General features: G+C 29.4%; 11 protein-coding genes, 1 long non-coding RNA gene and 1 pseudogene across 14 annotated transcripts; 7 read left to right on the plus strand and 6 right to left on the minus strand.

Moving 5' to 3' along the window:
• The first annotated feature begins 5,239 nt into the window (after positions 1–5,239).
• LOC108469040 (auxin-responsive protein SAUR71-like) lies at positions 5,240–6,142 on the plus strand. Its single transcript, XM_017769927.2, has one exon. The coding sequence runs from the start codon at positions 5,429–5,431 to the stop codon at positions 5,855–5,857; it is 429 nt and encodes a 142-aa protein (XP_017625416.1). The 5' UTR covers positions 5,240–5,428; the 3' UTR covers positions 5,858–6,142.
• A 35,771-nt stretch (positions 6,143–41,913) lies between these two features.
• LOC108468936 (transcription factor MYB58-like) lies at positions 41,914–45,062 on the plus strand. Its single transcript, XM_017769805.2, has 3 exons — positions 41,914–42,366; positions 43,888–44,017; positions 44,209–45,062. Exons 1-3 carry the CDS (start codon positions 42,228–42,230, stop codon positions 44,891–44,893), a joined length of 954 nt encoding a protein of 317 aa, XP_017625294.1. The 5' UTR covers positions 41,914–42,227; the 3' UTR covers positions 44,894–45,062.
• A 3,281-nt stretch (positions 45,063–48,343) lies between these two features.
• On the plus strand, positions 48,344–58,738 carry LOC108469819 (uncharacterized). Its single transcript, XM_053031864.1, is given in 17 exon segments — positions 48,344–48,752; positions 48,901–49,072; positions 50,050–50,355; positions 50,471–50,560; positions 51,297–51,773; positions 51,919–52,026; positions 53,141–53,271; positions 53,365–53,494; positions 53,740–54,100; positions 54,191–54,741; positions 54,809–54,988; positions 55,078–55,236; positions 55,896–55,970; positions 56,611–56,794; positions 57,171–57,322; positions 57,605–57,820; positions 57,904–58,738. Coding segments are annotated over 17 exon segments (4,182 nt in total). The 5' UTR covers positions 48,344–48,516; the 3' UTR covers positions 58,558–58,738.
• Positions 58,739–58,931: 193 nt separating this feature from the next.
• On the minus strand, positions 58,932–60,758 carry LOC108469820 (uncharacterized). The gene is made up of 3 exons (XM_017770876.2): positions 60,553–60,758; positions 59,230–59,504; positions 58,932–59,124 (listed from the first exon to the last, which is right to left on the minus strand). Exons 1-3 carry the CDS (start codon positions 60,634–60,636, stop codon positions 59,079–59,081), a joined length of 405 nt encoding a protein of 134 aa, XP_017626365.1. The 5' UTR covers positions 60,637–60,758; the 3' UTR covers positions 58,932–59,078.
• An 8,763-nt stretch (positions 60,759–69,521) lies between these two features.
• LOC108468479 (peroxisomal 2,4-dienoyl-CoA reductase [(3E)-enoyl-CoA-producing]-like) lies at positions 69,522–70,762 on the minus strand (annotated as a pseudogene).
• A 785-nt stretch (positions 70,763–71,547) lies between these two features.
• On the minus strand, positions 71,548–73,080 carry LOC108469501 (uncharacterized). Its single transcript, XM_017770380.2, has 3 exons — positions 72,820–73,080; positions 71,842–72,125; positions 71,548–71,741 (listed from the first exon to the last, which is right to left on the minus strand). Exons 1-3 carry the CDS (start codon positions 72,862–72,864, stop codon positions 71,720–71,722), a joined length of 351 nt encoding a protein of 116 aa, XP_017625869.1. The 5' UTR covers positions 72,865–73,080; the 3' UTR covers positions 71,548–71,719.
• Positions 73,081–78,153: 5,073 nt separating this feature from the next.
• Positions 78,154–83,870, minus strand: LOC128279485 (uncharacterized). Its single transcript, XM_053018436.1, has 3 exons — positions 83,715–83,870; positions 78,503–78,786; positions 78,154–78,405 (listed from the first exon to the last, which is right to left on the minus strand). The coding sequence occupies exons 1-3, from the start codon at positions 83,757–83,759 to the stop codon at positions 78,384–78,386; spliced, it is 351 nt and encodes a 116-aa protein (XP_052874396.1). The 5' UTR covers positions 83,760–83,870; the 3' UTR covers positions 78,154–78,383.
• A 2,765-nt stretch (positions 83,871–86,635) lies between these two features.
• Positions 86,636–89,318, minus strand: LOC108467898 (peroxisomal 2,4-dienoyl-CoA reductase [(3E)-enoyl-CoA-producing]-like). Its single transcript, XM_017768713.2, has 5 exons — positions 88,955–89,318; positions 87,774–87,933; positions 87,447–87,616; positions 87,135–87,357; positions 86,636–87,023 (listed from the first exon to the last, which is right to left on the minus strand). Exons 1-5 carry the CDS (start codon positions 89,138–89,140, stop codon positions 86,869–86,871), a joined length of 894 nt encoding a protein of 297 aa, XP_017624202.1. The 5' UTR covers positions 89,141–89,318; the 3' UTR covers positions 86,636–86,868.
• Positions 89,319–91,743: 2,425 nt separating this feature from the next.
• Positions 91,744–92,567, plus strand: LOC108468845 (SKP1-like protein 14). Its single transcript, XM_017769706.2, has one exon. It carries the CDS (start codon positions 91,886–91,888, stop codon positions 92,393–92,395), a length of 510 nt encoding a protein of 169 aa, XP_017625195.1. The 5' UTR covers positions 91,744–91,885; the 3' UTR covers positions 92,396–92,567.
• A 1,224-nt stretch (positions 92,568–93,791) lies between these two features.
• Positions 93,792–95,523, minus strand: LOC108467954 (40S ribosomal protein S19-3). The gene is made up of 4 exons (XM_017768784.2): positions 95,339–95,523; positions 95,145–95,235; positions 94,887–95,070; positions 93,792–94,030 (listed from the first exon to the last, which is right to left on the minus strand). Exons 1-4 carry the CDS (start codon positions 95,420–95,422, stop codon positions 93,958–93,960), a joined length of 432 nt encoding a protein of 143 aa, XP_017624273.1. The 5' UTR covers positions 95,423–95,523; the 3' UTR covers positions 93,792–93,957.
• A 1,556-nt stretch (positions 95,524–97,079) lies between these two features.
• LOC108470150 (uncharacterized) lies at positions 97,080–102,920 on the plus strand. Of its 3 annotated transcripts, XM_053018113.1 has the most exons (12): positions 97,098–97,337; positions 98,297–98,358; positions 98,701–98,840; positions 99,085–99,143; positions 99,281–99,304; positions 99,918–100,000; positions 100,115–100,179; positions 100,406–100,455; positions 101,148–101,249; positions 101,473–101,510; positions 102,080–102,139; positions 102,519–102,920. In XM_053018113.1, the coding sequence occupies exons 1-12, from the start codon at positions 97,335–97,337 to the stop codon at positions 102,523–102,525; spliced, it is 693 nt and encodes a 230-aa protein (XP_052874073.1). In that variant the 5' UTR covers positions 97,098–97,334; the 3' UTR covers positions 102,526–102,920. The 3 variants fall into 3 exon arrangements, with proteins under 3 accessions (XP_017626883.1, XP_052874073.1, XP_017626884.1); XM_017771394.2 differs by lacking the exon at positions 101,473–101,510 and having other exon boundaries at positions 97,080–97,337; XM_017771395.2 differs by lacking the exons at positions 99,281–99,304; positions 101,473–101,510 and having other exon boundaries at positions 97,099–97,337.
• A 2,904-nt stretch (positions 102,921–105,824) lies between these two features.
• On the plus strand, positions 105,825–107,182 carry LOC128279488 (uncharacterized). The gene is made up of 2 exons (XR_008269680.1): positions 105,825–105,947; positions 106,900–107,182. It is a non-coding gene; the product is annotated as an uncharacterized LOC128279488 (long non-coding RNA).
• Positions 107,183–121,199: 14,017 nt separating this feature from the next.
• LOC108469111 (myb family transcription factor IPN2-like) lies at positions 121,200–123,404 on the plus strand. The gene is made up of 6 exons (XM_017769997.2): positions 121,200–121,554; positions 121,657–121,733; positions 121,825–121,882; positions 122,015–122,069; positions 122,280–122,322; positions 122,516–123,404. The coding sequence occupies exons 1-6, from the start codon at positions 121,380–121,382 to the stop codon at positions 123,152–123,154; spliced, it is 1,047 nt and encodes a 348-aa protein (XP_017625486.1). The 5' UTR covers positions 121,200–121,379; the 3' UTR covers positions 123,155–123,404.
• Positions 123,405–127,285: the final 3,881 nt, after the last annotated feature.

Here is a 127,285-nt window from a genome sequence, read left to right on the forward strand (position 1 = left end):
CTTTATTTCTAAACAAAATTCTTATTTCGAGATGACAAAATATCATACCCGTAAGTTAGGGCACAACACTTCACATCTTGAGAATAAGCATTTTTCAAAACTCGTATAATGATTTAAAAGAGTATTAGTTATTTAAGTTAAATGGGAAAAGTCGAAACCCAGTAAGTTAGGACACGATTATTTGGACTACCTAATAACGGATTTTGCTCTTATGAAAGAATTGTTTTAATACATTGAACAAAAAGCAACGCGATTTATAATAAAATGTAAAAGCAAAATATAGCATTGATGTGTATAAGAATATAATAATGGTGCGACGATTGTCAAAACAATAACATGATCAACTGTAAAAGATGAAGTAAGATCAAGGCTAATAATATGCAATTATAAACAAATGATAAACATGGCAAGAATAAAAATAACAATGACAACGAAAGCGATAACGATAATAATAATAATGTAAATAACAATAGTACGAAACGATAATAACGCATGGTATTTAAATATGATAGTAATAATGTGAATATGAAGTAGTAGGGAGCACATGTATGTAAAACATATAATACCAGATTACAAATATGTATGCAATATTTATTAAAAATAGTAACAATAACAAAGACTAATAATGACGATATATAATTAAACACATAAATGTATATATTAAAATAATAATATGTGTACGTAGTATTAAAATACATAAAATGCGATATTAATGAGACATGTATGCACACAAAAATATATGTAATATATTAAAAGATTGGACAGAGTATATGTAAAATATATACATATATAAAAATGTATGTAATGTAAGATATGTGCTTAATAGGAATATAATATATATATTTAATGAAAGCATATGTGACACACAAATACCTAAAAACAATAGTATTAAGCTATTAATAATGCTATATAACATATATGTATATATACATGAAAATATATGCTACTATATGATAATAATGAAAATATAGAAATACAAAAAGGGCCAATTATAATAAAATATTAAATTAAAGTAATAGTATATGTACAAGAAACTATATATATAAATGTGTATATATACACATATAAAATGTACACTAATATATAATGATAATAGTGATAATGATATGCTAATAAATAGATATGGTATAATAATGAAAATATAAATATAAGATAATATGAGAAATAAAAATATAGAAGTGACGTAGTATTAAGGTATATACATAAAATACAATATTAAGTGATAAATACACGTAATAAGAAATGCATCCGTATTTAAGATATATACATAATAAAAATGCGATATTTGAAATACTTTTATAGTATATATACATGCTAATAATAATAATAATAATGTTTAAAATAAATATTAACAATATTATGCAGTATATACATATATATTGAAATGAATGCAATGATAGTATTAGAAGTATGTACACAATATATATGATATATTTAAGGAATATATATATAGATATATGATATTTATATATGGTATAATGTTAATATGTATACGTATATAAAAATATAATATAATATTAACATACATATGTGTTAATAAGAATAATAATATTGAAATTATTAATAATACTTTATAACATATATATATATATATATATAAGTATTAAATAAAATGATAATAATGAACTATTAATAAAAATACAACAATAATAAAATATGATATTATAAATAATATTAAAATAAAATTAGAATAATGAGAAAAAAAAAGGATGAAATTTGAATTAAAAATGGAACTTTGAGGCGAGTTTAAAATAAACAAAGGGAAAGGGGATTAACTTGAACACGCGAAATAAATGGAGGGCTGATCATGAAATTATTCCAAGTCCTCGAGCGTATCGTTTCGATGCGGACCAAAGTGAATCAAAAGCGAATTAATGGGCTAAAATAAAAACAAAAGCAGAAAAGGGATCCAATTGAAGGAGATGGAAAAGGCAGAGGATTAGGGGCATAAATACCCCAAAAGCACGAAAACACGCGGATCCCTTGTTAGCGGGTGGTCCGATTCGGGTTGCGCCTAAGCAGGCGTCGTTTTGGGTGCAGGCACAGGCACCAAAGCAGTCTTGTTTGGAAGGCTATAAAGCCTAAAATCCTTCAAAATTTCATTTTTCTTTGGTGTTTTAAAAAAAAAAAAGAGCTCTCCTCTCTGCTGGTGGCCGTGTCTTGATGAGGGCTTGACCGTGACTGACCGTCGCTTGTCAGTAGTGCCGCCTTGCCACGACCGCCGTGGCCGGCCACCGCGTCTTGATGGTGGAGTTCAAAAGGGTATATTTTTACCTCCTTTTTTATATTTTTATATGTTTATAATATATGTGTATTTTGAGTAAAATAGGTTAAAAGAAAGAAAATAACGATGATAACTAAATGAAATCACCTTGGGCTATTAGATGTTGATTCTCTGTTTGGACTATTTTTGCTCTTGATATTCTTGTGGTCTTCTGCTCTTGCTAGTGTTTAAAATCAAAATTGCTTTTATTTTTCACCCCAAAAAATCCCCGTACATCGTTTTTGATTCGGCCTTAAATAGCCATTACAAATCTTTTTTTTATATTACATTGTCTCTCTCCTATTGTTGTCGCAGGCAAATGGTAGTGGAGCAGAGGCGGTGGTGGAGGTGCCACTAGCACTGAGGCAGTGGTGGGGGTCAGAAAGTATGGCTGAAAGTTAAGTATAGAGGCGGTGGCTAGGGTTTTTTAGGTTTCTTTTTTGTTTTGTGTTTGGGTCATGTTATTGGGTTAGGGGTTTGGGCTTGAAATTTGGGTTTTGGGGTTAAGAAGTAGGGGTCCCAAAATTGGGCTTGTACAATATCAATATTACATAACATTATTTATTACTTATAAACAGTAAAACTATTTGTATTGGTTAGACACGACATTGAAAAATATAAACCTAAGCTTGGTTCAAAGCAAGACAAGCTGAGAAGGCTAAACGAGCTGCACGACCTATGAACACTTCTAAAACCCATACATAATGAGACTTTTTCGTATACAATATTAAGGATAAGGAATGTGGATAACACAATTCGAATCCAAACCAAACGAATGTCCGACAAAAATTTTAATCATCACTCAATTTAAGTCAATGTAGAAAAATAGTGACACCTAAATTAAAATAAATTTGGATTGAAATAATATGCAATGAATGAAGCTTGAGTGATGGTGTGGAGATTGAAATTTGATTCTCAATCAAATACTTCAATTGAAGTGAATTTCCTCTTCCAAGTTGTATAGTTGTTGCTATGTCTCTAGCATCTTAGTGTTTAATAGTTGGAACATTCCCACAAGCAAAGACCAAAGTTTCATGGCTAGTCATCATATGTATACAAGACTATATAAGGAACTTTCTTAGTCACATTAAGAAGTAGGGCCAATTAATATAGGAAACTTTGAGCTAAGGTTTGATTTAACAATCAATCTTCCTTGCTAGGTGAAAACTCTTCCCATTTGCAAGTTTCCTAGTTACCATCATATACATAAGGGTGATGTATGGCTGGCTAATTGAAGTGAACTTATCCGGCTCGAATTAGAAAAAGATATAATGATAAATTTAATTTTTAATATATTTTTTAAATTTGATCTTTATTTTTTTTCTTGAATTAATTTTGACTCTCAATCTTTAAAAAATATTCAAATTTGACCGCTAATCTTTTAAAAAGAATTACATTAATGTTTTTTTTAATGAGAATACTGATTAAATATTAAATTTTTAAACATGACGACTTGCATGCCAATTCATGTGCACTTCATACATTTTTTGAAATTTTTTTGTTAACTTTAAATTATTTGTTAATGTAGCATATAAGACAAGTATGTGTACACTGGCATGCAGATTATCACACCAATATTGTTAAAAAAATTAATGTTTTAGTTAATATTTTCATTTAAAAAAAAGGCGATTTAATTCTTTTTGAAAGGTTAATGGTCAAATTTAACTTAAAAAATATAAGTTAAATTAACAAAAGGTGTAGCGATGAAAGCTAAATTTATTATTATGCTTTTTTATTAACAAAATGTGTGAATGGAGAGAGCTAAATTTATTATTATACATTAAAAGATTACTCAAAATTGAATAACTTGAATGATTAATTGAAATGACACAAATTTTAAATCAAGTATAATTAAATTAATTAAAGTCGTACTTATAACATGAATTATAGCTTGAACTTGAAATGATTTAAATTTGATAAATTAAGCATTATTCTCAAACAACGTAACTCAAATCTAAAACAATCAAAATCAGAATGATTCAAACTTAAAATTACTTTAAAATTAAATCACCCAAAAATACTAAAGTTAAGAATCCAATTTCTAATACAAAATATTTTATAAAATAGGTTTATATTAGATGCATGGTAAGTTTCAAATTTTAAAAATAATACAATAATCGTAGTATTTTTTATATAAATAATTATAAAAATCAATGAACTTTCAATAAATTATTGCATACAAAATATTATTTCTTTTTTTTTTTGTGGGAGAAAACATTTGAATATGGTATTTTCAATAAAAGATGTATGAAATTGATATTTAAGATTTATTTAAAGCCTTATTTGGTTAAATCATCCTTTCTTCACCTTTCCACGAGGATTTTTCTTTTTTGAAAATTCATATTTAATTAAAAATGTATATTGTTATTTTATTTAAGTATGAATTATTATTTTATATAGAGAAAAAATTTCAAAAGCGAGCCTGAATTGATACTATTTGTTTTAGGATATAATAAAATAATTAAAATAATATTTTACATCATCTTAAACTTATTTATGAAATTCTTTTAATTATCGATTAAACCATCTAGACAAAAGAATTACGACTCTAAGCAAAATTAAAATGATTTTATATATTTTTATACGATTAAAATTTAACAATTTAACTGTTAAATTTATTAATATAATTATACTTGTCAAGCATATAAAATTTTAAATCAATCCATCAAAATAAATAATTTAACTGAGGAGCTTAGGCGTAAATAAATGTGTGGATGTAAATAAATATACAAGAAGAGCTTAGGCTGAAATCAATTCCGTACTCGTATTTCAACTAATTCTTTAAACTAATGGAGTCGAACATGTTCACCCACCATCACCATTAAAATTAGGACAAGAAACCAACAATTTTTCTTACATTAAAATAAACCCTACAAACAACAGTTGGATTTATGGTCAGTGATGTTCTGTAAGAAAAATGCTTAAAAAAATAATATGAGTAAATAGTACCTGCCAAGTACGTCCTACCTGTACCCCCCCACTCTCTCATCATCGCCTTTCTATGTGTACCCTTTTCTTCCTTTCTTTATTCCCATTTCCCCCCCTCTCTTTATATATTTCCCCTTCTCCCTCTCCTTTTCCTCTCATTAATCTCTTTTTACACTCTGGGTTCTCTTTTCTTTTTCTATTTTGATTTTGATTTTGATTTTGCATTACTATCACCAAATGAAGCAGCTCATCCGCCGTCTTTCCCGCGTCGCCGACGTTTCCGCTCAGTACAACCTCCTCCGCTCCGACTCTTCCTCCTCTTCTTCCGGTAGCCGTCATCGTTCTTCGGCCGCATCCGCCGCTAGGGCTGAATCTTTCCGTGTGGCGGTTAAAAAGACGGTGCCTCAAGGTTACGTTCCGGTTTACGTAGGGGAAGAGATGGAGCGGTTCGTTGTGAGTGCGGAGTTGCTGAATCACCCGGTTTTCGTCGGTTTGCTTAATAAATCGGCTCAGGAATACGGGTATGAACAAAAAGGGGTACTTCATATTCCGTGTCACGTGCTGGTTTTTGAAAGGGTTATGGAAGCGTTAAGACTAGGGGTTGAGTCACGTGACTTACAGGATCTACTCCGGTCATCCTCCGATGACTGTTTAAATGATTTTTAGACCGGTGAAACGACAAAAAACGATGTCGTTTTTTTTTCATGTAAATATATTATATAAGGGAAAAAAAGGGAAGAAATGTAGGGTTTTTTTTTATTTTAATTTTTAGTTCTTCAATGTAAGGAGGACTGAAACAAAAATGGGGGAAATGTCCGTTTTTTTTTTTTGCCCAATATATATTTTCTTTTTGTCATGATTAGTTTTCTGTCTGGCAGTTAAGAAAATGCTGCATTTTCTTTGTTTTCTTCTTTTTTTTCCAATGAAAGCTGAAAGTGGAAATTGGATGAATTTTTTTTTAGATTTGAATTTCTGATTCTTTATTTTTTCTCGTATTTTCTCGGCGTCCAAACAAAGGATGGAATTGCAGTCTTAGTGGAAAAGTGAGTGAGTGTCGGGGGGGCAGATCTACAATTTGGTGGAACATTAGGTGGCTGTTTTCTACTTCCGATGTTACAGGTGGCGGTGGGAAGGGTATTTTGGGAAGGTTCGAAAATTCGTATACAAACGCCATTAATAAAGATTTATTAATGTTTGAGGATTGAATTGGGGCACGGACAACTTAATTCGGAGTTGATCGGATCTCTAAATGAAAATTGTAGAGGGCATTTAAACTACAAGAGAAGAAATTTACGAAGTGTTGTTCATTGAAGCTTAATAGGTCCTCTGAACAGGTCTCGAGGTCCTCTGAACAGGTCTTGAATTGGGCTCGGGGGTTTATGTTTGATTTATCTCTGTGTTTTTTTTCCGACTCTGTCAAGAGCTCGAAAAGATGGTATATTCACAGAGCGGGGACGCTAGCACATATCAATGAAATCTCAACATTTACTCTTGGTGTGATTTGAATCGATGTTTTTACATGGTATTGGTGGGTAATTATCACTTTACGAACCATTCGAACTTTCAGTAGAGTCGAAGGACACTTAAGGAATAAAACCAATAGAGACTCTTTATATCCAATAAAATTATCAACAAACAATTTCATAAAAGAAATTTAAATTATTAAAATTTCTTGGAAGAAAAATTAAATTATTGAATAATTGCATCCCTTGGGAATTATTGAAGAGCATTCATTCATGATTTATGTTTAGGAAATGAAATTTTTTACTTTTGTTTGTATTCAAATTTTGGTGTACATAATTGCATTCTCTATGGAATTATAGATAGACTAATTACTACTTATAAATATCATTATTTAATAAATTTAAAATTAAATGTTAATAAAAATTAAGGCTGAATTTAATAAAAATTAAGGCTGAATTTAAATTATATAATTTACTTTAAATTAAATAATATTGAGTATAGTTAAATGAAAATTTTTAATCATGAAAGTTTTATTTTACATTTTATCATTTTTTAAAAATTAATGTTATTTTAAACCACATTAGTTTTTAAATGACTTTGAATATACATACAAAATATTTGGAATAAATTATATTGTTAAATATTATAACTCTAAGAAATAAAATTAAAGTTTTGTTTGATAAAATTAATATTTATTTATTAAATTTAATCATTTAACATAATCATTTTGAATAATAATTAAATGTCTTTAAAAAAATTATTTAAAATATTATATTTTAATAAAATAAAATAAATATTTTAATTTTGAATGATAAGTAACTACTTACCTACTTATCTTATTCAATGTTTTTTGTTCATCCTTTTATTAAGTAAAAGAATCAAAATATTATCAAACACATCTAAAATATTAAAATTGATATACTTTTAACTCCATAAGAGTTATAAATTTGTCACGTATTCCATTTCTTTTATAGGTTAATATTTAGTTTATTGGCACTGTAGTTTTTAATTTCACAAATAGACTTAAAAATTGCTATATATATATATATATATATATAATATTTTACTATACCTATAGCATATTTGTTATCACTCTAACCCTGTTTGTAGAGTCTAAAAACTTTACTAGCGATATATCAAATATATTCTCTTTATATATATAGGTTTGTATTTGATAAAGTGATAATGTACTTTTTTTATTATAAAGTAGTTTTAAAAATTGACATGTGTCCTTTTTTTAATATTTTACTATACCTTTATAGGACATTAATCCATCCTCTAACCGTATTTGTGGGGTCTAAAACCCCACTAATAGTGTATTTCAGTATAATTAATAATTAATAATTATTTATATATGTATTATATGACAGTGTAATTTGTGATTATACTTATAACACTACTTTTAACTAGAGTTGTATATAGGTTAGGTGGTTTAGGTTCAGTTTAAATAAAGATTTTTATCTTTATTGTTTTGACTCTAATTTAAATTAAATAATTATTTTATAATATATTCTAATTTTATTATAAAATATATAAATATTAATATAAAATAATATTTTAATTAATTTATTATTTTTAAATAGTAATATAAGTTTTTTATTAATTTTAAAATCGAGTGTCATTCTGATAAGATATAACCCATAATCAAGCCTATAAGTAACGTCTTGAGTTAATAAGTAACGTCTAAAATTGTGGAAACCAAGAAGAATAAAAGAGGAGTTAGTCAGCGCAAAAATGATTAAAAGAAGAATTTGGTTATTGCTTATCAACACTAATAAATATTAATTTAAATATTATTTTCAAAAAATTATAAAAGATAATATATTAATTTTAATATATAATCTTGAATTTTTTTTATAATTAAATATATATATTGTTATACTATACATCGATAATGACTGTAAGAATGATTGCAAAGCAATAAGAAAGAAAAATAAAAACACGTAAATTTTATGTGAAAAATATTTTTCGGGAAAAACTACAGGCAGAGGAGGAGAAATTCACTAATGTTGAAGAACAACAATACAAGAGGTTTTCGACTACACACATTTTAAGGGTTAAACAACCCTCTTATAATCAATGTTTAATAGAAGAAGTATAGTCATATACGGATTTAACTTTTGCGGCATAGTTTGACCCTCACTTCTTCACCCCCACAGATTTCCTGTTTTGTCTCTGTATTTTATTTATTTAACAAGTAAGTTGTACCTCAAACTTTTCATACCAGATCAAACGAGATTCGGATCACACAACTCTAATATATATAAAACGGTTTTACATTCAAACTTGCACTCTATAATCATGGTACGATGTTGTTGAAGTTGAACACATTAGATTAAGTGGTTGATTCTTAATTAATTCCTTGAATAATTGTTCATACTCCAACTAATTAATTAATGCAGTCAACAATTTTGTAATTTTTAATGATAAATCTTAAATTATATTTAAACTTTGCTCTCATTTTTACAGTATAATTAGAGATTCAATATTCACACATACGATAATAACATGTTCACACCAGTCGTGCACACATCACATCAAATAATGAGCTGTCCTTAAATTGGACATTCTAAATACTCTCTGGAGACTTAAACCCTGATGGATTCTAACAATGAACATCCCTGGCCACCTAGCTAACAGTGAGAATTCACCTGGCTAATAAAAGTTTTTAGAGGCCGAATTTGAATTGATGTCATTTAAAGATTTAACCACAATTTTTTTACTGTTCTACCTGTGGTTTAATCCACTATTAATGCTAAGCTTTGAATGATACAAGGAGAGTTAATGTTATGGTATTAGATGTGTACTTGTACTTCTTTTTTGTCTTAGATTAATACAATAAACAAGTTGATTTTCATATAAGTTATTTCTTTTTCTAAAAAGAATGAGGAAAATAGATCAACCCAATTAGGTAAATATTTTGATTTTTTTGTCCAACATCTTTTATATGCCAAGGAATATACTATTTGTGTTTCAAAAATTTGTAACTAACATGTGTTGTGTCATTATTGATTTGACTATAATATCTAATGACTTAATTTAGTTATATCCATAAATTATTATATCTCACATTTAAATTTTCGGAGAAAGTTTATAAAATTACTTTCTTTAATTTACGTTGATATTGGAAGGTGATGTAGAAAAAAGTGTGAAAGAGTTTGAGTTCAATTTACTTTGTTCGGGCGAAGAGTTGTATTGTTTGAATGGTGGAAGAAGGTTGAAAGGGAGGAGGAGCTTAGGGAAGATGGTGTTGATAGAGTCCGGAGTGAGGAGTTCACAAACATGTTCGATCCTTAGGGCTGAAGAGGTATTTATATGGGTTTTACCTCTTTTGCCACGTGTTATCTCTGGATAGGCTTGTTGGCCCATTCTATGGTTCCTTATGTGACATCGCATAGGTTGCAAAGTATGTGAATGATAAGTGATGGTTGTCTTATTAGAGTGACATGGTTGTCAAGAGTGGCTAATTTGCGCATTTTCTAGGTCTTGGCAAAAAGGGCATGAATGGCAAAACCAAATGGGCAAAGTTAGGTGGTCATAATACTCTAACAAGGATTGATCACATATATGTAATGATATATACATAATTAATTTGATGCACTTTCAATGAAAATTTTAAACTCATATTAAAAGTAATACATACCCCTTTGAAGGTCTATTGACAAAATCCCTTATATATAGTGATAATAACCAAAACTACACAGGCAATGCTATATATAAACTTCAAATTTATGCAATTTTATACACTAAATGTTAATTTGATTCAATTTTCACAAATCACTAATAAAATTATTGATATAACATCTTTTACGTTAACATATTGCATACACAAATAATTTAGTTTATTCAATATAAAAATATATTGATGCATTTATTTCTTTAGATATATACAGTTGAATGAAAATCAAAATTTCGTTTACATATTTGAATTTTAATTAAAGTTTTATTGATATAATTACATGAAATCAAAATTTATCGTCAAATTACACATTAAATCAAAGTTTATATATAATATTAATATTTATCCCTTTTGATTGGTGAGACAATAATCATCTCAGACTAACTCCTTTTCCTCAATTTTTGCAGAAAAACAAGTAATCATCTTAGGAAAACGTAAAGAGAATATCCTCTAATTGTCTTATGCCAACAAGTATACAATATCCTAAACATGTTCGTAATGATGTAATGAAGTTTTCGTGTTCATATTGCTAAAAGAAACAAAGAAAAAAAAATCTTAATTTTGTAATATACAGGTGACGTGGTATTATAGATAAGTATATATAGGTGTATGTATATTTTTGTGTTGTATTTATGTATTTTTATTTCATCATTAACGTCGAAGAATTTTTCTATTCTTTTGAGAAAAATTATTAAAGTGTTATTTATATAATCATTAGTTAAAGTTTTGTCTCTTAACTCTAGCGGAAATTTTTGAAATTGCTTGAAGAGATAATGAGTTCAACAAAGTGGGAGAGCTTCATCGCATGGTCATATCTCAAGTAGTAGTGTAGTTGCAAATAAGTGCCTTATATGTTGTCGAAACAAATAGCCTGACAAGATACTCTCACTTTGTTGAACCCATTGTCTCTTCAAGTAACCTCAAAGACTGTTGTCAAAGTCGAGAGACAAAACTCTTAACTAAATACAACATCGACCCGTTTATAAATTTTAAGCAAACAACTTATTAAAAAAAAGTCAACCTCCACTTAAAAAACATGTTATATATAAAAAATTAATACACATTAAATAAAATTTTAACATGTTGATGTACACGTGTCGTTTTCGTATTATTTTTTTAAATAATAGATGTAGACCCATAAGATTATGACTAGGGAGTAGGTTTAAGAGAGGTCACAACTCACAAGCAAGAGAGACGTTGGACAAGTTGCGGGGGGATCGTCTTTTTCTTCTGTTTTGCACATTGGATATATATCAAGGACCCACAATGCAATTAGGTTAAGATTATAGATCAAATTTTATAAAACAATTTAAAAATTAGCAAATATACCAATCACTTTGAGATTTTGGCTTAATAGTAAAGTTAAGATTTTTTCCAAATTTATTCTATTTTAATTAGTATATATTTTACTTAATGCATTGTACTAATTAATTATAGTTTTAGTTATTTGAATTGTAATAATTTGTAATTATAATTATGATTAAAAGAGAAAAAAGAGTCATTATCACCAACAAATTATTGATTGAGGGTTTAGTCAAGCAAAATTCCCCCACCCATTTGTTCCCTGGCAAAATAAATTCGACCGTCCTTTTTGTAGATCATATAGATAATTCAGCCACCAAAAACAATATGTTAAATAAATGTGTTCACGAGTTTGATTTCGTTGGAAACTGAGATTAATGTGTGAATTTTTCTTGTAAATTTGATTTATTTTGGTCTAATTTTTAATTTAAATGTAATTATAATAATTAATTCTATTCGAGCTTTTAAATTATCATCTTGATTTAAATTTAGAAGTGTTTAATTAAAATTTAGAATAAATTTTAAAACTACACGTGAATTTTGGTTTAAAATTAAATCAAATTTTATATATAATACTATATATTGAACTAAATATATGCATAATTTTAAGATTTATCCTTTATAATTTCAAGTATTATTGTTAGATCAATTAGATTGGGCAACTTAATTGTTAGGTTTAAACTTAAATGACAGTTTAAATTTGTAAAATTCCCATCAAGTTATTTAATTTTTTGAAATTGAATTAAACCCTTTAAAATTTTCAAAATTTTCATTAATTTTCTCAAAAATTTTAATTAAACTTCTCATTTAAAAAATTTTAATTAGGCTCACCTGAAATTCAATATGCCATGTTTTGCCACTGTATATTGTATTCATTGCGAGCCCTTTCACATCCCTGAGCCCTTGCAAGTCAACGACTTGTCTAATAGTCACCTTGCAAGCTGAAGACATTTGCGGGTCTAAGACATTGCGCCTCCATCCTATTAAGCTCATTCACTTGACATGGATAGAGTTTTCGACATTCACATGTCATATATAATTGTTCTCTTGACATGTCAACTCACACCTACCGACGATAATGTACTAGTAGGCCAGGTAAATCCTGAAGAGTTTGAAACCTTAGGCGACATGCGGCAACTTGTAAAGGATCAAGGACAATCCCTTAAAGGTCCACGGGCATCAAGATAGAAGGCCAAAATACATTCTCTTTTCTAATACTTACATTCTAATCATCTTAATCTCTTTATAATTTTCTGCCATTTTAAGTGAACCGTCTCGTATCATTATAATTTTCTTATTGTATCACTAATATTATATTTTCAAAATACATCATATATAAATAAATTATATATATATATGAACAATAAAGTAAAGATTTCGAGTTACACAATTAAATTTTTTTATTTGACCATGATTTGATATAATTCAACTCAGAATATACTTTTTATGTCATACTGATATATATATATATATATATATTGCGAGTGATTTGAATCATGCTGAGATCAATTACGTAGTGAATTAATTAAATAATAATAGAACATTGATCAAACATGTGACCAACCTAACCTCACTAGAAGGCTCCAATTTTCATTTTGATTTAAAAATAGAAAATGTTAATTGTGTTTTATCAAATAGATGATTGAGACAATTTTGTCTATTTCTAGTTTTAAGTCCTTCTGTTTTATTAAAATTAGGAGTTTAATCCTTCTATTGACACAATTTGATTCCTTTAATTTCATAATGTTATTAATATTTTCCAATTTAATAACACTGTTCATTATTATTGTTAAAGTAATGGTGTAAATTTGTACTGTAAGAAAATTATTAACAAAAAACCATGTCATCATTTTAACGATAGAATTATTATTAGTTTGATACCAAATTACGCTAAATAAAAGTAGAAAATGACAATTTTAAATATCAGCATAATTGAGGGACTAAAACTGCAATTAGACCTTTATTTTGAACAAGACAAAAGATTTTGCATAATGAGAAAATTGGGGAAAAGAGCAAGAACAAGTCTTGATACAATGAATGACAGAGTGTTTACATAAAATATTCCTTAAAATATTTACAATGTTCAATCTACTCCAACAAATCACTTTGGATTTATTTATTTATTTTCGTAATTTTATATTATTACTTTTATAAATATAAACAAAGAAAAGAGAATTTTACCACGTATAGTATAAATATCATTTATGATGTTTTCTTGTCAATGAAAGTTAATTCTTTCAGATTCGTGACTGTTCATTACAATCACAGACAAGTGAAAGGGATAGGCGACCCTCTCAAAATGGATAAATATTATTTGTAATTTGTATGTTGTAATTCTATCATTAATGATAAGGTAAACTATACAAATAGTCATTTTTGTTTACTTTAGATTACGTTTTAGTCACTTATGTTTGAAATGTTACGTTTTAATCACTTACGCTATCGTTTTGTTACGATGTGGTCACTCTACCATTAAATTCCGTTACCTCCCTAATGACAATCCTACGTGGCAGTCCAAATGGATTTTAAATACCAACTTGGATATCCAGTTATTAGGTTGAAAATAGGTTTTTAATTAAATAAATTTAATTTGGACCGCCATGTAGGACATCTAAGTTGGCATTTAAAACCCATTTGGACTACCATGTAGGACCACCGTTAGAGAAGTAATAGAGCTTAATGATAGAGTGACCACTTCATAATAAAATGATAACGTAAGTAACCAAAACAGAACATTTCAAACATAAGTGACTAAAATGTAATTTGAGGTAAATAAAAGTGACTATTTTTATAGTTTACCCTTAATTATATATTTTAATATCTTTAAAAAAATGAAAAAGGTGGAAGATTCCAATATTTTGTGATTTGGAAGACTTTGGAGTGTGGTGTTGGAATTAAAAGTAGCAGAAAAAAATTTTAATTTATAAATATTTAATTTTGAGGATTGAAGAATATAAATAAGCTGGTTACAGCTTTAACACCTGTCATAATTTTTATTTTTATTTGTAAAAAGGTACAAACTCCGATATGAACAACTGCTCAATATGTGTATTTTTATTAGTATCAGTAATTCTAAGGATATGTATATATAATAATCTATCCAACATGATTGACTCTTTATTTTATAAACACAGGTCTTGGTTTTCATGATTGGCTCTTTATTTATTATTAATAATAAATATTTTTGTGCTATTTTTGGTTTAATTGTGCTCCCACCTCTTGTACTTTGTACAAAGTTGAAATTTAAATCTTTTGATTGAAGTCCAATTGATAATGTTGTTAATAGACTTTCACAAAAATGAAATATGTGGCATTTTAATTTTTTTTTTTAAAACTGTCTATGTGTGGTCAATGTTACACTCGTGGAAGATCAAATAAGTAAATAAAAATATTAAATTTAGGGTTATAATTTTTTTATTTTGAATTTGAGATTGTAAAATATTTTAGCATTGTTTCATAAATCATAAAAACAACGCGAAAGTAGGTGGGGTTTTTTCCTTTAATTAGTCACCCGAAAGAAGTCATACAATCTAATTTAACAAAAGTCTTTTGACAGTATTAGTGATTAGACTTTAATTTTAATATATATATATATATATATATATATATATAAAGATTAATTTTTGGAATTAAAAAATTCAAATGTACAAAGAATAATACATATAAATAGCATAATGAGACAGGTTTCCTTTGGGGTTAAAATATGCTCAAACTTATTTTATTCTTTGTACATTTGAAATTTAGTCCTTACTTTTATTTGAGGAATGTTATCTCATTACTTTTTAGTTTTTAATTCCTACTTTTAAAATTTAACATTCTTAAAATATATTTGTGTTACATTTTGAATTAAAAAAATTATTTAGTAGTCATATAACTAAAAAAAAATAGTGTTATAATGGACAAGAATTTAACAAAAGAATCATGACGGTGTTAACAAGTGAATTTGTATTTTTAGATCCGGAAAATATAAAGGTTAAATTTCTTTAAAGAAAGAAGTAAAGGACTAAATTTTAAATATATAAAAGTATAGGGAGTGGGAGCATGTTTTTAAACCTTAATACTAATTCCCAGAATAAATGTTGAACCAACTATTTGACGCGTTCGTGCTAGCACAGTAGCAGCAGGCACATGCATTGCATGCCACCTTTCACAAATCTTTCAACAATATTATTAATTTGTATTTCTCTTCTTTAACAGCTAGACACTTGTGGGTGGCAAAAGAAAAACAAATTTATTCTTATTTTTTAAGGAAATAATGATTGAAGATCCGAAAATAAGACTATGACTGGAAAATTAATGAAAAGAAACCGTGTGAATGCAAGAAATTGGCCATTTGAATTTAGTTAAAAACTTATATATTGCATGTTACAATCTCTGTCTTGAAGTTTAATATATATATTTATATAACAAACATAATTCAAGATGATTGAATCCGTCATATCAGATAATAAACTTGTCATGTTAAAGTTGGCAACGAAAATTATTGGGATATGATATTGTTGATATTTTGCATTTGTGCAAGCACATCTATGATATCCAAATATATAAACATATCTTCAAATTGGTTTTGATTGAATTAAGGAAATTGACTTCCTTATTTTGAAGAGATTGGATTAAATCGAGTAACTTGACAACATATCTTAAAGATTTGAAAAGTTATCCTTGTCATATTCAAGATAATATCCTTGCTTATTATCTTGCTCTTTTATGTGCCTTTTTAACTCTTATATATTGGAAGGCTTGTGTAGATAAAATGTGTGGAAAATTTTAGCACTTATTTAATCAAGTGAGTCATTTGATTTTTATAGAGTGATTTAGATCTTAGGTGCAAATTTGAGGTTACTAATCTCGTGAGTGTTAGTGCTTGTAATAACTTACTGTGTGAGGTGTTAAATAATGAATTATCTCTCTGAATAAGACCCCACAAACAAAAGAAAACTGAACTTCGTAAATATATCGAACATTTATTGTTTTTCAACTTTATTCTTCACTAATACCTAAAGCAGTTGGCACTGCTCGTGACACTACTCAATTTCTGTTTATAATTACTGATTTTGGAACGAACAATATACTATTAATATGTGAACTACTTAATATTAGATGAGAAAATTAGTTTACAAAAATAATTCAAAATTTCAATACTTTTTAATGGATCATTTGGACCATCATTCTCTTTCTTTTCACTATATTTTTTTTGGGTGGACAACGTATTTGTTACTAATAATATAACAATAGTTATAATATCATCCACCACATTTATGACTATGATCACGACTTAAAATTTCTTTCACTTTTTAAATTACTATGCATTATTGTATTCACTTCTGAGAATGAAATAAAACTAGTGGGATGACGACTTTCATGATTTTTCATTGACATATTTTTATTTTGTTCAACAACCAAAACACATGAAATTAATTTAGAATATTTTTGAAAATATTATTGTTATATGAACATATTGGATGCATGAAAGGTTGATAAAGTTTTTTATAACAAGTCCTCAAATTTTACTATAGAACTTGTCTTGAAAATTCTAAAGTTATACTCACTCACATAATCAAAACGAGCTTTAGATAGAACTATCGTTTTATGATGGTTATATCTTTTTTTAGACTATAGCAAAATTCAAGTTGATCTTTTGTAGTCAAATGTTCTATTTTCAATCTTTCATAGATATGATGAAGGTGAAATATCAGAGTTTGACGTTATCTTGATTAGAAGTCTTGCACAATGGTATTATCAAAACCTTACACTATAACGAATAGTTCTTGTTTGATATATCAACCGAAAATTCGTGTTTGACAAAATTTAATATAGTACTAACTAAACAAAACAAAAAGATCAAAAGAATCTTTATATGGAATCATATTCATATTTATATACTAACGATTTTAGTAATGAAACTGACTTTTATATTTAATCATTTGAAATATATAAAAAATTTAGACAAAAACAACTTTCATATTTGTCACTTAAAAGAGTTGTTAAACATAAGTAGAATTGAACAAGTCTTCCATTACAAAAAAAAAAAAAAAACATAGTGATATGACATCAATTTGTAAACTACAATCATACAAAAGGATGGTCATAGCCAAATCTAACAATTATAGCTATATATATAACATTGTGATGATATGTAAGTTTAGTATAACCTCAAATTAAAAGAGAAATAAGAGAGAGAGAAAGAGAAAATAAGAGACAAATAGAGAAGATAATACTTCTTTTCTTGGATTTCATAAATGAGTTTCTACTTTAAATTTTTTACAAATATTAAATATTTTATAAATTCAATGAAGATTCTGAGAGGATTCCTATTTTTCTGAATAAAACATTATAGTTAGACACAAGGTGTTTTTGGATTTTCTATTTAAGTACTCACATGAAGCAATAATTAATATAAATAAAAGAAATGGATACATAGAAATTAGAGTAAAAAGCAAATAATGATAATGAAGGCCCATATGAGTTGGAAAGAATGAAAGTGGCGAAAGAAGATTATGATATCTCAACTATCATATTAGAGGCTGAAAGTTAGGGAAAAGAAAAGAAATGAAAAGGACTGACATTTGCCCACTCCATTAGGACAAACATATTTGAAATTTAAAATATATAGAAAAAATCGATTAAATCTTAGTTCGATTGATATTAATATTAAAGAATTGATATGGGTGTCGTTGTTAATATAGGAGGACGTGGGTTCAAGTATGTTAAAATACATTATTATCTTATTTATGTGTTGGAGAGGGTCTATGGGTAATTTTAGACATTGTGTCAAAATGAACACAAATATGATCAGAACTTATAATGATGAAATTATTCAAATATATATATATATATATATGAAAAACATCAAATTACTATATATAAAAAATTTTATTTTTTATATTTTATTTTCGGGGGACTTGGGCTTGAGTATGGTGCCCGAAATTTTTTTAAAATTTTCAGAATAATTATAAAATTATTATTTATAATATTTTATCTTGGTCATTTTAACTTGAGTATGGTGGTGCAAAAATATTTTTTTACTTTTTCGGGATAATTATGAAAATTATTATTTACTATATATCATTTTCAAAGCACTTGGACTTGAGTATGATGCTATGAACATATATTTTAAATTTTAGAGATAATTGTAAAATTATTATTTATTATATTTCATTTTCGGGATTATTGGGTTTGAGTATAGTAGTATAAAATATATTCTTAATTTTTCGGAATAATTATAAAAAATTATTTATTATATTCATTTTCAAGGTCCTTGAGTATGGTGGTGTAAAAATTTTTTTTAAGATAATTGTAAAATTATTATTTGTTATGTCACATTTTCGGGACACTTGGACTTTGAGTATGGTGCCTAAGAATATTTTAATTTTTTGGAATAGTTGTAAAAATTATTGTTTATAATATTTTATCTTTGGAACACTTTAGCTTGAGTATGGTAGTGCAAAAATATTTTTTTAAAATTTTCAAGATAATTATGAAAATTATTATATTTAAAAAATATTATAATGAGCAAGCCTAATCTGATTTAGGTTAAAGAGGGTGGATCAAAATTTAAAATTTTATTTTCGATCAAACTAAATATCGTTAACTATGTATGGTATTGATATTTTGCTAGACTTAATTTAAAACTTGGTTTAATAGGAAAAGAAAATGAATTAAAGATTCAATTAGTATAGTTTTTAATTGTGGAAGAATTTGTATGAATCGTCACACTCCAAGGTATAATACCCACAATATTATTACATGTCTAATTATAATTATGTGGGTATTTAGCCCATTGATTATAGATTTATTTAGGCCCAATAAGAGTTATCATTGATGCTTCTTTAAAAAATTTTAATAAAAATAAAGTGGGTCAATAATTTTTAGGGGTGATATTAGTGTGGTTGGATTAGATTTTTTAGATTTTTTAAATCGTTCATTATAATTCGGTTCGATTCTCGATTTTTATATTCATTTTTTTATTTTTAGACTTAATTTTATAAAAGTAGCTTTGTTTTATGTTTTTGAATATTATTTGACGAAATTTCAAGGCATTTTTCATAAATATTCTTAAAAACAATAAACTTTCTAGAGCATTACATTTATTTTCACTATTTTAAATATAAAATATTTATTTTTATATCATAAAAATTAAAATTAAATAAAAAAACTAAATTTGATTTCTTTTCGGGTAACTAAAGTTTTTGAACTTACATTCTATAAACCATCAAAATACCTCAGTTTAGGTCAATTTTCAATTTGGTCAATTTTTTTTGCACAAAATAACCCTAGTAATTTGACACAAAATTTTTAAAGATATGAAGGAGGCTAAAAATTTTGGCATGTAAAATAGTTATAGCTAATTGCACTAAGCATCCTCAAATTATGACCCTATTTTAAATTGGTTCCTAAACTACATCCTTAAATTATCAATGTTATATTAATTAGGTCATTGTGTTACTAAAATTGTTAATTTAACTATTAAATGACATGTCAAATCTTATATGACATAATTTAAAATGAATTTTTTTTAAAAATTGAATATTGTAAAAATAGATGTTTTAGAAACCTCGGTTTTGAGGTTTTCGAAACTTTTACAAAAACTTTATCGTTCACATTTTTTTAATTTTACAATATTTTTAGTTTTTACTTTTAAAAATTATGCGAAAACATTCTATTGATTTAAAAATTTTAATTTTAAAGTTAGCTATATAAGGTTTGATGTGTTCATTAGGTTTTAATAACGAAAGAACCTAGTTGATGTAGCATCGATAGTTTAAGAAAGTAATTAGAATGTTTTGAAGTTTAGGGCCAATTTAGAATAAAAATCATAATTTGAGAAGGTGATATTTTGCTTAAAGAATCTTAAATCTTTTATGTATTGAATTATTCCACACAAAACTTTAACATTTATTAGATTATGGTACATCCATAATGTGAGTGGAAAATTAAAATAAATATATTTATCGAAGTTTATATAAAATTTAAATGGGTCTTTGGTTGAATGGTTAAGTCACACACACATATATTTTATTGTGTTACAAGTTCAAATTTTATTATGATTAGATTTTATCGATTTTTATAATAAAAAAGTAAAAGATATTAAAAAAATAAGCTTATAATAATATACTTTGCATATTAAAGGAAATTTTAATATATTTCTAATTGAATTGGTTGAGTACTTTAAAATTCCAACGACTTTATGTTTTATTTGGTTGAGTATTTTAGGAAAAACAAGGTTAAATTTTTTAATTTATATTAATGAGAATTAAAAGGTATAATTTAATAATAATAAAAGTTCAATTATATACTTTAGTAAAATTTAATAAAATTAATGTTAAATTAAAGGGATTAATTTTAAATATATATATGAACTTTTGTTCGATGTATAAATTGATATATAAACTTTAATTTAGTTTAATTGTGAATATGAAACTTTGAATCTTGTCCAACTATATATATGAAACTTTGTTTTTTTCAATTATATACATTTGAAAAAAATCTGCTTATAACTATAATTATTTGTGTATATAACAACAAAACATAAAATGAAATTAGTAATTTATGAAAACTGAATCAAAATCGAAATTTCATATATATAATTATTCAAACAAAATTCTGAAAAATATTGGGGAAAATTAGAAAAATATTTTAAAAAATTATAAACACATTTAAATAACAATAATAGTTTTATTCATTTTTTTGGATTTGGGTTGAGTCGGGTTAGTTGTCCGGTGGAGTTAAAGGTAGGCTTTAATCTATTTAGTTTTTTTATTTTTTTAATTTAAGTTGGGCTTGGCTCGATTAGTTAATGAGTTTAGGGTTTAATTTTTTCTCAATAAATCGTTATCATTTCAATCAATTACCAATTTATCATTCAACCATAGTTTAAAACAGTTTACAAATTAATTAATCTAATCTCTTCCTTTAAATCAATACCTCAATTAATTTTCAATTCAACCGAATCTATCCAATCTAAACATTGTCCTCACCTACAATAAATATATAAATTACTACTCAATTATTACATTTGGTATAAAATTGATTGTTCATTTGACTCCCCATATGCATGCCGTCATTGCTACGTAGTGATTCATGGAATCTTTACTTTAAGGACATGAATGGGGACCATAATTTTCTTTCTTTGCTCATGTCGGTTACATGCACCAAAATTACAAAATTTGGAACATTATTCAAAACTACTTGGACATGTCACCAATGTCAATTGGTTAAAATTATTCCCTGTTTACAATCGAATTTTAAGTTAAATCATAGAATAAAAACAAAGTTAAAACAAGGAAAAGACGTGTCATAAGAATTATTTAAGTCGTTTCATATGAAAATAAGACTCTTGGGGGCATGGATTAGTCTACATTTTGAACTCTAGTGACCAAATACGAAAGCAATGAATTACAGCCATGTTTTTGGATTTTTTTAAAATATATATAATCACATATGTAAAAAGAATTGGATGAGATTGAATTATGACTCAATTTTAAAATATTTATATTTAAGTTTGATTTGAGTTTGACTTAATTTTAATTTATTTGGTTTACGTAACATTAAATGATGATAATGGCAGTAAAATGTTCGCAAAGTAATAAGAGAAGAAAAAAACACACGAATTTTATGTAGAAACTCTTTTAGGAAAAAAAACCCATAGGCAGTTGAGAAGAAATTCACTGATATTGAAAAACGAATGATATAAGAGAAGTTCCAACTACATCTACTTAAGGGTTGAAAAATCCTATTCTAATCAAAGTTAAATAAAAAAACAACAGTTCTATACGGATTCAACTTGTGCTATATGGTCCTATGGCCCTCGGCCTTTTGCCCCCACAAATTTTCTTTTCTTGTCATGTATTTATTTCTTCAACAAATAACAAAATTTAGGTCAAATAATCTTTAACAGTAACCTAACTTGTCATAATCTTTTTGAATAATGCAACTTATGAAAATTTTTATCAACCACTAATATACTGGATAACTTAAAAATATTATTTAAAACTTATATTTTTTTAAACAAGAAAAATAAAAGAAAAATACAGTAAAAAATCTTACACTGATTTTCAGAACCCAAATCATTGTCAACCTTAAACTCAACTCCCACCATAAAAAAACTCTTTAACAATTCGTGTACTTAAGCCACTCTTGTTCACAATTGCAGCATGAGCCAACATCTTCAAAGTAAAAGACTTTAATTAGAAAAACAATAAAATAAAAATAGAAAAAACTTTGGGGTCTTCCAAGTGTCGCGTTCTAAATTCACCGCGTAAGCAAATCGTCAAGCTTATGTTATCAATGCTCTAAAGGGTCTTCCTAACCCCTATTTATTAATATCCCCCCAATATATATTTGTTTTTATTCGAAAATACAAAAAAAAAAAAAAAAAAGAAGACTAGTTTTAGTTTGGTAGTCATAAAAAAGTCTTCCATTGTTAGTGACAGTCTACTAACCCTAAAGAAAAGAGATGTCAATATGATTAGGTATAGCGAATGGCAGTATGAGTTTTTATTTATGATGTTTGCTTCCCTAACAAAAAGACTTTTAAGCTTTAAATTCACTAATTTATTTTGATTAATGAGGGTTTGGTCTTTTTCAACATGTTACGGTAGAAGATATTGCATGGCTTAATAATTGTCTACCATTGACAGGAAAATTTAGTTTATCAATCCGATCATTTCAATTAAAAAAAATTAATATTAAAAAAAATCTTTTTACTGGGCAATTAATATAATTTTTGTTTTGAAATGATATCCTGATTGATTTTCGATACTATTACTTGGTCCAGTTCGATTTTAAAAACCGTGATATTATCCTATTTATTTTTAGGTTTTATTATGCTCTTGATCTTTGTATTCTTTGAACATTTCTTTAGTACGATTCAAAAATTTAAGTCCTATTAATAACATTGTTGATTGATTTTTTGTTAAATTTAAATGCATGCACTATAACAAAATAGTCTTAAGACGACACTTTTGTGGCGACACTTTCCTAAGTGTTGGGATAGACTGGCCAATATACTCTTTAGCCAACTATTTGTATAAAGGTTGGGATATGCATGACTAAGGCAACGCTTAAATAAGAGTTGGCTTTGTCTAGTCCTAAGGCGACACTTTTGGGGTGACACTTTCGTAAGTGTTGGGATAGACTTGCCAACATACGCTTTCGCCAACTCTTTAAATAAGGGTTGGGATATGTATGTCTAAGGCAACGCTTGAATAAGAGTTGGCTTTTGTGTAGTCCTAAGACGACACTTTTGGGGCGACACTTTCCTAAGTGTTGGGATAGACTTGGCAACATATGCTTTGGCCAACTCTTTGCATAAGGGTTGCGATATGTATGCCTAAGACAACGCTTAAATAAGAGTTGGCTTTTGTCTAGTCCTAAGACGACATTTTTGGGGCGACACTTTCCTAAGTGTTGGGATAGACTTGCCAACATATGCTTTGGCCAACTCTTTGCATAAGGGTTGCGATATGTATGCTTAAGACAACGCTTAAATAAGAGTTGGCTTTGTCTAGTCCTAAGACGACATTTTCCTAAGTGTTGGGATAGACTTGTCGACATACTTTTTGGTCAACTTTTTGTATAAGGGTTGGGATATGCATGCTTAAGGCAACGCTTAAATAAGAGTCGACTTTGTCGAACACTATGCCTATACATTTGGGTCAACACTTTCCTAAGTGTTGGGATAGACTTGCCAACATACACTTTGGCCAACTCTTTGTATAAGGGTTGGGATATGCATGCCTAAGGCAACGTTTAAATAAGAGTCGGTTTTGTCCAAAGACTATGCCAACACTTTCCTAAGTGTTGGGATAGACTTGTCATATGCTTTGGCCAACTCTTTGTATAAGAGATGGTATATGCATGCCTAAGGCAACACTTAAATAAGAGTTAGCTTTGTCCAATAGTATGTCTAAGGCAACATTTAAATTGGCAAATTAATTTATGTAACAAATATATTCATAAATGATTGACACTAAAAAATGTTTTGTTTGAAATATTTAAATTAAAATATTAAAGATTATAGATATTAAGTTCGGGAATCTTATTATAATTTGTTTCTAATATTTGGAATTTAAAGTAGATAAATTAAATTTGAAGAATTCAAACATGATGAGGATTGGGGCATAATTAAACATTTCTTATGAAGGATTATTTCTAAAATAATACCAATATAACATGAATTTATTTTATTTTATTTTATGAATTTTGATATACTATTAGGTTTATCATTGTTGAATTTATTTTTGGTTGCTGTGCATGGCTGCTATGTTTTCTTGATATTTACTTCGGTGGTTGAGTTATGATTTGGGTATTTTAATAAAATAAGAAATATTATTATATTTGGTAGATTCAATGTCTAATGGATTATAAGTTTATCAACGTAATATTTTAGAAATAATATACAATAAATCTAAATATTATTAAATTTTCGAAATTTAAAAATAATTAAATTAAAATAAATGATTACGTCTCGAATTTACGTGTAATATATAGAGAGGAGAGTGATAATGAAAATTGACATTTTGTTTAATTGAAGCCTTAATGTATCATTAATAAAAGGAAAAATATTTAGAAAAAGTCCTGAGTGTCCGGGAAATAATCATTTTAAAAAATGTCAACTTATTTTCTTATTATATTCAAAGGCACTAAAATTTGGACTGATCATTGGAATTGATATGTACATCCAACATGTATATGCTACCATGAATTTCACGATATAAATATTGCTATATCTCAAGTTAAAAAAAAAAAAAAAAGCTTTTAGAGTTGGTAGGTGGTATTTGGTAGTGACAACTGTAGACTGTTATTGAGGAAGTTAAAAAGTTATCATATTTAGTTTGATAATTTAATGAAGAAAATCTTTAAAATTGTTTATGTGATATTTTATTAAAGATATTTTTGATACATCTATAGAAACCAATCATTGACATTTGAAGAATGGATTGGATTCGAGTGAAAAGTTCTTAGAATGTGCATATATGATCGAGTGATTTTTATTTTGATTATTATTGATGTGATAGCAATTTTCAATAAGTTACATTGTATTCACTTAAATTCTATATTAGCAAGCCGAATTTGAATATATGCTTCGAGGCTTGTATAGGTTTTGTATGAAAGATTATTGAGTGCATTCTAATTTGTTCATTAAGGAACTGTTTTGTGAGAGAGTGCTGTGAAAAAATAAAATAAAAAATAAAAATCTTAAGTATCTTAAAATCCACTAAATTGCTTTCCAGAGTTCTTTACCGGGATTCTCTATGTATCTGCTAACTGCACTGACTGCATATGGTAAATCTGGACGTGAACAAACCATAGCATACATGAGAGATCCCACTGCACTAGATTATGGAACATGTGACATGTACTCAATCTCATCATCTGATTGTGGAGACAAAACCGATGAAAGTCTAAAATGGGCTGCTAAAGGAGTACTAACAAGCTTAGCACTCTGCATATTGAACCTGCAAAGAATTTTCTCAATGTACCCCTTCTAACTTAGGTACAATTTACTTGCTTTTCTATCTCTGAGAATCTCCATACCAAGTATCTTCTTTGTTGGTCCTAAATCTTTCATCTCAAATTCTTCACTTAGTTGGGCTTTGACCTTTCTTATCTCTCCTTTATCTTTTATTGCTATCAACATGTCATCAACATAAAGAAGTAGATACACAAAAGAACCATCACTGTTTTTCTTAAAGTAAATACAACTGTCAAAACTACTTCTTTTGAAATCATGAGAAGTCATAAAGGAATCAAACCTCTTATACCACTGTCTTGGTGACTGTTTCAAACCGTAAAGTGACTTTTTCAGTAAGTAAACATAGTCCTCTTTTTTTGAGACTATAAAACCCTCTGGTTGTTGCATGTAATTATCCTCCTCAAGTTCTCCATGCAAAAATGCAGTTTTTACATCTAACTGCTCAAGCTCCAAATCATGCATGGCCACAATACCAAGCGAAGCTCGAATCGAACTATGCTTAACAACTGGGGAGAACACATCTGTGAAGTCCACTCTTGGAATTTGACTGTAACCCTTTGCAGCAAGCTTTGTTTTATATCTGGGTTCTTCAACTCTTGGAGTCCTTTCTTTCTTTTTAAACACCCATTTACAACAAACAGCCTTTTTACCTTTAGGAAGTTTCACAAGATCCCATGTTCTGTTTTTGTGGAGTGATTTCATCTCCTATTGCATAGTAAACATCCACTTTTCTGAGTCTTTAGAGCTAACCGCCTCAGAATAATTAGATGGCTCTTGATTCGCATCTATATCTTCAGCCACATTTAAAGCATAAGCAACAAGATCAGCCTCAGCATACTTCTTTAGAGGTTTAATTTATCTTCTAGTTCTGTTTTTTATGATAGAGTATTACGGTGAAGAAGCAACTCTATTCCCAATTTTTGTACTGGCTTGAAGAGTCGACTCTGTATTAATCTGATGCTTCACCTGCTTTTTATTTTTTTTATTGGAAGAGTCTTTAAGAGATAAGTTAGGCAGCATAGCAGTTTCATCAAAAACAACATCTCTACTAATCACAACTTTTCTATTTTCAGGACACCATAACTTATACCCTTTTACACCAGCTTTATAACCAAGAAAAACACATTTAATGGATCTCGGTTCCAATTTTCCATTATCAACATGAGCATACACAGGACACCCAAAAATCTTTACATCAGAATAATTTGCAAGATTACCAGACCATACCTCTTGCGGAGTCTTTTTCTCAATGGCAACGGATGGGGATCGATTGATCAAAAAACATGCAGTAATACTGCTTCGGCCCAAAACAACTTTGGTAAGTTGGCATTTGACAACATACATCAAACCTTCTCTGTAGCGACGTAAAAATTTTACTCTCGGTTGGTCGCTAATTGTGGCGATTTATTAAACATTTGAAAACCAACTTTCGATTTTATTAACAAAGGGAGCCGCTACCGATCATTTTTATAGGTGTGATCGGACACCTAATAAATTTATTTTTAAAACAAAAAGAAGGCCAAGTTTAGGTCACGTGTGATCGAGAAAAATTAGGGTTCGAGTCGATTACGCAGCGAGGAAGGCATTAGCACCCTCGCGACGCCCAAAATTGGTATCTTATAAACAAGTGTTGTCTTAATTTTCGAAATTGCAAGTCCAAAGTAACATTGAATCGTGATCCGATCAAAACACGAGAAATTTCAAGTTTCATTTTCTTTTGAGAAGGATATACCGTTTTAACACGAGTCGATTGATATTCACCCAACATAGCGATGAAATCGATGACATAGTGTTTAAATCGCACGTTGCCTTGCTTATTGAAATAAATAAAACATGAATAAATATTTTAAAATAATGAACAACGGGTAATATATAAAATGTAGGGAAGCGAAAGATAATAGTTGGAAATACATCAAGGCACATAATACATACAACAATAATATTAAAAACAATGACAATGCATGCGATATTAAATGTAACAATAGTATGAAATACGAGAACACAATGAGAACACGATGAATATACATATAAAGATAATTAAGAGTATATATGTAAAATATATATATATATATCTATATATAAATAGTAATAGTGTTAGAAATATACTATATATAGTGTTTGAAGTATATACATAAGATAGTAAAAAGGTTTATGTAACTTGTATTATTAAAATATGTACATAGGGTAATATATACAAAAATTTAACTAATAATATTGAAAATACATGTTCATTATATATATAAAACATATATATAATATAATATTAAAACATTTTACATAATATATACACATATAATTACAATGTTAAAAACATATTAATATTAATAATAATACTAATATTACATAAAAATATATTTATATATATATATATATTAAAGATATGTGCATATATGATATAATACATGAATAATACGATATTTAATATATACGTAATATGTATAATAAAAATAATAATATACATAATATATAAAATATATACGTATATAACAAAACATATACTACGGTTAATGATTATAATAGTAATGGTATTAAAATACAAAAAGAACAATGTAACATAATAAAAATACTATATATATAAATCTATGTACTTAAATAGAAATATACACTATTATAATAATAATAATAAAAATAAATATAATAACAATATTGAAACACAAAACAAATATAATAAAGATATTGAAGTAAAGTAATAAAAATAAGCCTATAAGTAAATATATATATACATATATACATAAAACATATATAAACATTGGTAATAATGATAATAATAATAATGTTGAAATATAAAGGCAAGTATAACATTAAAATATTAAAATAGAATAAATAAAAACCTAATACAAACACATATATATATACGCATATAACAAAAGTACATAATAATAATAATAATAATAATAATAATAATAATAATAATAATAATAATAATAATAATAATAATAATAATAATAATAATAATAATAATATGAAAATAACAAGGATATTTAAATAAAAAAAATGAAAATAAACGAAAACGGGACTAAAATTAAACTAAAAACAAAGTTGTGGGACAGATTTGAAAAGAAAATAAGGAGGAGAGGACCAGATTGCAATATGCGCGCAACATGGGAGGACCGAAAACAGAAATATCCCCAATCATTAAAACGCAGCACTTGGTACGGGGCTAAATTGAAAACCTCAGAGAATTAGGTGGACAAATTGCAAAATCATAGGAACTTAATTGCGAATCCTCAGAAAAGCGGAAGGGCCAAATGCGCAAATTGCCCTTCCGCTAAAAAACACGCGGATCCTGACCTGGAGCGGGTCGGGTCGACCCGATCCGGGGTGAAACGGCGTCGTTTTATTCAAAAAGGAATGGGGCCAAAACGCACCGCTTTGGCCCCTATATAAGACAATTTTTTTTAAAAAAAAGTCAATTGAGAGAGGAAAAGAAAAAAAAAAAGGAAGAGAGGGGGAGAGGAGAGGAATTTTTTTTTTTGTTTTTTTTCTAGTTTTTTTAAAAATATATATATATATTTTATGTTTGTATTAATGAAAAAATAAACAAATATATGTATATATATGTGAAAATCGGAAAAAAAAAGAAGAAAAATAAAAAAGTAACATTTTTCCGTTTGCTTTTGTTTTCCTCAGAATACTCACTATTGCTTCATATTTTAGATTGTTTAGGTCTCAATCTATCTTGCTTGTGAATATTGATGGTCCTTGTTTTTTTATTTTGATTGCGAAAATAAGAAAAGAAAAAGGAACCCTTTACATTTGATTTCATGGCTCTTATAGCCTTACAATTTTATTTTCTATTACTTTCATCCTTTCTCCTTCTTGTGATGCGAGGATGGTGGCCGACATGGTGGCATGGAGGGTTGGGGTGCCAGCGTATGGTGCTGCAGAGACGTGCGTGGCAGAGTATGGGGCTAGGGTTTCTTATTTTTATTTTTTTTGTTTTTTTTATGTTGGGTTACTTTAGTTTAATCGGGTATTGGGCTGGTGATATTTGGGTTTGACGGGCTTTGGGTATTTGGATTTTAGTGTAAATGGGTTATGTTGGGTTTGTGGGTTTAGGGATTGGGCTATAAATGAGTAGTTAGGTTTAATTGTAATGTATTTGGGCTTGAGTAGTTTATAAACGGCCCAAAATTGGCCTATAACATTCTCCATGATCATTCTGTTCATTCTTTCTGCAACACCATTTTACTGCGGAGTATGGCGAACTGTCAAGTGTCTCACGATTCCTTCTAACTTGCACAATCTATTAAACTCATCAGAACAGAACTCTAAGCCATTGTCTGTGTGAAGATATTTTATTTTTTTTCTCATCTGTTTTTCAATCATAATTTTTCCAGACTTAAATGCGGAAAACACATCGCTTTTTTGCTTAAAAAAGAACGCTCAAACTTTTCTGGAAAAATTATCAATAAAGGTTAGCATATAATTAACTCAACCTCTCGAAGGCACTCTGGATGGCCCCCACAGATCAGAATGAATATACTCCAACATTCCCTTTGTGTTATGGATTCCTCTGGTGAATCGAACTCTTTTTTGCTTCCCAAAAACACAATGCTCACAGAAATTTTGTTTGCAAATTCCTTGCCCATTAAGAAGTCCTCTTTTGCTCAATTCTGCCATGCCATTCTCACTCATATGCCCTAGGCGCATATGCCAAAGTTTAGTAATATCATCACCTGACAAGGAAGAGGAAGCGACAGCTGCATCACCAGTAATAGTAGAACCCTGTAAAACATATAACTTGACAGTCTTTCTCTGCCCTTTCATCACAACAAGAAAACCTTTAGAAATCTTTAAAACCCCACTTTCAGCTGTGTATCTGTACCCTTTTGAATCAAGAGTACTTAACGAAATTAAATTTCATTTCAATTTTGGAACATGTCGTATGTTACTAAGTGTTCCGACAACTCCATCAAACATCTTAACTTTAATTGTTCCAATAGCTGCGATTTTACACGAAGCATTATTTCCCATCAAAACAACACCTTTAGACACTATTTCGTAAGTTGTAAACCAATCCCAATTGGAACTCATGTGGAAAGTGCAGCCTGAATTAAGTATCCACTCCTCCCCCACTTTGGAATTGTTGACTGAAGCGACTAAAAGTTCACTATCGCTGTAGTCTTCTACAACATCAGCTTCACCGAAATTTTCTGGTTATTTTTTCTTTTGATTCGCAACCTCCCTTTTAATCTTGTTCTATAGCTTATAGCACTCAGATTTAATGTGTCTTTTCTTCTTGCTGAAGTTACAAGTTTTACTTCTGTTTGAAGACTTTGATCTACCTTTAGATTTATCGCGAGGATTCCGTTCCTGTATCCTTCTATGATCATCATCAGCATTCCGATCTTGTCTTCCACGAACAATGAGACCCTCTCCCTGAGAGTCAGGTTTAATTACAATATGCTTCATCTTATCATACGAGGTCAAAGAATCATAAACCTCATCAACTGTGAGAGACTCGCGACTATATAAAATCGTGTCTCTAAAAGTTGAATAAGACGAGGGCAACGAACAAAGTAGAATGAATCCTAGATCTTCCTTATCATACTGAATCTCCATGGCCTCCAAGTTTGAGAGAATTTCTTTAAACACTGTTAAGTGTTGTGTACAGACGCACCTTCCTCCAAACAATGAGCATAAAGACGCTGCTTTATATGCAACTTACTTGTTAAAGTTTTCGACATACATATTTGTTCTAGCCTCTTCCATAATGCAGCGGCGGTACTCTTTCATCACATCCTGCAAAATTTCGTTGGATAAATGCAGATGTAATTATGTTAACGCCTTTCGATCCTTACGCTTCTTCTTTTCATCTGTTAATGTTGAAGGTATCTTATCTATCCTTAGCAGGGCATCTTCTAGATCCATCTGCGCAAGAACTGCTTGCATCTTAATATGCTACAATGTAAATCTAGTGTTGCGATCCAACAGCGGAGTTTCATACTTCAAAGACGCCATTACCGTGATCGAGATGAACAACCCAGAATAAAATAAAATAAAATAAAATAAAAAATAAAAATGAAGAACACATAGATTTTTACGTGAAAACCCTTTCGGGAAAAAAAACCACGGGCAAAGGAGAAAAAAATTCACTATGTCGAATTCGAATTATTACAAGAAGAATAGACTATGTCTATTTATAGGCTTGTAAAGCCATATTCTTGTAAGACTAAAACACTTTATTCTAATCAATATCAAATAGATGGAATTTAATAAGGTTTAAAAACTTTATTTTAAAATAAAATAAAAAAAGTGTAATTCTATATGGATTCTTCTTTTATTTTATTTTACCACTGTATTTTATTTAAATAAGGATTCAGGTCACTTAATTCTAATAAGCGCAAACTATTTTTTGTAAACATTATTTGGTGTTTACTGTTCAAATTATTAGGGGAAGGATTTGAAAGTGAGTGTTCTAGTCTTTAGGTACAAAAAGTGAGGTCTTTATACTTTGGGAGTGATAGAGTGTTAATCACTTGTTGTATTCGTGATAAAAGATGATCGAATTACTCACTGAGCTAGACTCCACAAACATAGTGAAATTGAATTGTGTAAATAAATTTTGGTGTTATTTCTATTTTGCTTGCGTAATCTTTCACAGTGTCAAGCCCACTACAATTTAGCACTTCCATTACATTTGTTATTTTAAGTAAACAAGCAACTTAAAATAGCAACAATATAGTTAACATTTATTATAAATTAATTTGAGTAAAAAAAAACTAAAGTTTAAGTTAGTTAAAATTGATATTTGATAAATTAAGTTTGAATTTTGATTTTTGTAATTAGGGGTTGTGTAAAGGGACGAGTAGGGATTTACCCCAGTTCCCAGATGGTAAATTTTTGTTTATCCCATTTATAAATTATAAAATTTTAAACTAATACAATTGTAAAATTTCATTTTGACTTTTCAAAAATTTATAATTCAATTGTGATTCCTCCCGAAGTGATAACTTTATAGTTTAACCTCTCCACAAATTTATAACTTAATTCAGCCTCGAAAAAATTATTCCATCTTCACCCCTATTTGTAACCCTCTATTTTTATCCTCATGCCTTCTTCATTGACGTCTAGGTAGAAGAATGTGTACGAACAAACAAACACCATTATTGACATTTAGGAAGGATGTTTGTAGTCTCTACTTATCAAATATTGAGATTTTGTTGAGTTTCGAACTAGTTTTTAAAGATTTGTTCATAAGTCGAGTTCAATCCAATTCAAAGAAAATATTCCATACCCATACTTAAATTTATCTTAATCCAATCTAATAGTCAATTTTCGCTATTCAAACATTATAAAATATAAAAAACTATTGTTATAGTAAGATTATTTTATTTTATACAAAGAAAATAAAATGGGGGCTAAATGGCTCTAAACTCAACAACCAAAATTTAGGTAGAAATAGATATTGTAGCATCAAAAAGGGTCCCTACATTACTATTGAAATATGTCTTCATTATATATATATATATCAAGACCTAGATTCCTAATTGAGTTCAATTTCTTTTCTTCTCAAGCAACCTCACACGATATTTAAGTTACATTAATAAATTTTATGTTTTGTAGCCAAGACCCTATAAGATTTTAAACATTGAACTTGAAGATTTGGGGTTACATCTTAGGAATTATGCTACCTAATTGAGTTGTACTTTCTATATAATCATATTAGATTGTGACATTTTAATACTTTTCTTCAATATATATGTTTTCCTTACCAACTCTTTAAAATTCAATTGCAGAATAGTCCCTTTTTTCCTTCTTTGCTATTAATCAAGATACTGCTCATATAGTCTTTTTTAAGTTTTAATAAAGTTGATATTTTAATTCCAAGAATTTTTGCATTTTAAAATGCTTAAATTGAGTATGTATATATATATATATATATTATCCATTGAATTACAGCAATCCTAAATTCGGATCCCTAGATAATCCCTACCGATTATTAAAAAAGGTAATAGTATTAGGGGCGTAAACAAGAAGGCAGGGGACGGCCTTGCCCCCCCCAAATGACAAAATTGTCTTGTAGTCCCTCCAAAATTTTAAAAGGTGCAAGTTAGTATAACAATAAATTTATACTTTGCTCCCTCCCCAAAAAAATTATGATTTATCTCTGTCCTTTAAAGCAATTTTCTGGATTGTATGTTAAATGATAGCTTGAATTTAATATTGAATATATTAAAAATATGTAGATCAAATTTAGAATATTTTAAAATTTGAGATCATAATTTAACTGTGTTAGATGTGATTAATGAATTTAGGTATTGATGAAATCATGAGAAACGTAAGGAGATAAGTAAGGTTTGGCATGTAGTTTGCTTTGACAATGGTTCACCTCACCAAAAATGTAAGCCACAATGTGAAACGAAAAACAAGTCTTCAATGACTAACAAAATTTAAGTCAAAATGTCACTGCTGTTTGGCCAAGTCTTTACCTACACCAACAACACACTCTCTCAGCAAATAACACTTTGGGAAAAAAAGTAAGATTTAGTCTTTTGATATTTTTATTTATTTTAGTCTCTAAATTTTTTTTCTTATATTAGTTTGCGAACTTGACAATTTTTTTTTAATTTGATCTTTGAATGTGAATTTTATTAAGGTATGTTGATGTAGCACTCAGAAATTGTGCCACATCATCAATTGAATTTTTTAAAATAAAATTTTCATAATTTTTAGATGTTATATAGTTTTTTTTAAATTTCTAAGTGATGACATAATATAATATTAGAGTGTCATATCACCGCACTTTAATGTAGGAACGAAAGGAGAGGGGCAAGCAAAGGTCCTGACCCCTTTAAAATAAAAATTATGCTTTTAGCCCATGAAAAATTATAAAATTTTAAGTAAATAAATGATAAACTTGTAGTTTGGTCTCTCAAAAAATGATAAAAATTTGATTTAATCCTTTTAAAAACTATAAAGATATGTCAATATAGAGGTGAAATTGTATTTTTACTTTTGATAAGTATATAACTCACTCTCACCCCCAAAAAAATTTCCTAAATTCATCCCTACTTTAATGGAATCCAAATTTAAGGATTAAATTAAAAAATTTTATCAAAATCAGAAACTTATATTCCTTTTATCTTTCACTTTTTTTTCCATCATTCAAACTATTGACAAGCTGCTTTCCACCAAACATTTGTTAGAACTTTGCTATTTCATCATTTTTGGTGTTGAAAAACAAAAACAGGGTTTAATGAACATGTTTTTAAAATTCAATTAAATATATAAATCAATTTAACGAATCAAGTGAGAAGTCTCAATTGATTTAAATGTTTTTAAACCCTAAATGTAATTAAGAGTATTAAATCCAGATAATGATCATCCATGCATGACATCACTAGCTTTGAGAAACCAATGTAATAAATATTGGTTAAATTATGATTTTGGTACCTATATTATATTATATTCAATTTTAAGATTTAATTTCGGTTCATTTATTAATAATGTTATGTTGTAATCCACTAGTGTGGATTTTTTCTTTTAAGAATTCTAAACTTTGAAATTCCTTTTAATTTGAAAGGTTAGTTTATGGTTACTAAAATATTTATTTTTCATTTTTTTTAAATTCTACAATAGTTGACTAAGGGATTTTTGGGCAATACATATAATAAGGAGGAGGATTAAATTATGATAAATTAAAATTTAGAGACTAAATCTTTAAATTAACTATAGTACATAAATGGAAATCAAAATTTAACCATAAATATTTAATTTCTTTGAAATCAAGTAAATGGTTACTTCAAAACTTCTCATAAATACTGAATGAATAAATTAATTTGTACTAATTTAGTTGGAAGAAATATTAAATTTATATTATTATGATGATGTTTTTATTTTTTATTTAATTGAAAACTTCACGAAATATTGAATATATAAAATATTTAATTGTTGTTAAATAAAGATAAAAAATTGCTCAAATTTCATCATTTACGAGGCAAGATTATGAATACTTCAAGTTTTTAATAAAAAAAATTTCATGATTCATTATCAATTGTTTTTGTTATATTTTCTCTATAAATAAGCGTTAATTTCTTCAATTCTCAATTATTGATATGTATTCTGTAATTCACAATTGATTTAGTTGAAAATCAAGTTAACTATTTCCACATGAATGTCATGTTTTTTTTTTAAACAGAGTATATATTTTAAACCTGTGTTTTTTAAAAAAAAAATTCCACATGTAAAAGCTTCATAGATGGCATATCTAACTATTCTCATTCTTATCTGCTACTTATATTACTGGTCGGATTATTAGCATCTCATTAAGTTGTAAATTGTTATTAATCTATCTAATCTCCCAATTGCTTGATAAACAATTTTAGTATGGCGTTAAACAATTGCAGGTATTCCATAAAGAATGCCTAATTTGAGTATTAATGTTCAAAGAAGAATGGATGTTATAATTTGATTGGGTCTAGGAATTGAAGAAGAAGGATACTAATTGTGTTAAGTCATTGGATTAAGATGATAACACTAATAAGCAAGGATAACGTTGATTGTGGCTTTAGACAAGGGTATCTATCTATACTTGAGAGAATGTTACAATCAAAACTTCCACGTTCTGGTGTCAAGGCTAAGCCTCACATTGACAACAAGCTAAGGACACTTAGGAAGGAGTGGTCAATTGTACATGACATAGATTTATGGTAAGCACACCAGCGATTCTGGATGGAATAGCACAAGGAAAGTGGTGACAGCTAAGCAAGCGGTTGGGATGAATTTCTTAAAGTGAATTTATAAATTATGATTATATATGAAATATGTGTTTATATTTGAACGCATTAAATAATTTTTATATGAATATGTATGCAGAGTCATAAGAATGCAGGCCCATTCAAGAATAGAATATTGCCATACTTTGAATATTTTAGTATGATATATGGTAAAGACCTTGTCACCGAAAAAGATGCCCAAACAACAATTGCCATTTAGAATAGGATGAAGATGATAATGGTGGAACAGAGAATAATGCAAATGGTACTAGTGTAGAAGAAGTTGGCATGACTGAAACTGAAAATGTTGGGTATGAAATGGGTCTTGAAGACAATGGCCAACCAAGGTCTCCATCTCTTAGCAGAGGTCAAATTAAAAGGGTCGAAAGAGCTAAAAAGACTAGGATAGGCTTGAATTCTAATGACGGGGCTGATTTTTTAGGAATTCTTAAGGTGTTGGGAAGCAAAATGGTTGAAGCCATAAAGGAATTGACAAAGAATTTAGGAACAAAGCACTTAATTGCTCAAAAGTCTATGCGGAGAGTTGATGAAAATAGCAGGACTATCTGAAGTTGAAAAACTTGCTGCTTCAAGGAAGATTCCTAGTAATCCAATCAATATGCTTATTTTCTTCACTATCCCAATCGAACAGAATGAGATATAGGCGAGGGGATCACTAGTAGAGGGAAATTAGTGATATGATATTTCGAGTATATTCACCTAACTTTTTATTGTGTTTTTGGCTTTAGTATATTGATGATAGATGATATGTAATGACATTTTACAAGGTGAATATGCTATAGAACAATATAAGTAACAACATATGTGAATGTGCCATGAACTAAGTAAAATGGTATAATTTACTTAATTGCGTAGGAGACTAATATTATCTTATTAATTAGTTGCTTTGCTTTTGAGTTGCTTGAATGTGTTTTTTATTTTTATTTTATATGATTGTAATATATTGGTCATATATGATCATTTTAACCATTTTCCTTCCATGTTTTTGTTTATATATATATATATATATATATATATATATATAATTGTCATTCTTGTGGTAGTTGATGTCATACTGTGGGTTCATTAAACGTGTACTAAGGTTTGGTCGATAAAAATCAATAAAGCAACAAATTTATTAAAATAAATCAATTTATGATCATTTCAGTGGTTTAATAAAGAAAATATTTATCAATAAACAACTTTGTCATATCACATATTATAACATATTATTTTAATAAAATTTTAAAAATAAAAATATTTTAAAAATTATTAAATATAAAAATCAGTTGAAAAAAATAAAGGAAACAATAAGCCATATTACAAAGGAAAAGAAAATGGTTACTACATATAAGGGTAAAATTGTACACTCATAAATAATATTGATATTTTACTCCATAATAAACACTAGATAATAATAGTAATAAATATCTATCTTCCATCTATCTTTTGAAACTTTAGTGTTATTACATCAAGCATACCAAACGGGATAGTAACATTTAGTTCTTGAACTTGATAATTTTTTTCAATTTGGTCCTTAAACTTCTTTGATCCTCAAGTTGGTAGGTTTTTTCAATTCGGTCCTTAAACTTGTATTTGTTTAAGGTATGATGACGTGGCACTTTGAGATTGTGCCATCTCATCACTTTATTTTTTTATTTTTAAAAAATATTTTTATATCTTATATAATTTTTTAAAATTTGTGATGATGTGGATAATGTAAGAGTTCAATAACCAAATTGAAAATAAATTACTAAATTTCGAGACTAATATGAACAAAAAGTTTCAAGGGCTAAGTTAGAAAAGAAAATACTAAGTTCATAAATTAAATGTTGTTTTGTCGAACATGCCATAATTTAGTATCATTAGATCTCATGTTTTCACATAACTTTATTTTTACTTAAAAGAAAAATTCATGTTAACCATACAAACACAATCCGAAAATCAATCTATGACTTTGAGGATATAGTAAACACCCTTAACCAGTAAGTTAAATGTTAAGGTTATATCCATGTTTTTTTCTATTTTTATAATTGGGGATAGAGAATATAGTTTACTGAGATTAAACCTAAACTCTCGTATGTACAACATAATACTCTTATCACGAAATCAAAAAATTATTAATGGTTGTATCTATATTTTTTAATTAACTAAATAAAATACAAATACAATACAAACACGATGACATAAAAAGTTAAGAGTTCACCTAACTCTAGGCTATCAAATCAATCTTTCAAACATATAAACACACTGAATTTTGTGTGCCAATAGGAATTTAAGTGATTACTTTTTTTTTAAAAAATTATACTTTTACAAGTTAAGTTCAATTCACTTTTTAACTAATCAAGAATTGCTTAATTTAGGCAATCTGAAACATGTGTGAGAATGGTGATGCTTTTAAATCAATTTGTTAAAAAATAATAATAAACTTGAACAATGACATACAACCTTTTGCAAAGTGTGTTTTTTTTTTTAAGTAGAAAATTTCAAAGTTAAATTAAGATGATAAATGAAATGTGATTTTATATTTTATCGAGTTTCACTCATCGTATTTATAATTTGTTTGTTTTCAATTTCAATACATGTATATGTCACGAATGGGTTTCATCCGATTCTTCATTCACTAGTTTGATTTAAGTAAAACTTTACAAAATAAATATGGTTAATATCCTATTTAGTACTTAAGTTTAGTTTCAATGTTCAATTTGGTACTTAAGCTTTTTTCCTTAATTTAGTACTTGAGTTTGACTTCAATATTCAAATTGGTATGTGAGTTTTTTTCAGTTTGATACTGGAGGATTTTTTGAGTTTGGTTTTAATATTTAATTTGGTACCTAAAGTTTTTTTGTCCCAATTAAGTACCTATATTTTTTTATGAGAGCACATGTGACAAATATTTATTGGTCCATATGATGTCGTTTGATCTGAGTACCAAATTAAATATTAAAGCTAAATTTAGGTATTAAATAGGACAAAAAAAGCCCTTAAGTACTAAATTAAACAGTGAAATAAAACTCAATTATCAAATGATACATTAACCAAAAAATAAGAGACACGAATTGTCCAAAATAAAATTCGAGACATATATTAATTAAAGACTTAAACACAAATTTTTTACCGCTTCACCTGTCAATCTAAAAATATGAATTGATTTTATTCCGTGAAATAGATGAATTCACATTTTAAAGTAATTGGATTATTTGACAAGTTTTCTACCCTACCAATTAGGCCATCTTCATTTGGCTACAAATCTTTGTTATATTTACATACCAAAACAGAGTAACGAGAATGAGGCCAAGAACCAATGTGACATCCCAAAATTAAAGGTTTTTTTTTTTCTAGTCAAGTCGTTAATTGAAATCTTAACTCTTGTACTTTTATTATAAATTTCATTATAAATTCTGATTATATTTTTATTTTTTTAATACAATGCTTAGAATTATTCATTTCTTCTCTTCAACCCATAAATAGGAGGATAATGGGTCCTGCTTCAACACACTTAAACCCACGTTATTCTACATTAACAACAATACTTATTCCAATCGAGTTAAAACTCAACCAAATACTTTTATTATGCTTAAATAAACCTTTATCATAAGACTTATTTTCCAATGAATGGTTGATTTAGGTAGGCTTTTATTAAGACTTAAAATATGACCACACAATGCGTGGTTGGATTTTATTTTTAATATAATTATATTTTAATTAATTATTAATGATTTTTATTAATTTTAATTTTATAAATCACATAAAGAAATTGTATTAAGTAGTAAAATATTTTTGAATATATATGAATTTAATTTTTTAAAATATTGTTTTTATGTAATTTATATAAAAGTTGTTGTATATTTAAATTTCAAAAGTAATATTGTAATTTTCTGGGTTATTTCTATTTATATCCATATTCACTCCAAACACATATCTTTTTAAAATGTATTGAATTAAATTAAATATAGAATTAAAAAATTATGAAGAAAAAAATAATGAGAAATCTAATTAAAGTTTAAGGCTAAGTTCAAGCCTTTCTCCTCAAACTTTACACATATTAACCTATATTTATAAATTGAAAATTGATGAAATTTAATTTTTTATTTTTATTTAAATTAATTTCAATTGTTAAACACAAAATTTTTATTAACTATTTTCTTGTCCAATAGATAGTGATCTGCTAATTTTTAAACACATAAAATTATTTACAATTTGCATCTTTTTATATATAATGAAAAATTAAGGATGAATATTAATCTCGTTATATATTTTTATAGTTTCATTCTTTTTGATTCAATGCCTAGAATTATTAGAGCTCCATCCCAATTTTTAAATAGGAGAAGAATACATTTCAGCACACTCGAAATCACATCTTCCTACACTAGTAATAATCTAATAATTTTTTAAACATCTTGTGTAATTATTTGAAATTAATCCCAAATATAATTACTGACAAATAAATAAAAGTACAATAACTTATGGGGTAACATAATATTTAGTCCCTGAACTTGATAATTTTTCTCATCTTGGTTTATAATTTTTTTATCTAAATTAGTCATGAAACTTAACAACTTTTCCTAATTTTGGTTTTTGTAATGATGTGGCACTCTGGGGTTGTCCCACATCACGTCATCACCTAAACTTTTGTATAAAAATTATAATTTTTTTAAGTGATGACATGAAATAATATCATAATGTCATATCATCATATGAATTAAAATTAGAAAAAGTTATCAAGTTTTCGGACTAGTGTGGACAAAATTGTCATGTTCAAGAACTGAAGTTGCTTTGTTTCATAACTTATTTAAATAAATTGTTAAAAGTTAAAAGATTAGTCTTTAATTAACCAACGATATACTCTTTTAACTCCACAAGCAAATTAAAAATTATCATGTATTCTATTTCTTTAATATATTTAATATTTTATTATATTTTATGGGATAATTGTCATTACCTCAATCGTGTTTGTGAAATTTAAAAATCTACTATTAGTAGAATATTTTCTTAAAGTTAAAAAGATCTTTTATTGATTTATCCTTAAAATTTTCAAATTTAAAAAGAAAAAGAGTTGAAATAAGAAATGTTGAAATTGGGGAAGAATCAATGCATGGGGGAAAATAATAATTAATAATATATGAGAACTATAGATATTTAGTGATCCTCTTGGATCTCCCTATTTATTTGGTGTCAAAAAGGTATCATCCCCCCAATTCCATGGCATCAACCATTGTACCCTTTCTCCTTTCTTCTTTGTATTTATTTATAAACAGATAGAGCAATGGTGATTGACTCAAGAATCTGATATCAAACAAAGAACAAAACCAAAAACCAAACAGAACCCTGTTTTTCTTTTGTTTCTTTCTCTTTCCTGTTCTTGTTTTCTTGTTTGGTCATTGAAATTGAGATATGGGGAAAGGAAGAGCTCCATGTTGTGATAAAGAGAAAGTGAAGAGAGGTCCATGGAATCCATCTGAGGATCTGAGGCTCATCACTTTTATTCAGAAACATGGTCATCAAAACTGGAGGGCTCTCCCTAAACAAGCTGGTCAGTCCTTTTTTTTCCTCCTTTTCTGATATGAGTTCAACGTTCTACCAATAAAAACTCGTTTCATTCCTGGATTTAAATGTTCAACCATTTGATCTCATTTTTTTTTCATTCTTCTTCAAACAATGTTTATGAACCCACACTACCATATACGAGAAAGAAGATTCATTTATAATGATTTTTGAATTTTTCTAATTAATTTTTTAAAATATTTATTGCATTTCGTTTATAAATATTTACTATAGTTTTTAAATGTTATTTTTGTGGTGGAACGTATGATTAAATCTCGTAAATTTGATTATTATTTTTATAACAATTATAATTTATAAAGTTGACAAGTAGTTCAACCAGGCAATGACCAGAATGCAAAGTTTGAAACGTTTATTTCTATAAATTAATTTTCAGACACTTCCAAATTTTTTTCTTAGTTGCTTGTCAACTTTATACTAAAAAAAGGGATTAATATTTAATATTATACACTGCCAATTTAACTACATAACAATAATAAGTCTTAGATACAATGAATTTCTTCTCTATATATGGTCACCTTGCAAACTTATAAATGTACTTTACAAATTAAGCAAAAAAATTCCATCTACTTTCCAATTTAATCCCATATTTAATGTCTATTCCATATATGGTATTGCATTATCTTTGGATTAAAATCGAATATTAAGTACTTGTTGAACAAAAATGTTTGGAGTCTTGTTGAACAAAAATGTTTGGAGTCTTCATTACTTGTGATGTTTGGGTGCTTTTTAATTTTTATAATGTTTTTGGCATTATGTTTTGTCTCTATGTACTTGATTGTTGAGTGTTTGGACAGTTTTGTTGTTGAAATGAAATGGTCAAAATTAAAGAATCTACCTCTTCTTTTCCTTTTGGTTCATACTTTTTAACATTTTTCAAACTCCCCCAACTTCCAAAATTTTCACCTAAAAGATAAGGTCATTAAACAATATAGGGTCAACATCAATCGTTTACCTTACAATGGAAGAATCATGGCAATTTGTGGTTAATTAAAATTTTCAAATTTTGGGTTTAATTAAAAAAATTTAAGACATTTTGGAAAAAAAAAAAAGAAGAGAATTTTTGAAATTGGGTTTGACTAAAATCTTAAGAATTGTGGTAGGTTTTATTTAGATTTTTGCAAGGTACTTTTTTAGTTCTTCTTACGTTTCTTGAATTGAATTGTAAAGAATTTAATTTTTTAATTAACACATCTCAAGTCGAATCTTATAAATAAAAAAAGTAAAATTAAAGATATTATCCAATATAACTAATGCAAATCAATGTTAAAATTTGAAAAAAGAAAAATCTTTAACAAAAATGTTGATGTAACTTGTAATCTTTCAATGGTGGAAATTTGAAGTTAAAAACAAATGGGATATGTCACCATTGTTTTCTATCACTATCTCAACTAGAGAAGCCTTTGAAATAAGTTTTTTTTTTGTAGTAGCAATTTTGGAAATTATTGTTGTTTTTTTCAGTAACATTGTGTTGATGAATCTATTTGTGTAGGCCTATTGAGATGTGGAAAGAGTTGCCGTTTAAGATGGATTAATTACCTAAGACCAGATGTCAAGAGAGGGAACTTCGCCAAAGATGAAGAAGACACAATTATAAGGTTACATGCTACATTGGGAAACAAGTGAGTTTTCGAATTCGATTTAGTCCCTGAATATGTCAATTAGGTTGTTTTCATATGATGTGACATATAGTTTGATTAGGGTTTTTGAATCTAAAATTTGAAATTGTAGAGGGACTTAATAACATGTTTGACCCTTTCTTGTCATATTAATTAGTAATTACTTATGTATATAATTAAAATTATTCCTTTAGGTGGTCCAAAATAGCATCATATTTACCTGGAAGAACAGATAATGAGATTAAGAATGTGTGGAACACTCATTTGAAGAAGAGATTGAGTTCAATGAATGGAAATGTTGATCAAAAATATGAATCCATGGCCACATTATCATCGTCTTCATGTGTCACGTCAATGTCATCATTCAATGACAAAAAGCCCAACGAGGCATTTGAAATGGCGGTAGTATCAGACAAAGCAAACCATGGCAGCCCGTCTGAGGAGCCGGAAGCCTTGTCGAGTTCTTCAATCTCTTCCAACGTCAGTAATTCCAATCAGGTCAATGTTTCAAATCCAGAAATCCAACAAGGTCCGTTGTTCAACTTCACAGGATGTTATTACAACACATCGGAGGAGGTGAACAAGCCTGAAACCACCTTTGATATCCCGTTGGAGTCCGATTTGGAGTTCTGGAACATGTTGGATAGCTTAGTACCATTCCAACCCGAAGGAATCCAATCGCATAACGAAACCCAGTGTCCTGATTTCGGAGAAGCCGAAAACGAGTGGTTGCTTTACTTAGAACAAGAACTTGGCCTAGACCCAAAAGATGGTGGTTTTGAGGCTGAGCCACTGCTAGTTCCTGAGATGAATGGTATGGGCACTATGTGTCATTATCACAACACAGTTCAGCCATATGAACCAAATTCAAAGCAGTAGCTTTTTTACTTTTTTTTTTTTAAAGGACTTAAACAGTAATTTGACCATAGCATATCATGAATACACTATAGCTCTTTTACCTAACTTGTTCAGTTAAAATTAGGCCTTTTTAAATGTATGATGGATAAAATAAAATAAAAATATTCATCTGATCTTTGGGTTAATTAAATATTCCGTTGTTGGTTGAACCAATCAAATATTGTCACCATTCCAAGCAAATGACCATACAATATTTATAAGTGGGTAGGTGATTTTATCCATTACTTTTGTTCTCTTTGTATATTTATTTCGGGTTAATTCACTGGACATCCCTAAATTATAGTGTAAATTTTAATTTGATTTTAAATTTTGAATTATCAATATCGTATCAATTAGGTCATTTTGTTAAGTTAATCGTCGACTTAACCAATTTTTAATGACAGTCTGTTTTTATTTTTGGCTTAATATTCAACTTGGCCCTTGAAGGATCTTTTTTTACTTAATTTGTTACTTAAAGACAAATTAATGTCTTTTCAGCTTCAAGCTTATCGTTCCTGATTTTTGGGCAGTGGACATAAAATCAAACAAGTAAGAGTTACTTTAATATAGGACCATTATCATCTTTTCAAAAGACATGTTTGATAAGATTGCAGTGCCCACTTATATACGTTAGAATTCTCCCATTCTTTTTTCGACGTCGGATTAATGCATCTTACCTACTTCTTTAGTGATTTGGTTTAAAACAAATTAGGATTAAATTATAAAATTCTAAAAATTAAGGTCTTTTTCATAAATTTTCCATTTCTTTTTTTGTATTTTTTTTATCTACGAATTATCCATATATTTTTTAAAAATGGGCCAATACGCAAAGTCTTATTATATATGCAAAACAATTTAACAAGCCAAGATCTTTAATTAGTAAGCCCAATTCAACATTAATTCATAATTAACTTAAGATCCAAATAAATTTTAAAATTGAAATTTGTGATATCATATCTTATGGCTTAATTGAAAACAACAATAAATCAGAATTTTTAATATTAACACCAAATTGATTTTGATATTTACAAACAGGGCAAAGTCAAAATTTTTTAAAGGAGTCGGAATTAAATTGTAATTTTACAATAGCAAAATGCATTTTCACCATTAAAATTTTAAATAGCCTACATGTTTATCATTTTAAAGGATTATATCAAATTTTTATCATTTTAGGACGGCTAAAGTACAATTTCACCTTTACTAATTTAAAATTTTAAAAATTGTAGAGGGACTAAATGAGAAATTTTCTATTTTAGGAGGAGTTGGTTCCCCTATCAGCAGCCCTCTAGCTACGCCTCTATTTACAAATTAAAACGAAAATTATATTATCTATCACTCAAGTGTTCTGAGCAAAATTTGAAATTTACATTTTATATATTATAATATACTATAAAATTAATTACACATTTAATGTTTAGAGTAGTATATTATTAATATTAAAATAAACATTATAATATAAATAGTTGTATATAAGTACGAAGCAAGGAATTTTGCAATGGAGGGTAAAGATAAAAGTAAAAAAATTAAGAGAGCAAAGCTAAAGTATTTGTATTAAACAAATAAATTAAAAGGGATTAAATTTAATTATTAATACTTAAGGGCACTAAAATTGTAATTGTACCATAAACCAAAGGGACAACTATTAATTTATATTATATTTATGAAAAACATATAATATTTAAATCATTGATTGAATTCTTCTCGCAGATCAATCATGTACTAATTCAATTTGAAAATCACTAAAAAAGTATTATATTATGTGAAAATATTCGTATTTTTTAAAATATATAATTTATAACAATAAAATCTCACGGTGAAATTTTAAACCTAAGACACCATAATTTTAATCGAATTTATCATTTTAACCAAATTTTATTTAATTCTTACACAATTTTTAATAATAATAATATATTTTTCCAAATCGTACCCTAATTTAATATAATATATACTAAATATAGTTATATCACATTAAAAATATAATTTCATATTATACTACTTATTTTAATTATATAAACATTATATTAAAACATTTACGAAAATTAAAGATATTTAACATAATTACTTTAAATTTATAATAATTTTAAATTTATAATAATTTTGTAAATTCAAATAAGCAATGCAATTTGGATAATTTAAAATTGTTATCACTATATTTTATTGAAGTTGTGATAGGAAGAAAGGTTGAATCATAGTTATTCTATCAACTCGAGTTGTATATCGTTTTTTCAAGCTAAAGCGATTTTGCTTAAATTAATTTAGATTTATTCATGAACAAGGTTTGAGACCAGATTTAATTTCAACAAATTAAATAATATTTTTATTTAACTTTAATTATAAAATATATTAATAAAAACTTTTTAATGTTTTAAAATAGATGAATGCACCTCGCATTTACTATTAATAGAGATAATATTTTGGATGGATCAAATTAACCTATTTTTTATTAAATGGATTAATTTAATTTTTTATTATTAAAAATAAATAAGTCAAATTTTTAATAAGATGACACTTATTGTTTAAAAACGTCATTTACCATTAATAGAGATAATATTTTGAAAGCTTTTTATGGTTATGCAAAATAAAATCGTCTGTTTTGAGCTAAATTGCAAATGAAAAAGAATAATTTTCATGCAATTTTTTTAACTGGAGGGTAAACTATATCAGTTGTTTTTTTTTTTGTCACCTAATTATGAAAAGTTACAAAATGATCACTTAAGTATTAGTAAATTTTTTTGGTCACTCTACTATTCAATTTTGTCTTTTTTGGTCACCCAACTCTTGTATTTTTGGGTGTTTCTATTTTTACATTAGCCAATTGGTGACCATAAAAGACAAATTTGAATAGTTTGGTGATTGTTCTATAATTTTTCATAGTTTGGTGACCAAAAAAGAAATTTACTAATAGTTGGATGGCTATTTTATAACTTTTCATTGTCGAGCGACCAAAAAAAGAAAAAAAAAATAGTTGGATGACTACTAAATATAGTTTACCATTAACCGTAAATGTAATCACTGTTTCAATTTAGTATTATTTGATTATTTTTAATAGTACAAATGTTGAGTTGATAGATCTAATAATAGAATGACTCTCACCTTTAAAAATAATATAACACAATAAAATTATAGTTTTCATAATTGAAGAGGATCAGTCTCTTAAACTTGTTGAACTGAGAACTGGAGGTGATTCCTGTATGGAATAAGAAATTAGATCGGTTGACTTATGAATCAATCGAATTAACTGATCGAACCATTGAACAGACTAATTAAATCGACGATTGAATCAATTTTTTTAAACATATTTTTATTTTAAATAAATTACTCAATAAAACCGAATAAATTAATTCAACCAATCAAATTAAAAATAAGTAATCTAATCTATTTTAATCATCCGTCCAACTTTAAAAATCTAAATTAAAATACTCATTTGAGTCGGACCGGTTCAAAATTTTAACCCATTTCGTGTTTGGGTTGTTACACTGCCGTTTTAACCCATTTCGCGCTTCCTCTCCCTCTTTCCAACACTTTCTCTCCGTTTCTTCTCATTGCTTTCCTTTCCTTCCGGGTTCTTTTTAAAAATTGTTTTGTAGATTTTGTACGGAAATAGAATGGACATGGCGGAAAGTTTCGTTAGAATCACCGGCGGCTCCGCCGTATCTCAGGCAAGAGAAGAAGACGAAGAAGAAGACGACGAAGAAAAAAGCAGAATATTTTCACAGCTAAAACCCTACTGTTTGGAGCTTCTAGAACTTTCTCAAAACCCTAAAAAATATGCTTCTTCAATCCCGGCGTTGCTCCACCTGCTTCGCTCTTCCCCGCCCAATTCCCTCCAGCCATTCTTTGAGTAATCGATTCATTTTTTTTTTCTTTTTAGACTTCGTTTGATTGTTGTTTTTAAAAACTTACATATTGATTCTGGAATTAATATATATGAGCACAATTTACTATTAACGATATGAATTTTGATTTTTTTTGGTATTTCATTTTTTTAGCTACACTTTGTTCCCGTTTCTGCTTTTGCTGGATGCTGCGGTTGATTGCAGGAGTTCTCAGAATAAAAGTGAAAGTAGTAATTATAAAAGAGTTAGCGATAAAGTAGCTGAAGGAATAGTGGAGTGTTTGGAAGAGCTTCTCAAGAAATGCCATTTGAGTTCTGTGGATCAGGTCATTTTGCCTATTTTCATTTCTATTTAATTAACTTTCTCTCTTATTTTGTTTATTTTACATTGTGTTTGAATATGTGAATGCAATGGAGATCACGGGGGATAGGATTTTACCGGTATTAAAAGGATGTGCTTGGTTGTTGCTTTTGTTATTTGTTATGTTTTTTTTCCTTCCCTTTGTAAAGAAGTAATATGTTATCAAGAAAATAATAGGCACCATCTTATTATTAGCAACTAAACTATGAGTTAAGGAACAGTTAGCCTTTGTATCAATCAAAACATCTCAGGTGTTATACGAAGGTACTTGCTCAAAAGAAAAAAATGAAAGGCAGGAAAAGAAGTAAAACGAATTAAAAGCAAAAATGCGACCCCCCCCCCCCCTCTTCTTCAATTAGGGAACCTTCACAAATATGATAAAACGAAATAGGCAAAAGAAGTGAAAATGGTACTTTGGCAATTCATCAAACACCTTGAATGGTGAAGAAAAAAAAAGGAAAATTATAATGATAATGTAACAGGTGTTTGAACAGATTTGGTCAATACACTTATTTATTTATTTAATATATATAATATAATAAAAGCCCATATGTAGCTGCTCTTAAACAAGAACTTAATATAATGGGTTATTAGATTTAATACTTTAGAAGAATGACATCAAAGATCAAACTGAAGATTAATAGCACTTATACCATGCCCAGCTAGGAATTTATCTGTCTTTTTATTTTTGTTTTAGTTTTAACTCTTTTAAGTACTGAGAAATAAACCATGGTGTCTGGCATGAATATGGTCTCCTCGCCATTTTGGATTCAGTTTTCTTCTTTTTTTTCCCTTTATTTCTGTGAGAAAGTTGATGCTAGCCTTTTGTTCATGGCTTGATTTTATATTAGCTTTTCCCGTTAGTGTATATATTAGGATGATCATATGATATCTGATTACTTTTATTTGAGTTGAATGAAACGTGATGCTTTCTTGTCACAGATGGTTGTGGTTCTGAAAAAATTGACTTACGCTGCTTTGCTCTCTCCATCTGAGGCATCAGAAGAGTTTCGTGAAGGAGTTATCAAGTGTTTCAGGGCTCTGCTTCTGAATTTACATCGTTGTTCCAATCAGTCCTGCTTGTGCAAACAAAGTCTTGATCTACCGATGCTCTTAGCAACTAGAGATATGCTGATACCAAATGGAACTCTAAAGTTTGACTTGGAACAAGGAGAATGTTTACTAGCATTTTTGCAGTCAGAAGCAGCTTCGGCTGCTGTGGGACACTGGCTATCGCTTCTGCTCAAAGTACATCAATTCCCTTTTATCTATTCTTAATTCTGGAGTAAATTTAATCTTTTTGTTCTGCCTAACTTATTTCATTTAATTCTTCATATCAAATTGATATGTGTCTTATGATAAGGCTGCAGATACTGAGGTTACACGAGGACATCGAGGTAGTGCAAATCTGCGTATTGAATCCTTTTTAACCCTACGTGTTCTTGTTGCTAAGGTACTTGTAACTTCCATTAGATCCTCAACAAGGGCTTTTGCATAATGCATATATATATTCTCTTTGTTTTATTAATTGCTCCATTGCGTCTTTCATTCAATGTAGGTGCCTATCATAGACACCCTATATATTTTGAGTAAAACATTTATACTGAAGCAATTGCATCTTGCCTTTTCTTCTAATTAGAGTTTGTTTTTATTGCTTTTACTTTGTAAGCTTCATTATCTTTGAGAGTACTCTTTGCATTTACCGGCATGTAGTTCATATGTATTTGTAAAACATTTACTGACATATATTCCTGATGATTCCCTCCTGTAGATGACTTTAGTTCTTAACAGAAATTTCGAGTTTGATAAAGGAGTGTGGCCTCATTCACTAAAGAAATTGGAATAAATTAAGCTTTAAATAAATAGAATCACATCTACCCATGACATTTAGGCTGTTTCATTTTGCAGTTTAAATTCCATAATTGTTTAGGCATACTTTTCCCCTCTGAATATGCGCTGTTGATATATATATCTGAGTATGCATACCAACATATATTCGTAATAATTCTAGTTGTGAGGGAATTTACTTGGTAGAAACAATTAGATTAGGAAATGAATAGGTTATGGCATTGCAAATGGTTTAGCTCATCTGATTTGAGTGGAGAAATTCTAGCTTTTTATTGCAATAGTGCTTCATTACACATGGCAAAGCTTGGATGAATTCTTTTGGCATATTAAAATATTTTCAGGTTGGTACTGCAGATGCGTTGGCTTTCTTCTTACCTGGTGTCGTTAGTCAGTTTGCCAAAGTGTTGCACATTTCAAAGGCAATGATAAGTGGGGCTGCTGGAAGTGTAGAAGCTATTGACCAAGCAATTAGGGGATTGGCTGAGTACCTTATGATAGTCCTCCAAGATGATGCCAATTTATCTGGTCTTGATATGTACAAAGATGATTCTTTTGGCCATAAGTCAAATAAGTACAAATCTACGACGTCATTCTTGGAGGAACTCCGTCAGTTACCATTGAAAGCTCAGAGCAGAAGAATGCTGGAAAATGTAAATGGTGAATCAATCAATTCAGTTAGTACTAAGACTGAATCTGGAGAGAAAAGTAGCCCCAATCTTGGCAAAGGAATGGGATCTTTTCATGTAGATCGTACAAAAGTGTGGATTCAGAAAACCTCTGGGCATGTGAACAAACTATTATGTGCAACATTTCCCTACGTATGGATCTATATTTGATAAGTTCATTGTTACTTTTAAGATACTTTACAGCATCCGAATCTATTCAAAATTTGTACCAGATAATTTATATTCATAACTACTGCACCTTTGTTTTGATATACTGTTATTATGTTACATGTCCCAGATATGTGTTTATCAATCAAAAAAGGTGAGACACGGGCTTTTTTTTGCCATCCGGGGGCTGCTATTGAAGTGCAATTTCACACTAGAAAAGAGCAAACAGCTGTTTTTGGTAGGTTGAATTCTATCATTTTCATTCTTTGTTGTTAATCATAAAAGTCCTATGCCTTGCACTATAAATACAGTATTTTGCTTTATATATTTTAAGTCTTAATACATTTTATTCTAATATATCCTGGGGTTACTCTCATCATAAGGGGGAAACATTCTTAAGAGGGATAACTAAATAAGAAGGCTTGGAGGAAAAAGGGAAAGAAAATACAGGGGAGAGATAGAAGAACGAAGGGAAAGAAAACCAATCCCAATTACTCAAATCTCTTGGTCTTAGCCGGCACCCCAAACTCTTCGTTTTTGGCTGCGCTTTGCCTCAGTTCGTTGTCTAATTATTTTACCTAAGGATCATGCAAAATGCTAATTGTTCAGGTCTAAAATATGTAGAATATGTGCGCATATCAGTCTTCACTGAAAGCTACCAGAAATTGAAATAACATAAGGAACCTTGTAGGTTATAGTCTAAGCCCTAAGACAGAAGAGAGAAAATCAGCTATTATGATTTAGCTCACAATAATGACTGTACTCCTTGGTGGTAGTGGTACATTATATGATAAATGGGAAGAGAGGATGCTTTTAATTGTATTAGTTCTAAGTTGTCATCATCTCCGAATTTGATGGGGGCTTAAGTAGCAACCTCTTTTTTTATTGTTATTGTTATTATTATAGAACATATTTGTGACCAAAGTGGGAGGACATTTATATTATGTTAGGTTATAATTACTTATGGTGGGAGAATCAAGTAGTGCCCTCATTAGTTTGCATTAGATGGTATTTCTGCTTAGATTTTAACCTCAGTGGGAGGAGAATTGCATGGTAGTAAAGTGAGTATTCTAACCTGGACCTTCAAGAATGTTTCATCCAAATGGTGCACTTAATGATTTGAAATTATTTTATATTCCAACTTCTTGCTTTTAATTTGAGTTTTTGGTCATGTGCTTAAAATTTCAAGGTTTGCTTTAGTTATTTCATGTTTGTTCTTTTTATGTTAAGGATTTGCCTAGTTATCCTTCTTTCTCAATGTCATTGATTCCATTGCTGTGAAATTTTGTATGAGTTGTAGCTTTTTAGTTGTTTTGTATATATTTAATAATATTTCTCTGATACCCATGCAGGAGTGCTTATGTGCTTTGGTTGTTGATGATTCTGAAGAGATTTCAGCTGCTGCTCAGGACTTTATGGAATATTTATTCTCGGCCTCTGGGAAACATCATGTAGAGCATGACATTGCTGCAATTTTTAGCAGGTTTTATACTTGTGAAATAATGTTGAGCTTTAACTAACAAAGTGAGTTACTCCTTTTTGAAGGTGTTCTCTTATAAGTTCCTTCTTAAAACAGGCTTATTGAAAAGCTTCCAAAGACAGTGCTTGGGAGTGATGAATCACTTGCACTTTCACATGTTCAGCAATTGCTTACAGTGATATATTACTCTGGTCCTCAGTTTCTGTTGCATCACCTCCAATCTCCTGTATGTGCCTTTTCCATCGTTACTTTAGTACATATACAGTGGTGTATGAGTTGCTTGTAGTCAGTGATTTATCAAATAGAGATCCATATATGTTATACTATTCAATATTAAATATCTGGTTGTTTGGTGATAATAGTTTGTAGTACCTCCTAGTTTGCACCTGGAAAATCTGAAAGTGCTTCACTTGAAAGACATGCTTATACATATTTAATCATTGTCTCTAAAAAGTGTCTTTTGCATTGTAGGTTACAGCTGCTAGATTCTTGGATGTTTTTGCCCTCTGTCTTAGCCAGAATTCGGCTTTTACTGGTTCTCTAAGCAAGCTTGTTTCGACAAGGTCGTCTTCTGTAGGATACCTTCCCTCTGTTGATGAGTTGAAAGGCTTGCGTATTGTGGGTGACAGTGAGGTCTTACACAGTGCTGCTTCATCTAAAAGTTCAAAGCTCACAGGTATCCATGAAATTGGAAAACAACACACTGCAGAAGCTAGGCAGGCAAATTTTGAGCTGCCACGCATGCCGCCTTGGTTTGTTTATGTCGGGGGTCAGAAGTTATACAAGGCTCTTGCTGGGATTCTTAGACTTGTAGGTTTATCTTTAATGGCAGGTCATTTTGAATCTTGGAACTCCCTACTCATTTATTAAATTCATGCCACATATGCTTTGTACTTACCATCTTTTGATTGTTTGTTTGTAGACTATAAAAGTGAAGGTCATTTATCAGTTATTACTGATATTCCCTTGGGCTACTTGCGTAAATTGGTTTTGGAAGTTAGACAGAAGGAATACACTAAAGAAAGCTGGCAGTCTTGGTACCACCGAACTGGTTCAGGGCAGTTACTGCGACAGGCCAGCACTGCTGTATGTATTCTAAATGAGATGATATTTGGCATATCGGGTCAGGCAGTTGATGCTTTTACAAGAATGTTTCAGAAATCCAAGATAAAAGGGGCAGAATTTCAGGAATCTGATGATGTATCTTCTGGTGGCCAGCCTCACAAACATAAACCTGCTGTGTTAGATGAATCTGTTTGGAAAATTGCATTGCAGAAGGGTTCTAGGGGTCACTTCATTGATTGTATTGGGAAAATCTTACATGAATATCTTTGTTCTGAAGTTTGGGAACTTCCAGTAGATCATCCATCTTTGCTAATGCAGTCTGGTGCTGAAGTTGAAGATATTACTTCGTATTTTTTCTGTGATATTGCCATGTTACATCAGGAAATTACATTGACATTATTCTTTTGAGTTATTCATGTATTCTTGTTATGATTTTGCAGTGATTCTATTGATTGTGTATCATATCTTGAAACAGGTTATTATTGATGGAATAGGCATCTTTGCCTTGTGCCTCGGGAGTGATTTTGCTTCCAGTGGTTTCCTCAATTCGTCTCTGTATCTGTTACTCGAGAATCTTATATATTCAAACTTTGAAGTTAGGAGTTCCTCTGATGCCGTTTTACATCTTCTTTCCACTACATCTGGCCATTCAACGGTGTGCTTGTACAGCATATTATTATCTAGAATTTGTCTGTATATTATGGAATTGATTCAATGGTACCTGACTTCTTCCTTTATTTTTAGGTTGGGCAATTGGTTTTGGCAAATGCTGATTATATAGTTGATTCTGTATGTCGGCAATTACGGCATCTCGATTTGAACCCTCATGTGCCAAATGTGCTTGCTTCAATGCTTTCCTATGTTGGAGTGGGTCATAAAATATTGCCTCTGTTGGAGGAACCGGTACTTTTGCATACCTTAAGTGTTACTGATGGCATTTAACATAAACTGTCTAATACTTGAAAATTGGTTGTTGGTTTTGCCATCTGCAAAAGTCTTTTATACATTATTGAGATCATCTTTTGGTTATATACTCTTAAACCCATTTGATGGTTTGAATTGTTCTCATTTTATAGCCATGATGCGTGCTAATAGTTCACTCATTTTTGGTTTATGGAAAACATTACATATCATGTGCCAAAAAAAAAAAAAAAAAGTGAGACATCAAAATTATTGTAGTTTTTAACTGAGATGTTCAAATGGTGAGAATATCTATTTGTATGAGTTAACATGTCAAAATGGAAAGATCCAGCAGAATAACGTCATCCTTTCTGTCTTGGGTCTTTAGGAGGGGGCATGGGCTGGGTGGTACAGGATTGCATTTAACCAGGGCCAGATAAAGAATCCTGTATCTGATTATTTTATTTCTAGAAATTCCCCGTCCTCTTTTCATTAAATTCTTTATACTTAACAGGTTTCCCTGCCTCGGTAAATACTGGTTTAATGTTGATTATATGCTGGCCATTAATTTGATTTATTTTGCATTACTTTATTTTCTTTTAGATTTTTTATTCTTATTGCATGGATACTAGTTTAACTGGTTTATTTGTACATTTGTACAGATGCGCTGTGTTTCACAGGAGCTTGAAATTCTTGGCAGGCATAAACACCCAGATTTAACTATCCCCTTTCTAAAGGTCATAATTTTATCTTTGTTGTGTCTCAATTCTCTTGGATTAGTTGTGTCTCAGTTCTTCTGTTTGTTAAAAAATGGTTCCTATTCTTCACTTCTCAATGATTTGTGTTATTTTTGCAATATATACCAATAATTAGTAATCCATACTATATTCACTTGATTTCCTATGGACTCCGGTTATGATCAGCACTTCACATAATCTACCATCTCATCTTGTGGTTCACTACCTTCTGAAACCCTTTTTTGCATCACTGATAGCAAAATCAACTTGTCTTTGGAATTTCCTTTTTTATCAATTTAGTTCCACTATCCTATCTAATTTACGTATTTTAAACTAGCATTCTATGTTTCCTGTTTTGTTCCTATCTAATCTAAAACATTTTAAATTTAAAACTTTCATTATTATTGCATCCTATTGGTGTTGATGGTTCTACTCTGCATTTTCTAGATGTGGCTTGGAATTTTGTTTTCTATTTTATATGATTCAAACCAAGGAAATGGAAAATATTCTTCTTTAATTTTTTTAATGGTACTTTATCATGTTTGCTGCACTCTTTCTTCTGGTTGTGCTTTTTCCTATCCCATGTTTTCCACTGCATTTATCATCAAGTTGACTATTTCTGATGATTATGCTTTTTCAGGCTGTATCTGAGATTGGAAAGGCTTCCAAGCGTGAGGCTTTTTCCCTGCCCTCTCAAGCACACTGTAATCTGATGCTTTTCAAGTCCAAAGTATCTGAAAGGGAAAAGGAAGTTCAAGCAGAACTAAGACAAGGTTCGAGCTCAGGTTTTGCTGATGGGATTGATGTGACACTCATGGAATCAGGTGATTGTTTTTTCCTTGAAAAAAATACTATACAGACTTTTAATGTTGTAATCTTTGAAGAAAGGGCTTTGCTGCTGTTAGATGTTCACCTTTTTCCTCTTCTCAATGGTCCAACTAACCCATGCCAACCCAACCCAAGCCACTCATCTCTTTCAGTAAATATTATACAGCTTTTCCACCATATATATGTAATTATTCTGGAAAACCAATTTCTTTGCACGAAAAGTGATACCCTTTTGTTGTTGTGCGTGTAAGTGTTTTTTTTTATTTAATTATAAAAATTTGGTTGAATTTTTAATAGCTTCATTCTTTATCTTGGATCTATCCTAGAGCAGAAACGATTGGTACTAATTAAATGACGACATCATTATTGTAGAGCAATGGGAAACTATTGTGTTCAAGTTGACTGATTCCAGAAGATATAGACAAACTGTTGGATCTATCGTGGGTTCATGTTTAACAGCTGCAACTCCTTTGCTGGCTTCTATGAGTCAAGCAGCATGCTTGGCGGCACTGGACATAATTGAGGTATTTTTCTGAAAAACTTGTCATTTTAAGCAGTGCAATTGACTGAGATTCGATGACTGGTCTTAAGGCCATGAGAAATTTGTACAAGTCAGATGCTACATATCACCTTTTAGAAGTTCTCATTTAATTGGTGCAGCATTATAGTAGTGTGTGGGTTATAAGACGGTATCTTTTCATTCATTTGCTTAATATTGAGTTCTAGGAATTTCTATGCACAGAAGATACCAAGTCACGGATTCATCAAAGGCTTTGCTCTGTATTTTAATCAACTTCAATTTGTAGGAAGGCATATCAACTCTAGCAAAAGTTGAAGAAGCGTATAAGTTGGAGAAGGAGACTAAAGAAGCAATTGAAGAAGAGCTTCAATCGTGTTCATTATATCAGCTGAAAGACACTTTGACTGCAGCTGATGACAGTACTGTTGAGAACAGGTTGCTTCCAGCAATGAATAAAATATGGCCGCTCTTGGTGGTTTGTGTTCAACAAAAAAACACTGTGGTAAGTATTCCGAATCACCTCAAATTAGCATTGTTTAAGTTTTTCTGCATCAAATTGGATTTCGACTTGTGTTCTTCCAACAGGTTGTCCGGAGGTGTTTTAGTGTCATAAGCAGTGTCGTGCAAATTTGCGGTGGAGATTTCTTTTCCCGTCGCTTCCACACCGATGGCCCCCATTTCTGGAAACTTTTAAGTTCATCTCCGTTCCAAAAGAAGCCAAACTTGAAAGAACGGACCCCAAACTTGAAAGAACGGACCCCATTACAACTTCCTTACCGGAGTGCTGATGTTTCTTCAGAGGACCCCATAGCTGAAACTTCAAGTTTGAAAGTACAGGTAGCACTGCTCAATATGATTGCCGACTTATCCCAAAACAAAAGAAGTGCTTCAGCATTGGAAGTTGTTATGAAGAAGGTTAGTGGTCTTGTCGTGGGGATAGCATGCAGTGGAGTTGCCGGGCTTCACGATGCATCGGTGAATGCACTAAAGGGACTTGCATCCATTGACCCTGATCTTATATGGCTTCTTTTAGCTGATGTTTACTATTCTACGAAGAGGAATGACTTGCCTTCACCACCAACCTTGGATTTTCCCAGAATCTCTGGAATTCTTCCACCGGTTACGTCTTGTAAAGAGTTCCTTTATGTGAAATATGGAGGCCAGAGTTACGGTTTTGATGTAGATTTTAAATCAGTGGAAAGAGTATTTAAAAAATTGCAGACTTTTGGTGTTATTTAAAACTGATTAATAGCTAAAATATTGTAAATTTAAAAGCTCTTTTTGTTTTGTTAGTCTATTGGGTACTTTAGGTAAGGATGGCAAATGCTGAGGCCATTTTTTTCGAAAGGTGAACATTTGAATTGAATTTTATTGTTTGTTTTTTTAAAAAATAATTTATTTAATTTGAATTGTTTTGATATATTTTTCTCAAAATGATTAAATTTTTACGATGATAATTATAAAATTTATACATAAACTTTCATCAAATTTATATATAAATTTTTTTCCCGTCACCCAACTTTATTTCAGTAAAATTTTTTTAATTTTCACTATCCAAACATTAAATTTTTAACCGACCGTACATATCACATCACAACATGCATACATGAAAGTGACAAAAAATAAGTGTTATAGAACATTTATTTTTCATATTCTTACATGCAAATCTAGAATTTAATGTTTTATTGGGATAGCATTGAGTACTAAATTTGTTTTCACAAAAAGAAAGGATACAAAACTGTAATATATTTATAATTTAATCAGGATTCTATTTGTGCAATTAACTCATCCATGGCTACAACTTCACTGAAAAAGAAAAAAAAAAAAACACAATATCATACAAGGAAAGAAAAGGCATGAATTTATGAATCGAAAATCAAAAGAAAATTTAAGGCAATGAATGGTATTTACCGGAGCAGTGCAGTTAATTGATGAGCCTTTGCAAAATCACCTTCCTCACGAGCCTTAAGGATTTGAAACATCAGCGCTAACCGGATTTCACTGTTGGCGGCTTTTTGAATGATTTGGTCAGTTTCACGGCGGAGCTGCTGGCATTCATCGTTGATTGCTTGCAATTTGGCCCCAACTTGCGAATCCCCTTCTTTTATGCTTTCTTGCTCTTTGCTAATCTCTCTCATCTCTCTCTTTATTGCTTTCATCCTTGTCTCCATGGATTTTCTCCCTTTCTTCAAACCATTCAAAAAAAAATTATAATTATCTATACTATTTGTTAAGAAATTATTCGACAGCATTTTATTTTATTTTTGCTTCAAATCCATGCTAATTGCATTCATGAAATCTTTAATTTATCATTCAATTAGAGTTTTGTTTTGATATTTTTATATATTTTTTAATTTTATTATAAACACTTTATTTGAAAATACAAATCTATATTATAAATACGTAAGTTATAGAGTTTCTAATAATTATCATCAATATAATTTGAATAACTGCAATCATAATCGATTGCTAGAATGAATTATCGGATAAGGATGGAATTTAGTACCTTAAAGTTCCTAATTCCTTATCTTTGCTATTAACATAATCTAAATAACTACAACTATAATCAAGTAGCATTACAATGAATTATGAGATATAAATCACATATATAATGGAACTTGATATTGAGACCTTAGAAATTTTGAAACCTCATCATGCAATTAAACTAAAGCCTTATTGATTTAATTTGAAATGTTTTGAGTTAACCAAGTGGAAGAGAGCCAAATTTGCCTAAAGTTGGATTTTATTGAATTTTATTTGTATAATTATATATTTTTCCTAAAATTATGTTTTTATACAACTTGTACACCACCAACAAGAATAAATTATTATCAATACATGTAAGCAATTTATGTGACATCATTGATATTTTATTATCATTTAATAATAAAATTAACAAAAAAAAAAGTGACTGAATTAAAAACGATACATATTTAAAGTAATTAACGAAATATCTTATTTATATATTTATGTGGACAGTGATGCACAAAATAATAAACTACAGAAAATGTCACAATTTTCCTAAAGATAGTAGAAAATATTGGGATATGCACAACAAAACCAATAAAGAAAATTGAAACGAAAATGATGTTGTTATTATGCTAAAAATATAATTAATCAAAGTCCGTAATAATTGCACATAAAATTTAATTATTTAATAACTCAAAGCTTTAACTTTAGCCGATAATACCAATAATAATCAAGATTTAAAAAAAAAAATTTTGAGTACTTTACCTTAGGCATATTTACTTTCCTCCTTGGGTGCAAAATGGTTTTCCTCCTTGGGTAGAAAGTGAACTCTACTTTGATTCCGAACATTGAATGGGAAAATAAAAATCAAACACCACAACGCTATGTTTATTTCCCACATAACCTGGCATTTGCTTATATAGAGCATGCAGCATGCGGCATGCGGATTAGGCGAGGGTTGGAAAACGTCAACCTCACACTCCCACAAAACTATAATTAATGCTTAGTATATTAATTAGACTTTTCTCCACGTTAAGTTGATGGTGATTTTGGGCACAGCCTGGAACTTTGTTTTTCAGTTTCCCGATAATATTAAAAATATTATTTTCTGTAAAGCACAGCCTGGAACTTTGTTTCTCAGTCTCCTGATAAAATTACAAATTATTTTCTGTAAAATTATACTTTCATCTTCAAAAATGATTTTTTTTTAATTTTTAACCAGTTACGAAATTATAAGTGAATGCAACATCACAAAAAAAAAATTATAATTCAATTCTAACCCTTTAAAAATACTTCTAGATTTATTGCTGCATGTTAGAGTTTATAATTTAATTCACATGTATTAAGTTACACTGAGACAAATTTGAGCTAACATTTAATGTAGGGGTGAATTCAACAATTTTCTAAGGGAAGCCGGAATTGAATTAAATTTTTTTATGATGTTAAAGTATAATTTTATCTTATATTTAGTTATGATTTCATCACTTTTGAAGAGACTAAATAAAATATTTTTTTATATTTATTAAGGAATTAAAAGACAATTCTTCTATTTGGCCCCTGCCCCCCTAAATTTGCCCTTGCTAACATGTTTAAGAAAAAAAAGCCCTCACGACTAAGACCGAATAAGAAAAATCAAAAATTGATTCGAACCAAGAAGTTTTGATGATTTATGGAATGCATTATTAATTTGAACTAAACCAAATACTATTTTATTATTTAATTTATAATTAATTTTATTTTTATGATTTAAAAAAAATTTAATATTTAATATAGAGAAGATAACTTAAAGGTTCCATTCAATTTTTCTTTGTTTTGTCAAAATAAACCCAAAAATTCAAAATTATTTAATCATACAATATTGATATTTTGAGGATTCAATTAAAAATATTTTGAAATTTAAGAATCAATTTAAAATTCAAGCAATAGTTTAAAGTCATTTGATAAATTAACCTTTTACTTGTCATTTTAAAAGATAAATTATTTTAACAGATATTGTGAGCAGATTTTATTTTCTTTGCTTCTTTAATAAGCTAAAGGAATTAGCTCTTTTCTTATAGACTTTTCCAATTACTCTGTTTTTTCTTTTTAATTTCCTCTACACTTTCAATAATTCCTTTACTTTTACTCAGTCTTCCAAATAATTCCACAAAATTATACTTATTTATAAAAATATAAATCAAAAAAGACTGCAAGTTAGTTCAATGAATCATTTTCTTTCAATAATTTTTTTTAAAAACCGATAACAAAATTGATTGGACAGTTTATGGAATACAAGTTTAAAATTCATAATTATTCAAACTAAACTAAATTTTATATTTATTTAATATATATTTAATTTTAATTTTTGATATAAAAATAAATTTGTTGTATTTAAAATAGTGAAAATAATTTCAAGTTCTTGAAAATTTATTGTTTTTAAATATTTATGGAAAAATTTAGAGATTTTGTCGAATAAAACTCGTTTTATCAAAATAAGTCTGAAAATCCAAAACCAAAAATTAATATGAAAAAATTCAGAATCGAATTGAGCCAAACTGAATTATGATAGATGGTTTAAAAAATTTAACTGAACTGAATCAAATATCACCCCCTAATTCTTACATAGATCGGAATATGAGCATCTGTTGGAATGAAATCTAAAAATAATATGGATTCATCGGCCGATCTGAGTCTCAATCAATAAAAATGTAGAAAGAAACAAAAAGAAAAAAGGAAATTTGAAGAAAAAAAATGGAGATAGGAAATTAGTGCTTAGAAAATGCAAATAGTAGTTTATATATATAGTCATTACGTTCATGTAAAAAGAAAAGTTTTCAAAACTAGACCGGTGATCATACTAATCAAGTTATCAGTTTTTCATTTCAACCGGTTTAATCGGTCTATCCGATTCGATTAAATAAATTATAAAAAATTTAAAAAATAAAAAATATTAAAAATCCGGGTCAACCATTTGGTTCAACTAGTTTTATTTTGCCTGATTCAACAGGACAGTACCAGTTCCCAAGTCAACAAGTCAATGCCTTTCTCTGGACTTAAACCCCAGTTAGAACCTAGTCCAACCAATCAATCCGGTCCTATTCAAACAACTTTGGTTAAAAGTGTTCATGAGTTGGATTAAACAGTGACTAGATTTTTTCAAATAAAAGGTTCGAGTTAAGATCTGATTTGATCCATTCAAGCAAAGGCGAAGCTAGCAATTCATTATTGAGGGGTCAAAATAAAATTTATAGGTTTGGAGGGTCAAAACCAAAAACATTATTTAAAAAAAGCTTAATTTTAATACTTCAAAATTAAAATGAACTAAAATGGATATTATACACCTTAGGTAAGAGGTGGTCAAGACGATCGCCTATCTAATTACGCCCTTGTGTTTAAGTAATTTATTTTATTGTTTAAAATATATGATTTTATTTTAATATTTGTATATTCTATAATTAAATTAAAATTCTTTTTAAAAATTTATTTAATTTAAATTTGATCAAAATTAGACCGACTGAGAATAAAGAAAAATTTCAAGCTCGAATCAAGCTAGTTTGGGTAGACACCAACTGATGTATCACGTTACCAACTAAAAATACAACAAAGGTAAGTGTACCTATCGATAAATAGTATAGCTACAGTGAGACGAGATATCGTATCCATGAGGACTAAAAGTACTAGTAATTACCGTTTTCTTATTATTTAGCTGACAAATTGGAGTGATTGGTTTAAACTAAAATTACTAAATTAGTTTAACTAAAGAACTCAACAGAAAATAAATCAAGAAAATAATTGAATAATAACCAATGAGAGAAATAATACTTAATAAAGAATCCACCTAGACTTCATCTATTAGTAAGAATATGAATTAAACAAATTATTCACTTGGCATCTTGGTACGTAGAAATCCCTAAATTATGCTAATATTTTTTTAGAGAATAAGAGCAACTGATTCTAGGTTGATTAACTAAAATTTCTTTCTAATTAAAACTCCTATTGACACATGAACTCGATCTATTGATTCCCCTATTAGATTTAACTCTAATCTAGTAAATTTATGTCGTCCGATTTCTAGAATTGCATGCAACTCTACTCAATTATGCTAGATCTACTCTTAAACAGAGACTTTTTCTCCTTTAATTTAAGCACATTAAACATAAATTAATATCTCAGAAATATTAAAACAAGAGATAAGCATACATAACTGAGAACAAGAATCAAGTATTTATTGCATAAAATAAAAATCAAATAATATAATTCATCATAGGGTTCATCTTCCCTAGGTATCTAGGGAATTAGTTCATAATTGTAAATAAAAACATCTTAAAGACAAAATATCCATAAGAAATAAAGAAACTCATAAAAACTTCAAAAGAAATTAAAAGAAGGCATTCAATCTTGATGGAAATCTGCTTCAGAGTTGGCTCCAATGGTGTTCTTCGAGTTGTTTTTTCAATATTCTCTGATTGCCTCTGATTCTCTTTTTCTATTTGGTATTTATAAACTTTAGAATTCTCAGAAAGCCAAAAAAATTACGTTTTTCCTCGTGTTTGGGATGCGAGTCGCAAAATTGACATGATTTGGCACATGGCCGTGTGTTTAGCCAGTGTGACTCATACGGCCGTGTGTCCAGCCCGTGTGGCTCCTGAAATCTGCTCTATTTGTTCGATTTTCACTCGTTTTTCGTTCTTTTTGCTCTTCAATGCTCTCCTAAATATAGAAACATGAATTTAAAGGATTAATAACATAAAATTCACCAATTACTTTTATCACTTACCACTACCAAAGTTTTAGGATGATGTTTTTTATTTTATATTTTTATATGGAATCAATAAATACACATGTAATGAGATTTTAACTTATATCATGATTTTAAACTTTCAATTTTATTATTATATCCAGAATAGGCATAAACTTTTAATATATATATAATTTTTTGTGGTACGGTGATTTGAAGGTTATTATTTACTTGGGTTTTTCTTTACACTTCTTTCTTTAGGTGGCTTTGGTCAGAGGTTCATTGCTTCATTGCTTGGACTCTCAGACTTGGGTTAAGGCTATCGTGATTCTTGTAAAACAAAAGTGAAACAAAGAGCGCTTTAGTTTGTAGTTCCGGATGCTTTAATCAATAAAAGGTTTCGACTTGGGTTAAGGCTATCTTTCACCCTTGTTTAGATCTGCTGTAGCAAACCGGGCCTAAATGGCAACGTCATTTTATAAATTCTATAACCTCTATAGTGTTAGAATTAAGTGACCCAAATTCTTATTTAAATAAAATACGATGGAAAATAAAATAAAAGTAAAATCCATATAGAACTAGACTTCTTTTATTTTATTTTAGAATAAGGTTTTTAAACCTTATTAAACTCCATCTATTTTATATTGATTAGGATAAGGTGTTTCAATCCTACTAGAATATGGCTTTGCAAGCCTATAAATAGACATAGTCTATTCCTCTTGTATGTGAGTAAAAATTTTTCGACATAGTGAATTTTCTTCTCCTCCGCCTGTGGTTTTTTTTCCGAAAGGGTTTCCACGTAAAATTTATGTGTTCTTTATTTTTATTTATTTTATTCTATTTTATTTTTCACAAATTGGTATCCGAGCTTAGGGTTATTCATCTCGATCACGGTAATGGCGTCTTTGAAGTATGAAATTCACTGTTGGATCACAACACCGATTTGCGTTGTGGCAAATTAAGATGCAAGCGCTTCTTGCACAGATGGATCTAGAGGATGCCCCGCTAGGATAGATAAGATGCCTTCGACATTAACAGATGAAGAGAAGAAGCGTAAGGATCGAAAGGCATTAACACAATTACATCGCATTTGTCCAACGAAATTTTGCGGGATGTGATGAAAGAGAAAACCGCATTGCATTATGGAAGAGGCTAGAACAAATATGTATGTCGAAAACTCTAACAAGCAAGTTGCATATGAAGCGGCGTCTTTATGCTCATCGTTTGGAGGAAGGTGCGTCGTACACTAACACTTAAAAGTGTTTAAAGAAATTCTCTCAAACTTGGAGGCCATGGAGGTTCAAGATGATAAGGAAGATCTAGGGTTGATTCTACTTTGTTCGTTGCCCCGCCTTATTCAACCTTTAGAGACACGATTTTATATAGCCGCGAGTCTCTCACAGTTGATGAGGTTTATGATTCTTTAACCTCGTATGATAAGATGAAGCATCTTGTGGTTAAACCCAACTCTCGGAAGAGGGTCTCATTGTTCGTGGGAGACAAGACCGAATGTTGATGATGATCGTGGTAGAACACGTGAACGGAATCCTCGTGGTAAATCTAAGGGTAGATCGAAATCTTCAAACAGAGGTAAAACTTGCAACTTCGCAAGAAGAAAGGGCACATTAAATCTGAGTGCTATAAGCTACAAAATAAGATTAAAAGGAGGCTGCGAATCAAAAGGGAAAACAACGGAAAATTCGGTGAAGTTGATGTTGTAGAAGACTACAGCGATGGTGAACTTCTAGTTGCTTCATCAATGATTCTAAAGTAAGCGAGTGGATACTTGATTCAGCTGCACCTTCCACATGAGTCCCAATCGGGATTGGTTTACAACTTATGAAACAAGATTCGAAGGTGTTGTTTTGATGGGAAATAATGCTTCATGTAAAATCGCGGTGTTGGAACAATTAAAGTTAAGATGTTTGATGGAGTTGTCGAACACTTAGTGACGTGCGGCATGTTCCGAATTGAAAAGAAATTTAATTTCGTTGAGTACTCTTGATTCAAAAGGCAGATACATAGCTGAAAGTGGGGTTTTAAAGATTTCCAAAGGGTCCTTGTTGTGATGAAAGGGCAAAGAAAGATTGCCAAGTTATATGTTTTTGTGGTTTTATCATTATCGGTGATGCAATTGCCGCTTCCTCTTCCTTGTCGATGATGATATTACTAAACTTTGGCATATGCGCCTAGGGCATATGAGTGAGAATGGCATGGCGAATTAAGCAAAGAGGACTTCTTAATGGGCAAGGAATTTGCAAACTGAATTTCGTGAGCACTGTGTGTTTTGGGAAGCAAAAGAGAGTTCGATTCACTAGAGGAATCCATAACACGAAGGAAACGTTGGAGTATATCCATTCGATCGTGGGGCCGCCCGAGTGCCTTCGAGAGGTGGAGCTAATTATATGCTAACCTTTATTGATGATTTTTCCGAAAAGTTTGGGCGTTCTTCCGAAGCGTAAAAGCGATGTGTTTTCCACATTTAAGTCTTGGAAAATTATGATTGAAAAACAGACGGAAAAGCAGATAAAATACCTCCGCATGCATAATGGCTTAGAGTTCGCTCGATGAGTTTAATAGATTGTGCAAGTCGAAGGATCATGAGACACTTGACGTTCGTCATACTCCACAAAGAAAGCGGCGTTGCGAAGCGAATGAACAGAACGATCATGGAGAAGGTTCGATGTATGTTGTCAAATGCCAACTTACCGAAGTCATTTTGGCGATGCGACCTCATCTGCATGTTTTTGATCAACCGATCTCCATCCGCTGCCATTGAGAAAAGACTCCACAAGAGGTATGGTCCGTAATCCGCTAATTATTTCGATTTAAAGATTTTTGGGTGTCCTGCGATGCTCATGTTGATAATGGAAAATTGGAACCGAGATCCATTAAATGCGTTTTCTTGGTTATAAAGTGGTGTAAAAGGCTATAAGTTATGGTGTCCTGAAAATAGAAAAGTTGTGATTAGCAGAGATGTTGTTTTTGATGAAACCGCTATGCTACCTAACTTATCTCTTAAAGACTCTTCCAATAAAGAAAACCAAAAGCGGTGGAGCATCGTTAATACTGAATCAACTCCTCAAGCCAAGACAAAATTGAGAATAGAGTTGCTTCTTCACCGCAATACTCTATCGCCAAAACAGGACAAGAAGAGAAATTAAACCTCCAAAGAAGTATGCCGAGGTTGATCTAGTTGCTTATGCTTTAAATGTGGTGAAGATATAGATGCGAATCAAGAGCCATTTAATTATTTCGAGGCGATTAGTGTGAAGACTCGTAAAAGTGGATGTTTGCTATGCAAGAGGAGATGGAATCACTCCACAAAAAAGTAACATGGGATCTTGTAAAACTTCCTAAAGGTAAAAAGGCTGTTCATTGTAAATGGGTGTTTAAAAGAAAGAAGGGACTCGTGAGTTGAAGAACCCGGATATAAAGCAAGGCTTGTTGCAAAGGGTTACTGATCAAATTCCGAGTGGACTTTACAGATGTGTTCTCTCCAGTTGTTAAGCATAGTTCGATTCGAGCTTTGCTTGGTATTGTTGCCATGCATGATTTGGAGCTTGAGCGTTAGATGTAAAACGCATTTTGCATGGAGAACTTGAGAAAGATATTTACATGCAACAACCGGAGGGTTTTATAGTCTCGAAAAAGAGGACTATGTTTGCTTGCTGAAAAAGTCCCTTTACGGTTTGAAACGATCACCAAGACAAGGGTACAAGAGGTTTGATTCCTTTATGACTTCTCATGATTTCAAAAGAAGTAGTTTTGACATTGTGTCTACTTTAAGAAAAACAGTGATGGTTCTTTTGTGTATCTACTTCTTTATGTTGATGACATGTTGATAGCAAAGAAAAGATAAAGAGAGATAAGAAAGGTTAAAGCCCAACTAAGTGAAGAATTTGAGATGAAAGATTTAGGACCAGCAAAGAAGATACTTGGTATAGAGATTCTCGAGATAGAAAAGCAAGTAAATTGTACCTAAGTCGGAAGGGTACATTGAGAAAGTTCTTTGAGTTCAATATGCAGAGTGCTAAGCTCGTTAGTACTCCTTTAGCTGCACATTTCAGACTTTCATCGGCCTTATCTCCTCAATCGATAATGAGATTGAGTACATGTCACATGTTCCATACTCTAGTGCAGAGGATCTCTCATGTATGCTATGGTTTGTTCACGCCCGATTTATCATATGCGATCGGTGCGATTAGCGAGATACATGGCGAATCTCGGTAAAGAACACGGAAAGCGATTCAATGGATTTTAAGATACTTACGAGGCACTACTAATGTTTGCTTACAGTTTGGAAGAACTAAAGATGGAGTTATAGGGTATGTTGATGCTGATTTTTTGGAGACCTTGATAGAAGAAGATCTCTCACGAGTTACGTCTTTACAATCGGAGGTTGTGCAATTAGTTGGAAAGCCACTTTGCAAACTACGATCGCTTTGTCTACCATCGAAGTCGAGTACATGGCGATTCATGAGGCTTGTAAAGAAGCTATTTGGTTGAAGGGACTATTTAGTGAACTCAATGAAGACCTTCAAATCAAGACAAGATTTTGTGACAATCAGAGTGCCATCTTTCTTACAAAAGATCAAATGTTTCATGAGAGAACAAAACACATTGATATTCGGTATCATTTTGTTCGTGATATTATTGCTCGTGGTGATATTGTTGTGATCAAAATTAGCACTCATGAAAATCCTGCAGATATGATGACTAAGTCACTTCCTATAACCAAGTTTGAGCATTGCTTAGACTTGGTTGGTGTTCATTGTTGAAGTTAAACCCTTAAGGGTTTTTGGAAGAGGTGAAGAACTTGTTTATTGAAAGTTCGCGATGAAGAACTTGTTCATTGAGAATTTGTGTCAAGGTGGAGATTGTTAGAATTAAGTGACCCAAATTCTTATTTAAATAAAATACGATGGAAAATAAAATAAAAGTAAAATCCATATAGAACTAGACTTCTTTTATTTTATTTTAGAATAAGGTTTTAAACCTCATTAAACTCCATCTATTTTATATTGATTAGGATAAGGTGTTTCAATCCTACTAGAATATGGCTTTGCAAGCCTATAAATAGACATAGTCTATTCCTCTTGTATGTGAGTAAAAATTTTTCGACATAGTGAATTTTCTTCTCCTCTGCCCGTGGTTTTTTTCCCGAAAGGGTTTCCACGTAAAATTTATGTGTTCTTTATTTTTATTTATTTTATTCTATTTTATTTTTCACATATAGCTTTTAGCTTTAAGTTGAAACATTGATAATCACTCCATGTTGGTTTTTTTACAGCTTGCTGGATGGAACTCCGACCGGTTATTCTCTCGATCTTTTTTAAACCACTCGAGACAACTGCTTGACTTCCTCTTTCGATAGACGGTAAGGATGGCTCAGCCGATGTCCACCGTCAGCTACGAGTGTAGTTCCCATTCACAAATTTAACTTCAAGATTCACATAAGCAATGAATTACCAATTCAACAATATAAACCAGGAAAGATGAAACCTCGGATTTGACCCTATTTTGTAGAACGGGATCAATATATGTAACTCACCAGCATCTGAAACAAGGTAAGGTAGATAGCTGACATAGCAATATCCCATTTGTCCCCTATTTTATAGGAAGGCAAGTGCTCTCGAGCCTTGATGTTAATTTCGTCGGGTGCTAGTTTACTTAAGCCGGGTGTACCGGCTGTAGGGCCAGGAGCAATACCATTGACCCGGATATCGTAGTCAGTTCCCCACTCGAGTGCTTAGTAATGCTATCAACAGCTGCCTGACATAAAGAAACACTGCAAATAAGCATAAGTCGAGAATGGGGCCGTGGTTGCGGAGATACCGGAGGATGAAATTTATGCGATAAACCTTGGCTGCAGAGACGTGTATTTGGTACCAAGAAGCTGTATTATGTAAAGTAGCACTGATATTCAAGATTGATCAGACACTCGGTGAGTTCCTTCCACATCCTCCCTTTTTGAGATACTCGAGTGCTTCGCGGCACATTGTGAACGTACCAACAGAATCGATATCCATAACTGCATTTAGGAAAAGAAAATGTGCAAAAGCTTCAAAATGCTATTGTACTTACGGTCAAAGATCAGTGCCTAGCTTAAATGTTGCTCTCTCATTGATAGATTAAAGATCAGACGATACTGTGTATGCTGCAAATCGTGTTGGGAAGGCAGAAAGTAACTGTTCGAAACCCGTTAGTGGACAAATCTTCAGCAGGCACAAGAAAGTTGCCGGCAGCAGCATTCACGAGTTACGCCTTGTAAAGAGTTCCTTTATGTGAAACATGGAGGCCAGAGTTACGGTTTCGATGTAGATTTTAAATCAGTGGAAAGTGTATTTAGAAAATTGCAGAATTTTGGTGTTATTTAAAACTAATTAATAGCTAAAACATTGTAAATTTAAAAGCTCTTTTTGTTTTGTGATTCTATTGGGTACCTCTGGTTAGGATGGCAAATGCTGAGGCCATTTTTTTCGAAAGGTGAACATGGAGCTATTCGAGTATTAGCTTTAAAAGGATAAAAATGTAATAAATCTTAAAATATTTTAATAAAATATTAATATATTATTCTTTTATATTCGTAGTTTAAACACACATTGAAATTATTAAAATAATTAATAATCGGAACAATCAATTGGAGTGGTAAGTGTGAGAGTTGATTTTATCCAACACCATAAATTAATTGACTAGCGACCAATTAAATCGAGTAGTTAAATTAAATTTTATAATTTTTTCTTAAATAATTTAATTGATTTGAATTGTTTTGAGTTTTTTTCAAAATGATTAAATTTATACGAGAGTAAATATCAAAATAATTAAATGTTTTTTAATTTTGTCAATATCATTGGATGATACTTTTATTTTAATCACTTAAGCTTTAAATCTCTAATAGCATGGCGATTCATTATATATATTACATCATGCATATATTTTCATTTTAAAATGAAAGTGATCTAAATAAGTATTACGGAACAAATATTTTACGTAATTTGTTGGGATAACATTGTGTAGTAAATTTATTTTTACAAAAAAAATTATACAAAACCTGTAATATTATAATCTTACAGTCCACACAAAAATGTTTTAAAATTTAAATATTAATTTAAAATAAGGATTATAGTTTATGAATATATGTTATAATTACCTTATATCGTATTAATAAAAGCAATCAAATAGTATAAATATTTTCAAATTTGGGTCTTCCAATTAACCCCTGGCTACTATCTCACTGCAAAGAAACAAAAAACAGTATCATATAAGGGAAAGAAAAGGCATGAATTGATGAATCGAAAATGAAAAGAAAATTGAAGGCAATGAATGGTATTTACCGAAGGAGTGCAGTTAATTGATGAGCCTTTGCAAAATCACATTCCTCACGAGCTTTAAGGATATTGAACATTAGGGCTAACCGGATTTGAGTGGTGGCGGTTTGTTGAATAATTCGATTAGTTTCACGGCGGAGCTGCTCGCATTCATAGTTGATTGCTTGCAATTTGGCCCCAACTTGCCTTTGCCCTTCTTTTATGCTTTTTTGCTCTTTACTCACCACTTTTAACTCTGTTTTCAACTTATTCAGCCTTTTCCTCATGGATTTTCTCCCTTGATTCAAACCCTTCAAAAAATAAATTATTTTTATCTATAATATTTATTAAGTCTTTTGCTGAATTGATATCATGATCCAACCGGACACTAACTCAAGTCAGGAAATTATTCGAAAGCATTTTAGTTTTTTTTTCTTAAAATACCATTAAAATATACATATGGTGGGATATAAATCCATGTCAAATGACTTCATAAAATCTTTAATTTACGATTCAACTAAGGTCTTTGACATTTTAACTTTACCATTTTAATTAAAACTCGATTTATTTTTAGATAATAACATAAACACAATAACCCAACACGTTGAATATGTGGCTAACACTTAAGTGGAACAATAGTTAAAATTCGAGTCAGACATCTAGATAACATGACTTTAAATTCTATCATCTCACACTTATCCATTTCAAACCAATACAGAGTATATATCTGAATTAAAACACACACACATGACAATTGTATCATAGCCCACGTAAGTATAAACTCATAACAATTGCACAAGATAATACTTAATTTTTACACGTAAGTCTAAACCCGTAACAGTTGCATAATTGTGTCACAACTTACTTAAGTCTAAACCCGTAACAATTGCACAAGATAAGACTGAATTATTCAATAACTCAAAACCTTCAATTTTAACCGACAATTAATATATTAAAAAGGCAAATGATAAAAGGAAAATTCAAGTTTAGTTTAGGCGTATTTACCTTCCTCCTTTGGTGCAAAAGGAACCATCTTTTGTTTCCCCACATTGAATGAAAAAAAAAACAAAAAAACACCACAAAATAACTTGGAGTCACCCTCAATCAGAAAAGAGACAATGCTATGTTTATTTACCTCTTAACCTGGACTCAGCTTATATATAGTATCTGAGGATTGGAAGAAGTCAACAATGAGAAAACTCAATTCTCGCTCGATCGATCACTGATTAATTACAGTAGTTGTCAATTGTCGCACGCTTGTCTCTATTTATGGTCTACATTTTAAAATTGTACTATTCAAGTTGGCAAACAAAGTAAATTATATGTTAGTCTCGACGTTAAATCAATGGTGATTTTGAAGGGTATAAACTGAAACTTTGTCTTTTGATCTCCTACTAATTAACATTGATATTCGAAAATAATTTTTTTATTTCGAATCCCTTAAATCATAAATTAATATAAAATAAAAGTACACTTTAACATCTAAAAAAATTTATAAATCAAATTTCACCCTTAAAAATATTTCCAAGAAATTCCTTCCAATTTTTTTTTTTCTTTGCTTCTTTAATGGGGTAGAAATTGCTCGTTTCTTATAGACCGGGGGAAAACTCTGTTTCTTCTTTTTAATTTCACCTTTGACTTTCTATCGTTTAACACCAAATTCCTTTGACTTTTACTCAGTCTTCCTAAAATTTCCACAAAATTAAACTTACTTATAAAATTGTAAATAAACAAAGATTACAAGTTAGTTGAAAGAATTATTTTCTTTCAATAACTTTTTAATTGAAAATAAAATCTATTCGTCTTGAGATGTTTGGAAGGTTTATAAAATACAAGTTTAAAACCCGTGGTTACTTAAAACTAAATAAAATTTTATTTTTTATTTAACATATAATTAATTTTAATTTTTGATATAAAATAAATGTTTTATATTTAAAATAGGAAAAAAATTTAAAAGTTCTTGAAAGTTTATTATTTTTAGAAATATTTATGAAAAAATTTAGAAATTTTGTCAAATAAAACTCATTTTATAAAAAATAAATTAAAATGCCAATAGTAGCTTATATATAATCACCACATTCATGTTAAAAGTAAAGTTTTCAGAACTGGACCGGTGATAATACTAATCAAATCACCAGTTTGTCATTCCAACCGATTCGATTAAATAAATCATTAAAAAATAAAAAAATATATTAAAAATTTAGTCAACCGTTTAGTACAACTAATTTTTTTGCTTGATTCAATCGAAGCGTACCAGTTCCCGAATCAATCGATTTAATGCCTTTCTCTAAATTTGTACTCCAATTAAAATTTAATCCAACCGATTAATCCAATCCTATTCAAATACCTTGCTTAAAAGTAGAGTTTTGTAAGGATTGTTTTGTTACCAATATTTAAGTTTAATAGTCCATGGTTTTGCATCTTGGTATGAGATTTTGAGTAATTTGTTCATTAAGTTGACTCATGACTTTAAATTAATAAACAATTTTCACTTTTTATTCATTATTTTGTTGAAATAATTGCAATTATGTATTTTTCATAGAACTGTTTCATATTTTACATAATTATTTCACGTACAGATTTAAGAAATTCTTTCATGAATTACAAATTATTTAAGACGTCAACGGCGAGAAGTTCGCACCGCCAGAAAACTAATAATTAATGTTCGCTCGATCGCGCACCCATTAATTGGGGTGACTGTTGGCTCTCGCGCACTTAACTAATAATTTTATTTTTTTATGATTTAAAAATAAATCTTTTATATTTAAAAAAGAGAAAATAACTTATGTACAGGCTGGAACTTTGTTTTTTAGTCTCCTCATAAAATTAAAAATTATTTTCTAGTCAAATTTTGCTTTGACTTTCTAACATAGAATTTTTATATTTAACACCTTCAAAAATTACGAAATTATAAGTGAATGCAAGATAAAATTACACTTTAACATCAAAAAAAAAATTTAAAATTCAAATCTGGCCCTCTTAAAATACTTTTAGATTTGCCCTTGCATGTTAGATCCAATTTGTTTGTACACAAAAATTTACAATTTAATTCACGTGTATTAATTTACACCAGGACAAATTTGAGCTAACATTTAATGTAAGGGTGAATCCAATAACTTTTTTAGGGAAGTTGGAATTGAATTAATTTTTTTGTGACATTAAAGTGTAATTTTATCTTGTATTTAGTTATGATTTCATCACCTTTGAAGTGACTAAATAGAATTTTTTTTCCATTTTTAAGAGATGAAAGTGCAATTTTTTCACATAATAACTTTTAATTATATATTTATTAAGGGATTAAAAGACAATTCTTCCATTTCGCCCCTGCCCACCCTCTAAATTTGCCCCGGGTAACATGCAACATGTTTAAGAAAAAGAAAAAATTGATTCAAACCAAGAAATTTTGATGATTTATGAAATGAAAATTTTTAAAAAAATTGCAATTATTTGAACCAAACCAAATGTTATTTTATTATTTAATTTATAATTAATTTTATTTTTGTGATTTAAAAATAAATATTTTATGTTTAAAACAGAGAAGATAACTTAAAAGTTCTATTCAATTTTTCTTTGCATAAAATAAAGTTTGCTTTGTCAAAATAAACCCAAAAATAAAAAATCACTTTGTAAAAAAAAAACCCAAAAATCCAAAATTACTTAATTATATTTTGAGGATTTAATTAAAAATATTTTAAAATTCAAGCAAGACATTTGATAAATTAACCTTTTCAGAAAGAGATTATTTTAGCAATCAAATTTAGGGATGTTGTCAGCAGATTTTATTTTCTTTGCTTCTTTTTTGCGCTAAAGAAATTTGCTGTTTTCTTTTTTAATTTCCTCTACACTTTCAATAATTCCTTTACTTTTAGTCAGTCTTCCAAATAATTCCGCAAAAATATACTTGTTTATAAAAATCTAAATCAAGAAAGACTGCAAGTTAGTTCAACCAATCATTTTCTTTCAATAATTTTTTTAAAAAAAATTAAAACAAAATCAATTCAACTCGAGATATTTGGACGGTTTATAGAATATAAGTATAACAACCTCAAAATCCTCAAGGATAAAGGATGTTAGAGAAAAACATGTAATAAGAAAATCAATTAAATAATTTATAATTTAAAATCTTATTATGAGAAATAATGAATGAAAAATATATATATATGATGATGTATTAGTTTAATAATACAACTAAAATTATGTGTTAACGACCATCAAGTAAAGGTGAGGAGAGACAATTTAACTTCAAATAGAAATTAGCAAGTTAGAATATCCTATACTTAGAAGTTATAAATAATCATATAAATAATAGGATGTGAAATGGAGAGGATAAGAAAAATAATAAAGGAGCGTAATATTAAAATGTTGTTATAAATGATGAAATTGCTAGCAGATCCGTTTTTTATATTTTTGGGCATTAGGCAAAATAATAAATTGGGTCATTTTAAAAAAGTTATAACCTGGCCTCTGCTTATATATAGTAGCTGGGGATTGAAAGACGTCAATGGCGAGAAACTCAATGCTCGCTCGATCCCGCATTGATTAACTACAATAGCTGTTAGCTCTCGCGAGCTTACTGATTAACTACAATAGTTGTTAGCTCTCGCGAGTTTAACTCCATTCGTGGTCTACATTTTAACTACTTCACAACCCTTGGAAATCAGAATTTCAGCACTAAACTTTAATTTCAAACTTTTTGACAATTAGGTCCTTAAAAATCAATTTCTACTAAAATCACTTAATAAGTCCTTCGTATAATAAAAGTAAAACTTCAAATCCATGCTAAATCATCATAAACTTACAGCACTCATTCATGTCAACTTTCAAAATCATCCATAGGATCAAAAACTAATGAATTAGATAGTAGGACCTAATTGTAAAAATCTTAAAAACACAAAAATTACAATAAAAGGAAAGAATTAACTCACTTGATGCAAAAATTATGAAAAAACAGCTTATAAAACCCTCAAATGGCATTTTTTGCTGGTGAGAATGAAGAAAAATAAAGAGAAATCTAAATATTTCCTATTTAGTCCTATCTTTATTTAGTTAATTTTGCAATATTCCAACTTTTCCCTTATTTCATCAAATTTATTTTTCTCAGCTTATGCCGCCCAAAATATGTCACTTGGGCTATTTTTCTCTTTAAGTCCTTCCTTGTTTGACAATTGAGCTATATAATCCTTCTAGCAATTTTTACACTTTTTTCAATTTAGTCCTTTTTATTTAATTGACTACCCAAACATTAATTTTTTCTAACGATATCTTAATACCACATTACTAACACTCTATAAATATTTATAAAAATATTTTTGGCTTGATTTTATAAAATAGAGGTCTCGATACCTCGTTTTCAACTCAATTTATTAAATAATTTCTCAGTAAATTTTAATTCCACCTATTTAAAAATATTTCTAATACCTCACTCGACTTCTAAGTATTATTTTATTTTAATTTCCTAATCTCACTCGTCAGATTTAGTGATCTAGAATCACTGTTCTGACACCACTGAAATTTAGATTGTTACAAGACTGAAAATAAAGAAAAATTTCAAGCTCAAATCAAGCTAGTTTGGGTAGACGCCAACTGATGTATCACATTTCTAACTAAAAAATACAACAAAGATAAGTGTACCTATCAATAAATAGAATAGCTATAGTGAGTCGAGATATCGTATCCACGAGGACTAAAAGTACTAGTTATTATCATTTTCCTATTATTTAGTCGACAAATTGGAGTGATTGGCTTAAATTAAAATTACTAAATTAATTTAACTGAAGAACTCAACAGAAAATAAATCAAGAAAATAATTGAATAATAACCAGTGAGAGAAACAATACCCAATAAAAAATCCACCTAAACTTCATCTATTATTAAGAATTTGAATTAAATAAATTATTCACTTGGTATTTTGATACGTAGAAATCCCTAAATTATGCTAATATTTTTTTCGAGAGTAATAACAACTTACTCTAAGTTGATTAACTGAAATTTCTTTCTAATTAAAACCCTTATTATCGTATTAACTCGATTTATTAATTCCCCTATTAGATTTAACTCTAATCCGGTAAATTTATGTCGTCCTATTTCTAGAATTGCATGCAACTCCACTCAATTGATTTGAACTGTTTTGATTTTTTTTCTAAAAATGATTAAATTTATATTAGGGTAAATATCAAAATGATTAAAGTTTTTTTAATCTTGTCACTGTCATTGGATGATACTTTTATTTTAATTATCCAAGCTTTAAATCTATAATGACGTTTGATTATACATATTACATCATGCATACATTTTCATTTTAAAATGAAAGTGACCTAAATAAGTATTACGGAATAAATATTTTACGTAATTTGTTGGGATAACATTGTGTAGTAAATTTATTTTTACAAAGAAAGAATTATACAAAACCTGTAATATTATAATCTTACAGTCCACACAAAAATGTTTTAAAATTTAAATATCAATTTAAAATAAGGATTATAGTTTATGAATATATGTTATAATTACCTTATATCGTATTAATAAAAGCAATCAAATAGTATAAATATTTTCAAATTTGGGTCTTCCAATTAACCCCTGGCTACTATCTCACTGCAAAAAACAAAAACAGTATCATATAAGGAAAGAAAAGGCATGAATTGATGAATCGAAAATGAAAAGAAAATTGAAGGCAATGAATGGTATTTACCGAAGGAGTGCAGTTAATTGATGAGCCTTTGCAAAATCACATTCCTCACGAGCTTTAAGGATATTGAACATTAGGGCTAACCGGATTTGAGTGGTGGCGGTTTGTTGAATAATTCGATTAGTTTCACGGCGGAGCTGCTCGCATTCATAGTTGATTGCTTGCAATTTGGCCCCAACTTGCCTTTGCCCTTCTTTTATGCTTTTTTGCTCTTTGCTCACCACTTTCATCTCTGTTTTCAACTTATTCAGCCTTTTCCTCATGAATTTTCTCCCTTGCTTCAAACCCTTCAAAAGAAATAAATTATTTTTATCTATACTATTTATTAAGTAATAAATTATTTTTATCTATACTATTTATTAAGTCTTTTGCTGAACTTATATCATGAGTCAACCGGACACTAATTCAAATCAGGAAATTATTCGAGAGCATTTTAATTTTTTTCTTAAAAAACCATAAAAATATGCATATAGTGATATATAAATTCACGTCAAATGACTTCATAAATATTTGCACACTAGTAAGAGGAATAAATTATTATCAATACACACCACAATACATGTAAGCAATTCATGTGACTCGAGCTTGCGACGTGGGTTGCAGGGTTAACACCTCTAACGAATCAGCCACTAGTAAAGGTCCAAAATTATTTTTTTACTTAAACATTTCAATTAAATTAGAATAAAAATATTTAATTATGATTTTGTTACTCTTTATCTACAATTTTATTAAAATGTTCAAATTGATAACATTATTTAACCATTATGGTTAAAAAGATCACATGAATTTTCATAGTAAGAAAATTATTCAAGCTAGCTTAATTGTATGAAAGTTATCAATGAAACAATCTAACATCTTTACTTTAATGACAGTAGTTATTAGTAGTATCAATTTGGACTTACTGATAATGTAGCGACGTAAATTTTTTTTTCTTTTTATCGTTAATTGAGCTGATTTATTGGAAATTTGAAAACTGACTATCGATTTTATTAAAAAGGGAGTCGCCACCGATCTTTTTTCTAGGTGTGATCGGACACCTAATAAATCATCTTTTTTTAAAAAGAAAATTTATTCTTGAACAAAAATGAAGGTCAAATTTAGGTCTACGTCAAAAAAACCAAAATAAAATTGGGTTCGGGAGTCGGTTACGCACGAGGAAGGTATTAGCACCCTCGCGACGCCCAAAATTGGTATCTTTATTAAACTCGTGTTGTCTTGATTTTCAAAAGTACGAATTCAATTTGACATTTACTCGTGATCCAATTGAAAAATGAGAATTTTTAGTTTTCAATTTTTTAGAAAGGGTGTCCCGTTTTTTAACACGAGCCGACGAATTTCACCCAACATAGCGATGAAATCGATAGCTTAATGTTAAATCGGTACATTGCCTTATTTTTGAAATTAATTAAAACATGAGAAAAAATATTTCTAAAGTGAGAATTTAAAATAGATAAACGACACAAATAATGATATCATTAATAAAAATATTAACATGGAATACTAGAATATTAGAATAACAATAATAATGATTATTTACAAAAAAAAGGAAAATAAAACAAATCATGTACTAATAATAAAATAAGAAAAATGATATATTTGGTAATAATAATATAAAATAATACTATGTACATAAAAATACGTGTATATATGCATATAATATAAGTATGTAATAATAATAATAATAATAATAATAATATCTACAATAAAAGAAAATATTAGGAGACGTACATAAAATATATATAAAAAATATTTACAACAATAATATAAAATAATGATATGTACAAAAATATATATGTATATGTATATATAAGTCAATAATGATAATAATGATAATAAAAGAATATAAAAATAATTTAATAATATTAAAAATAAAATAATAGGTAATAATAGTAAAAAGGGTAAATATATATAGTAAACACAATATTAAAATAATACTATAAATATAAACGACATATATATAATGAAAACACACAATAATACTAATATTGATAATGATAGCAATAATAATACTAATGCAATAAATGTAATAGTGGTGATAATATAATAATGATAGTATGAATAATATATACAAAAATAATAAAAATAATAATAATATTAAAATACAAAAGCTACTATAATAACAATATTAAAATAAAGTAATAAAATCATCGCTACATATATATATATATATATATATATATATATATATATATATATATATATATAAGATATACACTAATATAATAATAATAATAATACTAGCAATAATAATAATTAGTAATAATAATATATACACAATATGGTATTAAAATATATATATATAATAGTATTTAAGAATATATACATAAGATGATATATAAATAATCCAAATAACATAATATTGAAAAATATACATATACATAATAAAATATATACTTAACATAGTATTAAAATATGTATACATAATATATATATTAGGAATAAAAGTAACATTAAAAAACAACTATAAATATATATGAAAGTATATATATATATATATATATATATATATATGTAAGTATTAATTGAAACTAAAATAATGCTAATAATAGTAGAAATATACTAATAATAATAATAATAATAATAGTAGTAATAATATAAATATTATATACATAAAAATGTAATAATAACAATAAATAACATAATAATAATAAATATAAAAAACAGAATGACAAAATTAATTATTAAAGTATCAAAATGATAAAAAGGGATTAAATTGAAAACAAAATAGAAAGCTCAGGATAGATTTAAAAAAAAAAAAAAGAGAAGGACTTATTTGAACACGCACAAAAACAAAGGGGGATCAAAAGCGCTATATTTCAAACCATTAAAACGCTGCGCAGTGAGAGGGACTAATGTATAAATCGGATTAAATTTCAGGGCCAATTTATAAACAAAAGATAACTTGATTGCGAAATATGAAAATGCGGAAGGACCGATTGCGCAAATAATCCCAAAAATGAAAACACGTTGATCCTGATAATGGATCGGGTCGCCTGCGCGGGTTAAGGGCCAAACGGCGCCATTTTGTGGTCTCCAAATCCCCATCGAAACTACGTCATTTTACCCTTCTATATAAGTTAAAATTTTAACAAAAAATTTCATTTTCCCATTTCTCTTAAAAAAAAAACAAAGTCTTTCTCTCCTTTTCTCTCTGCCAGTCAAGGATTCGGCGAGGAACCGGCCGATCGCAGCCATGTCGGACGCCGTCGCCAGCCACCGCGGACAATCGAAAAGGTACCCCTTTTTTATTTTTATTTATTTTTATGTTTTTTTTATATATGTATGTGTGAGAAAATAAACAAAACGAAAATAAATTTAAAATCACCTTAAGTTTTGGTTGTAACTCTAGCGTTTTGGCTGCCCGATTTGATGTTATTTTGGTGTTTTTTTTTATTTTCTTTTGATCACTACTTGTATGTGTGTCAAAAACTATTTTTGCATTGATAAAGAAATGGCCAAATAGATCTAGCCGAAAGAAAAAAGAAAGAAAAAAAAAAACCCCTTGATTTTAGCTTATATAGCCATTTACACTACTATTACTTTCTTTTCTGTCTTTTCTTGTTACTGCTTGCAGGGGATGGGCATGGGCTTTGGAGCAGGTGGCCATGGCAGACGGTCAGGGGGTGGTTGCGGCGCCAACGAGCTAGGGGGCTAGGGGTTTTTTTTATTATTTATTTTTTATTTGGGCTGTTTGGGGTTAGTTTGGGCTTAGGTTATACTGGGTTTAGGGTTTGGGTTAAAATGGGCTGATGTAATTGGGGTTTGGGTAAGGGTTGTTGATTTAGGTTAGGTTTTATGGTTAAAGTTTAGGTGGATCAAAATTAGCCTGTAACAGATAATATTATAAAAATAGAATGAATAAATTATGCAAAATTAAAATAGAGAGATTAAAATTTTCAGTTTTAATATAGGTCTAACCGTCAATTTAGGGTTAAATACAAATTCAAATTTGAAATGAAGTATCTTTAAAACATGTTGATCAAATTATAAACATTTGATCCACGATAAAAGATTAATTTTTTTATTTTAGTCTAAGTCTAGCCATTAATTTAGGGATTAAATTCAAGTTCAAATTTGAAATGAAGCATCATTATAAACATGTTTTAAAAAAAGACGTGTCAATCAAATTTAAGTGAACTTTTTTGTTTTCAAATTTAAGTGAACTTTTTTGTTTTTCAACACAAAAGATTTAAGTTACTTATGTAGTAAATACACATATATTTATAATTTAATTCACTTGTTTTAAATATACTCTTTATCAAATTTAAACGATTTTAACATCCAAATTAATAGCTAAATTAACGGAAGTGATTAATTAATATGTTACTAATACATTAAAAACTCAATTAAAATATTTTAAAATTAAAATTCAATCTAATAATTTTGAAAGAGAAAATGCATACAATTATGTTTAATAAATTATGAGTATAATAAGGGTAGACTACACCGTTAGTCATTCTAAATAGGGACTATTCCTATTTTAATCACTCTTAAAAATTGTTAATTTGGTCACCGCAAAAAAGGATTTTATCAAATTTGTCCCTCCATTGTTAAATAATAATGGAAGACTAGCGATGCATTTGTATGAATAAAATTTGGGATCCAAAATAGGAATAACCCCTACTTAAAGTGACTAATGGGTAGTTTACTGTAATTTTAGAGTGATTAACGTGGAAATGCACCGTTGGTCTTCCATTATCATTTAATAATAGAGCGACCAATTTGATCAATTTTTCTTTTTTTCCTTTTTATATTTTGTATAAAATTTAGAAAAATATACCCATAATAATATTTGAACTCAAGAACTAAGACCTTTGACATTTTAACTTTACCATTTTAATCAAAACCCGATTTATTTTTAGATAATAACATAAACACAATAACCCAACACATTGAATATGTGCCTGACACTTAAGTGGAGCAATAGTTAAAATTCGAGTCAGACACCTAGATAAAATGACTTTAAATTCTATCATCAAAACTAATACAAAGTATATATCCGAATTAAAACACACACATGACAATTGTGTCACAGCCCACGTAAGTCTGAACCCATAACAATTGTAAAATTGTGTCAACGTAAGTCTAAACCTGTGACAATTGTACAAGATAAGACTTAATTATTCAATAACTCAAAACCTCCAACTTTAACCGACAACACATTAAAAAGGCAAATGATAAAAAGAAAATTCAAGTTTAGTTTAGGCATATTTACCTTCCTCCTTTGGTGCAAAATGAACCACCTTTTGGTTCCCCACATTGAATGAAAAAAAGAAAACAAACACCACAAAATAACTTAGGAGTCACCCTCAATCAGAAAAGAGACAATGCCACATTTATTTGCCTCATAACCTAGCCTCTGCTTACATATATAGTAGCTGGGGATTGGAAGAAATCAACCTCAAGAAAACTCAATACACACTCAATCACGCATTGATTCACTACAGTAGATGTTAGCTCTCGCGCGTTCTTGACTCCATTTATGGTCTACATTTTAAAATTGTACTATTTAAGTTGTCAAACAAAGTAAATTATCTGTTAACCCCGACGTTAAATTAATGGTGATTTTGAAGGGTATAAGTTAGAATTTTTTCTTTTAATCTCCTACTAAACTATAGAATTATGGTAAAATTAACATTGATCTTTGAAAATGAATTTCTTATTTCGAATCCCTTCAAAAATTAAGAAATTATAAATGAATAAAAAATTTTATAATTCAATTTTCATCCTTAAAAATATTTCCAAGAAATTCCTTCCAGATTTTTTTTTTCTTTGCTTCTTTAATGGGTAGAAATTGCTCTTTTCTTATAGACCCCCCGAAGAGGGGGTTAACTTTTGTAATTGCTCTGCTCTTTCTTTTCAATTTCATCTTGACTTTCTCTACCACCAAATTCCTTTGACTTTTATTCAGTCTTCCTAAAATTTCCACAAAATTAAACTTATTTATAAAATTCTAAATAAACAAAGACTGCAAGTTAGTTGATAGAATTATTTTCTTTCAATAACCTTTTTTTCTAAATCGAAAACAAAATCTATTCGTCTTTGGAAGGATCATAGAATATAAGTTTAAAACATGTGGTTACTTAAAACTAAACTAAATTTTATTTTTATTTAATATATAATTAATTTTAATTTTATATAAAAATAAGTATTTTATATTTAAAATAGGAAAAATAATTTAAATTATTGTTTTTAGAAATATTTATAAAAAATTTAGAAATTTTGTCAAATAAAACTCATTTTATAAAAAATAATTTAAAACTCTAATAATAGTTTATATATAATCACCATGTTCATGTTAAAAGAAAATTTTCAAAAAACTGGATTGGTGATCATACCAATCAAATCATCGGTTTATTATTCTAATCGATTCAATTAAATAAATCATTAAAAATAAAAATATTAAAAATCTAAGTCAACCGTTTAGTTCAACTAATCTTTTTATCTAATTCAACAAATCCTGTTCAAATACCATGGTTAAAAGTAGAGTTTTGTAAGAATAGTGTTTTGCTACCAATATTTAAGTTTATTAGTCCATGGTTTTGAATCTTGGTATGAGATTTTGAGTAATTTATTAATTAAATTGACTCATGACTTTAAATTAATAAACAAGTTGCTCTTTGTATTCATTATTTTGTTGAAATAATTGCAATTATGTATTTTTAATAAATTGTTTCATGTTTTAATTAATTTTTTCACGTATAGTTTTAAGAAATTCTTTCACGTATTACAAATTATTTAATATATTACAAACCTTTTCACATTTTAAATAATTTTTTCATGTATTACGAATAACTCTTTCATGTTTTGAAAAAATATTTTAAGTAATTCTTCCATGTGTAATGACGTACTTAATTTTCTTAATATCTTCTCATGCTTTAAGAAATATTTTCATGTTTTACATATTACTTAATTTCTTAAAACCCTTTCATGCTTTAAATAGTTTCTTCTTCATGATTTAAGTAATTATTTCGTATTTTTAAATAAAATTTTCATGTATTACAATTTACTTAATTTCTTATAATCCTTTTATGTTTTAAATAATTCAACAAATGGATTCTTTTGAATTGTAAATTGTTTTTTTCTCAACAAATTAAATCAATTAATTTTTTATTTAACGATTCGTCTTCTTTGAAAAGCTCATTTTAAAATTTTCCAAGATAAATGAAAATATATTATGTTTTATATAAATATATTATAAAAGAATAACTTGTATTTTTGGGGAGGATAAGAGAATGACATGTTTGAGTTACTTACAAAAACAACATACCATGACCTTTAATTCCATATATATAATACATATTGTATTACATAACTTACAAATAATTTTTTTTTTGAACAAAATAACTTACAAATAATTATATGTTTGTGTAGGGTGTAAATTAATACGTCTCATATTATTTTTATATGCAAATTTGGTGATATTTATCACTGAGGTATAAGTAATATTTATTTAACATAAAGATTTTGTGATTGGACTTTTAAGGAATTTGAAATCCATTTCTTTACTTTATTTTTATTTTTATTCATGAGATGAATTATTTTTGAAAAATTTTATTTTAGTTTTTATTTTATTAAATTTTGTAGTGTTTTTATTATCAGGATTAAGAGGATTTTGTAGTGTTTTTATTTGAATGTAAATTGTGTTTGCTTGGTCATTATGCATATGTATAGTTTTATAGGTAAAATATTTCAACGTCTAATTGATGTCACCGTTAAAATAATGAAAAGAAAAATACTGAAATTATAGCAAAATTATTATGCAAGTCTTTATTATGAGTCGATTACATTTTGTTCTTTCTACTCAAAAAATGAATAAATTAGTTTTTTATTAAGGACCAAACTGATTTTTTGTCAAAAATTCCATCTAATTCTATTATTAAAAACTCATCATTGTACATTAACATGAAAAACACGTTACATACCATGTATTTTTGTTTAGTTATTCCATTAGTCACACTTATCGATATAAATAGATGAAATTTTTAACAGAAAAATCAGTTTATTCTCTGATCTAACATATAATGACTAATTTGTCCATTTTTTGATTGGTGAGTCTACAATTTGACTCCTAATACAATAATCTTTATAGTACCTATACCATGAAACTATAGATTTTAAGAGTAAAATGGTACATTTACCAATAACACTTATCTTTTAACTACCTCTTACCAAACACAAGAAGAGTAATCAATATCACAAATTTCAACAACCAAACATAATGATACGGTAATATCCATCTTTCACTCTAGTTTTAGATCCGCTGTACCAAACAGGCCTAAATGGCAATGTCATTTTATAAATTCTAAAACCTCTGCAGCTTTTAGCCATAAGTTGAAGCATTCATAATCACTCCATGTTGGTTTTTTTCACAGCTTGCTGGATGGAACTCCAACCGGCTTTTCTCTCGATCTCTTTTCGACCACTCGAGACAACTGCTTGACTTCCTCTTTCGGTAGACGGCGATGATGGCTCAGCCAATGTCCTCCATCAACTACGAGTGTAGTCCCATTCACAAATTTACCTTCAAGATTCACATAAACGATGAATTACCGATTCAACAATATAAACCAGGAAAGATGAAACCCCGGATTTGACCCTATTTTGTAGAACGGGATCAACATACGTAACTCACCAGCATCTGAAACAAGGTAGATAGCTGACATAGCAATATCCCATTTGTCCCCTATTTTATACGAAGGCAAGTGCTCTCGAGCCTTGATGGTAATCTCGTCGGGTGCGAGTTTACTTAAGCCGGGTGTATCGGCAATAGGGCCAGGAGCAATACCATTGACCCGGATATCGTAGTCAGTTCCCCACTCAAGTGCTAAGTTTCTAGTAATGCTATCAACAGCTGCCTAACATAAAGAAACACTGCAAATAAGCATAACTTGAGAATAGGGCCGTGGTTGCAGAGATATCGGAGGATGAAATTTATGCGACAAACCTTGGCTGCAGAGACGTGTATTTGGTACCAAGAAGCTGTATAATGTAAAGTAGCACTGATATTCAAGATTGATCCGCCACTCTGTGAGTTCCTTCCACGTCCTCCCTTCTTGAGATACTCGAGTGCTTCGCGGCACATTGTGAAGGTACCAACAGAATCAATATCCATAACTGCATTTAGCAAAAGAAAATGTGCAAAAGCTTCAAAATGCTATTGTACTTATGGCCAAAGATCAGTGCCGAGCTTAAATGTTGCTCTCTCATTGATAGATTAAAGATCAGACCATACTGTGTACGCTGCAAATCATGTTGAGAAGGCTGAAAATACCTGTTCGAAACCCGTTAGTGGACAAATCTTCGGCAGGCACAAGAAAGTTGCCAGCAGCAGCATTCACGAGAATGTCAATATGGCCAAAATGTTTGAAAGTTGATTCAATCACTCTTTTTGCATCTTCCTGCTTACGAACATCCCCCTCAAAGCCAACAGCCTTTAAAAACAATAGTAAATAAATGCAATGTCAGCTGAAAAGTACAGAGAGAAAAAAACCCGAAAAAACAAATCAAGCAAAATACAGCACATCAATCTATCGATGAATCAATAACCTATCCAATATGTATGCATATATATGTGTGTGTGTGTGTGTGTGTAACATTTCACATGATATGCTCATATATCACGGGATTAATACTTTACTCCCAAGAAAACATGTCTTATAAGAATGCACTGCACCCATTTAGATACCTAGAGAGACCCTCCATTTTCTTTCCAATGTGGATTAATGCATTTTTTAAAACGCGTGGTGTGACACATGCTTCCCTCGGTCCTACTCAAAGGTTGGGTTTGAATTCCTCATCCCCTAATATACATGCAACTATATCTATAGTAGGACTCACCATGTCACCAAACTATTAGTCAATTCCCTAGAAACATGTCTGATAAGATATGCAGTGCATCTGCTTCTTTAAACACAGGCTTTCCCCAGCTGTACTCAAAGGTCGGGATTGTTTTTTTATACAATGCTACTTCTACCCATAAAATCGGAGGAAAAAGGTTCTTAAACACACTCGAATTCACCTTTTCCTTATTGTTGCAATAAGAACCCTGACAACCAACCTAAGACTCAATCTGCGGTCAAAGGTCAGGTTTGAAACTTTGAATTCCCCTTCCCCTAATATATATATACATGTATATATGTATATATATAGTAGGAACCACCATTTTTTTTCCCCAATTTCATCGAAATGCCAAACTAACACATATGAAGCAGAATTCTATAAAATATGACCCTACAAGACAAGCAACAAATGGGGACAATTTAGATAAAAAAAATGAACTTAAATCCCTAAAAGAGATCCCTCCAATGGCTAACAAAGGATTGGGATTTATGGAATCATTGAGATAATGCAAATCATGATCAAAACTAAAAGATCAACTGAATTCAAACAACAAGAAGGGCTATAAATATGATTAAAAATTTTGAAATAATAAGGGGATGAAAAAAAGTTTACATGAATCCCAAGGGATTGAAGAGCAGAAACAGCAGCTTGAAGGACATGTTTACGTCGACCCATAATAGCAATTGAAGCTCCATGTTTTCCCAACTGGGTAGAAATCTCGAAACCAATGCCTGAGCCACCGCCTGTAATTAAACCCACTTTCCCTTTCAAAATGTCTGCTTTGAACGGTGACTCCATTGCCGCTCTCTCCCTCAATTATGGCCACTAATCCAATCAAAACTTAATAAAGGCAAACAGGAAGATGAGAAGTGAAGGAAACAAATAATGCCACATACACACCCACTCAGTCAGTGTTCCATAACAGCAACTCTACCAACAGTTAGTATTTGTGGTCTACACGGCTCCACCAGCTCGCTGGCTTTCTTTTACAACTATAAAAGGTTAAATTCTATTATTAGTCTTTGTAATTTACAAAAATTGTTACTTAATCATCATATTTTAATTTAGTCATTTTTAATTCCTATACTTTTCGAATTTTAAAATTTTGATTTTCAAATTTGTGGATTTAATCCTGCTTAACTATCAATTTTGTCCATTTTATCTCAAAGTTGTACGGTGTCTTGTAAGAATGGACCATATGTCACGTTTTTATTGATTGGTATCTTGTTTTGAGAGTAAAATGAGATGAAATTAATAATTTAAGTATTGCTTAAACAAAAAAAATTAAGTATCTAAATGAGAAAAATACTATAGTTTGAGAGCTACTTTTGTATATAAGGCAGAAAATGTGAGTTCCATATATATATATATATATATATATATATATATTCAAATATATTAAAAATAAAATAAAATAAAAATAATGGAATGTATATGGAAGCTTCTTTAACTCCAATACTAATAATTGATAATAATCCTAATTAAAATTTTAATATTTTGTATACAATTTTGTTTTAAATGCTGAGAGTATTAGTGGATTTGAATTTCCTTAAATGTATTTAATTTTTTTCTTTTTTAATTGAATTATCATTTTAGTCCCATTTTACTTTAAAATTATCGAAATTCAATAAGTATTTGCTACATGTTACATTTTATTGCAAAATTTTTATTTTAAATAAACTGAGATGAAAATAATTGTTCAAGTATCAAATTGGGAGAAAAAATTTAAATATCAAAATAGAAAAATAAATATAATTTAAAAGTCAAGCCAAACAAAAATATCAACAAATTTTAAATATATTATTTTAAAAGATTTTACAAGTACAATAAAAATAATTCATGTTTGAATCATTATAACCAAAACAAAATTAAAAAAAAAAAGACAACTAAACTCAAAATCGAAGTACAATTAAACTTAGATCAGAATAAATTTAAAAAGGACTCATAGATGACGGAACATTGAAACTAAAACCTTAAAAAATTAGGAAGAGAGCTCACACATAACATTTATGCATAAAAAAATCAAATCATAATAAAATTTAAATTTGAGATATCATAATTCTTAAAGCTGTCATATAATATCTTTTATCTGTAATATTTAAATTTTATGTAGATTTGGTGGTTTGGTCTGAAAAATAAGAGGATTTTGGTAGAAATATAGGCCTGAAAAATAGAATTGGATAAAAAAAACCCGTTTTGGTAAGACTTTTTTGGCTCAGCTCAACCCAACCTAAATTAGCAAAAAGACAAAAGAATTTACCATTTTCTTGTCGTTTTGTTGTTATTTTCTTGTTGTTTTATCACAGTTTTGCTACCATTTCACTATTATGTTACTATTGTTTTGTTGTTATTGTTTGATATTGTATAACTCTTATTTTATTATTAATTTTGTTACTATTTTAGAGGTATTAACTTGTTAAGTTACACCTATCTTAATGTTATTTGAATGTGAATATTCTTTTTAAATTTATTTTCAATTTGTTGGAAAATATTTATTTGAATATTTTAATATTTTTGATATATTATACTTTTAAAAGTTTTATATAAAAAATTAATTTGGGTTGGCGGTTCAAGTTTGGACAAAATTATAGTCCCATTCTTTTGGGCTGCACAGGCCGAAGCCAAACAAACAAACCTAACATTTTGGCAAGACCCAATCCAAACTTGGCTCGCCCGACCCATAGCAGTGTCTAATTATCTGTTTAATCTTTCAAAAAATCTATTTTCTTAAAAAAACTACATATAATTTATTTTATTAGGATTTTTACTCAATTTGTATTTAAAAATATATATATATGTATTTTATAAAGGTGACAACTATAATGAAAACAATAAGAAACAAAAGAATTTCGACGCTTGGAACCAAGTAAATAATTTTAAGTCATAAATTTGTAAAGGTTAAAATTAAATTGTATAAATGTCAAATTTCGAGGATAAATATGAAATAAATATATAATCTAAATTGATTTTAAAATTTAAAACAGGAAAAAGAAAAAGAAAAAAAGCACCCTATAAAATTATTGCTTTAAAGTTTAAATTATTTCAAAAAAAAAGAAAACGAAAATCACGTTCAAAATGCAAATTGCATTTTTTATCATTAGATTTTTATTATCCAAACTAAAAAGTGTATTTTTATTAATTACTTTATTAATTTTATTTTAATACAAAGTAAAAATAAATAACATCAACTCAAAAAGGTAAGTAGAGTATTCATAGTCTACATTAATCTATTTACAAATAGATAATTATTGTCGAGTATTTAGATTCTACAAACGAGCTAAGGGTGCAACAAATATCATATTTATTTACGTAATTAATTTTTATTTTTTATTGCACTATACAGATAAAAATTCTAAATTATATAGAAATTAGAATTCTTATTTAATTAATTACCAATGTGAAACTATATATACCCTCTCAGTTTTACGTATCTCTCTCTCACTGAACCCTTAAAAGATCAAAATCCCTAAAGATCGACCAAAAATTTCCCATTTTCTTCAAAGGCCCTAACCCTAATTCCAGTTTTTGTTGTTAGTCTCCACAATGTCAACCACAGTCCCCAGAAAAATTACCCTCCGAACCGCCGACAATCACGAATTCGAAGTCGATGAAGCAGTAGCCATGGAACTCGGCACCGTCAAGACCTTCTTCGACGAAAACCCCGACGCCACCGACGAACCCATCCCTCTACCCAACGTTTCCTCCAAGTGTCTCTCTACAATCATCGAGTACTGCAAATTCCACCTCTCTCTCCGTGCCCGCGGCAACGATTCTTCTTCGGCGGAGGAAGAAGGCAAGGTTTACGATGAAGAGATGATCAAGACCCATGACAATGAGTCGTTGATCGAGTTGATCTTGGCCGTTAATTATCTCAACATCAAAGATATGCTTGATACGTTGAACCAAGGTGTTGCTGATAGGATTAAGAACAAGAGTGTGGAGTATGTTAGGAGGTTTTTTGGGATCGAAAACGATTATACACCTGAGGAAGAAGCTGAGATTAGAGCACAATATGAATGGGCTTTTGAAGGTGTTGATCCTGATGATGATTGATTGCTTGATTTCTATGATCGGGTTAGGGTTTTACAAGTTTCTTTTATGATATAAACAGTATTTCTCTATGATCACTTGATTTCTAGATTTAAGGACATAATTATGTTAAATAATTGAATTTGGGCTTATCAATTTTTGTTCAATATATCTTTGCTCTAATTGTGATTGAAAATCTGTCGCTAGTTGCGTATGATTTGCAGAATGCAAACCATTTATGAACCTCTAATTGTTTTATTTCATTGAAATATGGGTGTTGGGTTATGAATCTTTCAATACAGATTGGTTCTTGATCAGCACTAAAATCTCATAGGTTTTAAACAATGAAGGGCTATTCAAGAAGAAGAAAGAACATACTGTATTCACTTTGAACCCATAATAACAATAATAAAAGCTAAATCTCTTGCAACTAGTACATTATAGGAGGGGTGTTTGTAAGTTATTTGAGTTTGATCTAAAATTTGAATTTGATTTAATAATTATTGATCTAGCATTCTAATATTTGATTGGAATGGTTTGAGAATATATTATGTAATTTATTATTACATAAATAGAGTTTAATCAATTTAAGTTTAATATTGAGTATGAAAATTAACAAACGAACTTTACCGAATTTAAGTAGCTCGATTATATCTATAGCGGAATGAGCTTAGAAATTGTTAAACTTTGAGCCCTAACATTATAACACATAATTAGGCATGCAAAACCAAGTGGATGGTTCATTTAGCTTATATTTCACCATCACAAGTGTAACGTTTGTAATATTTGATGAGGTAATGTATTTGGGAGAAAGATTAAATTAACATTTACGGTATAAAAATAGCATTTATTATTTTACATAGTTAATACGTAAGTTTTATGGTTTTATAAATAGAATATTTTTCAAACTTTTATAAATAGAATATTTTCCATTTGAAATTGAACAATAATTTTCAAGACTATAGTAAATGCAAATTGCAAGTAATAGTATAGAGACTAAATCATAATAGAAAGATTAATTTGAAAAATAATGAATTTATATTTTTTAAAATTTGGAATACACATCACGTAAATCATAATAAGGGTTACAAACATTCTATAAAAAAATTAAAATTTTATTTTGATCACTTAAAAAGTATAATTTAATTTAATTACTAAGCCATTTGAAAATTTTTATGTTTTTATTTAATTAACTTGGCTAAGTTTCAAAAATAATTATAACTATTTCTAGAGAAAATAATTTCTTAAGTTTATTCCGTAAACTTTAACAAATAATATTTTTTTAAAATATATATTCAAGTTAATTTTCGATTTTACAATTTTTTCATCAACCCTAATATTACTACATAAAAAAAAGGATTACCCAAGAATCGAATTCGAAATCTATGCGTCGAGTGCTAGACAATAAAAAAAGGCAAAATTTAAAGATTCGAGTTTTCATCAAGAAGGTTCAAAATCGACGGTGATAAAGACAGAACAAGTCAACAAACCCTAAAATAAAAATATTCCATGTCTTCACTCTCTCGGTACCTAAAATGAAAATTGCTTAACAGCAAAAACAAGTAAATTTCGGGATTAAAAGTTACTCAGATGGCAACCGCAATCCTTCCGGCTACTTGGTCCAGGTCGCGTTGGCCGTTCGATGTGATTCTCCTACCACTGTTATATGATGAGATGACACAAGTTGAGAAGTAGCAATACATCAAACAAATATAATCACACAATCAAACTATTATTTTTGTTATGTTTATTATTTTAGAGAGTATCATGTAGTCAATTGAACCTTGACTAAAACTGAATTTAAGTTGCTTTGGATGTTTAAACGGGGGGTTAAGTTATTTTTTCTATCTACAAGACTCAAACCCGAAACCATTGCACAAGTGGCATTAACCTTATTACCACTTGACCCGACAAGCATTGGTAGCGACAAGCATCGGACATAATCAACTATTCTTACTTGTATACTTTCTCTAAATTAACAATTCAATCACCCATTGTACTTATATTCTATTAAACAAAGTCAATTACTTCGGTGCAGAGTGGAAAGAAAAATAGAATGATGAAAAATGGAAAAATTGAAGTTGGAAAACAAGAGAAAAAATTTAACTTTTGGGGGAAAAAATAATTTTGAAGAAACTTAAATTTCTCTTATTTTCTCACCTCTTGTCTTTCCGATTTGAAATGACTAGTTTCTATGCATAAGGATGAAAAATGGTTACTCGAAGTTCATTTTGTTTCCACTTTTCCATTCCCTCTTTCCATAACCAAGCACACCCTAAGAGCGTTTAGGGTTGCTTTCGGATGTCAAAAACCACTTTATAATGAAACAAAGTTAAATAAAGGGCTTTTGCCATCCATCAAATGCTTTTCGGATCGAATTTTTCAAAAACACTTTCTAATTTAGTTCCATAGTTGAAGGTGACCAACTATCTTAATACCATGAGATCACTAATATTAACATAGCAATCAGAATTTAACAAACGAAAAACAATCATACACTAAAAAAAAAACTCACCCTTTAGGATCAATATCAATGATGTTAACGTTCTGCAATTGTTGAAGAATGTGGCGAGCAACAGATCCACTGCTCTTACAGAAATGGCGAGGACGGCTTCCATTTCTCTTAGCCCCACCGTAAATCCTTCTAAAGGCACCAACACCAAGACCTCCCCTCAGGTATATTTTCCTCGCCATGGAAGCTGATAGTAAAAAGAACTCATAAGAACGTAAATATGTATACAATCAAAACATTAAGCTCATAAGATGAACATACCGGCTCTGATATAGTACCAATCAGGATCATATGGAGGAAGTTCCTTGAGTTTGCCGGTCTTGACAATATCAGTCCATGAAGGAAGCTCAATCTAAGTAGACAAAAAAAGAGGAAAAAAGAACGAATTTTGAATTTCAAAAACCCTAATTGAATCTCTAGAATTTATCAAGCACTGAGAATGAAAAAAAAAGGACCTTGCCGGAGCGCTTGAGGTGGGCGGCGTAAGCCTTGACGAAATCGTGAGGGGAAACGTCCTTAACTGTTCTTGCTGCCTCCATTGTCGCTCTTTCTCTCTTTTACTATGCAGTAGCAGAGATTTGATTCTTTGGGCGGCACGATAGATCCACAAAAATATATGATTTAGATGGAATTAGGGTTTTTACGCATATGCTGCGTGTAAATATCTTAATTACCTAAAATACCCTTTCTTAAAAACCATAATCTCTTACCTAGACCCATGGGCCTGTCCTCGGCCCATTTTTAGAATTTCATTTGCTATTACCCTTTCGGCCCGGCTGAATCGGCCGATCCAAATTTACTATTGATGTAAGGTTAAATTTTATTATTAGTCCCTGTACTTTATGAATGTTGTTGATTTAATCTTTTTACTTTAATTTGATTAATTTTAGTCGCTATACTTTTTGAATAGGTCAATTTTAGTTCTTTTGCTTTTTGACTATTGGAATTTTAGTTTTGATCCTAATAGTAGCAGCTAATTTTATTCTGTTAAATTTAATTATTAGTATTATACTATGTGTACAATTGTAGATTTAATCTATATTATCTAATTGTATCATTCAAAGTTGTTATACTTTTTTCAAATTTCAAATCTTTGGACTTGACGCAAAATGACATTTGTCAACCATTTTTGGATTTTTAGTAAGTTATATATTGAAATAACAGTTGACATGACATCATACCTACGATAATATATTTTCGCATAAGATTTGGTATTACTAGAGCTTAACTTGATGAATTAAGATGTATTGTTTTGGTGAGGATTGAAAATTTAAATTTTAAAAAGTACAATAACTAAATTAATTTCAAAAATAATAAGGGTCAAATTGACAAAAATATAAACATTGAGAGCTAAATTTACGTTTATCCCTTATGTAATTGAATATAAGTAGTACTAACTAAAAAACGTGGGCATAATAACTTATTTGACCTTTTAACTTTACAAAAAAATAAAATCTTAGCTAATCTATTTAATTCCGTCTCTTTTAGCCTTGAATTTGTGTTATTTGTTAAATCAAACAAAAATAGATAGAAAAATTATTAATTAATTTTAAAAAATAAAAAGTTTAAGTATATATATTTTTATAATTTTAATACTTTTTAAAATTTTTAAAATAATTTTGTATTTTTAAAATTTTTACCGTGTTAACAAAATTAGTATATGTTAATTTTTCCATCTATTTTAAGATTATTTGATAAATAATATAAATTTAAGAGTTAAAAGAGATGAAAAATCAATTAAAACTAAAATAACTTTTTTTATAAAGTTAGACTTACCAAATAAGTGATTATACTAAAAATATATTAGATATCAATATCTGAAAAGCAGTCAATTTTGAATGTCAAAGTGTGTCTTTTGTTTTTTTTTAAACAAGAGGGTAAGGCAACATTTAGTCCCTCGACTTGGTCTTTATATTGTTTTTTGTCCATGTTAGTTCTGCAACTTAATAACTTTTTCAATTTTGATCTATATAATGTTCAGATATTTTAAAATTGTATCAGGTTATCACCTAAATTTCTTATAAAAATTATAATTTTTTAGGATATTACATGATATAATATGAGAGTTACACATTATCACATAAAACAAAACCGATAAAAGCTATTAAGTTACAGGACTAATGTGAAACCAAAAAAAATTCAAAGACTAAATTGAGAAAAATATAAAGTTTAGGGGCTAAATATTGCTTTCATCCCAAAAACAAAATCAGTAGTTGCCTAATAGTTTGTTTCAACTCCTAGTCCCTTACCCATTTTTATATTTAAAAAAAAAAAAAAAATCCTCTCTCGTTTCTTCTGAAACGGAAGGGAGGAAAAGAAATTTAAAGGAAAAAAAAATCATTGCAATTTCCTCCTCCTTCTCTCTGTCCCTGCAACAATCGTTCGACGATCTATAAACCTTCTCTCCTCGGGATTTTAGGGTTTTTTTCATTTTCTACTGTAAACTCCAAAATGGTTAGTTCCTTTTCTTTCTTTTTCTTTTGTTTTAAATCTCTTTCGTTTTGCCCCTTTATTTAAAGTTTTCAGTTTTTTTGTTGGATTGTGTTGGATTGCTGCTTCTTATATGGAACTTGTTGTTGGGTTATATGTAAGATTTTGTACTCTATTTTTTTTGATAGATTTCTCTGTACTCTGATAATGTTTTGCTGTGGGAAAAAAAATCCCAAGGAATTAAGTTCTAGGAAAAAAAGGGTAATAGAGGAATCTAACAGTAAAGAAGCAATTAGTGTTCATTTTATTACATTATGTTGAGTTTGGTTTCTTAGGGTGTAATCGACTAGAGCTCGAGTTGAAATTCAGAGTTTGATACTTGGTTTGAGCTCGATCGAACATCTATTTTTATGCTCAAGTTTGAACTTGGCTCAAGATATAATCAAGCTACACGAGCTCGAGCTTGGCTCCATGAAGCTTAGGGTTAATAATATATGTTAAGGGCAATAGTGTAATTTAGTAATATAAAAGTATGAAAAATATATATTATAATTGGTAAGCTTGATAAGGCTTATGAGCCGTTCAAGCCGAGTGTTACTATGCTTGAATTCGGCTTGACCAATAGCTTGAGCTCAAGCTTGGCTCAATTATTACTGAATTGAGTTTGAGTTTTTACCGAGTCAAACTCAAGTAGCTTGCGAGCACCAATGTCTCCTTTACACACCTAATTTCACTTCAAACTCAGTATTATTTATCTTAATGTTTAGCTTTGATTTGGTACGTACCATTTTCCTCCATTTTCTAGCAGTTAGCTCTTATCAAAATGTTAGTTGATTGATATGAGATGTTATTCTTATAGAAAAAATTTATTACAAAAAATAAAAATTTGCTTTTTAAGTATTTAACCACAGGCAACTTGTGGGCAGTGCATGAAAAAAATTTCTAGCTTATATCATGTATATGATTTTGTTGTTTTGTAACAGCATAAACTGGGCAGAGGTCATCGGGACAAAGTCCAGCAGTTCATGACTATAACTGGAGCGAGGTGACCTGATGTTACTTTGCGGTTTCAGTACTCTTAATATTTGGGTTTTTCTGGGTTTACTTTCGAAAATCGTTGTTAACGTAGAGGTAGTCTGAAAATAGCCTGGAAAAGGGTTTTATGAACAAAGTCGAAAATGAAGGAACAAATGATTGAATCTGGTTCGTTGATAAAAAAAACAGTTTGTAAGACTAATCATGTATCTTCCCATGTATAACGATGTCATTTTTTCCTAGTTACCATTAAAATTATGGTTTTGAAATTTGTAGATTGAATGTATTAGTGGGTGGCTTTCTTTTCAGTTCTTTTGTTCATGTATTTATTCATTTGGTTATTTAATTGCAGTGAAAAACTTGCTCTTCAAGCTTTGAAGGCGAGTGATTGGCATCTTGAAGGAGCTTTTGATTTTTTCTATGGCCAGCAGTCTCATATTAAAAGTTATACCGATACTACATATTTGGAAGAACTTTATAAAAGATATAAAGGCAAGCTTTTCTTTCGTTTTTTCCTCTCTCTTCATATTTTGTAGTTTGCCTTAATAATTTGTGGTTTGCTTTGGTGATAGAACATATAACGGAGAATACCACTGAACTTATTTTTTCTATTCTTTGAGATATTGATAGTCTTATTTTCATTTTGATGAAATTCTGAAATTCATTTCTGCTGCTTACTTTTCATTGATCGACACCTTTTAAGAAAAAAAAAAACTTACCCCTGTATTTTATGCAGATCCTTACACAGATATGATACTGGCTGATGGTATTACTCTTCTATGCAACGACCTGCAGGTAGCTTTCTATATCCTTCGAGATTTGTTGTCTGATATCTTGTGATCCATTTGCTTTACTTTTCTATTATTTCATAGATACATAAAATCATTTGCATTTGAAAATATGAATAACACGTGGGAACCTCCTTCTGACAGGTGGATCCCCAAGATATTGTTATGGTATGTCAGACACCCTGAAATACAATTTCTTTTATAAAAGGCTCATACTTTTTTTCCTGCTTGTATGTTATCCTCTTTAGCTTACAGTTTGCTCAAGGCTCCAAAGTATCAACAAAAAGTTTCAGAATCCTACTGACAATGTTGACTGCTTTTATAACCCTTTTCTTGCATTGCATGTGTGTTGACCGTGGTCTTTCCTTTTTCTCTCCATGAATGCTATTAGTTTCAAGTTTTACATCCCGAAATAATAACAGTCTTTGCAAATGGTGATGCAGGTTTTTTTCTAAATTACGTTTTAAGTAACTGGTTGGATGTAAAACAGTCTGCTATTTAGAGGGTTGGATGTAAAGCTAATGAGTTGGCTAGTGTGGTTCTGAAATTTTCATTCATCAATGCTGGCTAGCATAGTTGTTCAAAGCTCTAATTCATGTGATGATGACTGAAGAAAATGATACTGCTGTGTTAAACTATTAAAGGAACTTTGGTTATTATCATAGACAGTTAGAATCTTCTGTAGAGGTTTCTCATGATGATGTCAATGGATTTTTAGAAGTTGTTCCTGTCCGGTTCAATATTTTTGGACGCTTGTGCTAATATTGGCAGTAAATTGCAGTTAGTTGTTTCATGGCACATGAAGGCCTCCACCATGTGTGAATATTCCAAGGAGGAATTTTTCACTGGGTTGCAGGCACTAGGGTAGGCATTTATACCCTTTTTCTTATTATAATTTTCTAACTTGAAATGAAATTAGATTCTATATTGAAATACTGTAATGTGATTCTAACAGAAATTTATATATTTTCATGGCAGGATAGATTCTTTGGAGAAGTTTCGTGAGAGGATACCATTTATGCGTTCTGAGCTGAAAGATGAACGTATGTTCAGTTCTCTATAGAGTCTAATCTTCAGTATCCTACTAGAAATTATTTTACCATGTCATGCATGTTGCATCTGGCAGAAGAAGTGTCTTTTATGTAGATATATCCAGACAAGTAGCTTTATTCAAATTGTTTAGGTTTATTAACGTGTTGCAGTTCATAATCCAAACATATTTGTGTGATGATTCAAAATTGTTTTCGTCTTTGCTTATTGTGACTGCAGAAAAGTTCCGTGAGATATATAACTTTGCATTTGGCTGGGCAAAAGAAAAGGTAGACTATCCTTTCATGTCAACCATACCATCTATATAAGTTTCAATAAAGTTCATTTGGATACAGACTATGTTTTCATGCCGTGGTATTTCTTTTCCCTAGTGAGCAGTTGACTGCCTCAAACTGGGTAAAAGTATCATGGAGGCCCCTGTACTAGGAGTCGAATTGCATTCTGCCCCTTTCACTCAAAAAATGAGCAAATTAGTCCTTAGATCAAGTAGCAATTGGCCCTTTGGTTAAAAATTCCATCCATTTCTATTATTAAAAAATGGTCCCTATACATCAGCATGAGGTATACGTGTGGCACTGTCTAGTTATTTCGTTAGCCACACCTGTTTTTAACAGCATAAGTGGATGAAATTTTTAATAGAAAGGACCAATTTGCTCGTTGATTTGATGTACAAGGACTAATTTATCCATTTCTTGAATAGAGGCAAAATGTAATTTGACTTTTAGTACAAGGGTCTCCATGGTACTTTTACCCCTCACATGGTTATTCCTTATTAGGTTCATTTGTGGATGTTTATTAACAAAAATAAAGTTTCAGACTTAGATTACTTATCTTGCTGTATATTTTAGTAATAAGTTTACTTTTAAACACGATTTAACGCTTCCGGAATGTCAATGCAGTGTAAAGCTACATTCCCCGAAGTAATAGCTTATGCAGGTACTAATGATTTATTCTGTCTCAGGGTCAGAAATCTTTGGCATTGGATACTGCAATCGGTATGTGGCAGTTGCTGTTCGCTGAGAAGCAGTGGCCATTGGTTGACCATTGGTGCCAGTTTTTACAGGTATCTTACAGAAACATATTGTGCTACTTTCCTTCCTAATCTTGTTAGAAATCTGTGATATGCGTGAGAAATATATAGTCTCTAACTCAGGAGTGTAATCATTTTTAATTGACATGCAATATTACTCGAGGTAATAATCCTGTGGTATAATTGGTTAAAATATGCTATATGTCCCTGTACTCTTCATAAATTTGGAATTTAATTCCTGTTCTTGTATTTCCAGGAATTTAATCCCTCTACTTTTCATATTTTAAAATTCAGGTATAATTGCAAATATTTTAAATTTTTTTTTGTTATATTTATTTGTGTGACATTTTGAAATTAAAAAAGAAAAATTGACTTGGTAGCCATGTAACTAAAAAAATGGTGATGTAATGAACCTAAATTTGACAGAAGAAATTTAATAGTGTTAACAACTGGACTTGCATTTTTTAATCTGAAAGGTAGAGGGATTAAATTTCTTGAAATAAAAATAGGACTGAATTTCAAATGTACAAATAGTATAGAGACTTAGAGTATAGCTCAACTGCTATAATTTTCATTGTATAAATTTAAATTAGACTATCAACACTGATACAAAACTTGTTTGGCATGAAATTATGGCTGAATATTTTACAAGAATCTGAAATTCGAGGTGCTCTTTATTTAGTTCTTTCTTTCATGAAAGGTACAATTTTTGCATTGATGAGAATCTCCAGAAAATTGCATGTTCATCCTTGTTTGTAAAGTTTTGTCAGATATTATTAGATTTTAAGAGGTTGTTTCTATTTCTTCAATACTGATTAGTTATTCTTTAACTGCATTTTGTGCTCTGATGCTACTTGAACCAGGCTCGACATAACAAAGCGATCTCTCGGGACACATGGTCTCAACTTTTGGAGTTTGCTAGAGTAAGTTAAAAGGCTTCAATCAATCAACCGTATTCTATCATCGACCGTACGTTAGATTAATAACTTTAAGCTATAATACATTCCGCAATTCAAGTGTTGTGTTATACATGGCTATGTCACTCAGACTCAGGTATAAGGTATCATATCCATAATATCCGAGTCTGGCTCATTGTAATCCAAAATAACAATTTGGGGATACTAAATGATAACTGTGCAGGCAACCAGGATCCATTTGTCCTCGAAAAATCATGGTCGAGATTAAGTATACGGTTTTCATTTTAATCCCAAGGCAGCGATGACGTATCATGTCTCGAGTTTCTTTAATGCTATGTTAATGAAAAGCAGTGCTAACTTCTTTTGATGTGTTTCTATCACACAGACGGTAGACCCTGCTCTATCGAACTACGATGCCGAAGGTGCATGGCCCTATCTTATAGATGAATTCGTGGAATACTTGAATGAGAATGGCATCATTCAAAGTGGACAGTTCAAGTGATTGGGGAGCCATAAATGATAAAAAAGGACTGCTCAGTGCCGGCCACGGTTGATAATATCGTGGAATTTTTGCAATCTATCGTTAGTGCGGTCCGTATTGTGATGCCAATGACGGAGGTAAGTGTTTGATCTTTCTGAAAAATAAGATGCAAAATACCTGGTGTGATTTTATTATATATGGACTTTTAGTGACAATTGGTACACAAGTCACATTATTTTTAGTTTCATGGGATTGTTAATATGGTTTGTGAATTTTCTTTTTAAATTAATAGATTGAGTTTGATTATATTTTGCTTCTATTTTTATTTTCTTGGTTATTTTGACAAGGATGAAATATACAAAGTAATCCTTGAAAATAAATTATAACTTGAATTTTCAATTTTAGAATTATGTACCATCTCACTCTTAACTATGAATTTTAGTTTAATGTTCGATATTTGACGGCGGATAAAAATATTATGGAGTCTCTTATACTAAAAGTGGATAGTATTTTGGTTCCTTGACTAAAAAAAATGGATAAGTTAGTTTTTATATGTTAAATCCAATAGTAAATTAGTCTTTTTTGTTAACAATTGCATTTATTTTTATTGTTAAAATTAGTCTTTGTAAATCGACAAATTAGTCCTTACCTTGTTATTTTGTTAGATGCACTAGCTTTTAACAATAAGAATGAATGAAATTTATAATAGGAGGATGTATTTGCTCTTTGATCTATCATATAAAGATTAATTTGTCTATTTGTTTTAATAAAAGGGATAAAATGTAATTTTACTCTTAGTATAAAGATGTTTATAGTATTTTTATCCAATTTTTAGAACTTAAGGACAAAGAAATTGCAATTTGACTTTAAAATTATTTAGGAAAAAAATGCTTGGTAAAATGGAACAAGTAAAAAGAGAGAATCAATGATTCACATGAAAAATAATAAAAGTTTTTTGGTAATCAAATTCTCCATTTTTAGTAAGCCAAATCTGAGATGTCCCTGGGTATTTGATTAAATTAGTTTTTTCTATTTTTAAACGGATTGTTTTATTTTTCATAAAATAAGGTCAAATTAAAATTGTGTAAACATTTATTGTTTAAAAAATATATTTTACTGTTTAACCGAGTTAATATTTTTATAATTTTCATAAATAAAATCTTTTTATTGGAATTAAACTGCTATTAAGAAAAATCATTTTCAAGACATTTTTATATAGCAAATGTTAACTTTGCTATAATTTAGATTTATTTAATTTTTTAATATTATAGGGATTAAATTGATCCATTTAATAATAAAGTGATTAATTATTAAAATACAGAGATGTCCGAGTACTTTAATCTTCGTTTTTTGTTTAAAATTTTATTTTTATCGAATATTTTCATATGAAACTATTTAGGCTTAAACAAATAATAAATCTAATTAGAAGAAATTAAAGCAACATATTGTATATCTCGGAAAGTAAACCAATTTAATATTGATGAAGTGAGATTTTAATTGTGTTGACAAGTGTAAAATTTCTGGGATTTTAATAATTTAAGTTTGAATCGCAAGATGTGAATTATTGAGATTAATGTTCGTAACTATTATTTTTATTGGAACTATTCACATTATAATTAAAGCAAAACATAGATAAAGTAATTATCATATAAATAAATAAACAGGAAAAACTAAAAAGTTCCCATTAGCTAATATTTTAAACCAAACATTAAATATTCTAAAAATATTGACAAATCATTAATCATAGTGTTTTTTCAAATTTAAAATACAAAAACTTAAAATGCTCTGATTCTGTATTTTGATTAAATTTTACATTTATTTTTAAATTTAAAAGTTGAAATTTAAGTATTCCAGTGGTTAAGTCAAGAGGTTGGCGAGGTTTTGGTCTCTTAAAATAGCAACTTTTTTTATAAAATTTTAAACTAATAATAATATTTTTTTAAAAAAAATTAGGCCTGCCGTCCTTGGCATGTTACTGTCTGTTGCTCTGGCAAGTTGTTAGGGTTTTATTGATTTTGATTTTTGGTTTTGTTCTGTGCAGGTAGCACTTCTTGGCTGTGTTCTCTTGTACATTGTTGATAGAAGGTATAGCTTGCTATAGTACCTGCAAAGATGGAAAACGATCTGGCTCAACTCTCAATTAATGATGAAGAAGATGAAGTTTTTCAAATACAACCAGATCTTAACAGAGAAGGAAGGGGAGAGATTTTCCAACTTGTAGGTTTTTTTCTAAACGCTAGTGTCATTCACTTTCTAGCAATGAGGAGTACTCTGGCTAATTTGTGGCATCCAGTTTGGGGCGTTCAGATCCGAGATCTAGGAGAGAAAATGTATTTGTTCCAATTTTTTCATATTATGGATTTGCAAAGGGTCATCAAGTGTAACGACCCTAATTTTAAGGTTATCAGAAAAATATATTTTCGGGTTTTCGTTTCTGAAAAATAGATTAGTAAATAATTATTAAAAATATTTATGAAGTTAGTCGAGTGGTTAATTAGAGTTTAATGAAGTAAATTTAGCTTAATTAAGGATAAATGGATAAAATGATTAAATTGAATGAAGTGTGAAAGTTTAATTATAGAATAAAGAAAATTGAGGGGATTAAATAAGCAAATAAGCCAAAGTGAGTGCCAAGTGTGCGATAAAAATAAAATACATGTGTGATAAATAATGTACATACATTTGTAATACATGTATGTATTTACTTATTATTTAAGTAAGTATTAATGTATTTATTATTATTAAATTGATATTATATGATAAATAAATAAAAGAAAGACAAGTGTATGAAAATGATTTGCTATAAGTGTATAAATAAAATATACACATTTGTAATACAAGTATTTGATAATAAATAGATATTTATTTAAATATTAAATTATTGCTATAATCATTAATTAATATTAATATTATATTATATTATGAAATAAATTAAAATAGTGATAAATGTGTGATAATTATAAAATACATGTGTAATAAATTGAATACATACATTTGTAATATGTATATTTAATTATTAGTAGATATTTATTATTTATAAAAGATATTTATTAATTAAATATTTATATTATAAGATTTTTATGTAATAAATATATTAAATTATGACAAGTGTATGGATAATAAATGGATACAAATGTAAAATAAATATTTGATATTAATTAGATATTTATTAAGTTAACATATTATATATATATAAAGTAAAACAAAAGAAAAGAAATGAAAAAAAAGATAGAAAAGAAACAGAATGAAACGAAACAGAGAGCAAGGAAGGAAAGAAAAGAAAGAAAGGGAGAAAAGTGAAATTTCAGATTTCAATGTTTGAAAGTTTAATTGGTAAGTCAATTTAGCCCTTTTTACTTAATTTTGATATTTTAGAAGCTTTGGAACAAGATTTTGATGAAATTAAGTTGATATTTTGAAAGTTATTAGATTTCTAGATAATGTTCATGTTGAGTAAAATGATGAATTAAGGGCTAAATTGATAGAAATTCAAGTTAGAAATGAAATAATGATTGAATTGTAAAGTGATTCATAAGTTTTATGCTTTAAGGACTAAATTGAAAGAATTTCGAAATTATGGTTTTATGATGAAAAATAGATAATTATGTCTAAGTTTGGTTAAAAATTGAGTAGAAATAAAGTATGAATTAAGATAGAAAAGTAAGTGAATTTAGTTTGGATTAAATTGAAATTAAAAGTAGAAAATCAACATTTTGCACTAAGACTATTTTGGACAGCAGCAGTAGTCTAATTTTGAAAAATCACCAAAAATTGTATAAATTGAATTAGAGGATGAATAAAACATGGAATTAAAGCTTATTGAGTTTAGTTTCTTATAGAAGAAACGGTATAAGAAATTGAATTGTAAATTATGAGATATAATGAATTTTGTGAGACAATGTTAGAATAAATTCGGGTTCCCCTGTCCTAACTTTGGAAAATCACCAAAACTTAGAGAAAACTAATTAGAGGCTTAAAGTTATATGTTTAGAATTCATAATGAGTCTATTTTCAGGAGAAATCAACAGGAATATTATCCGAGTTTTGTACTGTAAGATAATTAATTTTTAGTGAAGAAGGGTCGAAACTTTCAGACAGCAGAATAGGGGTGAATTTAAAGAATAAACTGTACTTAATGGCTAAACGAAAAATTCTAAAAATTTTATGGTAAGAAGATTTGTGAGTCTAGTTTCAGGAGAAATTAGTGGATCTTAATTTAGAATTCTGTAACTCAAGATATAAATTAGTAATGTATTAATGATTATGAATTGTATTACTTTCGTAGTCAATGTGGTACCGGAAATCTCGGCTAAGAAAGGACAAGACAAAGTCAACGGGAGTTAGCTCAGAAACTACGGTTTGTATTTCTATAATCCGAACTTAATACTTAAATTTTTGGATTTATTATTTAATATATGTATATGTAGTAGGTGTTTTGAGATGATTATTTGAATTGGATTGAATATTGATTATATTGAATTGATTTATAAATATATATATATGAATGTTTGAATTGAAATGAATATTGATGTGGAAATTGAATAATAAATATTTGTTATATTGAAAAATATATGTAGTTGGAAGTGTGATGAAATTGATAGAAAATGTGATTATTGTGAAATTAAATATTTATTAGTGAAAAGTGAATGGAATTATATTGAATTGAAAATATATAGTTAATTAATTAAAATATAAATTAATTGAAAACTGAAAAGTGAATTAAATACCCTCTTAACTAGTCGGATATAGTTGGCATGCCATAGGATATGGAAGATTACGGGTTTTGCGACTTCGATCGAGCACTTATGTGCCGACTCATCTTATCGTTATCGAATTGTTATCGATTCGGCACTTTGTGTGTCGAATACTGTTACTATTACCGTTATCGATTCAACACTTTGTGTGTTGAATATTGTTCTTGTTACTGTTCCGGATTTGTTCCGATGAGGTACTCTGTGTGTAATACCCCTACCCGTATTCATTGCCGGAATAGGGTACAAGGCATTACCGGAGTTTACGAATTAAATTTTTTTTTTTATATTCAATATAGCCCCTTTATAAATATCTAACCTTCCTTGCAATATTAAATTGAGACCAATCCACATCAACCAAATCAATTCAACATATTTTCAAGATAAATTCATGCATATTTATAAGATAACGTCATCACATATCTAAAACCAGGTTTGTTAACCATACTAATAGCTAACTTTACATTCATTTCACGATAACATTTACTTTGTTAGCTTATACATGCTATTGATTTCCAAAATAAAGTTTCTTTATATACCGAAATCTCGAGGTTGATAAAGTGTGATGTGTCTCCACCAAATCCGACCTCCGAGCTCTTAACACTACAAAACAGGAAAAAGAAGCTGGTAAGCACTTTGTGCTTAGTAAGCTCATGTAACAAGAATTATACTTACCTAATATTTTCAATACAATATAATAAACATTCATATATCCATTCAATGCATTATTACCCTAACATGCACAAACTCAACATTCAAGTTAGTACAATAATTTCCATGTATCAATAATATATATATCATGATTGATGAGCTCGTCAATACCATGATTTCCATTTCCTTACTATTTTTTCCATATTTATCCCGTTGAATTTATCAAAATTTCAATGGATTTTTCAGAGGTACACTTTTAGTGTACAATTCCGGGTCCGTCAAATCATATTCATGTGCGCACATTTCTATTTCAGAGAGCACACTCCCGCGAACCTCAACCTTGCAACGGGATTACCAGTCCAGACTAAATCCCCTGCAATATAAACTCATAGAGTATTGTCGGGATTACCAGTCCAGGCTAAATCCCTTACAACGACAATTACTCTAATGAGCTTGGATCTGAATTACAGTCCAAAGCTAAATTGAGACCCTAATTCGGATTACCCGTCCGGGCTAAATCCATTTTCCACATATTTTTCGGGAGGGCTATATCAGGATAGGATCACCCGTCCCGGCTAGATCCTTTTTACTGTCCGGGCTATATCAAAAAATGGTGATAACAGTAAGGTGCTGTCCAGAAATAGGAAAGTGGAGGAACGCAATCTTATATTATCGGCGACTGCCAAAAGACAAGCCGACCGAACGCAATGAAAATTTTAAGTTAGAATGTTTGGGGTTTAGGAAGACCTCGAACAATCAGGAGACTTTGACATTCGCTGAAGACTTTTAATCTCCAATTAGTCTTCTTTATAGAGACTAAACTTTGTAGTTTACAAATGGAAAGAGTTTAAAGAAGTTGTGGCTTTGCAAATGGAATTGAAGTTGATTCGGATGGAATAAGAGGAGGCTTGTGTTGGGTATGGAGAAACGATATTGAGATAACTCTTAAAAGTTTTTCCAAGAGGCACATTGATGTGATCGTGGAAGACGTAAAAATTAGTGGGAAGTGGCGTTTTACGGGCTTCTATGATACCCTTTATGCTTGAGATAGAGAAGACTCTTGGGCTGTACTGAAAACTCTTACTTGCAATGAAGATACCCTTGGTTTGTTTGTGGGGACTTTAATGAAATTATGTATGGTTTCGAAAAACAGAGAGGCGTACCTAAGAAGAAAGAATGATGGAATTGTTCCAAAAAACGCTAGAGGACTGTCAACTAAATGATATGGGTTTTTCGAGGAGGTGGTTTACTTGGGAGAGGGGGAATCTTCCTGAGACAAATATATGAGAACGACTTGATGGGGGGTTGCTAATGCAAGTTGGATGGCTTTGTTTCCTGAAGTGGTAGTTCAACATCTGGTTAATTTTTTCTCTGATCATTGCCCTCTCTTGATTGAGACTCGTAAAGAAGAGGCTAAGAGAAGAGAAGTTATTTTCAAATTTGAAGCATGGTGGATTCTAGAAGACTCTTTTAATGAAGAAGTTAAAAACCTTTGGGGAAGGGTAGTAGGAGATCTTTTGCAAAAGCTTGAGTTTTTGAGAACATGACTGAAAAGGTGAGCGGGGAAGATTCGAACGAATAGGAATTGGAAGAAGGAGATATTAACAAAGAAATTATCAGAATTAGTAGAGGCTGAAAGGAATGAGGGAAATTTAGCTGACATGATTAACACAAAAATTCAGCTAAACTTTGAAATTGAAAATGAAGAATATTACTGGGAACAGAGGGCTCTGTTAAACTGGCTGCAACTTGGCGATAGGAACACAGCTTTTTCTCATAGTCATGCAACACAAAGGAGGAGGAAGAATCAGATTAAGAAGCTACAGAAAGACAATGGAGAGATTACGGAAGATGTTCGGGAAATGGAGGACATTGCACGGGTGTATTTCGAGAATTTGTTTAAAGTAGGGAGGACTACTTTTAATGAACATGTATTTTTGGGTATTAATCGTTGTATCTTTGATGAATATAATAGTAAGCTCTTAGCACCTTATGAGGGAGAGGAAATTCGGGGAGCTTTATTTGAGATGGGGTCCACAAAGGCACCAATGGAAGATGGATTTCTAGTTCTTTTTTATCAAAGATGCTGGGATATCGTTGGGAGTGACGTTGATTCCTTTTGCCTAAATTTTCTGAATGGAGAGATGGAGGTTAGTTCAATTAATGCAACTCAGATTGTGTTGATCCCAAAGATTATTAATCCTTCTAATCTGACTCATTTTCGGCCAATTAGTCTATGTAATGTTATTTACAAAATTGTGGCAAAGGTGATTGCAAATAGATTTAGAGGGGTTATTGATAAATGTATTGATGAAGCACAGAGCGTATTTGTGCCAGGGAGACTCATAACAGATAATGCACTAGTGGCATATGAAATTTTACATTCGATGAAACAAAAGAGAGGGGGGAAGAAGGGATTTATGATAGTCAAGTTAGATATGAGTAAGGCCTATGACCGAGCAGAATGGAATTTTATTCAAGAAATCATGAGTAGAATAGGTTTTGCTCAAAAATGGATTGAATCTATTATGAAATGTATCTCTAGTGTTTCGTATTCAACAGTGGTTAATGGTAATAAGGGAGATAGTTTCTATCCAATAAGGGGACTTAGGCAAGGAGATCCATTAAGCCCTTTTTTATTCTTGATATGTGGAGAGGGTCTATCAGGTCTAATACGAATGGCTACTGGCGAAGGAGTTATAAAAGGTGTCAAAGCTAGTAGAAATGGCCCTAGGGTGTCTCATTTATTATTTGCTGACGATTGCATACTGTTCGAAGAAGCAACAAGAAGGGGAGTAAGCGCAATCTAGCAGATTTTGCGAGAGTATAAAAATAGTTCAGGACAGTGCATAAATTTTGAAAAATCGGCAGTCTTTTCTAGTAGTAACATATCTGAGGAAATTAGGCAAATGGTGATCACCCAATTGGGAATCCGCAGCTCCAATGAATTAGAAAGGTATTTAGGGATGCCAAGTTTAGTTGGGAGAAGGAAAAAAGAATCTTTTCAAGCATTGAAGGACAGAATAAAACAGCTGTAATGACCTGAATTTTATCGTTACCGAAAAAGTGTATTTTCAGGTCTCCGTTTCTAAAAAATGGATTCGTAAATATTTATTAAAAATATTTACGAAGTAAAATGAGTGGTTGATTAGAGTTTAATTAAGTGAATTTAATTTAATTAAGAGTAATTAAGTAAAATGACCAAATTAAATAAAGTGTGAAAGTTGAATTATAGATTAAAATAAAATAAAAAGGACTAAAAGGGCAATTATATAAAAAGTATAAATTAAGGCGCTTATCGTGAAGAAAATCTGATTTTTTTATGTTTAGTATATTATTATATTATTATATTATTATATAATAAAGATACTTTATGTTTTAATTATATTATATTATATTATATTATATATATAAACTAAAGAAGCAAATGAAAGGAAATAGAAACAGAATGAAACGAAATAGAGAGCAGGGGAGAAAAAGAAAGAAAGAAGGGAGAAAAGGGAAAATTGAAGGTTTGAAGCTTTAAGCTTTAATAGGTAAGTCAATCAAAGCCCTTTTTACTTAATTTTGATGTTTTAGACGTTTTAGAACAAATTTTTGATGAAATTAAGTTGATATTTTGATAGTTATTAGATTTCTAGATATTGTCCATGTTAAATAAAATGATGAATTAAGGGCTAAATTGATAGAAATTCAAGTTAAAAATGATATAAGGATTGAATTGTAAAGTGATTCATAAGTTTTATGCTTTAAGGACTAAATTGAAAGAATTTCAAAATTATGGTTTTATGATGAAAAATAGATAATTATGTCTAAGTTTGGTTAAAATTGAGTAGAAATAAAGTATGAATTAAGATAGAAAAGTAAGTGAATTTAGTTAGAATTAAATTGAAATTAAAGTAAATCAACATTTTGTACTAAGACTATTTTGGACAGCAGCAGTAGTCTAAGTTTGAAAAATCACCAAAAATTGTAGAAATTGAATTATAGGATGAATAAAATATGGAATTAAATATTATTGAGTCTAGTTTCTTATAGAAGAAACGATATAAGCAATTGAATTGTAAATTATGAGATATAATGAATTTTGTGAGACAAGGTCAGAATGAATTTGGGTTCCCCTATTCTGACTTTGGAAAATCACCAAAAATTGAAGAAAAATAATTAGAGGCTTAAAGTTATATGTTTAGAATCCCTAATGAGTATATTTTCAGGAAAAATCAACGGGAATATTATCCGAGTTTTGTACTGTGAGATAATTAATTTTTACTGAAGAAGGGACGAAACTGTCAGACAACAGAATAAGGGTGAATTTAAAGAATAAACTGTACTTAATGGCTAAACCAAAAATTCTGAAAATTTTATTGTAAGAAGATTCGTGAGTCTAGTTTCAGGAAAAATTAGCGGATCTTAATTTAGAATTCTGTAACTCAAGATATAAATTAGTAATGTATTAATGATTATGAATTGTATTAATTTCGTAGTCAATGTGGTACTGGAAATCTCGGCTAAGAAAGGACAAGACAAAGTCAACAGGAATTAGCTAAAAAATTATGGTTTGTATTTCTATAATCCGAACTTAGTTATTATTTTTTATATTTATATACATATGGCAATTGTTAGTGTTAGAATTATGATGTTTTACAATTGGAATGGATTGATTTTGGTATGTGATGAATTTATTGAATTTATATTGATTGAAATTATTTTGATTGAATTTATATTGATTGAATTATATAATATATATGATTTATGTAGAAATTTGAATATTGAATGAATATTATATTGAAAATATATTGATTAGAAATATGAGGAAATTGATATGAATATATGAGATTGTGATATTTGAATATTTGATATTGAAAAGTGAATTGAATTGTATTGAATTATGAATTAATGTGAATAATTGAAATATATTGTTGAATTGAATGAAATTGTATGAATTGTGAAAATGGGTGAATATATGTGATTATCAGAATGGTATATTGATGAAAGAATTATTAAATTGAGAAAGTGAATGAAATACCTGATTAACTAATCGGGCTGAGTCGGATATAATTGGCATGCCATAAGATCTGGAAGTGTACGGGATTTGTCGGCTTTATCGATCAGGCACTTTATGTGTCGTATTTTAGGCACCTCGTGTGTCGTATCAAGCACCTCGTGTGTCGTTTTAGGCACTTTATGTGTCGTATACTGATCAGGTACTATGTACCGTTTTTAGGCACAATGTGCCGTACTGGTGTGTTTGGGTTGGAATCCGTGTATCCGTCAAAGTCCGGGTTTGTTAATAGGGGTAAATAAGTGAAAGATAAATCGAATAAATTTGATTGATCAAGCTATTGAAATGAAACGAGAAATTGAATTGAGAAATGAAAATTTATATATGAAATTGAAAATATGAACCAAAGGTTCATAAAATGATTGGAGTTCGAATTGATGATATATGATGCCACTTGATGAATTGAAATGTGATTTGAGATATATGAATCGTATGTATTTACTGAAAGCTATCAGGGATAGTAAGTTGATATGATATAAATGAAATTGACTGTTATTGAAATGAATTAAAATGGAATATGATTGATAAGTATATAGTTGAATATAGTTTAATGATATTGAATTGTGAGTAAATTAAGGAAAGCTATACCGAGTAGTAAGTGAAAGAATGGAGTAAATAATAATGGATTTAGTTAAGAATTGAACAATTATGTTATTGTGTTTATTATATGATTTGTATAAAATTTATATGGTAAGTAGTTGAAATTTATCTATGAATAAATAATTGAATAATTGTAATTGTTATTATGATCTTAAGTATTTGTTATATTATTAATTGTTCGGATTATAGAAATACCACTAAGTATACCATACTCAGCGTACAGTCTGATTTGTTGCCGTCTTGCAGTTAAGTAAAGATAGTACGTTGAATCAGCATCCCAAGATGATCCCGAATTCATTAAGGTAAAGTATGTTGAGTATTGATAATGGCATGTACCCAGTATGTTTAATGAGAGTCATTTAGGTTGTAAAAGTATTGATGAAATGAGTAAATTATGGTTGGCAACGGTATGTAGTATGAATTTTGAAATTTACTAAAAATTCGTAGTGATTCTAAATTAGTCCCGAATTGAATTTACTGTTCATATTGGACCGCGAGGGCCCATTAAAGGGACGACATCTTAAAACTAGGATGTGTGTGAATATTTATTTTAATTAATGACTGGAATTGGACTGTACTGACTGGTAATGTCTCGTAACCCTATTCCGGTGACGATATAGGGTTAGGGGACGTTACAACAGCGGATTGATAATTGGAGTATGAGGTTACTGTCTCAAGGTGGTAAGGAAATATTTATTAAAGCAGTTTTACAAGTGATACCGACTTACTCAATGGCCTGTTTTCTATTACCAAAGACACTATATGAGGAAATGGAAGGCATTGTAGCCAAATTTTAGTGGCAAAAGGGTCGTGGGAAGAAAGGAATTCATTAGTGTTCTTGGAGAAATATGTGTTCTTTAAAAGAAGTTAGAGGTATGGGTTTTCGAAATTTTTTCCAATTTAATGTTGCGTTATTAGCTAAACAGGGCTGGCGCCTTATTAATAATCCTAGTTCATTATTAGCCAGAGTTTTTAAAGCCAAATATTATCCGCAATCAAACTTTTTAAACGCACAGTTGGGTTGGTTACCTTCATATACCTGGAAGAGCATCTGGGCAGCGCGAGGGCTCATTCAGGATGAGCTGTGTTAGAGAGTCGAACGACGGACTGAGATTGATGTCTGGACTGATTGTTGGATTCCTGAATGTGAAGCCATTGGTAGGCAAGGTAGAGAGACAAACAGTGAAGTATTATTAGTCTCGAATTTAATCAATAGTACTAGTAGGACTTGGAAACGAGATCTGATCAACAATACCTTTCAATCAAACATAGCTTAAAAAATTCTAAAGATTCCTTTAGCCGAGACAGAACATGCTGATTTTCAGGTGTGGAAAGATAAACCTTCAGAGGAGTTCTCAGTAAGAAGCGCCTATAAACTATTACATTATTCTAGCTTGAATCCTAATATTTATTTATTACAGCCCGAAACAAGAAACTTCTACAAAAAATTATGGGATTTACAGCTACAAGGTAAAATTAAGATACTAGTTTGGTGAATTTCCTGGAGCTACATTCCTTCCTTAGTAAAGCTAAGATCCAAGTCAATAATAGAGAACGTTCGGGTCCTCGGTGCAGACTTGAAGAGGATGACAGTAACCATATCTTTAGATTTTGTCTTGCAACCAGTGAAATATGGAATCTTATTGGACTATAGTTCATGGTAATCAAAGTTTTTGGGAATGGCTAACCTGGGTTTTTGAAAGGAGTATAATGGAGCAGTGTCAGTTCTTTTGTTGTGCGTTATGGTGCATATGGAGTTTTCGAAATCAACTCGTACATGAAAAGAAGATCATACCAGTTAGGGATTTAGCAAGGAAAGTCAGCAGCTACATAGTAGAATTGGATGGGATCCGAATGAAAACACTTACCTTTTCTACCAAAAGGGTCAATAGTTATAATGGAGCGATGGGAGGCATCACAGTTCAGTTTGATGCCGCTTTTGACAGAAGGAATGCTAGATCTACCTCAGGTAAAGTTGTTTGAGACCAGATGGGAGCTTTAAAAGCCTCAAGACAATTATACATGAGGATATCCCCACCCCGTTCGCAGTAGAAGCTCTCGCAAGATTAGACACCATTAAGTTAGCAATAGAAATGAGGCTATCAACAGTAACAATAGAGGGGGATTCGAAAACAGTTATTCAAAAATGCCAAACGACAAAAATGGACAAGTCGGTTCTTGGAACGATTATATATGATATATGGACCAGAAAATCTAGGGTTCAAGACGTTACTTTCAAGTTTATCCACAAAACGAAGAACATTCAAGCCCATAATCTAGCAAAAGAAGCGCTAGAGCGAATGGAGGACTCATACCTAGGAAGGGAAACGGCGATCCATAGAGCAGCAGACCCAGAGGGAATATGGAGAGAGCCCCCGGATTGAAGACGAATGGGCAAGGACTAGAGAGAAATTAAGGGTAGCAAGATTTGATATCTTTGGGAATGGCTATCTGTTTAAGCGTAGCTGTTGGGACGTGAAAGGACGAGTTAAGCATTAAATGGCCAGGCTGTTAGATGTGACTGGGAGATTTTCTTTGATTTCCTTTCTGTTTTTTCATCTTTTATTCTTTATTGTCTTTCATCATTCTTTTTCAGTAATGGGCTAGGGAATAAGGATGCCCAATTTAGTTTTGTTTTGTTTGTATTGGCAGACGGACCTGAGCCCAAATGTTAATTGGATAGTGATTTTATTATATTAATAATGAGCCCAGTCATTTTATTCAAAAAAATAATAATATTTTATATTAACCTCTAAAAATGATAAAAAATTTTAAAATTATAAATATATAGGCTATTATAGTGAAATTTTATTTATTTAATTTTCCCCCCAATTTTTTTTTTGGCTTCACCCCTGGAGTATTCTTATTTTTTTTTTCAATTTAAAATTTTCAATTCAATTATTACTATCACCAATATTTTTTCATCAAAATTTGCTAACTTAACATGTTGACTGAGCTGCCATCATATGACATAGCATATGAATGACAAAATATGAAAAAATACTAACAATGTTAATAATTAAGCTAGGAAGTTAACTTTTAACTTTTAGGGTCCGTTTGTTTACGTGTAAAATATTTTATAGAAAATATTTTCTGCATTTTTTTGTGTTTGTTTCACAGAAAATAGTTTGGTCAACGGAAAATGACTTACAGGTCAATGTAAAATAAGCTATTTTTCTTGTAAAATAATTTACCATTTTGAAAAACGTAAGTCATTTTTCGAAAAAGAGCTCATCTATTGATAATTTTATTTTTTTATAAAATTAACTTAAATCAAGCTTAATATTATTATATTGATAATAAATTTTATTTTATTTTAAAAATATTTAAAATACTATATTTTTCAATATTATTAAACATGCATATTTAATTATTTATATTTAGTCATATAATAAATTATTAATATAATAAATATAATTTATTATTTTAATAAATTATTTAATATTTCAATTTTATTTTAATATAAAATTTAAAAATAATAATTTTAAAAATATTATTTACATTTTATTGAAAATATTCAATATTAATATTTTAATAATAAATATTTATTACAATTATAAATATATTAATAATAAATGTTTTGTAGTATAAATGTTAAAATATGTCATAAGTCTATATACACTTCACAGATCGTAATTTAGTCTTTGTGCTTTTATTTTCAAGAATTTAGTCCCTTTACTTTTCAAATTTGAAAATCAAGTCCAATTGTTGATATCGTTAATTTTTTGTCAATTTTGTTGATGTCACATTTTAAATAAAAATACTCACTTATTAGTCATGTAATTAAAAATGACATTGTCTTGAATCTGAATTTAACATTTTATTTTTAATATATGCAAAAACAATGTAAAATATAAAATTATAGATAAAATAAATTCAATTAAACAATGAAAAATAAGAAAATCTCAAATGTATGTTTGTTTAATTGAAAACAACTTTTATGAAATATTTTTAAAAATCTACCAAACAACAAAAAATATTTTCCATAGATTCATCCAAACACCAAAAACATTAACTTTTCCAGGAAAGTAAATCATTTTCCAGAAATCATTTTCGGAAGTTATTTTCAGTGAAACAAATGGAGCCTTAATGTATATGGGCTAAATCTGAAATTCTATAAAAGTATAGATACTAACAACATATTTTGACCCAAAAAAAAGTTCAGAGTATTTTAGCCATTACTATGATGTAGATTTTGCAGCATCCCCATTAACACCTACCAAGGGACGATGTAAGAAAAGAGACAAGCCGTGTAAAGTATACCCCTATTGTTGTAAAAATAAAGATGGGCCACGCAACGTTTGCCTTTGGCCAAAAGGAATATATTCATTCTAAAGAATAAATTCCCCAAAAGCACATAAGAGAAAAAAAAAAAAAAAAGACGCTTGAAATTCAAGCAAACATGGCCTTAATACTAAGCCACCCAACTTTTTTGGTTATGGTTTGGAAACACAATGAGCTTGATTGTTAAACTTTCAGCTTTGCTTGATTGTATTATAAAAGGACATCAATTATACCATACCAATCTATAGAAGAATCTAAATTATAAATTTTGGGGAGTCAAAGCTAGAAATCTTCTATCAGAAAGGATTGAATTGAATTATTGACTTTTAAGAGGATTAAAATGTAATTTTATTATACAAATCAAAAGGATCAAAACCCTTATCTACCCTCTTGGATCCACCTTGATTATGCTAATATAAAATTAGTTTCATGATAGATGTACACATATAAGTTGTTTGAATCCTTATAGTAGGAGAATTCTGTGAATACAGAACCAATTGATGTTTGAGGGTGCCAATGGCCTAAATTTGTAGAAATGGGGACTAATTGGGGTATCTAGATTTTTTTTACCACCACCCACCATATTTTGACATCTTTGCATGGAGCTTCTTTACATTTGAGGTTAACTTATTTATATATTGTGTTATTTCTTGATTTTTAGCACTTCTTTTACAATAAGGTGGGGTCATGTGTGACTTTTTTTTTTTGTTAGATTTGAGCCATTGGCATTCAAGTGTAATTTGTATGCATGGGAGGACAGTCTTCTATTCCACAAAAGTGATCAATGAGGTCCATCAAGCTTTAGAAGAAAGGTCCCCTACTATTACTACTACTACTTGCTTGCCATCCAAAGCTCCTCCCTCTTCACCTTTTAATTTTTTCAATATTTGCATTCAAATAATTTCTTTTGATACATTTTAAAATTATTCCCAAAATCTCTAAAACCCTTAATTATTTACTAGATTTTATCTCACATACAATGATGTGGATGAAAATATAATATCATAAAAATGGGTTTGACTGAAATGATATAGTTAAAAGATCAAATATCACAATGTTTTGGTTCAAGCCTAATTATGTGTAAGTAATTTTTAAACTTCATATGAAAAGATAAAATTACCTTCAAAATAATATCTATTACTTATTAAAAGTAAAAGACTTTTGATAAATTTATTCTTGAGTTGGTGATCCAATTAAAAATAACATCAGTTCAATAAAACATTTAAATATAATAATAAATACTCGCTTTCTATAATAACATTAGTATCGATTAAGTTAATACGAATTTGTGATTGATGCGTTATTAAGTACCTAATTTTATAAGTTACAATTCCTTGTATCTCCAAATAAAAGGAAATCTTCATTATTTTTATCATTTTATTTATATGGGGTTTATTAAATATATATTTATATATAAGAGACAATGCAATTGGGAATCACATATCAATGTCAAGTGATATACCCATTGACTTCAAATTTGAATCTTATTAATTATGGAAAAGTACAAAATAAATTTGCATATATATATATATATATATATATATTACTCCAACACTGCTAAAATATTTTCTTTTAATTATAATTACATTACATCTTAATTAAATTTAGAATCAATTTAATCTCGAGTAAAATTTTACATTAAATCTTAATTAAATTTAGAGTCAAATTTAATCTTGAGTAAAATTTTCACAATATTATTTTTAAAAATCGAAAATTATTAATATTCTTACATTTGAAAATGGAACAAAAGCATAGAAGAGCTAGAGGGATTATATATATATATATATATATATACACAAACATTTATATAAAGAAATGGCAAAACAAGTTTGATTAAAGACCAATGAAATTAATGATTTAAAGCTTGATTACTTGGTAATTGATACATAACTTTGGGCTAAGAATCTATTAAGACATAAGATTTTGTTGTCAAGAATGATGACAACCTTTTTTTTGGTAATGACATAAAGGATTTTTATGTCATTCAAACCGTATCATTCATAGGCCATGCATATTTTAAAACTTCATTATAATCTATAAAGGGAATTGTGCCATAAAACCAACAAAAAATGGCTCATGTATGTATGCATGCAAGAAGATCTTAAATAATTTATAATTTAATGAGAAAAAGGGTAAAAGAGGATGGCCATGAAGATGTTGAATGTGCTTCATGATGATTGCATGAGGTGTCTTAGTCATATCCTAAAACTCAAAAAGCTTTCACATGGTATAGAAGAATAACTCCATAAAGTTATGCTCTTCTTTTGATGATGATAGATAGGTTAGATTACTAAATGGTCTAATTATGGACTCAAGTCTCCGTATTTTTTAGAATTTTGATATTTAGTCCCTTCACTTTTAATTTTAAATATTTAATCTTTTGTTTGATTTAAGAATTATAATCCAATTAATTACACCATTAATTGATTTCTATTAAATTTGAATATATGTTATCAATTGAATTTTTAATTTTAAATATTAAAATCCAATTTATTCAAATTTAATGAAAATCTATTAACATATTTATCAATTGAACTTTAATTTTTAAATAGGAGAGGCTAAGTTATTAAAAGTAAAAGTAGATAAATTAGAATTTTAAACTATCGAGACTGATGACATAATTAAACCTTACTAAGTCTGAAACACTAATGATTTGTATGCAATATGTATCACTCTAAATTATGTGAAATTAAACTGATGAAATATGATTATGAGATTATTAATTTTTTTGTGAAATTAAATATAACACTATATATTTCTGTTGGATAAAAAGTATGAATTAAGGTTAAAATTAGATTCACTAATGGTGTAAAATTTTATATATGATCAGTTAAATGATGATGCATTATTTTTATAAAAATAAACAAATTTATTTTAAATAACATTATCTGTTCCCTAATAGTGTAAAGAATTATATTTATTTTAGGAGGTTGCATGTTATATATATATATATATATATATATATATATTTGATATTTTCATGTTTATTTTATTGTTTATGTTCTCAGAATTTGTAGTTGTCTTTCTTAATAATATTATCTCTAAGATTTGAACTTGATTCTCTTTTAAGAATATATGTATATATATATTGGTATTTTCAATAGTCATTTTATAGTCTATATTTAAAATTCGTGATTTTCCCGCTTAACAATATTTGTCAAAAGTTGAAACTTAGATTATTTTATATATTTTTTACGATAATGCATAATATTATAAATTTGGCTTTTTCTTTAATGCGTGGAGAAACTTTGCAGTGGCTTAAATATTCTTTCATACACCGTACTTGAAAAAAAAAAAAAAAAACTCTCCTTTTCATCATCTTCTTCAAAATAAAACGCACCTAATTAGCATCGCATTTGTTCTTTGAATCTCTCTCACAGCACAGCCGCTTTAGGCATAGCTAGATAGAAAGAAAGAATGTTCCAACCAAAGAAACCCTCAACCATGAATTCCCACCACGATAATCGACCCATGTGCGTTCAACCCGACTCTGGTCTCGTCCTCACCACTGATCCCAAGCCTCGTCTCCGTTGGACCGTCGAGCTCCACGACCGTTTCGTCGATGCTGTTACTCAGCTCGGAGGAGCTGACAGTACTCTCTCTTCCCTTCTTATCTTCTTTAAACAACAATACCCTTTTTCATTTCTTTACATGTTATGATCAATTTGCATATATATAACTTTGAACATGACAGAGGCAACTCCAAAAACAATCATGAGAGTTATGGGGGTCAAGGGTCTTACACTTTATCACCTCAAGAGCCATCTCCAGGTTTGCTTACACTTTATATGTAGGGTTGCCCTTGATTTCATTTTCCTTTAATATATATGATTTTAATTGTTGTTCGCTGTATATATATTAGAAATTCAGGCTTGGAAAGCAACCTCACAAGGAATTCAATGATCATTCTATAAAAGATGGTAAGAGATCAGGTGGACTCTACTTTCTAGGGTTTTTCTTTTCTTTTATCAACTTTCTTTTTTGGGGTTTTTTTTATAAGCTATTGTATACATATACATATATATGATTTCTTTTCTGTTTGACATGGCTAGATCTTCAAAGAACTTCTGCTTCTTCATCTGGCATGATGGCTCGTAGCATGAATGAGTACGTACTGATTCAGTTCTTATATATATATATATATATATATATATATATATTTCCTTTATTTAAGGTTTTCAAGACAAATTTTAGTATATATATACATATATATATATAGTGGTGTTTTAAAAAGAATTAGGGGTGTAGGGTTCATATTTTCTTATGAAATGTAAATGTTTATATAAAAGCAGTAGCTCACACATGGTATGCCATTAGGATGCAAATGGAAGTGCAAAGAAGACTTCATGAACAATTGGAGGTATGCAGAGAATTGCCTCATCTCAATGTAATTCTATATATTATCTTGTAATATTTCTATATATTACCAGTGGATCAGATAATAACAAGTCATTAAAAATGAAATCACTTGGGTTTACTTTTCAAAAACTTTTAGTGATTTGTTATTATCTAACTTACAACGCATAGAATTATATACTATCAGTGCATGGTAGGTTCAAAGACACCTTCAACTGAGGATTGAGGCTCAAGGCAAGTATATGCAGTCTATATTAGAAAAGGCTTGTCAAACCCTTGCCGGTGAAAACATGGCGGCGGCCGGAGGTGCAGCCGGAGGCTATAAGGGTGTGGGAAATCATCGAGGTGTTCTTCCTCACATGGATGGTGCCATGAAAGATAATTTTGGTCCTACTCTCAATTACCCACCATTTCAAGACCTTAATATATATGGAGGTGACCAACACCTTGATATTCAACACAACGTGGAGAGATCATCACCATCACTTGATGGCCATTTCATGTCAAACAAGAGGCATGGCCCTTACGGTGGCGGCGGGGGTACCGGGAAGAGTCCTTTACTTTGGTCCGACGAGCTTCGATTACAAGACTTGGGAATGGCTCCATCGTGTTTAGGACCACAAGATGATCCTTTCAAAACCGGTGTCATTCAAATCGGACCGCCTTCTATCGATACCAGTGGTATCGGTAAGCTAGAATCGTTATCAGACATTTACGACACGAAGCCGGGAATTTCCAATGACAGCATTGATGAAAGGAAATTTGAATTGTCGCCTAAGCCGGAAAGGCCGTCGCCAAGAAGAGCCCCGTTTCAGACAGAGAGGATGAACCCCTAGTGTGGCACAAGGAAGAAATTCACCATTTGGATATTTCATTTACATTAATTAGAACTTAAATGACAATTAATTATGCTCCGCTGAGTGTGATATTTTCGTTAGGGTTATAGTCAATTATGATCTCAATAGGATTTTGTCTCAGTTATATGATAATGCATGCATGCATGACCTTTTTTTCTCTTCTAAATTTTCGAGAAACTCGAATAAAGGTAATGAAACTACGATGCATGTCCAATTTTAACTCAATTAATCAACTTTTTTTCAATCTTCAATGCTATCATACATAGGCATAGCCATAAGTATATGAATTTTGCTAGCCGATTTGATGGTAATATACAAGGGAAGATCCTACGCTTACATCAAATTCGCATCTATATATAATCCATTTTTCTTTTGTGTACAAATTTGAATTAAAGATTCCTTTCTTCTTTTGTTGGTCGGTTTAAATTAAAACATCTCACGTCAATTCTATTAAAGACTTAATATTAATTAGACTATAATACATTCACGTTATAAATAATAAATAGAAATATATAAAATATACCAAGAATGAAAAGATGAAGTAAAAATGTTCAAAACAATAATGTTTTGATTCAAATCTCATTATGTATATACTTTTCTATTTTTATATAAAATAAAATAAAATATATTCGAAATAATATAATTTATTTTATAAAATAATAACATTTTAATCATTATCCAATGTATATATTTTAACGATAAAAGTTATATATTTATAATTATTTAATGTTAGTTGTTGAGATCGGGTCATGTTTTGGTCAATGTATTGTGTTGTACGAGGCAACTCATGTTCCAATGAAGTAATGAACTTTTGAAACCCTTTACTTTTTAGGGTTAGTTTTTTACTATCATTTCAGACAAAAATCATTGGGAACAACAATGTTCTACTAATTTTAAAAATAAAAGGAAAAAAAAAAACAGAAGCCATGATCCCCCTTAAAGCAAAAGATGAAGGACGGGTGCAGCAAAAGCAGATATATAAATCAGTTAACCCACATTTTGTTTTTGTACATAGGAAGCTCTTTTTCTTAATTTGTTAGACCAGGGGTTCCCTAGGATAGATGTAGACAAAAGACTATCCATCTTTTAAGCTTTTCTTTTTTCTTTTACAATCTTTGATCTTTGGGTGTCTGAATTTTGAAGAGAAAGTTTAATGGTACAAAAACATCACAATGGTATCTCTAAGTATTTAGTGTAATGATAAAAAAAGAAAATTTATGTTTAAATTTTGGATACTATATATCAGTGACAGAATGTAGCAATAAGTTTTGGAGGGGTGTAATTAAATTTTTTTGAAAATTTTAGGGTTTAATGAGATTTTTTTTAAATGGGGTCTAATTATTTTTTAAAAATTGAGAAAATTAATGGAAATTTTACAAAATTTAAAGGATTTAATTAAAATTTTCATAACTTTTTTAGGATTTAATTAGAATTTCCAAAAAGTTAGAGAGTGAGTAAATTTTTTATAATATTTTAGGTTACTGGTGTGTATCGATGGATTTCACCTGTACTAGTCGGCACTAAAAAAAAATAAAAATTATATTTTGCAACACCCCACACCCACCCAATAATTGGATTCGAATGCGTAATGCTACATTACATTGTCGAAGCAATTCAAACTATTTCATTCATATAACCATTATATTTAAATCACAATCATCGTGCAAACCAATTTAGATCAATAATCATACTCACACACATGTATGCATTCATAGTATTTAAGATTCAAATCATCATGCTTTGGGGTTAAGCAAAATTAAAATTAGAGTTAGGAATCAAATCTAAACTCAACTATCCAATTTCAATGTTGTGGCTTGAGACAGAGGACTTATTGTCTCGAGACAGACCTTATTTTAGTTTAGGTATTTTTACTTCGATGTCAATATGTCTTGAGGCATTAGATGTGCTGTCTCGAGGCAAGATCCCTTATATCTCAAGACTGAGTCTCGAGACCAACCTCCCATATTTTTTTTATTTATTTTAGCTTCGATGTTTGGATGTCTCAAGACAAGGGGCTCTTGTCTCAAGACTCAGAGTAGGACAAAACTAATTTAGCTTCGAATTTTATTGGTCTCGAGATGAAAGCCACTTGTCTCTAGATTTAAATAGGATTGTCTTGAGACACTAAGCATGTAGGTCTAAATATAAAGTAAAATTTGTTCTTATGGTCTCGAGACATGATCATACTGTCTCAAGATGCAATGGTAAAACGTTCCTAAATGCACATTTTCAAATGCCCAAACTAAACCAAGTGGCTCCTTTAAGTGTATCTAAATTTTACATCAAAGTAACACCATCAAACACATCTAAACACAATCAAACATTGTCAAATCATAATCACCGATGCATCAACATTTAACTATCTATTTCTCATAATCAAACTTGTATAAACTAGCATGGTTATCTATTAATTAAAGATTAAAGTTCATCTTATAAAACTTCATAGGCTAAATATCAATATACTAAAATGGCCATTTAACCAACATAACCGAAACAACCTAGGTGTATGCGATTCCAACTTAAACACATATATGCATACAAAAAAGATAACCAAATGATTCTTGAGCTAAGTTGTTGAGAATGAATACTTTGACACTTCAAACCTGAGAAAAACCTCGTCTGCAATTTGTGCATAAAATAAACAAAAATCATACCCTGAGTATTGAATACTCAGTGATGCTATTATAATTCAAATTCATTTCATTAAAAATTAACCAAAGTAAATATATATGTATATAACAAGTATCAATTACATTAATATTTAGCACTTTAATTAATCATATCATTCATCAATTTTCCTTTTTAATTGCACACTTCAATATTAACTCCCCAGGTTTATTCATTTTGGTCTTTATTATCCAGCGATAAATATTAGAACGGATACTCGAATCTATTTATCGAATAAGTTCACATCTATGAGAAATTAGGATTATTTTATTTTGTCATTTTGGGCTGACTAGCAACGATTGTTTTAGTAATTGTCCGAACTATTTATTCAATCATCCCGGATTGCCTAGTAACGATGGTTTTAGTAATTGCCTGAACTTTTTATTCAGCCATCCTGAATTGTCCGACAACGATAACTGATAAATCACTATATCGATGACCCTATGGCATACCATCTATATCCGAACTATGTCTAATATCATTTAGTGGGTATTAACATCAAAATCTCCATTGTAACATATATAATATGGTATTGACTACATTAAACACAGCAATCAAGCCTTACCAAATCTAAGATGAGTTTGCACTCTTGCTTGCCATTTTCTTTGTTTCTTTTTTATATATTTATTTTCATTTTTGGTTTTTTTTTTTTAATATAATTATAGATATTTTCATTCGTTTTATGGTACAAAGATAATTTTGTTTGAATCGGATGATATTCTACTAAAACTTTATTAATAATATCAATTACGATTTGAATTTAATCCAAATGGCTGTAGAAGAAATTCACTCTTCTTTCACCTATTTGATTTTTTTCTGTTGATTTTGCAGGTTCAAACTTCATTGGATTTTTATTTTTTACGATTTTTGGTTTATTGGGTGCTTTTGTGACTGCCAGGGTGCGTGGCAGCACACCATTAGGTCGTCGGTGGAGCTGCAAATAAATTATGATCAAATTGTAAAATTTGTAAAGTGGGTTTTTCTTTATGATTTTAATGTGAAAGTTAGGGATCAATTAGGAAATTTTGTAAAATCAGGGAATTTTATTTGCAACTTCTCTAATTTTTATTGATTTTTCTTAATTTTTATTTAAAAATAAATAAAACATGTTTATATATTTAGTATACTTAAAAAAATAAAAATAAAAAATGGGCTAAAAGAATCAAATGAGCCCAATATTAATGCAATCGAAGTTTAACAACCAAAACCCAAATTTAAATATGGTCTAAAGTTTAACTTATGAAATCCAACCAAATCATTTAAGCCCAACACAATCATTGATCCAAAATAAGAAAACATTAACACACCTTTTTGCCTGTTATTATGAGATAGAAATACTAAAATTATTCTAAAATAATTAAATCCGATTTTTAATGCTTTTTAACACAATATTTAGAGACTAAAATTATTCTTAATTCCTCTTCAATTCATAAATTAAAGTAT

This window comes from Gossypium arboreum, chromosome 8 (assembly GCF_025698485.1).
Source record: "Gossypium arboreum isolate Shixiya-1 chromosome 8, ASM2569848v2, whole genome shotgun sequence".
NCBI lineage: Eukaryota > Viridiplantae > Streptophyta > Magnoliopsida > Malvales > Malvaceae > Gossypium > Gossypium arboreum.

What these genes read in the sequence shown, in the direction of transcription:
- LOC108468845 (XM_017769706.2), top strand. Translation starts at nt 91,886, where the DNA reads ATGTCAACCACAGTCCCCAGAAAAATTACCCTCCGAACCGCCGACAAT.
- LOC108469820 (XM_017770876.2), bottom strand. Translation starts at nt 60,636, where the DNA reads ATGTTCGGAATCAAAGTAGAGTTCACTTTCTACCCAAGGAGGAAAACC. An exon ending in GGAAAGTAAATATGCCTAAG is followed by an intron (nt 59,505 to 60,552) that starts GTAAAGTACTCA and finishes AATGGTTTGAAG; the next exon opens with AAAGGGAGAAAATCCATGGA. An exon ending in CAATTAACTGCACTGCTCCG is followed by an intron (nt 59,125 to 59,229) that starts GTAAATACCATT and finishes TTTCTTTTTCAG; the next exon opens with TGAAGTTGTAGCCATGGATG.
- LOC108469111 (XM_017769997.2), top strand. Translation starts at nt 121,380, where the DNA reads ATGTTCCAACCAAAGAAACCCTCAACCATGAATTCCCACCACGATAAT. An exon ending in TGATCATTCTATAAAAGATG is followed by an intron (nt 121,883 to 122,014) that starts GTAAGAGATCAG and finishes TGACATGGCTAG; the next exon opens with ATCTTCAAAGAACTTCTGCT. An exon ending in ATGGCTCGTAGCATGAATGA is followed by an intron (nt 122,070 to 122,279) that starts GTACGTACTGAT and finishes GTATGCCATTAG; the next exon opens with GATGCAAATGGAAGTGCAAA.
- LOC108469501 (XM_017770380.2), bottom strand. Translation starts at nt 72,864, where the DNA reads ATGTGGGGAAACAAAAGATGGTTCCTTTTGCACCAAAGGAGGAAG. An exon ending in TTTTGCACCAAAGGAGGAAG is followed by an intron (nt 72,126 to 72,819) that starts GTAAATACGCCT and finishes TATTTTTTGAAG; the next exon opens with GGTTTGAATCAAGGGAGAAA. An exon ending in CAATTAACTGCACTCCTTCG is followed by an intron (nt 71,742 to 71,841) that starts GTAAATACCATT and finishes GTTTCTTTGCAG; the next exon opens with TGAGATAGTAGCCAGGGGTT.
- LOC108468936 (XM_017769805.2), top strand. Translation starts at nt 42,228, where the DNA reads ATGGGGAAAGGAAGAGCTCCATGTTGTGATAAAGAGAAAGTGAAGAGA. An exon ending in GGCTCTCCCTAAACAAGCTG is followed by an intron (nt 42,367 to 43,887) that starts GTCAGTCCTTTT and finishes CTATTTGTGTAG; the next exon opens with GCCTATTGAGATGTGGAAAG. An exon ending in CATGCTACATTGGGAAACAA is followed by an intron (nt 44,018 to 44,208) that starts GTGAGTTTTCGA and finishes TTATTCCTTTAG; the next exon opens with GTGGTCCAAAATAGCATCAT.
- LOC128279485 (XM_053018436.1), bottom strand. Translation starts at nt 83,759, where the DNA reads ATGTGGGGAACCAAAAGGTGGTTCATTTTGCACCAAAGGAGGAAG. An exon ending in TTTTGCACCAAAGGAGGAAG is followed by an intron (nt 78,787 to 83,714) that starts GTAAATATGCCT and finishes TTTCTTTTGAAG; the next exon opens with GGTTTGAAGCAAGGGAGAAA. An exon ending in CAATTAACTGCACTCCTTCG is followed by an intron (nt 78,406 to 78,502) that starts GTAAATACCATT and finishes TGTTTTTTGCAG; the next exon opens with TGAGATAGTAGCCAGGGGTT.
- LOC108467954 (XM_017768784.2), bottom strand. Translation starts at nt 95,422, where the DNA reads ATGGAGGCAGCAAGAACAGTTAAGGACGTTTCCCCTCACGATTTCGTC. An exon ending in ACCTCAAGCGCTCCGGCAAG is followed by an intron (nt 95,236 to 95,338) that starts GTCCTTTTTTTT and finishes TTGTCTACTTAG; the next exon opens with ATTGAGCTTCCTTCATGGAC. An exon ending in TTGGTACTATATCAGAGCCG is followed by an intron (nt 95,071 to 95,144) that starts GTATGTTCATCT and finishes TTTTACTATCAG; the next exon opens with CTTCCATGGCGAGGAAAATA.
- LOC108467898 (XM_017768713.2), bottom strand. Translation starts at nt 89,140, where the DNA reads ATGGAGTCACCGTTCAAAGCAGACATTTTGAAAGGGAAAGTGGGTTTA. An exon ending in TACACGTCTCTGCAGCCAAG is followed by an intron (nt 87,358 to 87,446) that starts GTTTGTCGCATA and finishes TCTTTATGTTAG; the next exon opens with GCAGCTGTTGATAGCATTAC. An exon ending in CTACCTTGTTTCAGATGCTG is followed by an intron (nt 87,024 to 87,134) that starts GTGAGTTACGTA and finishes TGAATCTTGAAG; the next exon opens with GTAAATTTGTGAATGGGACT.
- LOC108470150 (XM_017771394.2), top strand. An exon ending in ATCCCCAAGATATTGTTATG is followed by an intron (nt 99,305 to 99,917) that starts GTATGTCAGACA and finishes AGTAAATTGCAG; the next exon opens with TTAGTTGTTTCATGGCACAT. An exon ending in TTCTGAGCTGAAAGATGAAC is followed by an intron (nt 100,180 to 100,405) that starts GTATGTTCAGTT and finishes TTGTGACTGCAG; the next exon opens with AAAAGTTCCGTGAGATATAT.
- LOC108469040 (XM_017769927.2), top strand. Translation starts at nt 5,429, where the DNA reads ATGAAGCAGCTCATCCGCCGTCTTTCCCGCGTCGCCGACGTTTCCGCT.